This window comes from Antedon mediterranea, chromosome 3 (genome assembly GCF_964355755.1).
Source record: "Antedon mediterranea chromosome 3, ecAntMedi1.1, whole genome shotgun sequence".
Lineage (NCBI taxonomy): Eukaryota > Metazoa > Echinodermata > Crinoidea > Comatulida > Antedonidae > Antedon > Antedon mediterranea.
Window position 1 is genome coordinate 29,940,639 of NC_092672.1, and position 124,755 is coordinate 30,065,393.

General features: G+C 33.6%; 4 protein-coding genes and 1 long non-coding RNA gene across 5 annotated transcripts; 1 reads left to right on the forward strand and 4 right to left on the reverse strand.

The window, feature by feature from the left end:
- The first annotated feature begins 25,971 nt into the window (after positions 1 to 25,971).
- On the forward strand, positions 25,972 to 79,720 carry LOC140045175 (fibrocystin-L-like). Its single transcript, XM_072089974.1, has 55 exons — positions 25,972 to 26,197; positions 26,846 to 26,926; positions 27,813 to 27,954; positions 31,002 to 31,089; positions 37,949 to 38,006; positions 38,949 to 39,054; positions 40,048 to 40,101; positions 40,421 to 40,488; positions 41,172 to 41,285; positions 41,615 to 41,861; positions 42,175 to 42,400; positions 43,342 to 43,593; positions 43,904 to 44,251; positions 44,997 to 45,121; positions 45,987 to 46,159; positions 47,220 to 47,513; positions 48,259 to 48,416; positions 49,139 to 49,261; positions 50,333 to 50,441; positions 50,923 to 51,132; positions 51,845 to 51,910; positions 52,409 to 52,545; positions 53,015 to 53,162; positions 53,567 to 53,747; positions 54,179 to 54,417; positions 55,053 to 55,238; positions 55,638 to 57,311; positions 57,756 to 57,905; positions 58,382 to 58,553; positions 58,903 to 59,056; positions 59,417 to 59,573; positions 60,079 to 60,288; positions 60,775 to 60,942; positions 61,163 to 61,363; positions 61,484 to 63,139; positions 63,723 to 63,968; positions 64,413 to 64,658; positions 64,774 to 65,019; positions 65,618 to 65,788; positions 66,194 to 66,427; positions 66,760 to 67,286; positions 67,510 to 67,687; positions 67,921 to 68,086; positions 69,028 to 69,263; positions 70,320 to 71,171; positions 71,476 to 71,692; positions 71,889 to 72,033; positions 72,434 to 72,811; positions 73,158 to 73,554; positions 73,947 to 74,113; positions 75,276 to 75,390; positions 75,739 to 75,865; positions 76,194 to 76,342; positions 76,889 to 77,158; positions 78,115 to 79,720. Exons 1-55 carry the CDS (start codon positions 26,158 to 26,160, stop codon positions 78,321 to 78,323), a joined length of 13,791 nt encoding a protein of 4,596 aa, XP_071946075.1. The 5' UTR covers positions 25,972 to 26,157; the 3' UTR covers positions 78,324 to 79,720.
- Positions 79,721 to 82,471: 2,751 nt separating this feature from the next.
- LOC140044277 (uncharacterized) lies at positions 82,472 to 89,775 on the reverse strand. The gene is made up of 8 exons (XM_072088755.1): positions 89,659 to 89,775; positions 89,128 to 89,536; positions 88,935 to 88,942; positions 88,630 to 88,713; positions 88,009 to 88,141; positions 87,528 to 87,650; positions 82,916 to 83,046; positions 82,472 to 82,612 (listed from the first exon to the last, which is right to left on the reverse strand). Exons 1-8 carry the CDS (start codon positions 89,773 to 89,775, stop codon positions 82,472 to 82,474), a joined length of 1,146 nt encoding a protein of 381 aa, XP_071944856.1.
- A 1,663-nt stretch (positions 89,776 to 91,438) lies between these two features.
- Positions 91,439 to 93,658, reverse strand: LOC140045581 (uncharacterized). The gene is made up of 3 exons (XR_011844599.1): positions 93,612 to 93,658; positions 91,705 to 91,780; positions 91,439 to 91,466 (listed from the first exon to the last, which is right to left on the reverse strand). It is a non-coding gene; the product is annotated as an uncharacterized lncRNA (long non-coding RNA).
- A 2,293-nt stretch (positions 93,659 to 95,951) lies between these two features.
- LOC140044278 (uncharacterized) lies at positions 95,952 to 100,988 on the reverse strand. Its single transcript, XM_072088756.1, has 10 exons — positions 100,913 to 100,988; positions 100,477 to 100,662; positions 99,386 to 99,448; positions 99,049 to 99,248; positions 98,516 to 98,927; positions 98,328 to 98,401; positions 98,025 to 98,108; positions 97,445 to 97,577; positions 96,478 to 96,600; positions 95,952 to 96,181 (listed from the first exon to the last, which is right to left on the reverse strand). The coding sequence occupies exons 1-10, from the start codon at positions 100,986 to 100,988 to the stop codon at positions 96,036 to 96,038; spliced, it is 1,497 nt and encodes a 498-aa protein (XP_071944857.1). The 3' UTR covers positions 95,952 to 96,035.
- A 4,186-nt stretch (positions 100,989 to 105,174) lies between these two features.
- LOC140043822 (uncharacterized) lies at positions 105,175 to 114,075 on the reverse strand. Its single transcript, XM_072088291.1, has 11 exons — positions 113,885 to 114,075; positions 113,429 to 113,614; positions 110,442 to 110,504; positions 109,535 to 109,734; positions 108,537 to 109,077; positions 108,241 to 108,314; positions 107,498 to 107,581; positions 107,127 to 107,259; positions 106,638 to 106,760; positions 106,274 to 106,404; positions 105,175 to 105,740 (listed from the first exon to the last, which is right to left on the reverse strand). Exons 1-11 carry the CDS (start codon positions 113,967 to 113,969, stop codon positions 105,600 to 105,602), a joined length of 1,761 nt encoding a protein of 586 aa, XP_071944392.1. The 5' UTR covers positions 113,970 to 114,075; the 3' UTR covers positions 105,175 to 105,599.
- Between the last annotated feature and the right edge of the window lie 10,680 nt (positions 114,076 to 124,755).

Consider the following 124,755-nt stretch of genomic DNA (forward strand, 5'->3'; position numbering starts at 1 on the left):
TTCAATGTACTGTAATATAGACTGTTATACTACTTTATTGGAAAGTAATTATTTTTGTGTGAATCTTCTTGGAGTTGTTTGAAAGCGTATGCGCTTACTTCTTTTCTTCAGAAAACATCTAATTTAGGTCTTAAAGTGACTACTATACACCTCACACCACCAACCTCCAACACACTAGTTTCTGCCCACACACACTTCATCTCCTGAACTAACATAGTACAGTATAAGTCAAATTAATTGTTCTAATTTTTTTTTTATTGCTGCCTCAAAGAATATTATATAATAGTAACAATATCAGAAAGGTAGATAGGTATTGTAATAATTTTTAAATTTAAAAATGTTAAAAAAAATATGAATATATGTTTATACATACATTATAAATGAAATATATTAACTACTATTTTAGTAATGCATACACACAAGTACAGAATATCAGAAATCAATGAATCATGTGTCTAAATGTGGCATTATTAGGCTAATTTGCTTTGAGAAAAACATTGATGCCATTGGCCTATACAAAAATCAAGGCAATTAGACAAAATATTTACATAAACAATACTAATATTGGTAGGCATAAAATAATAGTGTATATAAACTTTCCTTAAATAATAACAGTATAGGGCCTTACCAATTTATTTAATACATAATATATGAACTATATTACACATAAAAAGTATAAATGAATTTATAAGGACATGATGATTATCAAAAATAGTCAATATAATTAAATTTTAAACTCATTACCGGCATTATAAATAATATTTTAAAAAGATAAGAATGCAAGTAAATATCAGATTCATAGTCCTCATTATACACAATGATTTCCTACTATCACATATTAAAATATAAAACAATCATGTAGCCTTTAATGACTTTACATGGAGGTCTATTCAAATAAATTTAAATAAAAGGGTCATAATATGTCTTCGTCTCCAGTTCGTGGAAATTGAAGTTAGGATTCCATCATTTCAACAACAAAAAATATTCAAAATATCCTGCCAGTTTGCATTCAAGACCTGCAACCTGCTTAGTTTTTAATACGAGTACTGCTTTCTATACACATAACTTTGATTTCTGCAAAAAAAACAAAACTCTGTAATAATGTACTTTAATTACTGTAATATTAATCTAGGTATAGATTATGTTGACCGGGCCAGTGAGAGTGCGATCGACTGTACTACCATAAGTCCTGTAGGTGTATACAACTTATTTCTTGTCTACAAAGTGTATAGTAGTATGCTAATAGTACTATTATTAGATTAGGTAGTTGGGAGTAGTTTGGAGAGATACATCTATCTATAAAAGAGTACTGTATATATGGAACTATCTGTGTTAGTCGCCTTTGTATTTTTAGATATAATACCAATAGGTACTATGTATTGGGAAACAATTCAACAGTTATGAATAAAAAAAGTCCTATGTACTCTGTATGTTGGAGGAAATAAGCATAAGAGCAAATAAAGCCTTGACCACAGGGTGTAAGTCACTATTTTGAATCAGTAGTATGACTTCTTAAGAAGTAATTTAAAAAATATCATTGTATGATCAAAAAGAAATATTATAATATCTAACTTTCTCCTTTATATAAATATATTATTTTATCCAAGGGGTTGCAAACACAAGTGTTCACATGTCTTGTTAAGTATTGCACCTTTGTCCTGTCTTTATGTTTTCTGTAATGTCACTGCACTAACAGGTGACCGGTAAACGAGCTTCGCTCTTACGGTTATCCATCCATATAAGTTGTTCATCTCTTATGTTCAGAAATTGAAATGGTAAATAAACTGAAACTGAAACTGTGCTTATGTGGTACAGGTTGACGAGCCAGGAATGATGGTAGTGCCAGTATACCGTGTAGTTTAGCCTCAAGGCAATACCATGTAGCTGGAGTAGCTTGGACAAATACAGTAGAGATTTATGAGACTTGGTGTGTGATGATTCAGTATGATAAATTTGTGCTGTGAAAGACAAAATTGTAGAATTAGGAAGAAAATATTGTAAAATATAACAAGGAAATTATACTATAGTATAATTAAGGGGTAACCGTATAATACATAATTAATAGTAATAAAGGCAATGGCAATTACTTATATTATGTATACATTACAATATTACAAATAAATTCATATATTATTTTATTATAAGGAAATCTGTTTTAGAATGAGAAAAAGCCGTCCCAACACAGATTTGAACCCAGCTATCAATAAAGCTATAAAACAAAATAGACCATATTGTAGCCGGACTGGGTAGCGTAGACTTACTTGAGGCCTAGGCATAGTACGATTAGCTAGATTAGAAGGATACAGGTCAACCCGTACCCATGCCATGCCAACACGCTCGTACCCAAATTTTGGTTTACATATATCCAAAATTTTGGCTTACTCGTACCCATCATGGGCTGCCTAGTAGTAGTAGTAGTAGTAGTAGCCTAGCCTAACTAAGGCAGCAGGCCCGGCCCTAGCCTACTACAACTTAAGTCTAGGCCTAGTCTAGTACTAGTAGGCCTCTAGGCCTAGCCTAGGCCGTAGTAGTTAACATCATACATACGCCCTAGAGCCTAGTAGTAGCTACCTACTACTCACTAGCTAGGCCTAGGTAGTAGCAGTAGTAGTTATTGTAGTAGTATTATTGTATTGTAGTATTAGTTGTAGCTGTCCGGTGATCCTTGGTCACTTGTCTAGATCCCCTAGTAGGCCTAGGCTAGGCCTAGTACGTAGTTATTCTTCAACAGTCACACAATTCAGATTCTGCCGGCCGCTGATTGCTAGTGAACAGGGGGAGGGAGAGAAAGAGTTAGAAGAACTGAAATAAGCCGTGACGTATAATAAACATCATACAAAATAATAATATAACTAACGAATCCGTATAATATAATAATGTTGTATGTTATAAAGTAAAGTAAATGCGTTTAATATAATACAATTATATTATAATATAATGTATTTTATTAATAATATAATATTAAATGTTCATAATATAATGCTAAAACCAAATAATATAATACAAAAAGTCAATAATTTGTTACATTTTTCACATAATATATTAGAAATAGATATAATTATAATGCTAAAACCAAGTAATATAATGCAAAACGTATAATTCATTACAATACAATATATAATATAATAGAAAATGATATAATAATATAATATTTTGAATACTTCAGACAGCTGAGGCTTGCCATAGACGGACGCATTTTGTATAATTATTTGTACTCTATGAAATGATGACTTTTTGGCTTTTCCTGTTGTTGTTGCCGCCAAACAATGGGCCAGAATTCATTAATGACTTTGGTTTTTTTCTCCTTCTTTCTTATAGCCCACTTTTATTCATTCTTTCATATCCTAACATAATAATTAGAATTCTCCCTTTATATAAACCATTATTATCTAACATATTTAACATTTGTCCACTTAAATTATTTATGTTATTTTCTGAACAAACAAGACTTATTCAAATTATGTGTCAAATCATGATTTTACCAACAATTCATGACCAAAGAATATGGGTGGTTTATTATACTTTGTGATGTATCATTCCTTAACCAGTAAAACAATTTCGTCAATGGATTTGGCCCACTGTGTGCCGCAGTCATTATTGATCGTTATGTTATTCATTTTTTATCGTTACGGTATCATTATAGATCGTTACGGTATCGTTATCGATGTCACTATCACTATTGATATCAATATTATTATGATCAACATTACTTAAATCTTACGTACATCTTAACTTAATTAAATATTTATAAACAGCTCCATCTGATTTTAACAATGAACGAATTTCTGGTGCTGTGGTAACTATTAAAACGGATGATATGAGTACAGAAACCACGTGTGGTCATACTGTAACAATTGCCGATTCGTTACGCGCTCCATTGATTCAATTTACCTGCAACCCACCAATCAGAGGACGCTACGTGAAACTATGGTTTCCGAATAAAATGGAATTCATTACCATTTGTGAAATTAAGGTCTACACAGATTATTTAAGCCAAGGTAAGTTGTTAGATAAACCTTTTTTTTAAATAGTAGGCCTATTATTTTTACTTTGTTGTTGTTGTTATTTTCTTTGTTTAACTGCCCGATATAACGACACATACACCAGTTGAAAGTCTTCGTCCTGAATTATTTTTTTGGATATACAAAAAGGCAATGTCTATTGATTTTCTGGAAAATCGATATATTGGTGATGTCACAAAAGTAAAAAATGGAACATCCGAATCTTTAATAAGGGATCGAAATATTAAATATCGCGCCCTCTTTTGATCTCCCCTTTTTGTCAAGCGCTTAACTTATCTTTGTATTACTTCTTTTTCAGTTTTAATAATTTAGTTATACTCATGTACGACAAGCCAATGTACAGAGACGAGAGTGGGAAAAGATTTTGCACTCTTACCATAATTTTATAACTTGATATAATATATTTCAATAAACACAGAAAACCGTTAATAATTTGTTCATATGATACCAAAATTAGCCTATTCTAGGTAGGTCATTTGATGTTCTAAATTTTACAGAGCCTCAGTGTGCGACTCCAATCCAAGTCAGTCCATTGAACAAGACTTTCCATTTACAAGACATATCTGGCAATGGAAATTACTTAAGTGGATCGCCTGATATAGCATTTACTACTGGTATTTATGGCGAGCAAGATGGAGCAGTATTGATAAACAAAGATATTGGTTCGCAAATAACATTACTCTATGGACACAAAGGCCCAACTTTTACATTGGCTTTCTATGTTTTCATGAACGACAGTTCGAAAAAGGCCTTCGTTTATTCCAACTCATTTGAAATTATATTTGCGTTTCCTGTTGATCATCTGTTTCATGTGTCAGAGGTAGCGGTTAATTACAACTTTTATGGTGAAGTTATTTGTTGCAATGTCATGCGTTCTGAAGAGTGGACATTCTTTGCTCTTACATTCAACGGATTCGAAAGAAAAATACGACTTTGGCGAAACGGGGAGATTGCTTGTATGACTGATACGGAATTCTCGGAAATCAATTTTGGAAGCATTGTGTTTGGTGGTGACGAGAGTGTAATGAAGATGGCTAAGCTACAGGTTTACCGTGAGAGCCTTGATGAATATGAGATCAAAGAAGCGAGAGACCTGCAAAATGTTATTAGAAGTAAGAATTATTGTCTTTAGTAAATAGACATACACATCAGTTAATGATTATGATTATCAGTTGAAATCATTGTAATCATCACCATATTCACTATCAGTGTCATCATCATCATCATCATCATCATAAATGTATTCATTTTATTTATTGTTTTGTTATCGTTATTATCAACATAATTATATATTCATTGTATTCTTGTTGTTTCTGGTGTTGGAGTCATAACTCCTTTTATGTATATTTTTTATCCTTTCTAAAATTAGTACTATAGTTTATAGTAAGGTATTTTCTAATAACAATGCCGTTTTTACTGTCGCCTTTTTCCTTTGATTCTGATTTAAAGGTAATATATATTTTTATTATTTTGCAGGTGATGAATGCTCGAAACCAAACCTTTTCCACGTCCACGTTTCCACAACTGGAAATGCGCCACCATCGGTTATAAGCCGTTCTTCTACACACTCGGAGGTCTTCTGCGTATTGAGATGTCGCAGAAACATAAATTGTTTTGGAATTATTTATGATCACAAAACAAAAAGCTGTGAAGAATTTAACGGAAATAATTTGTTAAATATTGAGACAGACTTAATTCGCAAGTACTACGTAGCAGTTCGGTAAACTAATTGTAAGTTTAAAATTGTGATTTAGGCCTACTATTACCGAAAATATAGTAAAAGGCTACATGGCTTTCTATCTCCCTAAAATTTATTGTGCAAAAAAGGACATAGTAATTTCATTTTTACTATTTTAAAATATTTCGAACGCGGCAGCATTGATACAAATCAAAATTGACTTGGAAAATAAAACATCACAGATCGCTTTATGTTACTGATACCGATTTTATTTAATATTGGGGATGATTTAACATTTGGGAGAAAATCTGTCTAAAGATTATTAAATTAAATTATTAAAATTATTAAAATATGTTCTTGGTCAGGCAATTATCTTTTGATAGCGTCACCACGTCTACAAATTTGATTGACCTTGGTAACGTAATGTCACGTGTATTATGAATGGTTTATTATTCTACGTGTCATTCAAAGTATATTGCGCCCCCTTTCGCTCTTATAGCTGAATTGTATTATCATCAGAAAAATAACATTTAAAAAAACACAACCTGACATAAAGAAATATGATATATATTAATTGTATTATGCTGGACTCTATAACTAAATAAAGTTTTTACATAATAAAATAAAATGATAATAATAAATAAATAATGAAATCATAATAAAAATTGAATAATAAAACAATTAAAATACATATATAGATATATATATATATATTTATAAACACATCAGGCACAGAAAAAGAAATAACAATAAAAATAAAGGAATCAAAATAAAAGAAACATGAGACAGACAGCAAATATTTCAGGACAGTTTCAAAGAAAGGAAGTTGTTCATGTTAATTCTGACTAAATGAAATGTTCAGTAAATGTAGTCAGTAACATACAACAGTCGTGAGGTAATTTCCCGATTGATTGTAATCAAAACGGTACTGGGTATGGTCTACTAGTTTTCTGCTCCCAACCAGTACATGCATTCATAGAAGCTTTGATGAAGTAAGCCTACCTGGTGGTAACCATAGAACTGTTCCGAGATAACGACTAAACTTCGGCTTTAGTCGATAGAAGATTGAAAAAATTGTTAGAGATTATAGCAGATAAATGTGATATTTAAGGTTGTATATTGTTTGTTATTACATTAAATTAGATATATATTGTACCACAGTAGAGCTTTAACGAAAGTTTAGCAACTTTGTGTAAACATTTTTATTATCATTTACAATTTGTCAAAAATTAACCAGTAAATTGATGTAATAGTTTGCAAATGACAGTTGTAGCCGATAAATAAAATAATTAACTAAATACAAATAACAACAAAATAAATCAATCATTTTTTTTTTCATTTGTTCACTTTTGAAAAAATGTAAAATATCATAACACATTAAGATTAAAGGAAAGGAAATATTCTAAAAGGTTCCAATTCCACGAATTGAAAAAATGACGTTTCGTTTAATATGGCTAATAATAGAGATTTTTAGACAAGAATTTCCCTTCTCATCAATCAAAGGTTTTAATTCTGTTTTCAATTTTTACAAAAACTTTTATCTTGAATGTTTTGAACTTGATCGTTTGTATATTATTCGTTTTATTATAATAGAATTTAAAATATATTTAGTCAATTCTAAAGTTTGCTAGTGTCGATTTCTGCAACTTGTTTTCTGCAGATTGTCGAAGTTTGTCAACGGTTTTATACTTGTAAACTTTTGAAAACCTTTCTTGATAAACTCGGAGTCTCCTCGAGTTTACAGTTGTTAGATTAACATCATTAGGTAAAACAAAAGTTTATTAAGTAGAAAACGTTTACATTTTTTACTATGTTTTAAGAAATTACATTATATTTTCGCCTAGACTGTTCGATTCACAATATCGCGATAAAACGTCCTCTATTGTGTTTCAACTTTGACAAAACTTTATTCTGTTTTGAACTCGTCTGTTGTACAATATAATTTTAAATAAATTTAATGAAAATAGTAAATACGTCATTATTGACAGGCTAGCTAATTAGACTACGACAATCCATCGAGATCAATGGCAATGTTTTAATATACAGAAGTCTTATGCGTTGCTGAGGTCAAATTTCTATAACCCAAGAATAGTTACTCAATTATTTAGTGAAGCATCCATTCATTGACTGCGGCTGTAAGTAACGAAGATTCTAAATTTCATCCGCCAGAGCGCCTCTTAAGTTTACGCATGTGCACTTAATTCCTATAAGTAAACTATCTTAAACGTTGAGGGCACTTTTGGAAAGTGGTTCTTCCAAGGTCACTGTGTTTTTTAAAATTATGCATTTAAATAGTTAATCAATATTCATTACAATCGGTAATCTATAGTTTTGCCTCAAATATGAACAATTTAAATTTTTACATTTATGATCAAGTTTTGTTCACTATAAATTTTAATTATTATATTGTTAACACATCATGCATACAAACGTTTGTATTGTTTGAGTGTTACATTAAAAATTATTTTAATATGTATGCAAGCGTAGTAGGATTACAATGCCAGTTTCTTAACAGAAAGAATGTAACCAACATACATACTTCGGAAATAGATGTTCAAGTAACAAGTCAATCCGTTTTACAAGAGAAAAACTTAATCGAACTCATGATGTATTTGTTTATTTGTTTTTGTTTTCTTTTCACCTTTTTGAATTCTCGTGCGGGTGAGTTGATTTAAATTTTTTTCTTCAAGCAGGTAGTACTAATATAACAATTTTGAAATGCTATGATAGGCCAACTTGATATGCATTCTTACATCTTCAGATTGGTGTTTTGTGTATTTCAGTCAAAAAAAATGTGTTTTTTTGTGCTAAAATGCAATATTAAAGCACAGTAAACATATATTTAAAAATAACTAATTCATAAAAACATTCCAAATTCAATTACAATATTTATGAGGAGAATAGTAAATAATGTATTTAAAATTCATATAGAAAAAAAATATAATGTAATATTTATGAGAATGTTTATTTTCGTGTGTTTAAAAAATGTATGTAAATATTATTATGATATTTGCAGTCTTCTGCTTTAAAATATAATGAATATAGTTCTTTGAAAGAGAATGAAAAAACCGGTCTACATAATTTTAGATTCTTTTCTTTATTAAAATACATTTTTCTTATGTACAATTTTTAATAAACGTATTTGAAAGAAATATAAAACTAATAATAAATTTAAGATTTATAGCTAATAGAAAAGAATTTTGGAACGACGATAAAGGAATGAACATATCGCTACTTTTTAAAGAATCATTATTTGTAACCAATTAAATCAAAATAGTAGATTTCTTAATAATTTATATAAGTGTCTGATTCCTTATACTTATCTCATATATGTACTATAATGCATAGCTCGTTGACAAATTGTAATAAAATAAAATCGTATTTCAGCACTCATATCTTATGGAAAGCCAGCAACATCATTGTCTGTATATCAAAGTTTTCTACCTGTATATTCGACTGACGGGAAGGAAATAGAACCAGACTGTTTCCATTCAGGTGATATACTGTCTAGGCCACCGTAATCTAAAATAAATAATTATGTACAACGATCCATATATAATTATACCATGGAGAAATAAGTTATATTTCTCCATCCATGGTTATATACGAAATTCGCATGGGTTAGGCCTATTTGGTTTGCGCGAGATGAACATTTATACAAATGCCAACAAAGGGATTTGGCGTTTTTTCATCGATTTTGGCATAAAACTTATTCCATTCGTGAAACTGTAATTCAGCTATTCAAGTGTCAAGAATTGCAATTGAGGAGATTTTATTTTCGGGCTATACTGGGCCACGGAAATATGGCGAATATTTACTATTGGCCGCCTTGGCTATACGCTATTTAGGGCTATAACTTTACGTAAACAGATACAAATTCATAACATAAATATTTACATTTTTTAAAGCACAAACACAGGTTGGTGAATGGCTGAAAGTTGATCTTGGAGCCGACTATACGATTACAACAGTGGTCATCATTAATAGAATAAGTAAACTTTTTTATTGCAATTATTAATGTCATTTTCACCTTCCATTCCACGTACAATTATCATTTTTATACGTATTTAACTTATCATTTTACCTAATAATATATAAAAATAATATAATATATTATAAAATAATATATAAATATATAAAACAATATTATTGTTTTATATATTTGCACATTCTACAAAAGTAGTTAAGGCGCTTGTGGAAAACAAAAGAAAAACAAAAATTACCAAATCTAGTCAAAACTCCACATAACTGCTTTCCGTTTACTATAGTACAAAACTCATATTTGTTTGTTAGTTATGTGAGCGTCTCACTAGACAATACAAAGCAGTAGGGTGGGGACGGACGCATTTTGTATAATTATTTGTACTCTATGAAATGATGACTTTTTGGCTTTTTCTGTTGTTGTTGCCGCCAAACTCGTTTGGCTTTATGACATTTGTTTTTTTCTCCTTCTTTCTTATAGCCCACTTTTATTAATTCTTTCATATCCTAACATAATAATTAGAATTCTCCCTTTATATAAACCATTATTATCTAACATATTTAACATTTGTCCACTTAAATTCTTTATGTTATTTTCTGAACAAACAAGACTTATTCAAATTATGTGTCAAATCATGATTTTACCAACAATTCATGACCACGTGATGTTTCATTCCTTAACCAGTAAAACAATTTCATCAATAGATTTGACCCACTGTGTGCCGCAGTCATTATTGATCGTTATGGTATTCATTGTTTATCGTTACGGTATCATTATCAATCGTTACGGTATCGTTATCGATATTGATGTCACTATCAGTATTGATCAATATTATTATGATCATCATTACTTAAATCTTACGTACATCTTAACTAAATATTTATAAACAGCTTCATCTGATTTTAACAATAAACGAATTGCTGGTGCTGTGGTAACGATTAAAACGGATGATAATGAGTACACAAACCACGTGTGGTCATACTGTAACAATTGCCGATTCGTTACGCGCTCCAATTCAATTCAATTCAATTAAAACTTTATTATCCCCATGGGGAAACTCTGTTGGCCTTTTCAAAAGTACAGTACATACAAATATAAAATGGATACAGTACATAAAATATAAAATACGATAACAAAAAAAGCCATACAAAATATACATATAAAATCCTAAAAAGTCGATTTAAAATACTACAAAAAATTTACCTGCAATCCACCAATCAGAGGACGCTACGTGAAACTATGCTTTCCGAATAAAAGGAATTCATTACCATTTGTGAAATTAAGGTCTACACAGATTATTTAAGCAAAGGTAAGTTGTTAGATAAACCTTTTTTTTAAATAGTAGGCCTATTATTTTTACTTTGTTGTTGTTGTTATTTTCTTTGTTTAACTGCCCGATATAACGACACATACACCAGTTGAAAGTTTTCGTCCTGAATTATTTTTTTGGATATACAAAAAGGCAATGTCTATTGATTTTCTGGAAAATCGATATATTGGTGATGTCACAAAAGTAAAAAATGGAATATCCGAATCTTTAATAAGGGATCGAAATATTAAATATCGCGCCCTCTTTTGATCTCCCCTTTTTGTCAAGCGCTTAACTTATCTTTGTATTACTTCTTTTTCAGTTTTAATAATTTAGTTATACTCATGTACGATAAGCCAATGTACAGAGACGAGAGTGGGAAAAGATTTTGCACTCTTACCATCATTTTATAACTTGATATAATATATTTCAATAAACACAGAAAACCGTTAATAATTTGTTCATATGATACCAAAATTAGCCTATTCTACGTAGGTCATTTGATGTTCTAAATTTTACAGAGCCTCAGTGTGCGACTCCAATCCAAGTCAGTCCAAACAAGACTTTCCATTTACAAGACATATCTGGCAATGGAAATTACTTAAGTCGATCGCCTGATATAGCATTTACTACTGGTATTTATGGCGAGCAAGATGGAGCAGTATTGATAAACAAAGATATTGGTTCGCAAATAACATTACTCTATGGACACAAAGGCCCAACTTTACATTGGCTTTCTATGTTTTCATGAACGACAGTTCGAAAAAGGCCTTCGTTTATTCCGACTCATTTGAAATTATATTTGCGTTTCCTGTTGATCATCTGTTTCATGTGTCAGAGGTAGCGGTTAATTACAACTTGTATGGTGAAGTTATTCGTTGCAATGTCATGCGTTCTGAAGAGTGGACATTCTTTGCTCTTACATTCAACGGATTCGAAAGAAAAATACGACTTTGGCGAAACGGGGAGATTGCTTGTATGGCTGATACGGAATTCTCGGAAATCAATTTTGGAAGCATTGTGTTTGGTTGCGACGAGAGTGTAATGAAGATGGCCAAGCTACAGGTTTACCGTGAGAGCCTTGATGAATATGAGATCAAGGAAGCGAGAGACCTGTACAAGGTTATTAGGAGTAAGAATTATTGTCTTTAGTAAATAGACATATACATCAGTTAATGATTATGATTATCAGTTGAAATAATTGTAATCATCATCATATTCACTATCAGTGTCATCATCATCATCATCATCATCATCATAAATGTATTCATTTTATTTATTGTTTTGTTATCGTTATTATCAACAAATACATTCATTGTATTCTTGTTGTTTCTGGTGTTTGAGTCATAACTCCTTTTATGCATATTTTTGTATCCTTCTAAAATTAGTACTATAGTTTATAGTAAGGTATTTTCTAATAACAATGCTGTTTTACTGTCGCCTTTGTCTTTTTATTCGGACTTAGAAGTAATATACATTTTTATTATTTTGCAGGTGATGAATGCTCGAAACCAAACCTTTTCCACGTCCACGTTGCCACAACTGGAAATGCGCCACCATCGGTTATAATCCATTCTTCTACACACTTGGAGGTCTTCTGCGTATTGAGATGTCGCAGAAACATAAATTGTTTTGGAATTATTTATACTCATGAAACACAAAGCTGTGAAGAATTTAACGGAAATAATTTGTCAAATATTGAGACAGATTTAATTAGAAAAAATTTTAAAAAGTACTACGTAGCAGTCCGGCAAAACTGTTGTAATTGAATAATACTGGAAATAAAAAAGTCAATACAATAAAGTAGAAAGTGAAAAACAAAATAATACTAATAAAACAAATAATAAATCAAGGATTTAACATTTTTTAAATGTTGTAAAAAGGAACAAAGACAATGTTTTTATTTTCATCTTTTCTATAACAAGAATATTCATGTTAGAGAGTAAAAAATGTTTACATAATTAGGTAAAAATGTTTACATAATTAGGTAAAAATGTTTACATAATTAGGTAAAAATGTTTACATATTATTATACAGTTAAATTGTTTACATATTATTAGTAGGTAGGCTTAGGTTTGCATTTAGGTAAAAACAAAAAATAACATATTAGTTTATTTATTAAGTAGAAAAGGTTTACATTTCTAACTATGTTTTAAGAAATTACATGATATTTTCGCCTAGACTGTTCGATTCACAATATCGCGATAAAACTTGCTCTATTGTGTTTCAACTTTGACAAACTTTATTCTGTTTTGAATTCTTTTGTAGAATATAATATTAACTAAATGTAATGAAAATATTATCATTATTGATAGGCTATAGATAATTAGACTACCGTATACGACAATCCATGAGATCAATTGTTTTTTTAATGCGTTGCTGAGGTCAAAGTTCAATAATCAAGAATGGTTACTCAATTATTTAGTGAAGCATCCATTCATTGAATTTAGTTACTACTGCTGTAAGTAAGGAAGATTCTAAATCTCATCGCCAGAGCGCCTCTTTAGTTTACGCAGGCGCATTTAATTCCTATAAGTAAACTATCTTAAACGTTGAGGGCACTTTTGGAACGTGGTTCCTCCAAGGTCACTGGTTTTTTTTTTTCAATTATGCATTTAAATAGTTAATTAATATTCATTCATTACTACCGGTAATCTATAGTTTGGCCTAAAATTATAAAAAATTCACATTTTATGATAAAGTTTTGTTCAATACAAATTTAAATTATCTCTTATTGTTAACACAAATCATGCATTCACACGTTTGTATTGTGCTACATTTTTTGAATATGTATGCAAGCGTAGTAGGATTACAATGTCAGTTTATTAACAGAAAGAATGTAACCAACATACATACTTCGGAAGTAGATGTTCAAGTAACAAGTCAATCCGTTTTAACAAGAGAAAAACTCACGATGTATTTGATTATTTGTTTTTGTTTCCTTTTCAACTTTTTGAATTCTAATGCGGGTGAGTTGATTCTAGTTTTTTTCAAATAGGTAGTACTAAAATAACAATTTTGAAATTCTATGATAGGCCAACTTAATATGCATTCGTACATCCCCAAGAAATTGATATTTTCAGTCAACCAAAAACTCGATTCCAATTTGTTTTTGCAAAAAAATATATTAAATACTAATAAATATGTATTAAAAAGTACTAATTTGTATAAAATAAAATAAAAACTATCTCGAATTAATTTATTGTCTCTAGACATAGTACCCTACGAGTATACGTCATAATATAGACTATAAAGTCCCAAATACAATTAGTTAGTTTTTAGAAGAAAAAAAAGATGCCTTTATTTATCAATAAAAAAAAATAAAATAATCATATTTCAGCACTCGTGTCTTTTAAAAAGACAGCAACATCCTCATCTGTATTGAAATCTTCTACATGGAGTGACAGTGATCCTGTGCATGCGACTGACGGGATTGATAAATACACTCCTAATTCGTGTTTCCATTCCGGTGAGCTAAACTGAAAAAAGCAAGGCCATATACATGGCTGCAGTCGCATGTTCAAGTTAGCGTTTACCGACCGACCTACCGACCAACTGACCGGCATAGTGAGCTGTAAAAATTACGTAAAGATACCTACATAGACTCCCCTTTAATACTCGTGACCAAATCAGCCGTCGAAATTGGATTTGTTTGGTTGGTAATTTTCATTTGTATGTTATGATAGTATGTATGCCATGTAGGATGGTTCATTACCATTTTATTCCTCCTTCGTTTTATACGCTAAAATAAACTTGTATGCCATTTTGACATTTTTTTATAGGAAAAACACAGATTGGTGAATGGTTAGAGATTGATCTTGAAGAGAATTATAACATATCAACAGTTGTTATCATTAATAGAATAAGTACGGTAACCTTATTACTTCTCATTTAAATTTGTATTTATCCACTCATTTATAATTATTTTTACAAATCAATTTATTTGTTTATATCTATTTTTTCTTTTGTATGTTTTTCATTTTATTTTTTATTTTTTCTATTGTAAGGTAAAGGTAAAGTCCAAAACTAAGCTAATGCTAACGGCCGTGGTGCCCATCTCTATTTCTTTAGCGTTTGGGCCAGACTTCACTAAGTGTGTATGTTTGTAGGGGGTACGCCACTCTTCCCGCACAAACGAGTTTGTTTTACCTTTCCAATACTTTTTACATAGGCCTACCGGTACCCATTTCTATCATCTAGGTGGGGAGGAACAATGTGGATAAAGAATCTTGCTCAAGGACTCAACACTGCAGTGACCGAGCCGGGACTTGAACCAGCAACCTCTTGATTGGAAGTCCAATGCTCTAATGCTCTTTATTTTGTATTATTTTCTTTTTTTTTATTGTTTATTTTATATCTTTCTGATTTTTATGTTGTACAATTTTTTATTGTTTCGTTGTTATAAATTGTAATTTTATTTTCATTGTATTCTTTTTCTTTCTATTGTATTAGTTTCCTTCATTTTTTATTTATATTGTATCCTTTTTTGCCGAGAATGGTAAAATATAAATGCAATGATACACAATAATCGATTCGTTTTCTTTTAATTTTTTTTTTCAATTTGTTTAATGAAACATTAAATTTTTATTATCTAATTATTTAATTATGTTAGCTCTGTTAACTTTTCTGGCTGTTTTACTTTATCGTTTTGAATAAGCTTTTCGCTTTTTTTTGTACCTATTATTGTTATTGATATTACTTTGATTAATATTCATTATTTAAAAATTATTTATACTGTACACTTGATAATAGCATCAGATGCTATCCAACGTGAACGATTTGTTGGTGCTGAGGTAATGGCAACAGATGAATTGAATGCACAAACAACGTGTGGTCAGCCTATATCGCGTCAAGACGTGTTACGCGCCCCATTGATTGATATCACCTGTAACCCACCAATCAGAGGACGCTATGTGAAACTATGGTTTCCGAATAAAATGGAGTACATAACGATTTGTGAAATTAAAGTATATAGTGATGAATTTAAAATGGGTAAGTTTTATCTTATGTTTGTAGTGGACACACTTGGGGAAAGAGAGCAAGACAAAGAAAGAGAATAAAATGAAGTGATGACACCAAGATGAAGCAAGTGTGCTTGTCTGGGTATCCAAACTAAATAACGTTCTGATGATAAGCGAAGGTGACCATATCCTAAAGTTTTCAACTTATTTGGTCACCTTCCACACTCATCATACTTTTTTAAAATCTAAACGTTTAAGTAAAATGTATATTGATGTGTGTGGAAAAGAATTAATAAACAAACAACAAACAAACAAGTCTGCATCAGAAAATAGTATTATGGATAGCCGGCCATTGATGTTAAAGATGGCACATGATGATGTTGATGATAACAATGATAATAAATAAAGATGTATTGTTCCCTGAAAAACAATTTTTACATTTTTGCTTTTGAATATGCCATTTAATGTCATTTAATAGTTGTAGACTTTGAACAAAATTCTAAAAGATCTAGCTGCAAGCCAATGGATTTTTGGTTGAATTTAACCATTTATTACGTTATTTTATAACTGAAAACATTTTTCCCATTTTTAGTCACGTGCTAACGCAACTCTACAGTTCACCAAGTCGGTCGGTCGGTCAGTAAACACTAACTCACATTTGAGAGCACGCGACTGAAGCCATTGTATATGTTTTTTCTACGGATGTGATTAACTTTATTAAAACTACAAAATAACCTATTCAAAGTCTGATTTAATTAATTTTCATTTTTCATGTTTTTGGGGACTGGGACAATACAAATAAATATAATTATATTACCGTATATAAATATGAAATATTTATTGATGCAAAGAAGATTTAAATGTAATTTTGAGTGAAAGCTCGTGTTTTCAATTTACAGAGCCTCAGTGTGTGACTCCAATCCAAGTCAGTCCGTTGAACAAGACTTACCATTTACAAGATATATCTGGCAACATCAATTACTTAAATGGCTCATCGAATCTGGAATTTACTACTGGTATTTATGGCGAGCAAGATGAAGCAGTATTTATAAACCGGGATATTGGTTCTGAAATAACATTAGTCTATGGACACAAAGGCCCAACTTTTACCATAGCGTTCTATGTTTACATTGTCGATGGTTCCAAAAAAGTCATAATTTATTCCGATACATTTGAAATAGTATTTGCGTTTCAAGGTAATATACTTGTCCGCGCGTCAGAAGTAGCAGTTAATTACAACGTGTATGGCGAGGTTATTCGTTGCCATGCCTTGCGTTCTGAAGAGTGGACATTCTTTGCTCTTACTTTCAACGGATTCGAAAAAAAAATACGGCTTTGGCGAAACGGGGAGATTGCTTGTATGGCTGACACGGAATTCTCGGAAATCAATTTTGGAAGCATTGTGTTTGGTAGTGACGAGAGTGTAATGAAGATGGCCAAGCTACAGGTTTATTATGAGAGCCTTGATGAATATGAGATAAAAGAAGCGAGAGACCTGCACAATGTTATTAGAAGTAAGAATTATTGTCTTGTAAATAGACATATATATCAGGTAATGATTATGATTATCAGTTGAAATCATTGTAATAATCATTATAATCACTAGGCCTATCAGATTGTGATTATGATGATAATTACAATGATTTCAACTGATAATCATATATTATTATTTAGTGTTACTTCACTGAGTGTCATCATCATCATAAACGTATTCATTTTATTTATTGTTTTGTTATCGTTATTATCAACATATATATTCATTGTATTCTTGTTGTTTCTGGTGTTTGAGTCATAACTCCTTTTATGCATATTTTTTTATCCTTTCTAAAATTAGTACTATAGTTTATAGTAAGGTATTTTCTAATAACGCCGTTTTTACTGTCGCCTTTGTCTTTTAATTTATTATGACTTATAAGTAATATACATTTTTATTATTTTGCAGGTGATGAATGCTCGAAACCAAACCTTTTCCACGTCCACGTTTCCACAACTGGAAATGCGCCACCATCGGTTATAAGCCGTTCTTCTACACACTCGGAGGTCTTCTGCGTATTGAGATGTCGCAGAAACATAAATTGTTTTGGAATTATTTATAATCACGAAACACAAAGCTGTGAAGAATTTAACGGAAATAATTTGTCAAATATTGAGACAGATTTAATTCGCAAGTACTACGTAGCAGTTCGGTAAACTGATTGCAAGTTTACAATTGTGATTTAGGCATACTATTACCGAAAATAGAGTAAAGAAGGCTACATGGCTTTCTCCCTCCCTAAAATGTATTATGCGAAAAAGTACACAGTAATTTCATTTACTATTTTAAAATATTTCGAACGCGGCAGCATTGATACAAATCAAATTTGACTTGGAAAATTAAACATCACAGATCGCTTTATATTACCGATACCGATTTGATATTTGGGATGATTTAACATTTGGGAGAAAATTTGTCAAAATTATTAAATTAAATTATTAAAATTATTAAAATATGTTCTTAGTCAGCCAATTATCTTTTGATAACGTCATCACGTCTACAAATTTGATTGACCTTGGTAACGTAATGTCACGTGTATTATTATTATGAATGGTTTATTATTCTACGTGTCATTCAAAGTATATTGAGCCCCCTTTCGCTCTTGTAGCTGAATTGTATTATCATCAGAAAAATAAAATTAAAAAAAAACATAACCTGACTTGGCATAAAGAAATATGATAAAATGAATTGTATTATGCTGGACTCTAACTAAATAAAATTTAAAAAAACTAATAAAAATACAAGAAGACATAATAAAATAAAATGATAATAACAAATAAATAAATGAAATAAAAATAAAAATATATTAATAAAGCAATAAAAATACATAAACACATCAGGCACAGAGAAAGAAATAAAAATAATGAATCAAAATAAATGAAACATGAGACAGAGACAGCAATATTTCATGACAGTTTCAGAGAAAGGAAGTTGTTCATGTTAATTCTGACTAAATGAAATGTTCAGTAAATGTATTCAGTACACACATTTAAAGTCATTAAACAATTAGTGTTAGCAGATAAATGTGATATCAAAGAACTTATAACACAAGAATCTACTGTTCGTCCGAAGCGCGTGACAATTTCGAAAGGCATTGTGGGATAGAATAGAGCTAATGGGTGGCGCCATGGAGAAGCGCGCCCGCATCAAATTAGAAAGTCAAAATCATAAAGGGGATCTGCTAATACCATTAGGGTGGGGGGGGGGGGGGTAGAGTAATTGACTGAGCCCTCTATTGGAGTAGTACGCCCTCAACAAATTAGAAAGTCAAAATCATAGAGGGGATCTGCTATATTATAATACTATAGGGGAGATAGAGTAATTGACTGAGCCCTCTATAGGAATTAATAGTTTTGACTTCCTAGTTTGGAGGGGGCGCTGCTCCATGCTGTGAAATGGCGTCGCCCAGTTTGACCTTTTAACCCTGTACTTCCGATACTGTGTTTTGAATGCAAATTGAAGAACAGGAGATTATAAGTTATAAGTTCTTTGGTGATATTTAATGTTGTATATTGTTTGTTATTGCATTAAATTAGATATATATTGTACAACGGTAGAGCTTTAACGTTAACATTTCTATTCTATCATTCACAATTTATCAAACATTATCTAGTAAATTGATGTAAGAGTTTGCATATGACAGTTGTTGTAGTAGTAGTTGTTGATAGACAATTAAAGTAATTAACTAAATACGAATAACCGAATAACAACAATATAAATCAAGCATTTTTTTTTTCATTTGTTCACTTTTGAAACATTTCCATTTTGTTTTGCTTTGTGTGGTTTTGAGGTGTTCTGGAAACGCGATTTACATACAACATGTTTACTGCGCACCCTTGTGGCCGTTTAATCGTAGAGTTAGAAAACGTTAATACAACAAATGATTTACTCGATATTTTTCTGTAGAGGCCTATCTTCTCATATTTCATTCCGATTACGCGGCCAGTCTACGCGTGGCGGCAACCGAAAATTGCTCTTCGCGTACTCAAACATTATCCGTTTTGTTTTTTCATGTGACTATGATGACGCAGTATACCCACATGCACATTTAGGAATCTGTAATTGGTTGTTCAGAAAATTTAACCAAATATTTTAAACTTCTTTTCGCTAATACAGAGAAAAGCAAAAATTAATTTAGCTTATTAACCTAAGATTTTATCAAAACCGGCGACGGCATAGAGATATCACTATTCGGTTATTAGCGTTTTAGCGAAATATAATGCAACGCCGGATTCACTCTATTTGGCATGCGCAAATATCTGCCGGGCTTATTTTAATCTTACAGCAGACTACTTGCCGCGTCGTAATAGAACGTCAAACTGAACGAATATAAAATTTATTCCTCATTTAATTGTTGGTCTTTTTATTTTGTATCGTAATTAATCCTTTCAAGGTGTTTCTGGAAATTAACAGTTGACGTGTGTACAGAATTATAATAGTTATGCCTTGTTATGGTTTGTTGTCACGTTTCCATAGTAACTTATTTATGTGAACAGCTAATTGAATTCAAAATAGTAACTGCTTTGTTTTCTTTCGCTCGTTTTACGTCCCTTGAGTTGCTATAAGCTAATAACTAATAAGCTTATTGATTAAAATACTTTACATAATTATTAACTGTTTAACGTTTTTATTATCTCAAGGATAAAACTGCTCGTAGTGCTCCTCTGTGATATATAGGCTAACGTCTTTTTTATCCCGAAATAACTCGTTACAAATATTTGTCTGTGTAGGCCTACCTATTGTTGTTTTAAGAACCACTAAACATGTTCCTCCTAGCTCAAAATGCTCTTGTTTTTTTCAGGATAAGACTAAAAAAAGATGTTACAATTAATAGTATATAGGCGTACCGTGCATATTTTATCCCATTTTAATGATTGAAAGTACTGTACATGTATTATAGCCGTGTTTGTAAAAAAAATAATTAACTGATTCGCAACGTTATAGGCCTAAATATTCTACTAGTGGAAATTATAATAAATGTTCAACTACCGCGGCAAAATTCGAGAACCGAAATTATTTTTGACATTATAAGCAAATACAAATTTACTTTATAATAAACTGGTGTACTTTAATATTATAGTGAATAGTTGTTTAGTAGAATAATAGGAAGAACATTTTCATGAATAGGAGAGTCCGAAATCGCTAAAGGTTGAAGAAATAGAAACATAATAATTGCAAAATTATGGTGGGAAAATTGCGAAAGTAGGCTGGAGAAATAGAACAATTGCGAAGTAGGCTGGAGAAATAGAACAATTGCGAAGTAGGCTGGAAAATAGAAACATTTGGAAAGTCTAGGTAGGAAAATAAAGCTGGAGAAATAGGAAAATTGTGAAAGTAGGCTGGAGAAATAGTAGAATTCCTATAGACTGGAAAAATAGGAAAAGATGTTGTAGAAACAGGACAAATTGCGAATAAACTGGAGAAAGAGGACAATTTGCGAAAGGAAAATTGCAAAAGTGGGTCTGAGAAATGGAATACGAAAGTATCATGTTGGAGAAATAGGGAAATGGAAACAGTAGGAATATATTCTTACTTTTTTATGGATAATATTTTCTGAAGTGAATAATAAATGAAACATTAACTTAGCTAATAAGAAAACCCTTTTTTCAATTATAATAGACAAGAAAGACAGTTAACAGAATGCAAAAGTTTGCCAAATGTGACGTCATTGCCGTTCTTATGTAACGATATGCTGTATATCAACCCGGATGCTGATATTGATTAGCGTATTTTTTTACTATTACAATTTGTTCACACTAACAATGTAGGGGGTAGAAAATTAGTATTGTCTGCGCTTACACGCAATCAATCATAACCTGACCAATCAATATAATCCCGTCTGATATGATGGATGATGAATAAGCACCATTGTCAATGTATTAACCATGTTATTCTTCTTATATGTTATTATATTTTCCGTGTGGTACAACATGTTGCCTTTCCAAACAAGACAATTTAACGCGCAGTCTAGGTCAAAAGAGGAGATAATAAACGCGCGGGATAAGCATTTTTTAAGAGATGACTTTCGCCTAAAATAAAAACAAATGGTAGATAATTTACTAATTTATTTACAATTGTTCAAAGAGAATAAATTCACGCTAGCTTTAATGTCAAAGCATTTAATGAAATTCAATCAATTGAAATTTTACACCTGCCGGTTAAAGTGTTTCTTTGATCGTTCCGATACTTCATGATAATTAACTTCATTATACTGGGAAGGATTTCACTCTAATTTAACCTCGATACATATATATTGATAATGCGCAAGACAGTAGAAATTGATTTTTTTACCTTTTTACCGACAGTCGCTTAGGATGTGGAGTTTTTTTAGTAAAATTGTCAAAACCTGCATTTTTATAGTATGCCTGAAATATTTTAACTTGAAAGTTCTTACAAAAAGTAAAGAGATTAGGACTCGAATTTGACTTTAAAATTACTATATTATTATAATTGGAACAAATAGTTTTTGTTTATATTTCCGGTTCCCGTGCTGTCCTGTTTTCCTCACAAGCTTTGCTTTTTTTTTATTTTGCCTCTGTTAGTTCTATCAAATTATTGTATAGTTTATTTTATGAACTATGAAATAAATGTAACTTTTGAATCGAATATTCGTTTTTAATATTTGAATGTAATGTGTTTGTACAGCTAAGTCATAAACGTTAATAAATAAACAATTTCGTTTGCTATTATTATATGATATTGGGTTATCCACTTCATAGCGTGTAATAATAATTATTCTTCTATTGTATCATGTGACCTTCAAGCTATATTTGTACTGCAAAACCAACGATAGACCTACTTCAACTTATACGATATAGTATTGTATTATTATTACTTGATACAGGGATGATGTATACAGTACAGTAAGCCCCAGGCAAAACTTAGTCATGCATGACAAATGGACGCGCTGCGCCGAGCCAAATAGTCTGGACATTAAACTGTATAATGTTTGGACATTTGATAGAGGCCAAATCGGGGAAGAGTTATTTAACCAAATAAATCTACTCATATCAGATCGATCTGAGGCAATTTTTTTTTAAATGATGTGATGTGATCAAAGTATAAACAAACTCTTTTGTTTCACATTGTGTCCACACTGACGTTTTATTCACCGGGTGATCATGTGTCCACACTAATGACCATTATGTTTGCATAAGTAGTCATTATTTCTCCAACAAATTTCTATGGCAATTTTGTGATGTAATAAATAAAAGTACGTATTGAAATCATACATTTTGAACAAACAAGGCCATATACATAGCTGCAGTCGCGTGCGCAAATTTGAGTTAGTGTTTACCGACCGACCGACTGACATAGTGTGCTGTAGAGTCGCGTTTGCATGCGACTAAAAACGACACACGTAAGCTACTGATTAGAGTGTATAAACGTGGATACCAGTGTATCATGTATCAGGAAAGTTGAAAAACGATCGACGATAAATAGACAAATATGCATTTTTCATACATAAAACAAAAGAAATATAAAAACTTTTCATTCTAGAACTATAGAATAACCATCTATGCTTCCTTGATGAAAATATTATTTTTATCAAAGACAGCATAAATGATTATCCTATATAACGAAAGCCTTTCTAATTTCTTTTGTTTTATGTAATAAAAATGCATATATTTATCGTCGATCGTTATCGTCCAAGTGTAAATGGGCTTTAAAGCCTGTTTTCCTGTCGACGTTATTCGACGCTATCGTCGTTGATCGTTAACAGTTCAACGACGATCGTTTGAAAACGATCAAGTTGAAATAATACCGATAGCGAGTACCTTTTTCTGTAAATCGTTAACATTTCAATGTTTACGTAGAAGGTCGCCGATTATTTATCGTCGATCGTTATCGTCCTACCTACTAACGTCGACAGGAAAACAGGCTTTAGGTCTATGATACCTCAATGGTCAATGATACATGTGTAAAACTACGTTAAAGCAGAGACACATTTACATACAGCAGTTGGTTTTCAAGTTCATCAAACTATAAGTTCTCACCACCACCAATAAAATGTTAGTCAATTTATTGATATTTAATTATGTTTACCCTCGCTGATATTATTTCTTCATGTAAGGTATCGAGGCGTTTTCTTCACTAAAAAATCCAATATCCTTTAATATTAATTCTAGACTAGGCATATTATTTGTAATAACTCAATCGACCAATACATATTTATTTTGTTTTGTTTTGTTTTTGGTCGATTTTATCAATCAAGCGTATAACAACAAGATAACAGTTTCTAATTAAATATTATATTGTGTTTTGATTGTATAAATTGTTCATTGTACACTCTTTATCAATTTTCCTGGAGAGTCTAAAGTTGAAAGATATTCAATATACTTAGTATTAACCTAAACTATAGTGTCATGCTAGTATTAGCCTAAAATTGATAAAGAGTTTAGGCTGTATCAAACTAAACGTTGCCGCAAATCATTTGTTTTGTAATTCTATTGTATTTAATTGTAAGTTTGTTAGATCTATTTAATTTATTGGTTTTCTTTTCTTTCATTATATATTTGTATATTATATATATATCAACCATATAAATGTCAACCAACCAAATTTCATTTGTAGGACCTATTTGTAAAAATGACAATAATGACTATCGTATCGTATTAAATATAAATAATTGTTTAAAAAATTTTTTTTTTAAACCAAATATGGTAACCCAAAACAGCATTATACTGGCAATCAAGGCGCCCTCATTATATAAAATAATCTATACAAAAATATAACTTTACAACTATATTATACAAAAATACACAATACGTATACCGTAGTGATTTTTCTTTCGGCGTCCAATACTTTTTTTAGAAGAGACTTCTAATTATTTATTGACAATGCATTTCTCAGTTTGGAGGTAGCATATTCAGAGGTTGGTTCTCTGTGGTGAAATAAAACTGTTACTGAAAGTTTCTGTTTTAGAAAAAGGGACGAACATTTCCCCTCACTGGCACTTGAGTACGTCGATTTGGAATTCTATCTATAATATAACTAGAGATTTGGTCATATCTCTCATTTAGTTTATTATAGGCCTATAAATATGTTAACGATTTCTACAGACATCTTCAATGTTCATTTATTCCATGTATACTCAACGTCACGTGCCCGATTAAAGGGTAATTTCAAAACATTCCAAAAATAAAAGGTAAAACGGTGTCAACTTGGAGAATATTTTGTCAATCGCTCTTCAACATGGCGTTGTATCCGCATCTTCTGTGTCATCATCGACCAAAGACACATTCCCCTGGAATAGAAGGTCAACCTTTCAAGGGTCGGGGTATCAAAAGTCAAGCTGTCAAGGATCAGGATATCAAGGGTCAAGCTATCAAGGGTCAAGATTACCAAAGTTATCTATCTAGTCTCAAGTATTATAACTTACATATTATTTATAGGTCTTCAAGGGGGTTAAACCATCTATCCCATTTTAGGACACAATGCAAGGACGTAAGCGCAACGTAAGTAATTCGACCAATCAAAAACGATGGATTATTCGAACTGTCGCTTGCAATTGGTCAGCTTCCTTGCGTTTCGCTTACGTCCTTGTGTTACATTCCAAGTGAGAACTTCAGTTGATTTCAGACAAATCCATAGTGGAAAATTGAAATATAATTATATATATTATTTGACAATTTGGACATTGGCTAGTATACAATAAGCGTTTTCACGCTTGTATTTGGCATAGAAACGTAAACAACTTGTTCGAATAAGAGAGGACCTTTTTTGCTATGGCATGTTTATTGTGTGGGTGTCAGAAGTTTGACTTTTACCCACTTACGGGAATAATTGCACGTTTCAATAATAAAATCCGGGTCGAAATCCGCCCTAAGCAACAAAACATTAATAAACATAAAATATCTTTTATAAAGAAACAAAAAAAGCAAGGAAATTTATCACCCGGTCATGCACATAAAGTGTTAATCTTCTAAAAGCTATTCACCCGTTAACGATCATGCGCACAATGTCTAAATCGGCAGATCAGCAGTTCCGCTAATAGACTGACTGGGATCGAAGAAGAAAGCAGTCATTCCAATTTGCTCGACGGCATTTGTAGACTCAATCGTTACGCTGTCCGTATAACTGTCTTTTATTTTTATTGTGATTTTTTTTTGAAATTATACTTGGAAAACAAGTGTTATAACTGTCAACGGTGGGGGAGGGTATAACGACTATGTTGCGAGTCGCTATTATTTTCTTAACTGCCTATCTAGGTAAGTAGTTCTTTAACTAAGTTCCATATGCATTTTTATCGATTTTTAACACAGTGAATAAAAGATATGTACTTCACATTGTAATGATAATTATTATTAATATTTATTGCCCAACATGTTTTTATCAACAACAAAAAATAAATCTGCAATTATCTCTTAAGGCTATTCAGATCACCGCACTTACAAATTTTGTTTATAATACTTGTTTTGCATTGTAATACAATGCATCTTCTTCTTAACTGTCCCTCTAAAAAAAATAATGTTCACAATTTTTGCTGTTGAATATGCCATTTTATATTCTCACATAATTGTTATTCACTTTGATAACAAAAAATTGAATAGAAAAAAAAACTTGACAGAAAATGTAATTTAAAGCAAAAAATAGTTTGAGATTTTGGTTGAAACTTGGCCTACCTGTTTATTGTGTCTTTTCTGAAGTGAAAATAGTATTTTTGTTTTGCCTTTTTTTTTCTAAGGAAGTGAGTAACTTTATTAAACTAAAAAATGGCCTATTCAAAGTCTTCATTTTTCATGATTTTGGAGCACAATGCAATTTTAATTTTAGTGATATTAACTAATGAATAATTACATAGGTGTATATTACCCAGAAATGCATTTATTCAGTGTTTTGTTCTCCTAATTACAAAGGGCTTGCTGTACGAGTGTATGATATTACACCAAGACGTGGTAGCTTGGAAGGTGGCACGGAAATAACCATCAACGGGATTGGTAAGTAGGCCTACGGTTTGATTTATAATTTACGAGAATACTGCGATGAATTATTTGTAAAGCTTGGTTCCCACTAGGACGCGTCTCGCCCTTTCGTTTTTCGTCTATAGTGGGAACGGTTACTTAGCCAGGATTTGTTTGAAGGCCCGAGAAAACTCCATGAGTTATGTTACACCCAATTTCACGATCAAACATCGCAGGTTTGATTTCATAATTGTGGGGTCAAACACAATTATTGAAAAGACATTTCTTAAGCGTGGTTCCCACTAGTGACGCAACGTAACGCAACCTCGCAACGTAAGAAAATGCCATTTCAATAATTGTATTTGCCCCCGCCTTCGTGAAATCAAACCTGCGATATTTGCAGCATCATTGCGTCGTCGGTTCCCACTTGTGATTACGAAATACAGCACTTTGCGTCAATACGTCGCTGCGTTGCGTCCTAGTGGGAACCACGCTTTACGTTGCGTAGGTTGCGTTACGTTGCGTCGCTAGTGGGAACCAAGCTTAACCTGGATGCGCGGGGATACACGTACATTAGGCAGCACCTAACTAGAATTCCATAATTTCGTAAGTGCCGTAAGAACAATCTTGCATGTCACAAGTAGGAACCAACAACGTAAAACACGCGGAACCGCAGAAGTATATTCAACACCGTTTTCTGCTTTGTAGGCCTATACGTGGCAACAGTGATGATTCAACTTGTAGGAGGGGGATGCGAAATTGATAGAAGAGTATTTTCTTAGTTGCATCATTACGTCGCGGCGGGATTTTGTTTTCTATTGGAAACCAAGCTTTGGCTTTAATAAAAAATCTTAAATCCGTCCCTACCCACGTGGCATGAGAGGGTATAAATGACTAATTGACTTTCACTTATTTTTGACAGGTTTCAGCGAGGACCCTTTCAATTTCGGGGAAGGAAATGAACACAAAGGCAATTTGGTTTACTTAAATTCGTCAACTAGTATCGTGCAGTGTGACGTCATAGCGTACAAAACTACAACCAAAAAAATTATATGTGAAACCAGGTAACAGGTTTATGTCAGGTTACATTTATGATAACAATTTTTCCTGCCATGCGACTACTAGGCCTACAGCAGTTCTCCCTGAGAAACATTATGATCATGTACATTCTATCTGCCTAGTTTTGAATAATGGATGAACGTTTCTCGGTCAGTAAGTGTAGATGAAATATGTACGTTGAAACGGTAAACTGTGGGTTCTAGACTGTAATAGTAAAAAAAAAGATAAATATGTTGGCACATACGGCGTTTCATATGTATAATACTTTAGCTCACAAACTCTAAAATAAAGAATAAAATGATTGCAAAAACGCTTTGCACAGCTCAGCAACTTAAGTTATTTCAAAAAAATTATCAAAACAAATAAGAAAACTGTTTACAGTATTTATTGCTGATAGATGTATGGTTATTTATTATATTTGTAATCTTTAAAAAATGTATCTATGTAATAATGTCTATCTTATTTATAATGCATGCTTAAAGCACAACATTTTGAAACCGAAACATCACAGTTTTTTGTGCCGTTTTTCCGTTTTCCACCGACAAAAAAAAACAAAAAAACAATAAACAAGAGAACCGTTGCTGTTAGATGTATGGTTACTTGTTTAAGCTTGATTGTCACTTTAAAAATGTATCTATAGGCTTAATATATTTATTTGTACATGCTTATAAATACTAAGCACAACATTTAGAAATCGGAAAATCACAGTCACATGGTTCGTTTTGCGCATAAACGGAAGAAACGCCATTTAAATTCGTTGGTGATTTCTTTTCCATTATTGAACTAACGTGTATTTTCCATGAAACAACATGAAATAAGTTTCTTGGGCTGCATAAAGCTTGGTTCCCACTAGAACGCAACGCAGTGATGTATTGACGCAAAGTGATGTATTGCGTAATCACAAGTGGGAACCGATGACGCAACAGTGCTGCAAAAATCGTTTTGGTTTGATTTCATGCAGGCGGGGGCAAACACAATTATTGGAAGGGCATTTCTTACGTTGCGTATGTTGCGTCGCTAGTGGCAACCAGGCTTAACGATTATTCGTTCGTTCACTCATTTCATTCATTCGTTCATTTATTCGTTCGTTCGTTCATTCGTTCATTCGTTCGTTCGTTCATTCATTCGTTCGTTCGTTAATTCATTTGTTCATTCATTTGTTCGTTCATTTGTTCATTAATTCGTTAATTTACTAACGATGATGAAGTGAAGTGATTGTGAAATTAAATTGCAGACTATTATGGTTTAAATTAAACCATCACAATTGAATGAAAAGAGAAGAATACATGGTAAATCACATGGAAGTGCACAAATTACAACAACTTACTTTTATGTTCACGGGGTAAAGCGGTTTGGATCCCGTGTTAAAACATAGAAAATGCAATTAATTATTAACACCCACCATCAATCAGTATTGAACCTGGTCCTGTTGTGATCACAGGGTGTGTACTGTATAAAGCGTTAAGTATGATAGGTAACGCTTTATGTGTTTATACAGTACACACACTGTGGTCATAACATGTCCTTTTGAATACTATTTACAAACCACCTTCAACTAACGTAAGTAGGTATGCTTGTCCCATTTGAGTGTTTTTTATGTAAAGTTTATGGTAGGTACCGCCAAAACAAAGAAACGAAGTGACCACAAAGTCACACACGTAGGAAATTTAAGAAAGTATTTTAAATATTAGTAATTTCGATAAAAAAATACTTTGATATATGTTCTACCCTTATAAAGGAAGAAACACTGTATTATTATAGAGCTTTCCATTTGCGACGACCGACAGACCGACCGACGCTGCAACTTTAACTTCGATAGGCCTACGTTTCAGAATGTAACCATAGACAAGTGATTCATGAAATACCGTACATTCCCATCTGATTACAACCGGGTGTATCGGATTTATTTTGCGTATGAACGCAGGCCAAGCTCAACTTCAATTTAACTACGCCAGAGAAGAGACCATGTGAACACACCGTAGTGGCAACCAAATAGCTGGTGTTTGTTTGTTTCTTTATTTCCATTCACAACAAAATAAAACCATTAACATACATAAATATTCATTACAAAAATGAAAGAATGGAAAGGGGGAATCTCTGAAGCACAGCTTATAAGTAGAAACCCCCTGTTACAAAACAGTTTATAAATAGTAATATGAAAAAAAGGCACAACGGCATAGGCAAACAGAATGTAACTTTTAAGAAAAAGAAAAAAAAAAGCAAACAAGTTTCTTGTTTTTTTTTTATCTTAAAAAAAAAGATTTCTCAGAGAGTAAGATGTAATTGTAAAAAGAAAAAAAAACCTGTTCTAATCAGAGTATTGCAAAAGTAATTTATTTTTTTATTTTATTTTAAAAGTTATAGGATTCTTAAGTAACTTAAGAGTCTCAGGTATATCGCCAAAGTTCAACCCCTTTACTAACTAAACTTAATGATTTTTGAGTGGTTCTTTTAAATTGTGGGTAGAAATGGTGTTTTTGTCGCGTGTATTTATCGTGGACAGCTGTGCTTTACGTGTGTTAAAATCTTCCCTTGTGAAAATAGCACGTACCGTAAGATCGATTCTAAAGCTTGGTTCTCACTTGCGACGCAAAGTAACGCAATCTACGCAACGTAAGAAAATGCCCTTCCAATCATTGTGTTTGCCCCACCTGCATGAAAACAAATTTGCAATTTTTACAGCACTACAATGGTGCGTCGTCGGTTCCCACTTGCGATTACGCAATGCATCACTTTGCGTCGATACGTCGCTGCGTTACGTTGCGTTCTAGTGGGAACCACGCTTAATAGCCAATTTACACCGACGAGCGGTAACGGTACTTAGCGGAAAACCGCATAGTTAAGTATTCAACGTAGAATCTGTATCCTATCGAGCGGAAACCGCCAGTCCGCTCTCCGCGTTGTATGTAAAAATGGTCTAGATTTTATATTATACCGTTACCGCTCGTCTGTGTAAATTGGCTTTAAGAATTAATTTTGAAAGTGACTTACAAAATAAGAAGAGGATTCACACCTTTTCCATTACTGTTTTTATATTTTCATTTCTTTTAAGGGCTGCCATCCCTGGATATTACACGATATACGTCCTCGTTGATGGAGTCGAAGGACATCAATGTAACTATGGCTCTTGCACATTTCAGGTACGTCTAATCTATTCTGATTGTCGAGAAATATTACTGGTTACTCCAAAACTCTTGATTCAAAGTGAATTGGAAATGATTGTGTAGGCCTATCTATAGAAAATAAAAAAAACTGTTTTGTAATATCCCACAGTTTAGGTTCTAGACAAAAATGGCGACTAATTATTGGTAAAAAGATAATCATGTTTGCACACATGGCGTTTCATAGGCTACGCATTATACTTGAACTGGAACAGACAAACATTACGCACTAAACATTAAAAGGACAATGAAAGACTAAAAGTCTAGGTTCCATAATTAAATCAAATGTATAAAGGCCAATTTCAAACGAGCAGTAGCAGTAGGTGGAAAACTTGTCCTACTTAAAATCGGTATCATCCTGAGCGGGTTTCTGCTCCGCGTTCTGTGTGTAAATGGTCATAAGAATAACGTAGATTCTATATTTATTTTTTTCCGTTTACCTCTTCGGTTACCGCTCGTCTGTGCAAATTGGCCTTAAGAACACGTTTCATCATCACGTGATAGAAACTGTACAAGAGTAAACTCTATAAAGAAGACATTTTCGGGACCCAACTAAATAGCCTACCTCCCCCCCCCCCTCCCCCACCACTGATTTTAAACTTCCGGGAATCGATGGAGCAAGACTGTTTTAAACATAGGCCTAATAATTATTATTTTTTTTTGCAAAAGTGAGAGCTTCTAGAATTTCGTTTCTGACACAAAACAATAGTAGGGGCCTATAATCTATATTATAAGTGAGAGAGTTTGTCTGTCTGTCTGTTTGTTTGTTTGTTCGTTATACAAATTTTTGTTACTGCACATAATCTTACATATGGGGTATCAAAATGACCGCTATTGTACCGGGAATGTTCTAAGCTATATTTCAACATCATCCGCCACCTAGGATCCAAGTTAGGGACCAAAATGTGGTCAAAACCCCCACTTTCGATGTTTGTTCGTTATACAAATTTCTGTTTCTGCACGTAACCATACGTATGGGGTATCAAAATGATGGCAATTGTACCCGGAAGGTTTTAAACTACATTTAAAAAAATTCCCCCGACTCCTGGGGTTTTTGTGGGAGGGGTGGGTGGTGTGGTGGTTTGTGATGTCACATTTTTGCTACGGCTCGGGGTTGTAGGCTATCGAATTGTACAATATATACTACAAAAGTTTTGAATTATCCTCAGCAAGGCGTTTGGGGAAATATAGATATATATATACATATTTTAATCATTAACCAATATGACACCTATTCAATTACACATTTAGCAAAGTACTTTAACCATATCCAGCTATGTATCGGTCTCGTGGATTGTCTCATTACAGACATCCATACCTGTGTGAACATACACATGATGTTTACTGTTACTGTGTTCAACTACATCACCAATCCTCCAAGAAAAAAACGTCAATTGTGGGAGTAGAGAGTGGGGTTGGGAGATAGGGTTTGGGTTCAGGGGATTTTGCTTACACCAGAATTGTGGTTGGAAAATGTTAAAGTATTTAATCATCCATGGGAAGCAGATGGGACTTTGGGGTGGGGATGTAGGCCTATCACCATGACCGAAACTGTATTTGGAATGTTTTAAACTACATTTGAAAACTGCCACTGAGGGATTATGGGTTGGGAGTGATAATAACATAATTTGTACTGGGGTGTAGTATAGTAGGGGGAGGAGGAGCGAAAATACTAGCGTAATGAAGTAGCCTATTGAATTGTACTAGGAAAAGTTACTAAATTTGAACTGTCCGGGGGAGGAGTTAAGGTTTGTTGATGGTGGCTGGGGTGGTGAAAGAAGAAAGAAGGCTGGGGGAACATACACACGTTGTTTACTGTTACCATGCCTCCAAGGAAAAAACGTCAATTGTGGGAGAGTGGGGTTGGGAGATAGGGTTCAGGGGATAGTGGGGATTTAGCTTACACCAGGATTGTAGTAGGAAGCGGATGGGAGTTTGGGGTGGGGATGTATGACTATCACAATGACCGAAACTGTATTTCGAATGTTTTAAACTACATTTGACAACTGCCACTGAGGGATTATGGGTTTTAATTATCAGCCAATGTGACACCTATTCATTTACACAATTTACAACGTACTTCAACCATTATTAGACCCATCATAGCTATGGGGGGCCGCAGTATCTAAGTTAGATATTTTAATTATCAGCCAATATGCCACCTATTCATTTACACAATTTACAACGTACTTCAACCATTATTAGACCCATCATAGCTATGGTATACTCCTCTCAATTTGAAGCTTAGGTTGAATTGAATTTGTCCATCACTGGGAATAATTTGTTTTTAAGAAAGAGTATGGGGTGGTATTGAAAAGAGGGTGGAGGTTGGTGAGTATAGGCATATACTGGCGTCGGGTGTTATGTACTGAGAAGGCTGTAAACTAATTTTGAAACCCGCCCTGGGGCGGGTATAACTGCTAGTAATTAATAATACGTCTTGTGACAATGCAACTATTTTTGTTCACTTTCAAAGAAATTAAAAAATGAGGTTACGAAATATTTTTAGTTGACTACCCGAATGATTCGTGAACCGAAAAAAATAAAAGTATTTTCGGGTTTCTGACGTTTAGCGGTATTTGTAGTTTTTTATTTTCCAGTGTAAGCATACGTTAACCATTCGTGAACTATTAGGCCGATCCACAATACAAAAATATATATATTTTCGAGTTTCTGACGTTTGGTGGTAGATTTTTATTTTCCAGTTGGATATACAGTACATTTACCCTGTTGAATAATCTCATAATATAATACTTAACCGCTGCAATGTTGACAGTTGCTAAGCTACCATGACGTCATTTGACAACTCTTGATTAGTCGTGTTTGTGCAGACGCGGTGGAGCTAAAGCCTGGAAGAATTTCTTTCAAAAACCACACAATTGATTAACAACCTTGACCGAAGCCATTGTCTTGAATTTTGACAGTTAAGTGCATGCATTCAATTGATATTCAATTTATATATATTTATTCATAGAATTGTGTATCTATAATACCATGGCAACGAATTTAATAAATAATAGTACATATAGGCCGGTATATATGATTGCATAAGCAATATTATGGAGTGATTGTGTTTTTTTCTGATTATTAAAACACTTTGGATCATGTGATAATAATCTCTTTGGTCGCCGGTCGATGTCGTCGACTTCTGAAATGTGAAATGACAAGCGACAGTTCGAATAATCCATCGCTTGTGATTGGTCAAATCACTTACGTTGCGTTAAGTCCTCGTGTTGCGTATCTAGTGGGAACCAAGAATTAGCAATAGATTATTCAAACTTTTGCCCCTGTCATTGGTGGTCAACTAGATTGCGTAGCGTCTCTATGTCCTTGTGCTGCGTCCTAGTGGGAACCAGGCTTTAAACGTGCTTATTCTTGGTCTCCACTAAGACGTAACGTTAAGATGCAGCAAAACACGGATATGACTATTGTCATGCATCCAGGTTCTATAAATAAAGAAAGATATCAATCTGTAAGCGCAACTCAATAAAATTGACCAATCACGCGATAGCTCAATATCAGATGATCAACATTTCGTGATTCAAGGTCACGCAATAAGCGCAACACAATTAACTATTTAAAAGCAACAGTCTGGCAGAGATGATGCGTCACCGGTGATTGGTTAAGCTTGGTTCTCACTATCGATGATCGACGCAACGTAACGCAATCTAAGAAAATGCCCTTCCACTCATTTGTTCCCCCCCCCCCCCGGCGCCTGCGTGAAATCAAACCTACGATGTTTGCAGCACTGTTGCCTCGTCGGTTCCCACTTGTGATCGCAATACAGCACTTTGCGTCGATAGGTCGCTGCGTTGCGTTCTAGTGGGAACCACGCTTTAATTGCTTGTATTACTGTACGTTTTTCCGTTACGTTTTAATCCGATCTTTTGTTGTTCAACGACAAAATGTCTGGACGTTGGGAACCACATAGTATAAAGTTCGTCTGCATATCAAACAAAACCAAATTCACTCCTTATAGACCTATAGAAGAATTTGATACATTATTTGCACCTAAGAGTTATCTTCTATTTTTTAATTTCTAAAGCCTTTATTTAACGTATATTATGAAGGTGGTATAATAAAATGACCTTGTTTTGACAACCTCCCTGGAAATTATGAATTAGTAGTTCGACACACTTCCATTCGGTTTGTTTTTGACGAGGTATGAAATCGATAATCTGCCTTATCTTTTGTTTGACTCATCGTTTGGTTGGTCAACTGGAATGAGAATTCCATTAAATATTGTTACAATGATTATTTTAGGAAATTTCCTGTTGTGGATTAACAGTTGTCATAGGAAACAGAAAACAACCACAAAACAAATCATGTGTTGGTTTCAATACCATAGTTACACAAAAATATTTATAATTTATTGCTTTTAAAAATAATATTTTGAATTGTTCTATATGCCATAGTTACAAATACAAGTAAGCATTAATTATTGTGATATATTATAATTTGTTATGGTAACGCAACGACAATTTGGCCTATACTGTATTTAAACAAATTATATAAAATATAATATTGGTAGGCCTAGCATAGAAAAGCATCAGATATGGTTTAAAAATCAATGACAGAAAGGGGAAATTCCGAACGAACGATAATTGCTTATATAAAAATGGAATACAATACCCCAATAGTCACTGATAATGCAATATTATTGGTTGAATTATTGTTGTTATTTTGATGTTACACACCGATAACCCGTCCGTAGACTTGTTTCCCCGTGGGGTCCTTCTAGTGGTGGTGAATGTTCAGTAAACCAGATGACCCCCTGGCCCTACTAGCGACGACGCAACCTATGCGACGTGGGAAAATGAACTTCCAATAATTGTGTTTGCCCCCGCCTGTGTGAAATCAAACCTGAGATTTTTGAAGCACTGTTGCGTTTGTCGGTTCCCACTTATGATTACGCAATACATCACTTTGCGTCAATACACCGCTGCTTTTGCGTTCTAGAGTGGGAACCACGCTTTTCCGAAAGACGGCGCGTTATACTGTACATTCCAACCCGCAAGTTGGCATGGAAGAGAACGGCGATTTGATTCAAATCGCGTACCAAAGGTAATTCCCCACCACAGTGACCACCACACCATTTTAGCCAACTGCGCTATAGGCTACCGCTCGCGGATATTTCTTATCGTACATAATAGTTGGGGACCGTCACAAATAAACATGAATATTCATTACTCATATCCATTGTGACGACGTAAGAATTGATCTTACTACAATTCACTAATGCAAACGATTTTTTTGTCGATGTATGGGGTTCGAATCCCATGAGCAACTTCTTTTTACTTTATGGGGAGAATAAGGTAATCTAAATGGTTAGCTTAAGTTATATATTTATTTATTTATCAATGTACACTCCTTGATCTTTCTTGCTCTAATTAATGATGCCATGCAAGACTCGCCATGTAAAACTTGGAAATATGTAGATGATTTGTGCATAGGTCAGATAGTAAAAAAGGATGTAATTTCCTCAATTCAGAATGATGTTGCTTTACTGAATGTATGGTCTAATGAAAACAAACTAAAACTTAACCTAACTAAATGTAAAATGTATTTTAACTTTCAAAGAAATCAATATGAACATGAACTCCTTTTCATTGGTAATGCTACAATTGAAATCGTTAATGAAACTAAGTTACTAGGTTTATGGATACAAGCTAACCTCAAATGGGACCGTAATGTTAAAGAAATTGTATCCAAAGCCAGCAGACGTCTGCCTATATTATGTAGATTAAGAAAGTTCAATCTTCCGAAATTTGATCTTGTAGATGTATTTAAGAGTTACATAAGACCAAGTGTTGAATATGCTGTCCCAGTATGGCATTCTAGTCTCACTAAGAAACAAAGTGATAGGATAGAATCTGTCCAAAAAAGGGCTTGCAGAATAATATTGTGTAATGACTACATATGTTATGACCAAGCGCTCAATGATCTTTCTTTAGACACTTTATCTGATAGAAGGCGTAATCTATGCTATAAGTTTGCTCTGAATTGTTCAAAAAGTATTCATTTTGGAAAATGGTTTCCAGTGAAGAATGTAAGTAACATGAAACTAAGACGTGTAAAGTATCAACAACCCAAATGCAGAGTTGAAAGATATAGAAAAAGTGCAATACCATACCTTATCTCGCTTCTAAATGAATAATCGGTATATATCACCCAGTACAGCTTTGCGATTCTTATTGATGCTTTTAGGTGTTTTTTTTTTTTTTTCTATTTTAATATTTTAAGCTAAACTTTTTGAATGTTCCTGTATTGTATTTCTTGTGTAAATTGCCTCCTTTTTTATATATTATTATCATTGGTTTTATACTTTTATACAAATTTTAATATTGAACAAATGTAAATATCTTTGTAATTCAGCTAAGGCTGCGATAATGATATTGAAATAAATGAAATGAAATGAATATTTAGGAAGTAGTTCGGCTATCTTTCACAGAGTCCCCAACTAACTTATGTACGAACAAAAATCGCATGCTGCTCTCTGAATACATTTATTTAGCCCACTTCATATGAGATAGACAGATGTCCAATTTTTGAATTTGTTGGTGTGGAGCTCTTGTCTTGGTTTATCTCAAAAGATTTTTAATTTATTAATTAATATTTATTTCAGTATTTAATTTATAAAAGATAAGAGGACGAGATCTATAATTAGTGGGAAATGTATAGAAGACGTACACACAATATAGAATTACTCCTCATTGAGAAAATCTCATTAGGGGACGACATGTATCCGTGAAATGAACAATAATAATATTAATATTGTTTTTTATTCAGGTGGTCCTTTGTAGAGGCTCTACTTATTACTCTCTCTGTTTTTTTTTAGTATCGTGATGACAAAACACCAAAAATATCGAAAGTCTACCCAAGAGCAGGCACTCCAGGTACATACGTCAATCAGTTCGAGTTTAGTGTCATAGGCCATGTTTCCGCAGACAAAAATGAACCGATATTTTATTATCCGATAAACAAAATCATCGTTATGGCTGCGGAAACAAGGCCGCCATAGTAGTCGGATCATAGACAAACGTCTGTCTATGATTGGTCGGATATTAGAGAGCGTCGTCGACGCAAGTGAGTGTACTGATTGCAATTTTGGCGTTTCATAAACGACGTGTCAAGTCAAGCGTGACGACGTTTTGTTTATATTTTTCCGGGATATCTGGCGGCGTGTTTAAAAGAACGAGCACATTATTTAAGTCTATAATTAAAAGATACTAGATAATTGATACCAGATACCATGTAGGTAACGAAATATGTACATGTTGTTTTCAGGTGATACTAGGCCTAGCTAGGAAGGAGGCTCTAACCCTTTAGAGTTAGAGAGCTGCGAGAGCAGCACATCTAGCCTATATATAGGCTAGGCTAGGCCTACTAGCTAGGTAGAGTAGAGAGTACTTTTTTAGTTGTTTAGTACTACTGTACTACTAGTACTAGGCCTAGGCTAACTAGGGCTAGCCTAGATAGTAGTATTAGTATTACTAGCCTAGCCCCAAAACTAGCCCTACTAGGCTATTATATATGGTAGCCGATCACTCTGGTCGCCGTCGTGGGTGTCAGTTTGCTGTGCGATGTTATTTTATGCACTAGTCTATAAAGGCTAAAAAAACAAGCCAAATTGAATAGGCTTAGACTAAGCCTATTCAATTTGGCTTGTTTTTGTGTTTTCCTTCCCATTTGACCTGATTACCACTCATCATATTCTTTTACTAACTTTTGATTCACTGTTGATGTTTAGATTAGGCTATTAGTACTACTAGTATTTTATCATTTGAAGAAGTATATTTAAGTTGCATTCATTAATGATTTATTTATTATAATTACAGATAGTCCGGTGAGGGTTGATGGATTCATTGTATCTGACGTTGTAACTGACGTCCAAACACAATCTGAAGAGTATGAAGAATCAAACACAAATATTGAGCTCAAAAGGTTAGTAAACATTACAGTGAAGCCTTGTTTACACTATCAAAATTTATTGTGATGTGCCCATATATGGACATGATGATGTCATATCATCACCATATTTGGGCAATTCACACTTTAGTTTGATAGTGTGGACAGAGCTTAAATAAAAACAAATTCAAAATTACTTGCTAAAAGCAAATAAATCCTTCTAAGAAATGGTGATTATAGGCGATGGTCATTCAAGATAGATGATATAAAAAAAAATGGTTTTTTTTCTCCTAAAAAATAACTAATAACTAATTTCAAAAACCAATTTTAAACGCTTTAGTCTTTAACGCTGAGTATTTTTTACGTTGAGTATTTAGTTTATGGATAATTTTAAGCGATTAACATTTACTATTTGAAATGAATTTTCTCTTGATATTACATATTTTTATATGATTTACCATTCAAATAAAAAAAGTACTTTTTATAAAATAGAAAATAGATTTTCTGTTGACTGATTGATTGATTGAAATATATATTTATACTGGGTAACCTCTTCAGTCAAAGACTGGTCTCCCAGAGGGCCCAGTTGGTGATCAGTGGCTGTGATGTACTACTACACCGGGGTAACCCCCTACTCGTCTCGAAAGATGTACTAGGTTCTTTAAAGTGCACACGAGCAAGTGGTGTACACTGGACCTACGGTTTATAGTCCTTATCCGAGAAGACTCGTTCTACCACTAGAACCATGGAGTGAGTGAGCCTCGAACCCCTGCCCATGTTATGGCTACGTGATTACGGTTCCACTGTCTTAACCGCTCGGCCACTCACCCACAAAGGATTCCAAATCAAATATGCCAAGTGACCTATTTAAAGCTCTGTCTACACTATCAAACTTTATGTGACAAAAATGTGATGTGCTCATATATGGAAATGTGATGTCATCACTACCATATTTAAGTATTTTACTACCATATTTGGTTACATCACACACAGCTTAAAATGTGAATAATTTATTGGTTTTTTTTCCAGAGTGTTCATGGATGCTAGTATTTGTGACCTTATTAATCAGACATCCGGAACTGTGTAAGCATTATATTTTTTTAAATATATTTAGTGTTTTATTTTTTATAAAGAAAAAAAAAATATATTTCCACGATGCATGTAAAAGTGCAATTCATATCACAATATTTTTATTTCTTTTTATTTATTTAAAACATATTTAGGCAAGATAACATATTTCTGAAAATAAAAAATCAGAACATTTCTATTTAATAACAATGAAATGTGATGTGTCCATATATGGACATGATGATGTCATATCACATCATATTTGGGTATATCACTATCATATTTGGGCAAGTCAAACTAGAGCCTAATATTTAAAAATATAATTTTGTTGCAGATATGGAATTGACAAAGCATCAAATGGCTGGGGCAGCTTCTACTGTAAACCAAACAGTACTGTAGTCGGCAAGTATAAATTTTTTTATCCAATAATTAACATAATAAAAACAAATAAGTTCTTGTTAAAATTATTACTTAAATGTACACAGAATTTCACTTAAAATGGTTAAATATAGAATTTGGTATAATTCTGCTATAAAAAGCAACTTTTTTCAGTAGTTTGGTAGTTTAAACCCAATGTAATACCATATCTGGTGACTCCCTAGAAATTGAAAAAATGAATAAAAACACCAGAAACGTAAAATTCAATTTATATTACCTATATTTAGTTATCTGATAATATTTTTTACCAAACTGTTTATTTTTCATAATTTTAGAGAAATGCCTCCCTATTCACAACCTGCCACAACAAGAATAGGATTTTACTGTGTATGTGAACTGAAAAGAAAATGCTTATTTTCAACACAATATCTAAATAAAATCCAAAAAATTATGAAACATAGTGAGAAATATCGATAATTGTTGGAATGCCATTATTGATAGAAATGTCTTACCTGCACCTGGCCTTTTGATTCAAGATTATTATTTATTTATGTCTATTGATTTTCTTTGTGCTGCCCATAATATTTTGTATTTTTAGTATGTACATACAATGCTCTCAGCTTTTGCTGCGTTTTGTATTATATTTTTATACCAAAATAAATAAATAATTTATTTATTATGTTTTTGTTATATACTGTAACTTGCAGATTCCAAAAAGGTCTCCTTTTTAGTGACTTCAGAATATGGGCATTCTTACACATACACGGACGCCCTCACCGTTAGTTACACCAGAGATATTTATTTGTTCCAATTATACACTGGTAAGTTTACAAACTACAGTAGTATGTTCTTAATGTCATTTTATTTGATTTATGGTAAATGCACCTTTTCCATTGTTGTGTCGTCTCTTTGGAACTAAACTCAAACTTTCACCCACTTTTAATTCATTTAAAATTAATTTAAAAAATTTAAGGATCAAGGATTTTTTTTTTAAATTAACGCAATATAAATGTTGGAACCTGCATTAATTGTCTCCCCCATTGTCTTTGCCAACATAATAAGACATTTTGGTAGAAGCATTGTCATCATCGTCTCATATAAACGTCAATCCTTTTTATTGTCATAAAATGATAATTTTCTCATTTTCCAGATGTTACCAGCGTATCACCGAACACTGGAAGCCTAGCGGGCGGTACAATACTCACGATAGAGGGAAATTACTTTGGGGGAAATATTGAACAAGTTGATGTTAAAGTTGGAGGCGTAGCTTGTGAAGTACTGGAAGTAACAGACACTGTAATCAAATGTAGAACCGGTCCGCAGCCTGCTAACCAGACAACATATCCTGGAAATAGAGGGATGTTTAGAGAAGTCTGGAATAAAACTAGCGTACATGCGTACGTTTTTTTTTCCAATCTTTTTTTATGCTTCAGTGTGGCTCACCTTAACTTTGTGACTTTATTTCAGTAACGTTTCCCAGCTTGAAGCGCAAAAAATTAATATATACTGTATTACACTATTTTTGGTGTTTTTTGCTAATTGTTTAAAGTGTTTCTTATATATTTATAAATTGACACACAGGCATAGAACAAATTCTAAACTTTCTGGTGATATACTGAAAATTAATTCAATTTGAATATGATAACAAAATCTGCCCCATTTTAAAGATATATAGAAGTAAATGATAAACCATATTATCTTATGTTACAGGGATTTCTCAAATGCAAATTTCAGTACTACAACAAGCGACTATTTCAGTGAGATCATTGACGAGTTCAGTTCTCCTGAAGTACCTTCGTTTGGCGAGACGGATTATTATTATACCCGTTACACCGGTTACTTTGTCGCCCCCTACACCGGCGAGTTTAGATTGTTAGTTGACAGTGATGATCAATCCCAGCTGCTTTTCAGCATGTCTGAAAACCCAGACAACTTGGTAAAAATATATACTTTTTAATTTTAAGCTCACATACACTATCAAACTTGTGACAAAAAAATGTGATGTTCCCATACTATATGGAAATGATGATGTCATATCACTGCAATATTTGGGCACATCACAATTTTTTTTTTCAAACTAGTTTGATAGTGGAGACAGCTTTTATACTACTATTAAATATTTCCACCTAATTTTGAAGGCAACCAAAACTTAGACCTTAGGATATTTTGGGGATTCTTTTCTACGAGCATTGACATTAAATAATACACAAATAATGAATATTTACGAGTCCAATGGTACAATTAATTTCATGATGTGAAATATGAAAGGTTATATTTTCATGAGGCAAAGCCAAATGAAAATAAAAAAAAATCTTCTACCGAATGAAATTATTTATTTCATTGCATGAAAATAAAACATTCATTAAAATTGTAGTGCTCCAATTTTTGACTTGGAGTAGACTACAGATGGCGCACATGATAAGTCAGCAACGGCCTTGTGTTTGTTATTAATTCTCCAATAATGATATAATTATAGCGTCCACTATCATAAAATCAAAACTGTGCTTGTTCAGCAATTGTCTGATGTCGGTTGTTCAAACATTGTAATTTTGCCTGTTAAGAGATGTCTTTAATAATAATATTGCAGTTTTTGTATAAACCATGGGCTATTTGTTTCAAAACAGGTATGTAAAAAAAAAGTTCTAATGCGTACTATTGCACGCCATGTGACCCAAAATCGTCCAATCAAATTACAGGAATGTATTTAGGTGTAATATATAAAAACAGGTATGTACTGGCTTCGCTGTTTCTGAAAGACTTGCCACTTTAGGTTCAATTAAAATTAATTAAGAAACTTATTTATTTATAGCAAATTTCAGGATACAATGACGCTACTGTATATACATGTTAGATTATTATTATTTGTTTTTAATTTAGACCAAGATAGCTTATGTTACTGGGTGGTCCTCCAACTACTATAAGTATCCAGAACAAGTTTCAGAATTGCTAAATCTGGTTGGTGGAAACCGTTATTATGTGAAAGCCATTCAGAGGGAAGGAGGTGGAGGAGATCATTTACGTGTCGGCTTGCTTATGTACGATCTTCCATTTAACCATTCGGATCTTGGTGGCGCTTCAGATGAGAAACAAGTTATTGCTATTAGCTCTGTTGTACAGCCAGAAGTACAGGTGAGTACACATTTTACAACAAACAAAATAAAGTTTAGGCAAGGAGTTTTAGTATCAGCAAAAAAAATAATATAATTTTATAAATAATCGGCTTCAGCTTTAGCACATTTCCAACCCATGTAAAGTGCCTTTCAAACCTGCTCCAGCTCTAACACTGGAGCGGCAAATCAAATCACATCTCAAGGTTTCGTCTTCATGACACTCTTAAAGCTGCTCAGCTAGTTTGATAGTCTTGATTTGTACCAAACATATGCTAGGTCACATTAAGCCCGTCCAAAATCGAATGCGTTTTCTTATATTTTTTCATCAGGTAATAAAGTTTGACGTGGGAAATTCCACCGCCATCAATAATTTTGTATTGACACTTGATGGTGTCGACAGTGATGCTCTATCCAGTTCATCATCTGCAGAAGATGTTCGAAATGCCATCTTGAAAATGGCTGCTGTCAAATGTACCCGGACTGAAGGTGGCAATACATATTACGCAGTAGATTATGAAGAAACTCCTGCATACCATACCGGCAACCTTGTACGAGATACAGAGCCGTATTGTGGCCATGTTTCTTTGAGGTCTCCTGGCTACGTGTTCTGTGAGGGAAGGAATGAAGATCCCGATGGTGAAGACCTAGAGCCCTTCCGTGTTGATGCATTTCAATGGGTAAGAGACATTACAAAATACCATAGAGATATTATAAACAACTGGAGGGTTAACACCTATAAAATTCAAACTTAAAAGCTTGCAGCCATTATTAGGAACTTTTGATTGTACATGATGACCAGAGATGACAATAATGTTTGTCTGCATTGCATGTGTTATATAAATATTCTTTATTTCATTGATAAAGCTATGAAAAATGATTGATGTGCAAACAGTCTTTTTCTAGTAGTGGTTTTTGTCGTCGACAAATCTCTTGTGTCCTTATCATGTTGCTAATAACTAACAAATACAGTACAGTATATGTCAATGAAAATACAAATACAGTAGAGGCCTGTTATTCTGTATGCCCATGTTTTAACTTTGACAACAAGGAAACTAAACTTAAAGCTCTGTATACCCATATATGGACACGATGACATCATAGCATCACCATATTTGGGCATATCACTACCATATTTGGGTACATCACATTTTTTTTGTCAAACAAGTTTGATAGTGTAGACAGAGCTTTATGCTTCTTTTATCCATAAACGGTATTGTAGTTTAAACTTTATGTTTTGCAATTATAACCAAAATATATTGTTTATTAATCTTGGAAAACAAACCACAACAAAAGAATGACAAAAGCTTCTGTCACCGAAGGCGTGCCTCTCCAACAGTATAGCCAGAACACACAAATAATAATTAATTAGATAAAAACAATTTACAGTTTAAAATAATTTATTAAAGGATTTTTTTTATTTAGATTTGTTTCGCATATAAGGGTGGAATTTCAAACAAAATACGCTTTAGAGTTAATTGGGATTATGATGGAAGCAGAAGAAGTGACAATAGGGATTATTATATTGATGGCATCAGCAGCAGTACCAGGTAGGAACAGGTCATATTATGTTGGTATTGGTGAATTCTTAATCCACGGTTGTGTTTGCCTCATGAATTATTCATTAGTCAAGAGGTCATACACAATCTTCATAGTAAAGGGAAAAGGCAACTTATATCCACCAACTGTCTTGAACCCAGAGGATTAGGCAATTTGTCTTGCCGCTTTAAGCTCTGTCTACACTATCAAACTTTCTGTGACAATGCAATGTGATGTGCTCATATATGGACATGATGATGTCATATCACTACAACAATTTGGGTACATCAATACCATATTTGGGCACATCACACAAACTTTGATAGTGTAGACAGAGCTTTATAGGGATATAAAACTCTAATTCCATTTTGAAATGTTTTCAAAAAAAGGAACGATACTTTGCTAAAACTTGTCTAAAAAAAATCATGAAAAACAAAGGTAGTCACAAACCTGTTTACCTGAACTAAAAACAAAAATAAGCTGAACTCCATAATTTAAGACTTATTGATTTGCAATAAGTGATACATAATTGTAATCATATCAGCTAGTGAATTCATTTATTTCTTCAGAAGACTGTTCTGTACCATAACAACCAAATCATGAAACTGAATATTAATTTTAATTACCTTTTAAATAGATTTATTTTAAACTGTATGCATACTTTTATATATCTATGTATCTATGTAACTTTTTGTCTGTTTTTTTGTGTATCTATGTAAAGCGCCTTTGAGCATGTTATTTCATGAAAAGGGCGCTATATAAATGTGGTATATTGTTATTATTATTATTATCAACACATTCTCAACCTTTCTTTATTTCCTTTTGGACACACATGGTGTAACTTTATTACCATTCCGTTTTTATTGTTTTTAATAGCTGGCAGCATACATGTTTTCAAGTAGTGGAGTATATCAATAACGATGGGTGGATTGGAAACTCAGCTACAGAGGGAACACATTTTGAAATTGAAAGGATAACATTAAACAAAGAAGATGGTGCAGATGAATTCTACATTGATATGTTTGAAATCGCAAAACAAGAAGTGAGATGTAAGTATCATAAGTTGTTGATATAAAGTTGCGGTACACAAGGTGTATATAGTTCTGAAAAGAACTTTTGATCACCCTCAGGAATGAGAGAGAATTCAGAAAATCCTGGAAACTTGGAATATAAGTGCAATAGAGTATCACGGTGTGACATCACAACGGTAGAGGGCGCTGCATGGTTGCTAGCCAAACAAAAAAATGCGTTCAGCGCTACTATGTTGATAAACAGTAAAGATCTGTATTTCTATCAAATTGTACCAAATGTACCTTAGCTTGATTTTTTTAAACTTAAACTGTAGTTGAAGAAAAAATAGATTATTAGAAACAAATATTTAGTGATCTTTTGAAATTTTAGTTTGTTTTTATTAAAAATTATTAAGTTTTAAAATGACTACTTTAATAAGCCTATTCCAAACCATTGGTGACCTTGGAGTCACTCAGGCAGGCTGAACGCATTTTTGGTTGCGCTAGCACCACCTACCATGACGTCAGCACCGTGATACTCTATAGGGTGGAATTGGTGTGAAAGCTAAAAACAATATCAAGTTCACAGGGATTGAAAACAGCATTGTTTCTCAACAATGGTGAATGGAAACTAGCTATAGAAGAGCATTGTTTCCAAGCGTTAAAGAGTAATTATATTACTAGAGAGTTAACTCCAACTCAACCACCTCAAAACAAGTCGTAACAGAAAGGGATCATTGAATATGGCTGCATATATCATATATGCTAGTTACTACCACTACTTGGGTTCATTCTGTTGACAACATCAAAGAGTCAGACTTCTTCTTAGCAATTTCTATGACTAAAGAAATATATAATAATATAAAAGTAATATTATTAAGATATTCAATTGTTCTGAAAGCTTGGTACTTTATTTCTGGTTTGCTTACTTCATTGAGATCCAGCCACTGATACCCACAGGATTGTCATTTGTGAAGTGCTTATTTTGTTTGTATCTATCATTGACTTCTAGACACTGATATCGGCAGCTATGTCATTTTTTCAGTAATTTTCCTTTATTAACAAAATAATAATTTATTTTGGAATTTGTGTTTTTCAGATGATCGATCAGAAGAACCCGCAAGACCAAATGACATCCTGATCACAGACGTGACAGTGGAGAAATCTCCTAGTGAGTTCAGAGTTCAGTTCTATGCAGCCGACTGTGGAACTGACTATCCTCTGCTAGGGATAAAGGATGCCACAGTAGATCAAGGGTCTACAAGCGGCAACTCTGTGACTTTCAGTGACTCCTCATGGCCTGCCAGTGAAACGATTACTGTTGAAAGAGTTACTGCAGCCTCTTCACCGGTTACTGGAAATATTAAGATTTCTTGGAAAGGAAAAATAACAGGTAAATACGTTTTCATCGACCATAATTATTTGAAGATATTAAGCTGTAAAAATATAATTATATACTATATTTGTAAAAAAATTGTGGCTTGCATCAGCTTTGTGATATAGTTGATAAGCCCTAAAAAAAAAGCTCAGTGACACATTTATGGAGAGGTCCCAACTGGGTGCTATTCTTTTAAAAATACATTCAAACATAATAAAATGGGTAGGCCAGGCATTTTTTATGGGCATGTACATTGTGTATTTTGTTAATAACAAAAGGTGAAAAATGACACAACAATGGCACAATTCTTGCATTTAGTTGGCAGAATTTGCCAGTTAGTATTATAGCTTAAAAAGGTATTCAAATGTATGTACTATTGGGATGTTTGGGTATATCCAAAAAAATTGCACATTTAGCGGATTTTTCAGAAATATATAGGTCTATTTATGCAAGATGTCATTTCTCCCAAAGACACCTTGACATTTAGTGTTTTTTCCTATCAGTAAGAGCCAGGAGGCCTGCTTGACCCGGCTAGGTCCGCTTAACCCGGCCATGCCAGCTCGACCTAGCTATATCCGCTCCACCTGGCTAGGTCTGCTCAACCCGGCCATGCCTGCTCGACCTAGCTATATCCGCTCCACCTGGCTAGGTCCACTCGACCCGGCTAGGCCATATATGTTATGTTATTCTTTATTGAGAAATTAAATCAATCAGTTTCATTGAGAAGCCAAATCTAACAATGTTTTACATTACTTTACAGGCGTTATCAATATGGAAACCACTGCAAGTCAAATGAAAACAATTCTAGAGGATGCACTTGATACTGGAACACTAAATGTAGAAAAGTCTGGAGACTGCCTGGGATATAGCTGGACTGTTGAATGGCTTCAGCTTGGCGGTAATCATCCAGCTATGGAGGTAAAGGTTTTCATAAAACTAGGCTAAAGCCTATTCTCCACTAGGCGAATTTTTTTGCGTGAATCCAACGTTTTGTAGAGAAAAAAATGATGCAACCCTTTCCATTACAAGAGCAAATAGCTGCGATTTTCATGTTCATCGCGTGTCTGCTGATTTTTTCGATTCGCATTAGTGCTCATGAACGCATCATAGCTCATTCCCTGAGCTCTGATTGGTTGCACAATTTGTTTCTTCACAAAAAGTAGAAAAAATTCAAACTACTAATTTCGCTGTTCAAGCAAAAAACTCAAGGAGCTAGTATTTGTCGCAGAAAATGTATGACACACAGAAACTCGAATACGCATGAGCATAGTTTGGATCAACCTAACAGGACTGCAATGTTCCAGTATGTGTGCTAATTTATGTCGACATAGGGCAACAATTTGTGGTTACTCCTACTGTACGTTGTAGACGATGTGATTCACAAATTTGAAATTAAAAATGTGTGCACAAGCATGATCTCAACATATTGTTATTGTTACTTATGATAAATAGTTTCGGCTGGATGGACCCCCTCATTAAAAAAAATTGTTCATTAATATCATGGTTACTCGCTCCTCACATGCAAAGTGATTCAATTTTTTTTTTTTTTTTTTTTTTTTTTTTTTTTTGAGTTTGTTGTTGCATTCAATGCTTTCTGTCAATTTTATTTTGTAATCATATGTATTGCTGTTATTCTATAGTTCACTGAAACTGCGTTAAATGGCAATGAAGTAGAAGCGACAGTCACAACCGAGATTGATGGAGCTGTGACATTGTCACCAATCCCAGGAGACTACTTGAGGACTCCTCATTGGACCCCTCAGGTATGTAGTAATTGAATGTCGAGTCGAATGGCCAAGCAGTTAAGACAGGGGAATTTCAACAGGCTTAAAGATGTATTGTCCTCCAAAAAATTGAAAAATGAAGATTAATAAAATCAGAATTTGAATAGATTATTTTGTAGTTTCAATAAAGTTAATCACTTTTGTAGAAAAAAAAATGGAAAAAATAATGTTTTCACTTATAAAATGACAAAATAAATGGTTAAATTAAAATTTGACTATTTTTTGCTTTAAATTACAGTTTTTTAGGTAAATACATTTTTTTTTGATCCAATTTTTGGTCAAAGTGGATAACTATTATTTTACATTGCATATTCAAAATTGTTTAAGAATTATTTTTTTCATGGGGACAATACATCTTTAAGGAAATCCTTGACCATAGTTCTGGTGGTAGGAGGCGATGTCCAGTGTATACATCTGGAATTGTTTACAAGTTATCTAGTCCAGATGTATACTGTAGCACATAAAATATGTACACTACATATATATATTGGTTAGATGTTTTGCCCTACTCTGACGTAATTTGTACTTCATACTAAGTACATTTGGGAATATTGCCGAAAAAATTTGCAAGTAGTGCCAGGGTGGGCTCGAACCCATGACCTCCAGATCACTAGCCTGGCGTTCAAACCTCTAGACCACCGAGCTTGCGCGGATGGCTAGTGGTTAGATTCGAGCCCAAATTACTTAGAGTAGAGCAAAACATCTGACCAATTAAATTACTCAACTCCCTGACGCAAAGCTACTCCACAGTAGTTTAATACAATTACAACCCTATTAGTTTATTATAATCATGAATATTCATGAGGTACACAACTGGTGCTGTATTGTACTTTCTTGAATATATTTTGTCCAGATTTGAATGTATGTGGCATAGATCAATGAACATGATATACTAGGAGCAGTTTTATATTTAAAGTCTGTCCATATTGATGATGATTTTAATTACAATTTCAGTTTTTATTACAATTACTTTTTTAGGCTGAGGTAACAGTTAATGGTTTTATCTCCAGTTAATTACAATTACAGTTTATATTATAATTACTTTTTTAGGTTGAGGTAACAGTTAATGGTATTATCTCCAGTTGTTCCGAGGATGACTGTGAGTTTGTACACGATGAGGAGTATACTGCTATTATCACAGGCATAGATACTCATTCAGGTAAAGTGGCACATTTAAACACTTCTCTTGGGGCCTGTTTCCTCTGAGTCGTTAGTTGCAAAGTGATCTTTTAAAAATAAAAACAGTTTTGCAGAAAACTGCCTTTTTTGAAATTTTTCACTTGAAATAGGCCCTTAACCCTCAATCACACTAAACTTAATTTGGTCAAATTTAAATTCAAATCCGAACACTGAGGTTTAAATTAACCAAGTCCCATACTTAATTTAACCGACCATTTCCTGCCCAATAAAATTAACCATGCAGCTAAAAGTTCAATCCGAACGTGCAGAGTCAAGTGATGGTCAAATCGTCCAATGACATTGGGTAAAGTCCAGTGCGAACAAGGCTATAGTCTCATTTTTCCGGTCTTTGTTTCTGCTAATTTGTTACTTTTGATTGGCTGTGTAGTTATTGGTATATTTGAATAAATGTTTTTTGAAATTATTTTTATAACATGCCTTTTAAAATGTTTTTTATTTAGGATCCAACTATGACAGTACTTCGATTACGATTTCCGGAAGCGGGTTCGGTACAGATCAAAGTGATGTAGAGGTCACTATAGATGAAGCAGTCTGCGAAATTACATCACTGACGTCATCAGAAATCATGTGTGACGTTGGAAAAAATACTGCTGGCGAATATGAGGTCAAAGTTTATATTGCGCCGGATGGATATGCTTTAAGTGGTGATGGTATGTTCATAATAATAATAATAATGATTTTCTGAAATGGTGGCCCAATGAGCCAAATTGCATGTATATAATTATTAATATCACATTTCATTTATTTCACAATACTCATGATTTACAATAAATTGAGGAGCGCCCCAAAAAAAGCAAAGCTTATGAATAGATGCCTAAAAAAAATGTTTTAATAAAAAAAAAAATAATGATAGTGCAAAATTAGCATAGCAATATTTATTATTAAACATTGAATAAAAAGAGAAACTAGAGACACCATTTTTAATAGAACTTTAACCCAGTCATATTGTGCCATTAACAGAAGTCATATGCAAATCAGTCCAGTAATTAAGTTTACTATACACCAACAAAAAGAAAAAAACCCTCCTTCCTGACCTTTGATTCTAAATCCCTGGAAAACATGTTTCATAAAAATACATATATACGAAGGACAAAACTGTATAATAATATAATAACTAAATAATGAAACTATTTTTATAGTCACTTGCACTGATGAAGGGCTAGTGTTGCCTGAAAGCTCTGCTAACTGTTCTGCCTGTTTTACTTTATCGTTTTGATTTAGCTTTTTGCTTTTTTTTTTGTATCTCCATTGAGATCCAGCCACTGATACCCACAGAATTGTCATTTTTTTTCAGTAATTTTCCTTTGGATTTATATTTATAATCTTATATACATTATTTTTGTATTTATATTTTTCTTGCAGTTGATGTTTCATTTAATTACACAGTTGGTTTCATTTCAATTAATCCTTCAAGTGGAAGCCCTGCCGGTTAGTATGTTTGTAAAATTGTCTTTAAAACTTTAGACACTTGAGAAAACTCTGAAAGAAGACAATTTGACCAACTTTAAGCTGTTCATATTGTTGACAAATTAGTTGGCAGAGTTTTATGCTTCTGCAGAATTATGGCCTCCGGTAACTGGTGTAGACAGGCGAATCAAAGTTTGAAAAATTTGTCAATGTTTTGTAAGTGTACCAGTTGAAAATCTCAGCCTTAAGCTCTGTCTACACTATCAAACGTTATGTGATAACAAAAATGTGATGTTCCCATATATATATCATAACTACTATATTTGGGCATATCACTACCATATTTGGGCAAATCACACTAGTGTGAGAGTGCAGACAGAGCTTTATTGGAGGTTTTCATCTCTGGTGGCTGTGCGTTAATGAAACAAAATAGTTTGCAGAAGTTAAGCTGTGCATTTTCTTGACAAAGAGGTTTTTGAGTTCAGCGAATCAAATTTATTTATTATTTTTTTTATACAGGAGGAACAAAGGTTACAATTACTGGGTATGGGTTCAGTGATATTCCAGATGAAAACACAGTTTATATTGGTGATAATGAATGTATTGTGTCTCAAAGTACATACGATGAAATCAATTGTACAATCGGCCATCAGGAGGTATGTATGATTCTTCCTCTTTTAAATGTAAAGCTCTGTCCATGCTATCAAATTAGTTTGACAAACAAAGTGTGACATATAATTGTAATTTCACTCTTCCCTGATACAGGTAAAATATATTATTGATGACATCATCATGTCCATATATGGGTACATCACATTTTTTTGTAAACTAAAGTTTGATAGTGTGGACAGAGCTTTAATAAGAGAATAACCTGTGACACATGTGTAGACCACACAGGCAAACAACTTTTATCTGTTCAAAAAGATTGGTTTCCACTTGGATGCAACGCAAATGAGTTGACCAATCAGAAGCGACAGTTCCGATGATCAATTGCGTTGTAATTTGTCAATTACTTATGGTGGGGTTGAGTTGCTTCCAATAGGAGGCAAGCTTCAGTTGTCACCAAATAAAGCGATTTCATCTACTATCGGTATAAATTATTTATATAATATCAATTTTTTATAGCAATCGCGTCGTAGACGACGTTCATCAAACGAATTAGATATAAATATTGGTACTCGTGGTCAGGAAGTAGATGAAGAGAATGAATTTACAGAGGAAACAATTTCAGCCACAATAGCATCACTAGCCCCAACAACAAGCTCAGTAACAGGTAAGCTAAATCAAAGCACAGTAGAACCCTTATTAAATGAACACGGTTTTTGGCCATGGGGAGGTGCACTTGCTAAGGTTTAAAAAATCAGAACACAGGAATCTGTTACTCAGTATTGTGTACAGGCTGAAATCAAGATTAATTGTTTGATGTGGTGTTTTTAAACTTGGCAGTGGCCTCAACATGCATCTGCAGCCTAAAACCTTGATTTTGTACCGTCAAATTGCCATCATGAGAAAGTTACATCTTTGCTGCAGATCCTAACAATACACATATACCTAAATCCACTGACGGGAATGTATATCATGAACCAAATAATTGTACATAAATAATAGGAAAGTGCAAAGTTCAAAGACACTACAAGTACTCCAATGAAGTTTTCTTTCCATTTTGTTTTAACACAGGTGGCGGCGTTCTTACAATCAATGGTAATGACTTTGGAACTGATAGTGTTGAGGTAAAGATAAACGGAAATGCATGCGTTGTTACATCTCAAACCAACACCGTCATTCAGTGTACTATTCCAGCTAATGATCCTGGAGAGTATACAGTAACAGTGACTTTACCAGCAGGTGATATAGACAGGTAAATAAATTACAATATAGCACAACTATCTATTTACCCATCCTCAAAATAATAATACAGCTGGACTTCCTGTAAAGTGTACATCCTTGGGTCTGGAAAAATTCCTGTTAATAGTAGGTATATATTTATATTCCTTTATGTACTTAAATTTAGAGGTGTCAAGACAATGTAATAATCACCAATCACTCATAAAACCAGTATTAAGTATGTATTGTTAAGCGTGTAAACATTTTTAATAAAGTTTATAGGCCTAACATTGAATGTATATTTGATTTGTGTTTTAGAGGACTTGCGTGTTATCCTAAAATATCTGTAATTTTATTTTGATATGATCAGTTCTGAATAAAGTCAGGCATTATATCAAAATGTTGTACAGTATCATAGATTATCCTCTATTACAGCATTCTTATTTTTCTTTATTTAAATTTCAGTGATTTGACTTTAACCTATGACCTTGAAGTGACCGGTGTGTTTCCTGACCACGGCTCTCTCCAAGGTGGCACCAAAGTATTCATTACAGGATCGGGATTTGGTACAAATGGTACGATTCTAAGCGTTGAGTTTGGCGAGACGGAATGTGAAATTACTGACGTTCAAGATGATCTGATTGAGTGCACAAGTGGTCCGTCTGGTACAACCCATCAAATAAGTAATAATGGAAAACACAAAGGTATGTAGGAGAGTCACAGTAGAACGCCTTATTATAATACTTATATATGGCTTAATGCAAAAGTAATCTAAGCGTTCCACATCTTTACCCCGGAAATTTTTGAATCAAACTCAATCATACTCCAATAATGTTGTTGCTAGTATTCGCCACAGTTGTGTCTTGACCAGGTACCCATTTATACACCTGGGTGGAGAGAGGCAAACGTACATTTAAAAGTATCTTACGTAAGTACTGTATACAAGCAAAGCAACGAGTGTTAGATTCAAACTCACAATCAGAAGTCCAACGTCCAACACACGCCCCATTGATGGGAAACCTTTGACAACCAACAAAGTGTTAAAAAGTCATTGTATTCCCCCTTGTTCATTTAATAAAAAAGTGCTTCCTTAGTGATGTAGCTGCATCAAAAAAAGTTCATTATTTATCTTTTCACGAAAAAAACCATGATTTGCGTAAAGTGTATGCCTAATACTATAGGGCTTAGAGCTTAGTTAAAATTTATTTTTCCATGTCAACCTTGCAACTAGAATTTGGTGTTGAAAATAAAGTGGATGGGAACTTATTCAACCTTGTGATAAATCAAACGTTGTTGGCCTTTGTATTTGATATAACTTTACATTGTCTTTTCTCTCAAGATTATGGCGTTGGTTATGCTTGGACCCAACCATCATTGTCTATAACTGCTGGTGATGTGGTTGAATGGACATGGTCTACACCAAGCCTACTTGAAGGTGTAGGTTACACTGTACAGCAAACAGCTGACGAAGCTTCAGAAACCTACGATGGGCAAGGCTTTTATGCAGGAGCTAGCTCAAAGAAAGGTAAATGTTTTAATGTATCCCAAAATCCATTGTGCAAGTCAGTTGTTTGGATTAACCTATATGTATGTTATTTTTTTTTTAAATAAATTTTTAATTTTTACTAAAAGTTGCTGCAAAGCAAATTCTTTGAGAAACACGCTAAGAATGGTTTAGTGAGAGCAAAGCAAGGTTTTTTTTTATGGCAGACGGTAATTTACCAAATCGTAAAAATTGTAACATCTATCTGATATTCCTGTCTCCCTTTTCTACCGTCAAAAAATGAAAGCAGTTGAATGGAATATCTTATGCGTTCAAAGATGGAATGTTCTATCTAACCCGTCTCAGTCACTCATGAAATATTGTAAAAAAAAATATTTATTTTTATACCAATATCCTATTTTAAATTCCTTATTTCATCAGGTTCCTTCTCGTTTACATTTTCAACTAATGGGACATTCTACTACACAAGTGGTGTCGTGAATAGTAATGAGGATGAAGAAGATCAATTCTCCCTGCATGGTGTCATCAGGGTCGAACATCCACAATCAAAAGCACAGAACATAAAGGTGTCATTAAATGACATAGAAGCACTTTACGACACGTCTGCAAATCCTTCTGCTCCGACCGATAGCAGCAACTGTCCCGGAGATGATGACCTAATCACTCCTTGCAGTGATACTGAACCTGATTGCGAATCTTCTGATAAATTTTGTTTCAAGTATAGAATATGCAGCACGGCATCAATCTCAGATATTGGACCAATATCTGGTTCGACTGATACAACTATCACCATAAGTGGCTTTGGGTTTAGCCCAAGGAATTGCGATAATGACGTCCATGTGGGATCACATGTTTGCGATGTCACCTCCAGCACCAAATCCTCAATCGAATGCACTATAGAGACAGAAGACACACTACAAGTTGGATATCTTCACGAAGTATCTGTAAATGTCAAAAACCAAGGATTGGCTTTGAATGAAATAAAGATACCAAGAAACCAAAGCTTTTTACTTACACCAAGCATATCTGCCATCAGCCCTACTTCAGGCTCTTTAGCTGGTGGCACAGAACTAACTATAACTGGTGATGGGTTCTCTGCCGATAATGCTGATGAAATAAGGGTTACTATTGGACAGGGCAGAACATGCGTCATTCAGACATTCACCTACACAGAAATCATCTGTACTACTCCAGCACAATGGCAAGACGAAGCTTCTTTTCCAATCGTGGTTACGATAAATTTTCAGGATTCAAACGAAGACTTTATGTTTACGTATCGTAGTAGTAAAACACCAAATGTTGTCGGACTATCACCATCAAGCATTAGTGGTTCTTCTAGTACTGTCACCTTCACCGGTAGTGGGTTTGGAACAGATGTCGGGGACATTTCTGTCACAATTGGTGACATCAATTGCGATGTTGATACTGTGTCTGATACTCAAATCACATGTAATATAGGTTATGTTCCTTTTGGAACTAAACCAGTGAGTGTCAAACTCGATGGCAGTGGTCTGGCTAACTTTACAGATGGCACCATCTGGGCAGACAAAGTCATTGACAGTGTAAGTCCTGCTCAGGGTAGTAGATATGGAGGAACTGTGATCACCATAACTGGAAGTGGTTTTTATGAAGATTCTACTTCAGTTAGGTTTGACAATAAAAATTGCGTGGTTCAATCCGTAAACGTATCAACTATTGTCTGCATCACGGAAAACCATTCAGCTGGTACGATAGACTTCACTGTGACATCAAATGATGTACAATTTCCGGTTCAAGTAGACGGGTATACCTACGACAATGACTATACGCCAAAGATTACAGCTGTAGCACCTTCTTCAGGAGCATCTGGAGACACTATCACGATCACCGGAACACTCTTTGGTACCAATGCAGCAAATGTTGTTGTCAAGATTGGTAATGAGGAATGTGATGTTAATTCGGTTACAGCAACTGAGATCCAGTGTGATGTGCCATCTCAACCAGCTGGTGTTTATGATGTTGACCTCACTGTCTACAATCTTGGCAGTGCTGTGACATCAACTCCACATACCTTCGCATATAACCTTACTATTACTGATATTTCACCAGACGATGGTAAGTTTTTAGCTTCCGTAAAATGTTGAAAAGAAGCCCATGGGCTTATTTTAAAAGTTTTACGGTATACGTAACTTATTTATATACTGAATCTATTTTTTTATAAACAATAAAATAAGAAAAATCATTCTATTTTGCAAAATTCAACCCATCTCTTACACAACTTTGTAAGTTTTATGTAGCGGAATGTTATACTGATCCATAATCACAACAAATTCTATTCAGCTGCTATTGGGTTCCTGAACATTCTTTGCCCTGTTTTTATTTATGTATTTGTGTTTCAGATAGAGCATAGTTTCTATATCTAAGTCTCTCTCTTGAAACGTTTCTATATATTTTTTATTATATACATTTATACAATAATGAATGGAAATTATGTTTCAAATGATTTATATTTCTTTGGAGGAAAACAAACTAAAATGTTCTTAATTATTTTCTTTGTAGGTAGTTTTGCTGGAAAGAAAAACCTAACAATCACAGGCTCTGGGTTTAATGGTGACAGTTCGATGGTTACAGTTTGTGGAAATCCTTGCGAAGTTCTGTCTGGGACATTTACCTCTCTTGTCTGTTTGCTGCCAGCAAATGAAAATATTGGTAAGTTAAAGTCATAATCTATTTGAAAATAGCATAGAATTTTATAATTTTAGTTTAATTGTTACGAGAAGTAGTTTTGTATCCATCTCCAACATGTCAAGCCTTTCCTAAGGCTCTGTCACTATATCACTACCATATTTGGGAATATCACTACCATATTTGGGCTTTAGTTTGTCAACCTGTGTTTTTCTGCAACCATGTATTAAATGTGACAGCCATCGGGCCTTGTACGTTTGGTTGACAAAAATGTGTATAACATACAAACATAAAAACAGCCTAGAGTAAGTAGAGATTTCAGACACCATTTTGGCTGCCATCCAAGATGACGTATAACGCTCAAACCTTCCCAATTCCAGTCATTTTGATACCATTTGTGTACGGATATGTCCTGTAGCATAAATTTGTGTAATAGACAATCTTTCTATGATTGTTATATTATTTTTGATGCATTTTATATTCTGTTTTGTATACGGCAGCTTCTGAACTTGCTTGTGATGTTGTGGTTAGTGTCAGTGATGACACCACGGAGACACAGTCAAATGGTTTCACATATAAACAATCGTTGACTGCGACAATAACCAGTGTTAGTCCAGCCAGAGGTGGAACTGCAGGTGGAACTGAAATCACTATTTCTGGAACAGGTTTTAAGTAAGTCCTTTATTATAACTTAAACAGTAATCAGGTAAAACTCAACTACTACTTCATTTATATGTACAAATTCACTGGTGTTGTACAAGAAATCAAATCAAATGTTCTGAAAAAAAAAGGTTTATATTCCTAATTGTATCATTGTTCCTTATTTCATTGAATACACTTTTGTCATATCACACAAATACAACGTATAAACTCCGAAGTGGTACTGTTTGTTCGTATTCTTATTTTAGTCTTACAAATTTCTTTCAGTGATAAATTCTAGTTCCCTGAGTTTTTACCTCATTGGAATTAGTTTGCTACTGTTGCAAAAACTAATATGGTCATTTCCTGTTTTGTGTCATAGGTCATCTGGTAATGTGGTAACAATTGCTGGTTCTGCATGTGTTATTTCTTCTGAAACTACAACAAGTATTGTTTGCACAACCGAGGGACACGATGGTTCCATAAAAACACATGTTCGTGTAGTGACAGATAATGAAGAGAATATCGCAACACAGGTATTTTTTTCTCATAGAGATATATATATAACTCTGTAGAGGGCGATCTAGGTGTCATGAGGCGATATCCTGAGCTTGACCATCCTAAATGTTATTAAAGTATTTATGAAGACCTACTCATGACCCACAGTTGTTTAATACTGTACATTTTTTTATGAAATTGAGCGCATCAATCAACACGAATAAATAATAAAAGCTCTGTCTGTCACTATCAAACTTTATGTGATAAAAGATGTGATGTGTCCATATATGTATTTTTTAACATATCACTACCATATTTGGGCACATCACACTTTTATTAGGCTTGATAGTGTAGACAGAGCTTTAGACTGATGGTACACTTTTTATAATCAATATTAGGATAACGCTGAGTACTACTACGTGGACGTCTGGTCCTCAAGATGGACCTGGGGAGGTCATGATCCACCAATTGCTGGAGATTTTGTTATTGTTCCAGCTGGTCAAACTCTCTTACTGGACGTGACAACACCTGTACTTGCAATGCTTTTGATTCAAGGTATGACATAGATATATCCAGAAAAGTCAGTCAGTCAGTTGTATTATTATTTTAGAAACTGAAAGGGGAAATTAACTTGGATTAAAGGTGTGAATATTTATTTTAAAGTTAGTACTGAATATAGTGTCAAGTTTGTAAGATGATATCGGTACTTACATTTCCAGAGAACTTGACGTTTCGCCTACTAACAGCAAGGCATAATCATAAGTGAATACGTTCTGGTGATGTAGCGGTGACGTTACGATGACACGGTTGAAAAGAGCCATTGTGAAGTTTACCGCTTGGAGTTATCGTAAATGTGCGTAATGCGCATTTCAACCGTGTCACCGTAACGTCACCGCTACGTCACCAGAACGTATTCACTTATGATTATGCCTTGCTGTTAGTAGGCAAAACGTCAAGTTCTCTGGAAATATAAGTACCGATATCATCTTACAAACTTGACACTATATTGAATCATATAGAAGTAACTTTTTATCACATTACATTTATTATGTTTGTTCAGGTGGCAGTTTCATTTTTGATGAAGCCGATATTGAGCTACATGCCGAGAACATTCTTATAATGGATGGAGGACTGCTCCAGGTCGGTACCGAACAAGAACCATTCCAGCACAAAGCTACCATTATGATGCATGGCCACCAGAGGTCACTAGAAATCCCTCTGTATGGTGCCAAGACTCTTGCCGTAAGAAACGGAACCTTGGATCTTCACGGTAAGAAACAAATTTTAGAAAGAACCTAATTACATATGTGACAAGTGACTGATCTAGCATAGAGCATAAGACACACTCTCTTTATCTGTAAGCCATTTAAATAAATAATACAAATTATTTTGCTCTGGTACTTTCTCATCCGTAACTCCATCGTTTCTAAAACATACAGTACAGTTTTGTTTTCTTAAAATTGGGTCTGAACTGTTGAATTATCTTCATACTGATATATCTACAACTTTTCAGTTAAGACAAATTGTGGGATACAGTATCATATGTGTATCACATGTGTTGCTGTATAATAGGTCATAACCCTAAATCTTGTTCATCATAATACATTGTACATGTGCTGCACATGTGATCCTGTATACATAATTTGCCTATAAATACTTTCTTTCATCAAGATTGTATTGTTTCTTACCATGTGCAAAATTGATTGACATATTAATGATAAAATCTAATGATAAAAAATAATTGTTTTTACCTCAGGAATTCCAATACCTGTCACTTGGACCTACCTTGCAGAAACTGCTGAAGTCGGAGCAACAACACTTGATTTGGAGAAACCTGTCTCTTGGAATGTTGGCGACCAGATTGTTATTGCATCAACCGGAGAAAGACATAGCCAGAGAGAAAACGAAATGGTTGAAATAACAGGTATTTTTCAAAAAGATTTTAACCCTATTATGGGTCACCCCTATTAAAGGAACACCTCGTGGGATCCTGAAGGAGTACTCTTAATAGGGGCTCTTCTGTAAATACTTTAAAAATTGTTCAAAGGTGTTGTTTTGGTGACAAACCATATAATTTTGGAACTGGCACATAATAAATTTACATATTTGTAATTAATATCTGATTTTATCCTTATTAAATATAGCTATATCAAATGACGGTACACAACTGACTATAGATCCTGCTCTGAAGTACGAACACATCTCTATAGAGCAAACAATAGATGGTGTTTTACTGTCAACGAAAGCAGAGGTTGGTGTACTAACGCGCAATGTTGTTGTACGGGGTTCAGTCCAGAGTGAATGGACTGAAACTATTGAGGCGTGCGATGCCAAATTTGATACCAGTAAGTATTAATAAATATTACATTTTTTGTAAAATAATCATGAAATGTTGGTGAAGCATAGCATGTTTAAGAATTTTAGTTTGTTGGTTTTTAATGACATTATCTATCTGTTGTTTATAGATCAATTTGCAACTCAAACATGCTACCAGGGTCGATTTGGTGAGGAGATAGGTAGTGACCAATTTGGTTCTCAGATTATGCTCTTTGGAAAGCATAAGAACCAACAACTTGTAACAGGCCGTATTGAGTACGTAGAGGTAACACACGCAGGTCAAGCATTCCGTCTTGGACGTTATCCAATCCACTTTCATTTAAATGGTGATGTCAGTGGATCTTATGTTCGTGGATGTGGAATCCATCATACCTTTAACCGTGCAGTCACAATTCACGCCGTTGACAACCTGTTAGTAGAGCATAATGTTGCGTTCGATATTATGGGACACGCTTACTTTATGGAAGATGGTATTGAGATGGGAAACATTATCCAATACAATCTTGGAGTTTTTGTCAAAAGTAGCTCTAGCCTGCTCAACGTTGATATCACTCCTGCAGCATTTTGGTTGACAAATCCTAACAATACTATACGACACAACGCAGCTGCTGGTGGTTCACATTTTGGGTTTTGGTACCAACTGTTTGAACATCCTGCTGGCCCATCATACACCCCAGATATATGTCCACGTAAAATGGTTATGGGCGAATTCACTAACAACACTGCTCATTCCCAAGGCTGGTATGGACTCTGGATTTTCCCAGTTTACACACCAATGGTTGGTGGACAGTGTGACTCAACTACTCCAGCACCGGCTAAGTTTTATGACTTTACTGCTTGGAATGTTGAACGAGGGGCAGAGGTCATCGATGTTGGTGGTGTTCAATTTCATAATTTTCTGATCGCAGATGCCGACCAAGCCGGCATTGAGTATCAGAAGGTTGTAAGCGGTACTCCATTTGACGAGGATGGCGCACTTATCAAAGACTCGGTAGTGATAGGTTATAGCCAACTGACAGAAGGTAGAAAGAATACGTCTTGCACCAAAGCTGGTGTGCACGCTCCAAAGAGTAAAGGTTTGACAATTGATGGAGTTAAGTTTATTAACTTCGACCAGAAATGCTGTGCAGCATTCCGTTCATGTGCGCATTGTAAACCAGATCAAGGGGGATTTGAAGCCCGTATTAAAAATCTAGAATTTTCCAATTCACCAAATAAAGTATTCTTCATGTGGGAACACGAATTCTGGTATGAGGATCTAGATGGAACATTGACTGGATCCGCAAACAGCATAGTGACCCCGCATAGTGGCAACTTGCCGTCAGATCATTGTACAGAAGACGATGCGTACAGCGTTGGAAAGCCAGGTGCTTCTTGCGATGACACCATTAAGCTACACAGGATGTCGTTTAATGAAGTTGCACCATCGTCTCTCCAGTACAAAGATGCTGTTTTCACTAACGCATACGGAACCAGCAGTGTTCCTTACCACTTGAAACGAATTACTCACCCCGAAGGATGGATGGTTACCCTCATTGATGGAGAAACTTATAACATGTTTTTCGAGTTTTCTGACCATGTTACTAATATCACGTACAATGCACGATTTGATGGTTTTAATGATGGTGAATTCGTCATATTGAATCACAATCTAACACAAAGCCCAGACCACTTTGAAACTGCTGGTGTTAGCAGGAACAACTCTAAGCAAATGATTACATACAGCAACAATGCGTTTGGGGATTGGCATTTTGACAATGAAAACAATGACCTATATTATTTAGGTAAGTGGTATAACCTCCTTTTGGACACCCCTAAAGCTTGGTTTCCACTAGAGATGCAAAGCAATGACGAGTGAGTTGACCAATGACAAGCAACAGTTTGAATATCCATATCCATCCATTGAGCTTGCGTGTAGTGTGAACCAAGCATAATTAAGTGGACACTTCTCTGTGAAACCATAAAGTGGAAATAAATGTTTTAACAGAGCTAACCCTAGCATACAGGTGTCCTTATTAAGGAGATCCAAAAAAATGGGGTATCCCTACTAAAGAGGAACTTGGCTGGTTCCTCTAAGGTGTCATGCTTTTTATCTATATACTCCAAATTCCAACAATACAAAATATTAAATAATATTTTTAAATAGGTTCTGTACAAAAAAAAACATTTAATTTTACAGTGTAAAACTTTCAAATGTATGTTTAGTATTGGCATTGTTTGCGTACTATACTGTGTTACCAGACTTTTATATCTATTGCCTGCTGTAAACCTATAAGGTTGGAAACGAGGAGGTTGGTGTCAATAATTTGTAATTTACTTTTATTTGTAACAAATTAATGTTATCCAATATATAATATGTTTTAACAGTTTCTGGTAAAGACATTAATGAAGTGGAAGGAGCCAACCTGAATGTACAACTTCGGGTGTACCGCTGTTACTATGACAACTGCATTGAACCTGTTCCTACACCTCCACCAGAATTTGATTTAGACGATTCAGTGTTGTGGTCGGATGTATCAACTTGGGAAGATGCTGAAGAAGGCTGGGGATGGAATGTTGATGGTGGTAGTGCTGCCTTGCCTGCTGATGGTGAAGATGTAATGATCCCTGAAGGTTCTGTCATAAATCACTTTGTGTTTATAGAATCCCTCACTGCAACACTTGAATTAATTTAACTGTGGTCTTTATGCTATATTATACAAATAATGAATAATTTATGAGTGCAACGGTACAAATAATCTCATTAGTTGATAATAAAACAAATTTTCATCTTTCACCGAATGAAATTATTTGTTTGCACGAAGATATAACATTACATTTAATGAGAAAGAAAGCAAGAACATCCATTGTCCATTCGGCAGACTATAAGTCTTTTATCAGAGTCTAGTAAGTAATATAAATTAAAATTTGTTTATTGATTATAAGGATATATGTTTTTTTATCCTAGAAATCTAGAGAAATTGCATTTTAATGGGAGAGCAGGAATTGGGAGAGAGTTGAGACATCTGCAGCACTTTCTTGGAAGGCATATTAAATATTGATGACTTTTCATTTCAGATAAATATGTTTTTGTAGACACAGAAACGCCAGTTATGAATAAATTATACATCTATGGAGCGCTAGAACTTCAAGCAGGTCAATCACATAGAATTGAAGCAAAATATATTTTTGTCACCGGTGCACTTATCATTGGAAGAGAAACGACGCCATTTGAGGATAGCGTTGAAATCATCTTGCATGGCAACCATTTTACTCAAGACCTTCCTCTTCCAAGTGGGCCAAATATGGGATCAAAAGTCTTAGGTTTGTTTCTACTGTTTCGTATAGAGTGCTAAGATGTGACTCTCGGCAGCTTAAGAGATCTAATTTAGATATGTGGTATGATAAGGTGTAGTAAAGTGCTACATTTTGTTTCTAGGTGTTTTTGGACGTTTGGATTTGCACGGTCAAGCACCAAATGTACCCTGGACAAAACTAGCATCAACAGCAGATGTTGGTAGTGACACTATTACTCTGGTTCATGATGTCGATTGGGCTGTTGAGCAAGAGATAGTTATAACAGCTACTTCATACGAGGCATGGGAAACTGAGACGTTTAAAATAACTGAGGTCATCGATGCAAAAACATTAAGACTTAACGACACAGTGAGATTCAAACATATAGGTTGGTTTTACTTTTTAGTTCTCTCTCTCTCCTTTTATTAGATTATCGTATCAGTTCAGTAGTGCAAAGGGAGCTCATAGTATAAACTTATTTCCAGGCTATCCTGTGGTCTAGTGTTTAAGGCAGAGGCATCACAAAACTTAATCATAAAATTGGCACAGTACATTCAAGAGTTAACCTGCGGTTGACTGCAATAAAGGTCTTAAGCCAGGCCTTAATCCCAAGAATGGTCGTACAATTAAAATATGAAATCTGAGCCTAATCAGCAGCGTGGTCATAGTCTAAGCCTCCTCTAGACCGCATTCTGGTCCCCTGGGAGATGGAATTTGTTGCATGTGTCGTTTACACTTGTGAGGAGTGGAGTCTCGTAGACTGCAAAGCACAGATAATATTTCCCACATTTAAAATAGCCAAATAAGGGCTGCATGTCATATACAGTAGGGTTTCAACATCTTTTTCTGATAGCTTCGCATTCTATTTAAAGCTGAAAGTGCTTTCCACTGAGCTTACCACATCAAATATATAACATAATTGACTTTAATTTGTAGTTATTTATTTATAACGTAAAAATACAATTTGTACTTTATGTTGAATGTAGCTGAAACAACCACTATCGAAGATGGACTAACGTACACAGAAGCTGCTGAGGTTGGTCTCCTGTCGAGAAACATCAAGATTATTGGGGCTGACTATAATGATTTATATGAAGAATCCTTTGGAGCTAGAGTACTTATTGGCAAATTTCAACAGGATGGTAATGAATACAAAGGTAAGGAGTTGTCCATATATTCCATAATTAGTTTTATTTTATCATGAATTTAAATTCTGTTTAATGTAATTAATACAAGGTATTATGTTGCACAGTTATGTTGAATATGAAAAGAAGTGACAGAATGTTTAGGAAACTGCTTTTTAATTGCGCAGTGCATAGCCTAATCTAAGGTAGAATTAACTTCCCTTTTTAAAAGGTGAAAAAAAAAGATAAATTGACCTCAGAAAAGGTTTTATTTGTTCCTCCCTTCTACCCAACACCCTCCACCTACATCATGAATTCCGACCCAAAAATTTACTTAACCGAAAAATACTTCCCATTTCAACAAAGATATTTTGTTCTGTTTGTGTATAATGTACAGTTTACATTACACGTATTCCTTATCTTTGTTTTCTTTCCTAGGCTATGCCCGAATCTCGAATGTAGAGTTCTACCATACAGGGCAAGAAGGTTGGCCAGACAACTACGATCCGCGGTACTCTGTTGCTTTTCTTGATACTGGAGAGGTTACTGTAGCGAACCCTTCGTATGTACGTGAATGCGCCTTCCATCATGGATTCAGTCCTGCTATTGGTGTGTTTGGTGCTTTTGGTGTCCATATTGAAGACAACGTCATTCACCACACAGTTGGAGCAGGTGAGGTTATATGCCCAGAAAAAACATTTACTCAGTCTCTGTAAAATTATCTTGATCTCTCACCATGTATGATTTGTAGTATAAATATATATCCTATTTTTTGTGGTCATGAAACACTTGCATCGATATTGTATGTAAACCTTCATCATCACGATCGCTGAACATCTTGTACATAGCACACTCAACACGATTTTCCCAATAAGAGCAATTATTGGCCAAAGTGTGCATAGACTTTTTCTCATCGTATCATTCTCTATAGTTTTTATCAATGTGCTATGTATGCAAATGAGGCAGTAACAACAAATATTAACTAAACCTGAATTTTTTCTTAGGTATTTCTGCTTGGGGTTCAAGGCATGTCATTGCAGGAAATCTAGTATCTTTAACGGTGTTCCCCGGTACGTATCAAGAACGCTTCTTGAAAGAAGACAAAACATGGCCAGCTGGTATCGAAATACAAAACGCCTTTAGCACAGTCATCGCTAACAACACTGTTGCGGGATCAGAAAGACTCCTGTACCGAGTGGGTGGAGAAGACTGTTTTGAAGATGCGTTATGGGTAAACAACGAGGGCCACTCTGCATTAGCAGGAGTTATGATATTACCAACTGATTCTCAACATCGCTGCTCAAGAATTAACGGCTTCTTCCTCTGGAAGAATTACTACTATGGGATTTATTTAGAGACTACTTCTTCTCTTGTGGTGTCGGATGTAACTCTGGCTGATAACAAGATAGGAATATTACCATACATTTATAGACCACCTGCACTCAGTCATGAACCTTCATCAAAGACTTTTACAATGGAGAGCTCTACTATTATTGGCACAAGCCCGTCATTCAGCTGTTCAGAGTTGCAGGTAAAACAAACTATTTTGCGCAGTATGCCTTGTTAAATGTTTGAGGCTGAATCCAGGGAAGAATTTTAATAGGATTAAAGTCGATATAATGGTTAATAGCTCATACAGCCCACTGAAACTTATGAAAGTGTGGTTAAAACTAGTTTGAACTTGTTTATTTGTAATTTTGTGTTTATGGTAGCATTATGTTTTAACTTAACAGCATTTATGATTTAATTTTCAGAATGCACCGGAGAATGAAGACCAGTGTAATCCTGTACACTCGCCTCCAAATCCCCCTGGTGGGGGCAAGATTGGATTTATGATGACAAATTTTATGTCAGGGTCAAACAATGCTCCAATTAAAGCGTTCCATGGTATAAAAAACTACCCTGCCATTGCTGGTCTAACCCAACTACAAGGTATGTTGTATTATCAGTGGTTGTGGGAGAGTGTTATGCTTTCCATGGTGTCAACAATGTTTAGTACAAATGGCTCCGGCAACCTTTGTCAGCAGTGGTTATTCAGACTTTTATAGTATGGTTAATTTATTAGTACTTTTACATGTTCAAATCACTTGGTAAATATCATATATAAAACACAGTAAACTAAACTTTAAGGTTAATTGATTTGTTTTTCTTTTATTTCAACCTAGATGTTAAATTTGCATATTTCCAAGAAGGCTGCTCCAGTTCTCGTGATTATGCCATGGTACCTAACCCTGGCAACCAAGATGGTATTCATCCAACAACGGTGGAGGAAACAAGTTTTGCTAATGTTGATGAAACTAATAAACTCTTCATCTTTAACCCTAGTGTTGGGTGAGTTGGTATTTGATAACTTGGTAGGCCATTCTCAAGTAACTGTTCTAATTTTCGGTAGAACAACCTAGCGCTCAAAAGACCAAAGAAAGTTATTAGAAATGTCATAAGATCAAGTTAGTTCAAGGGTCATGGAATAAATTTTAACGATATGGTCAATGTATGAGTACAACTGAAGTACAAGCCTATTATATGTATCCTTGCCATTTGATTGGTTGAGTACGCTGTCTATTAGTGGTGTACACATTCAAAGCACCATATTTTTTATGAGCCTTTAAGTTTGTTTCAAGATGGAAGCAGAGAAGTAATTGTTGAATAGACCAATCTAATTTTTCAGGTCATGACAACATAATAATAATAATAAAAATAATATATACGAATTTGTAAAGCGCCATTTCCAGCAACAATTAGGGATCAAAGGTGCTGTGGACTTAGATGTTACATGTTTTCAACAACATTCTTCTCCCCTAAGGGTCACATCGTGTCATCGGCAGCCAACTACGGCGCCATCACGACAGTGTGTATGTATGAACTAGTACACCGGGGTAACCCCCTACTCATCTCGAAAGATGTACTAGGTTCTTTGAAGTGCACACGAGCCAGATGTACACTGGACCTACGGTTTATAGTTCTTATCCGAGAAGACTTGTTCTACCACCGCGAGTGAGCCTCGAACCCTTGCCGATGTTATGGCTATGGGTTACGGTTCCACTGTCTTAATCGCTCGGCCACACTCACTCACATTCTAGTCTCCATTATTTTGTGTAATGACCCATGAAATAGAGTTTACCATCGGAGTACAAAAATAATTTTAATGTGTTTATTATAACAACTTAAACGGTTATTAATTTGAAATGAGGAAAATACCTGGATTATAAATACGTACTAAAAATATTCAGGTATAAAACCATGCATAAACAAATTTATATTTCCATTTACAGTAAAGCAAACCCAGCTGATTGTGTTGATATGTCATGTGATGCGATGCGGAAAATAATGATTACAGACAAAGATGGATCATTTGTTGGTAATGGACCGGGAACAATCATAGCTAATTCTGGTTACGAATGGGATGGCGATCCAAGGTATGGTCTTGGAGATTACAGAATTCCAAAGATGGCGCTAACAAACACGGATGGTTCGAGAATTTCGGCCAGAGAAAAGTTTCCAAAGAAAGGTAACATAGATAAAATTGTATAAAAATTCTATCTAATATTTATTATATTTTTTTTGTACTGTATTTTAATTTTGGGAAACCGTAGAGGTCCTTCTCCATGGTGTATATTTCTTTTTGAACTGTGATTGTGTTGAAGTTGACCCTACTGTAGTTATTAATAATATAGTTTGTTAAATACTGTACCCTCTTGCATAAAAAGGGCGTTTTCGATTTGCGACTACCTAAATCAGGGTCAATCAATGTGTCGGTCGGACAAAGAAATAATTTTAATTTTTTTTTGTTTATTAAAATATTTCCACTGGATAACAATATCAACGTTGTCCCACAAAGGGGAGACATTGTTGTTTTTCAAAAGGTCCAGCATAAAACATTACAGCATACATATAATACATAGTTTCTTAAAAATAGTTTTAAAAAAATGTTAACTGTGTCGATTCAATGCGTAATTATTTTTAATAATTAAACAGTCTAAAATAATACTAAAATGTGAGAACCATATATTAAAAATACTATATAACGATTAGAAATCAAAGTTAGCAAAAATGTTCAATAAAATAGAAAACACCACATAAAAATATACATTGAACAGACTTAAAATTAAATAAAAGTATTTCCCTAGAAATTAAATTTTAAATTTCAAAATGTATGTTATTATTTAATAATCCGATATCGAGGTTGTCAGAGAGGAAACATGTCCTTCGTAAGCATGCAAACAATGGATAAACATGACTTACTTTAGTTAAATCGTGGTTATCGCAAATCAAAAGCTCCTCAATTATTAAAATGTAATATTTTAATATTTTGAATGTAAATATTACATTGTACCATAGTAAATGTTGAGCTTTTTTCCTTTGTCAATATTTATTTTTTTTATTTTTTTTTTTTTTATTTATTTTTCAAGTGTATGATAATCTGGACATGGATAGTCATTTGTTAACAACCTTTTAACAAATTTTTGTCATTCATTTTCCTGGGGCGTAAACATTTACATTTTGTAAAGTAAAATGTTTTTGTATGTGTGTATGGGATTAACTTTGGTTGGCGCTTGCTTTGTAGGTATTGTAGGAGTAGGAACGGACAAGTGTGAATGGAATGCAGATTGGAATGCGTATAAATGCCACCAGTTGGATCATGCTATGATGATCATAGAGAGCATGGACCCAGATACTGAGGTACGTCGTCTGTCACCAATCGCCATGTGTTCAGAAGACACTGTAGATCTCATCAATGGACCACAGGATCACGGATGGTGCCACGGCTACACATGTCAGGAACGTATCAGTACGTTCATGTCCATCGTGGCAACAGGGAAGACTTACGAGATGTATATGAGCAGTACGAACCCTCAACATCTTCGCTTGCATCTTCTGAACTCTAATGATGATCAAAAGGTTGTTGTCGGTATCTGGTATGCCAATCCTCAACGTTTAGATGTATATCATCAAGGCCGCTATGTGATGCCAAACAATGGTGGAACTGACAGGTCTGGTTCCTTTATTTGGGTGGATAAGGATCCAAACCTTCCCGATGACCAATTTCAGCCCAAGCCAACATCAAATATTTACGGGGGAAACTATTTTGACCGTGAGCGCCAAACCCTCTGGGTTCTAGTACGTGGTGGAGATTCTGTTGACATTATCACGACTCCTGTAGTCATGGTTGCTATTGGAGTTCCGGCAGTCTCTGTTGATGATTTCTTTGAGGAGAATCTTGTACAGAATCTGGCAAATCTTCTGGGAATTTCTAGTGACAGGATACGGGTTGTGGATGTCATCAGAGAGGGAAGTACTCGTCGTAGAAGGCGTTCAGATGAGGTAACGGTAGAAATTGAAATCGGTGACCAACCTGCGACTAACATAGACGTAGGCAATTCTACTTCCAACAGCAATCTTACAGACACATCATATGGTAAGTTAAACACCTGAGGGCACACCTCGGGAGCCAACACAATGTCTTCTTTAATAAGGGTGTCTCCCAAAACCATATAAGGTGGACACTTTCCTGTTGAATGAGAAATCAAATGAATCAAAAGTCAATGTGTTTTCACACAAGGCCAACCCCTATACAGGGGACACCCTATTAAGAGGACACTTTGTTAGATCCCAGAAGCTCTTCTACTCTAGTACTTGTTTTATATTCAGCTCCTTTAAATTAAAACATGTTTACATGACTTTATTTATTTAAAACATCTATTCATTTTTTTCTAAAACAGGAAACTATACAGCGGGCAATTCGTCTCTTGGTTATGATGACCTGCTTGATATCCAGTCACAAATTGCTGATGCTGCCCAAACTGGAGAGCTATCTGAAAGTCTTGATGTGGAAGTTCAATCATTAGCTATGTCTGATCCTGTGGAACCAGCTACCGATCCCACAGGAGGTGAAAGAGCAACTAATGAAACGGGTGGACCAGACAGCGGTGACATGCCGTGAGTAGTCCTTGCTAGTTACATAGTCTTCAACTCTGTCTACACTATCAAACTAGTGTGATGTGTCCAAATATGGTAGTAATGATGTCATCATGCTCATATATAAGCACATTCTTTTGTCACATTGCTAGTGTAGACAGAGTTTACATTTACGATGTAATAGTCTACAGTAAAGTATCTGGTTTTTTATACACAGTTATGGTGAAGTTGATAGTGAGGAAGAGGAACCAGTTGTAGAAGTTGTTTACCAGTTTCCTAGCTACTTAATGGTTTCACAACAACCGTCTGACGCCAGTAGAGCATGGCCATTTGTCGTTGAAGTATCTGTTCTTGATGCACAGGTAAAGAAAGATAGAAAATCTTAATCTAATGTGGTTATAAATAGGTTGAGGTCACAAAAGGTCAGTGGTCACAAAAGGTCATGGTTAAAGAGAAACTCTAAATGTCGTAAAATAAATTAAAAGGAGAAAGTCTTACAGTTTTTAACTGTTTCATCCTATTTTAATATTTATCCAGTATGTCTATGAGTAGGTTAAGGTCACAAAATGTCAATGGTTGAGATCACAAACTTTAAAAATGGTTATTTCACGACAGTCATTATGCTTTACCGATACTGAAAAATAAGTAGGGTTATTATTAATGTTGCAAATGGTTATATTTTATAATACACAATAGAAATTGTGTACCTAGAGCTATACCTTTTAAATTAAAGTTCAACAAACTTATATTTTCTTTTAATAGGGTGAGCTTGTACTGAATCTTGGACATTCATCAAATCCTTGGAAGATGGAAGTAAGTCTGAGATCGGGAACTGGACCAGAAGGATCTATGCTTACTGGCAACACAACCATTGGCATTGTCAATGGCGTTGCCAGCTTTACAGAAGCAATGCTAGACACAACAGGATCAGGATACATCTTGGACTTTGCCATCGTCTATCCAAACACTTCGACTCTAGCACCTGTTAGTAGCCAGTCATTCTCGGTTGCAGAACGAGAATTTGAAGTCGTCGTTGGTTCCCAACCTAATGTCAGTGTAACAGTTGGAGAGAGGTTTACTGTAGGATTTAGCCTGGCTGATGTTTTAAGTGGATTGCAGCTTGCAGATCTTGATTCTTATGTAAGTACTGTTATGCACACCGTACTCAATCAAATCAAAAGTAGGCTTTAGGCCTAGCCTGGGCCTGCCTATTTAGCATCTGCAGCCTACTATTAGAGGTTTCATGTACCCTCTCAATGCTATCGTGTAGCTCATGTTGCAGGTGGTACCAAACCGGGAAAGCTTTAAACACTCAAAATGTTTAAGTCCCCAAGCCATTGAAAAACATATTTTAACCTTGATACAAGATAGTTTATCGAAGTAATTTTATATTTGTTAATTTTGAGCTTTTAATTATTGGAACTTTAATGAAATTGTGAAGTAATTCGAAGTATAACATTAATTTGTGTGTTAATTTTGCTTTTAGGGCTACAATTGGACCGCAAGTATTGAGTTGTATGAACCTGATAATTACTTTGGGTCTCTGACAGGCAACAAAACTACTGTAATCGATTTAGCACTTGCAAATGGCATGTTTACAGACCTCTCCATTGACGGAACTGGCTTTCAGTACATTATGGAGATCACACTGACAACCACAACTTCCAGCTCCTACATGTTAACAAAGCAACTGACTGCGTTTGATGTTGTCCCTGCCTCGATAGTTGTCCACACGGGAGAACCAATGGAAGTTACTTTAAGTTTCTTAGCGAATTACGCCTCATATGCATCCGGCAAGGAAGAAAATGTGAAAATCAACTTTCTTAACAAATTTTCAAATATGTACACAAATGTCACATTTACCGTTGAGAGTATATATGAAGGTTAGATTATATCAATTTCTATAATTTCTAATAATTCGCAATATTTTTTAATAATCATAAAACCAAAGACAATTAGTAAAATTAAAGTAATTTTTTACAATAGACCTTTTAAAACACACCTGACTGTATTTTTTCCAATTTGATTGGTTAATTAAGCATTACATGTCATTCGGAATTTAGCCCTACCTAACAACAGAAAAGTGATATTTAATGGTAATAATTAACGTGCTCCGGACTAATGCATGTTCAACTTTTTGTTAAAAAAAGAAGTACAATGTCTTTAATTTTTAATGTAGTGATCATGTTGCATTTCCCATCCCATGTTTTTTCTCAACCTTGAAAAACCCTTTTTAGGTCATATTCATTTACATAATTATATTTAATTCTTATAGGTTCAATTAGAATTGACTTCACCATGGTTGGGGATGTGGATAACACTGTGGCTACTATGTACAATGATCTACAAGCTGGACGTATTACCTTGTTCATTGATGGCACCATTATTGAAGCTGACAAGTACTACATGAAAGTGAATGGAGAGTCGTATGGCCCATCCGATGTAAGTAGCCTACCCCCTTTTCATTCCTATTTTGGATTAAATTTCAATATTTTTTCTGGTGCGATTGTAGTTTTTTTTTCAATAATTGAAAAAAGAAAAGTACATCACTTGCGGACACTACAACATCTAATTGTATTAATGTAATTTTATTTGTATTTAAACATTATACAAATAAAGTCAGGCTTTTAAAAAAGGGAAATTTTCTGCCTATGCAACAAATACAAAACAGTCAGTATTTGTTTTTATAACAAACTTACTCCGCTTTTATCTTTAATTAATGTTGAAAATCAGATGGGAAGCTAGATCATTTAAAAAATCAATGCTCAGATTTTGGTAGAAGACTAGCCTTATATGTCCACAATGATACAGAACCATTCTAATACAGTCATCTCTCCCAATACCTGACACCTATGGGCTAGCCGAATATGTCTGGTTTTCTTGATAGTCTGGTATTTGGAATGAGTTTTTAATGGTAAAAACACATTTTTGGACCTTTTGAGCCTCAAGAAAAGTCTTGTTTTGGGAGAGTTTACTGTATAACCATTAAAATAGAATATTAGAATCAAAATTATTATTATTTCCACAAATTAGCGAAGAAAAATCATCATAAGCTAGGCTTATTCTCCTCCAAACCCAAACTCAAAAAAGTTTTAAATTTATTCAAATATTTTAAATGTTTTTGTTGTTTGTCTATGTGTACATATGGTGTCCGAAATGATCGAGAATGGACTGTACTGTTGTTCCAAAATTGAAACAAAAAATGTTCTTTTTTATATTTTACATGGTTGTCCATCGGAACTGACCATTTTAATTTTTAGTTACCCTACATACATTTTTGGTTGCCCCTGGACTGAGGGCAACTGATTATATCGAGACGGGACTGTTGTGTTCCACAATTGATGCAAAACATTGTTGTAATATTTTTTTATATTTTATGTGGTTGTCCATTGGGACTAGCAATTAACATTTTAGATTTAGTCCTACATACATTTTTGGATTCCCTGATGTTGAGGGCAACTATTTTTGCAAGCCCATCTAGTGTTTTCAATTAGTTGTATGTACCAATCTCATGATGCAAACTTTTAAATGTATTGTAAGCCAATACGAGGACTGCCTTTAATAACTCTTATATAAATCTACTTGAAAAACTTTTTTTTATAAGGATGAAGAGGATTCTGGGATACCTGTGTGGGCTATAGTTCTACTGGTATTAATTTTACTGATTTTGCTCATCGTCATGGTTTTCACCATTCACAAATTCTTCAGCAACAAACAAAGTAAGTTCAATTTAAGTTTAACTGATAAAAATATGATATCTTCATACATCTATACCGAAAACGCATAAAACACTTGCCTGTATTAGGGAAGAGTGAGTTACAAATAGATGCCTGTATTCACCAAAATATACCACCGTTAACTTAGAAAAAACACCCCCCAAATGAAAAATGGGATAGTTACAAAATATATCAAATACGTATATAGTGTTAGTACTCGTATTTTATGAGCAAGATATATACTTCTTATATACAGTAAATCAAAATATACATCTTTGAATTGATGGGACAGTCCAAGTCTAAGATGGTTTTTTTTTAAACAAATTGATTAAAAATTTGTGTTTATTTCAGACAACAAACTGGCAGCAGTTGAAACGATGCATTTGACAGAGAAGGAAGAAGCACCAAGAATATCTAGTCGTGCTGATTTACATGGTAGAAACACACCAGTGTTCACTATAGAAACTCCAGAAGGAGAGTAAGTTAATTTTTCATTATGTATGGAGACCCATAAATGCCAAAAGAGAATACCCAACTGGATTTCCACTTGTTTAAATGGATTATAGAATGTTGCACATCCATGGCACCTTTATGTTCTCATATATTTTCAATGTAATTATACACCTTTTTTTTAAACACACTATAATAATTGGCCTTTATAAATTAAATAACTTAATAATAATTTACTTGCCTGTAGATAATACAGGTAGATTGTAGACAATATAAGGTTTAATTTTAAAATGTTTTACTTATTAATATGATTAACATATTATTATAATCGCTGCTTCATTTTTGTCACATTTCAGCTTTGATGAAACCAAACCGTTGAAGGATGACACATCTCGTCCATCGTCCAGTCGAAGTAAGTCACCTGGCTTCAACCATCCAAGCAGGACACCAGAGATTGTCTCCACAGCCTTGCCACCTGGATTTGCACAGGGTTCGGAAGAACATTGTAAGTAAAAAGAAAGTGTATCCAAGATAAGATAAGATAAGATAAGATAACTTTTATTGATCCTCAAAAAGGAAATTCATTGCTCGTCATAAAACAAAGAAAACACTATAAAAACAAAAATAGCATAAAACCATTCATATAAAAACATCTAAAAAATTACAATATAAAATTATCTTCTTGACTTCCTGTTGTACTGGATGATACCAAGCCCTTTTCAAGTAGAGATCAGCAGAGAAACTATAGGCCTAACTAGCCTCTCATGAGGAAAATGAACCCTCTGTACAAATCCCAGCTATAGGCTAAAATGAATCTTAGCCCAGGATGTTGTGTTATTTTTAACAGATATAACCGAAACAGAAGTATAGGAACCACTTCAAAAAAACCTTGTAAACTTACGATAAATAGAATACAATAATAGAAATTTTTTTTAAAGTGCTATTATTTATTATGATAATTATTATAATAAAGCTGACCTGAAATATCGTTACTTTTGAAGTATTGACTGCAAGATGACATTAAAAAAAAAAATTCTTGTTTTGCCAACAGTGAAAGAAGACCGCGCTACCATGTTCATTATGCAGCTAATGCCAAACAGAAGTTTCTCAAAGTTGGGTGAAATGGACGTAAATCTCGTTGGACCGCTCAGTAACATGCGTGCTGAGCTTAAACCGAAACTTGCCAGCCTCCAGTTAGACCAGCCGTTCGTGTTACTCACAGAAACTTTGAAAGACATCGACGGAGCAAGTGAAAAGAGACAGATCGTACACGAGGTGTATGCCTCCGATAGCATCCTCCTTCGTTTCCTAGATGATAAAGGTAATACACTTGCACCCCCGAATACAAAGCCAGATTTTGTATATTTTAAACGGGATGGTGATGATAAACTTGTGAAAAAAGCTGTTTCCTTTAATAGTCCACCTCCAAAATGAAAAACTAAAAAATATTAGTAAGAATTATAATTCTCAAATTTTAATAAACTGGAGTTTGGATATACCATATTACTTTATGAAACACATTTTTCTATATTTCTTTTTTCATTTTTTTTTATTGATTACATATTTAAATGTATGTAGTTAAAGACGTTTTTTTTTCTCAATACATGAGAACAATTAAACATTGAATGTGCCATTTTGTAATTTTAATAGTTAGTTATTCGCTTTTGCTGAAAAAAAATAGGATTTCATTGCTTTCACAAAAAAGAACAAAATTTTACAAAAATCATGTTGTGGCCAGGTTTCCACAGCAAAAAATATAAATTAAATTAAAAAATAACCTATAAAGTTCATGTGGAAACGGGGTTTAACCGATTAAGCTCGAGAAAATTAACCGATAATTATCTCTTTCAAATCAGATAAAGGAGATAATTTTTAACCTTTGACCTAAAGAATAACTTATTGCGTTGTGATTGGGCACTTGGTTGTTCGGTAATAACTGATCGTGCACACTTTATTTTGTATTGATTATCTGATTGGTTAAAAAATTAACTGATAGTAACTGTTGTTATGGCTGCGGAAACATGGCATATTACTAATCTACAATATTGCTTATTGTTTCCATCATAGTCAATTATTGACTATTTTTTCATCTGTGTGTTTTCAAATGGAAAGCTCGCTATTGCATGTTATATCTAACAACTTTTTCACACACATATCTAGATCTGCTATCAATTCGCTAAAAAATTGTACAAGTTTTGATGTAATTAAATATAATATATAACAATAACAATTGTATTTGTATATACTAACGCTTTCCATGTCTTTTTTTATTGGCAGATATTGATAAGCTTTGCGTTTGTGGTCTGGTCGGTCAGTTCGAATGTTCGCTTTGTCATGCACAAGTCTATTGCAGTCCTCAATGCCAGTCGGGTGATTGGGCGAAACATATTCAAACGTGCAACAGTGGGAAACACCAATCACCAGATTCCAGTTTGCTTTATAATGAGAAAGAACAAAAGGATTCCCCTCCGATTAGTTATCCATAAGTTGAAAAAGGTGGTGGTAGATTGATCACAATATAAGGTGACCTTTTAAAGTAATTCTTATTTCTATTCTAACTAAATTTTTAGATAATATTTACGAATATGCATATAAGGCGATTTTTCACCCAAAAAAAACTCCAAAACTAATTTTCAATTTATCTTAAACTACCATACTAGTGAATCATTTATCAACTAGTTTTTATTCCAAATTCTTTTCATTTTATGGAAAATATTCCACAAACATACATGGAAGCTATACTGTAGTAGACTGGTTGCAATGTGATTTGATTATACTCATTTTTAATGATTTTGATATAGTGGTGTATTTTACTGAAATATTGTAAATTAAGTATTTTATGTGACATGTGATAGCGGATTACATTGTTTTGTTTTATATTATATTGTAAAAAAAAGCAGAGAAGAAATTTAATATGTATTTTAGGTTTGTTTTTTGTGACAAAGTCCTCCAATAGAAAGTAACTCGCCAAATATAAACGGAGTCTCATTTGAGGTTTAGTGAGAGTGGAATAAAAACAGTTGTGAATTTCCAATCAGAATTAAACTTTATAGTCATTGAGATAAACAAATTTCAGGTTAATAAAAAAAAACTAACTTAAACGAAAAAAATTTGATATAATGAAGAAAATTGAATATATTTTTTAAATGATTTATAAAGTAAAAAAATTTTAGAACATAGATATAAAATATAATATTTGTAAAAATAATGTAATCTATATCACTTTGAAGATTTTATTATGCTTTTTTTTTGACATTGTCATTGAAGAATTTTATTTTTCGTGTTTTTGGTGTATATTGGTATAAATTAATATAAAATGTATATTAGTATAATATTATATTGTAGTAGGATAGTGTGTTCTGTAAATTTATATACCTTTTCTTTAGTCTTTCGTCTTATAGGCGCAAACATTTCTTTGCTAGTTTTTTGTTTGTTTTGGAAATCATTCTAGTAGAAATAATTATTACGGGTATAGTATAATAATTTAGTTCAAGAAGTATGTGTAAATCCGCATAAAACATATCCAAATGTAATTTTTACACGCACAACCATGTAATAATAAACTTCTTTACTCGATATCAAAGCCATTAATGGTTAAAATTATACTCAAAATTACAGTATACCTAAGGTAATGGAATGAGAGATGTACATTTATATTAACGTTGTGCTTCGTCTTGTCGATAATCCAATCACTGTGCTTCTCTGGTATATTATTCTACCATCATTAGTTTAGTGATATAAAGGAGAGATACTTTTTTTTTTCAGACGAATAGTATTATTGTGGAATTCTCATCTTTAAATAAATAGTATCTTGTTGCTCTTTTAAGCAGCCAGTCCACTTGCCTCAAATCGAACAAGTCACCAATCCATATCAATACCAACACAGGGAGTTTATTTTGAGAATGTTCTCAACACAGTATTATCATGCGCTATAAAACTTCCCATAATTCAACGGGTCCTGACTACTGTAGTATGTTAGTTTTACCATGGTTTTACTTACAATTGTATTTACACGGACTAATAGGCCTAGTTAAACCAGTTCTATGCACGCTTCTTAAGCTGAATTACATCCATTAATTCCTCGTGTGATCGTTCTTCCTTCCTTCGGCGCGCCTACATAACATACAGAGTTGAACCTTTTTCTATTCTTCTAGACAAACAAACAAATGATACAGTTTAAGTTCTTAATACTCAATTCTGCTATTACCTCCTTGTCGTTAACTCCGATATCTCCAATTACCTCTAATATACCTCCGATGTGTTTTAGAAGTACATTCGTTTTAGAATTTAACATAAGCTAAGCCCAGTGAGTTCCGTCCAATCAGTGATTTCTACGTGCAATCGGAGATTTCCGTCCAATCAGTGATTTCTCCACGTGCAATCGGCGATTTCCGTCCAATCAAGTGATTTCCGTCCAATCAGTGATTTCCGTCCATTACGTTTATTAAGATAAATTTGGTGTTTTGTATTTACATGATTATATATTCTTTCTTTAAAACAATTATACTACAGGGTTTCTGTATCGTATATATATTATTGATGAACATTGTGTAATACTAGTTTGGTACTTTTGTGTGTAAAAATGGTATAAACCTAACAAGATTGATCTAGTTGTTTGTTTTGAAGGAATTTTAGCAATATTATCATAGGGAACAATGATACGGTATTTTGTTTTTAAATTCAATTTTTATGAGAAATATTGCGTGTCATATATTATCTGCGAAAATCATATAATGTGGATGGTCTGCGCTCAAAAGTTTGAAAATGGAAACAATTTCGACCCTTTTATATTTACTTAGGGTAAGGGTTACTTGGGTTGTCCTGAATTCATCAAATGTTTTTCGTGTTTTTTCTCTGATGTTTTTATTTGACTGTCTTTATGTATGATGGATTCGAAATAAAACCAAACAAATATATATGATCATATATAGCAATATTATCGCATAATAAATGAATTTTAAAAACTTGAATATTTTGGGCATTTTTCGAAAAAATCCCTGAACTATTATTTTAGGATTTTTTTCTAAAAATGACAAAATTTCGACCTTTTAATTTTTCGACAAAACTGGTTAACATGGCTCTATAAGATAATACAACGCAATATATGCGCATATATAGCCATATTATCGCATAATAATTGAATTTTAAAATATCGATATTTTGGAAATTTTTCGAGATTTTTTTCCAAAGATGGCAACATTTCGACCCTTCTATTTTTCGACAAAACTGGTTAATATGGTTATAGACAAAATATGCGCATATATAGGCATATTATCTCATATTAATTGAATTGAAAAAATCGATATTTTGGGTGTTGTTCGAAAAAAAACCTGTGCTTTAGTACAGGGATTTTTTCACCAAAAAAGGCAAAATTTCTACTATTTTATTTTTCGACAAAACAGGTTAATATGGCTCTACTATAATAGTACAGTGATTTTTTCAAAAAATAGAAAAATGTCTACCTTTTTATTTTTTCGACAAGCTGGTTAATATGACTCTAGAAGATGATATAAATGGATGCGCATATATAGGCATATTATCGCATAATAATTTAATTTAAAATATCGATATTTTGGGCATTTTTCGAAAAAAAATCACTATTTATTATAGGGATTTTTTTCCAAAATAAAAAAATGTCTACCTTTTTTTTTTTTTTTTTTTTTTTTTTTGAGAAAAAAAATCCTGTAGGCGCGCCTATAGGGACTTTTTTTTTTTAATTGAAAAATGTCTACCTTTTTATTTTTTTTTTACAAAACTGGTTAATATGGCTCTATAAAATTATATAAAGCAATAATATGCGCATATATAGCCATATTATCTCATAATAATTGAATTTTAAAAACTTGATATTTTTACCCTGTGTACAGGATATCATAATTGACATGCACATAATCGTATAATGGGTTTTGCTCGTGTTACCTCAACATATTTTAAATTGTCTATATGTTGTGATTTTTCGAACAATTTTCAACAAATATTTATATTTTGACATAACTGGTTAGGATATCATAATTCGAAAAACAATCCCTGTACTATAGCAGAGACATTTTTGAAAAATAGGCAACTTTTGATCCTTTTACATTTTTAGTTACTGTGCATGTTACCTCAACATATTTTAAATTGTCTATATTTTTCCAATTTTCATGAAAAAATCCTTGTAGAAATTGTCCAAAAATAACCATATTTTGACGTAAAGGTAGGATGTCATAATTGACATTCACATAATCGTATAATGTTTTCTGCGCATGTTACCTCAACATATTTTGCCTAGGCCTATATTTTGCGAACTACGTATAGTACAGAGAAAATTGCTAAAAAATAGCCAAATTTTGACCCTTTAGTATTTTGTCATAACTGGGTAGGATATCATAATTGACATGTGCTGTGTTCTTCGCATGTTACCTAAACGTATTTTAAAATGTCAATACTTTGGCATTTTTCGAGAAAAAAAAATTACGCAAGAATGAAACTTTTGAGACGGTGCTTTAGGAAAATGTTAAAATGTAATACACATGATACTACACAGAAGGCACAAGGCGAAGAAAATAATGAATAATGAAAAAAGTATATTTGAATGGCAGATGGCAAGATTTCATGCCGTAAAAGTTTTTAAACGCATAAACATATTTCTAATTTAAGCATCTATTCCTTCTGTTGACAAGAGTGGCCGAGTTTCTTCATCTTCAAATCGACATGATTTCTGTGTCTTGACTAACGCTGGCAGAGATTTCTCTTCAGGAATATATAGTTGTTTCCAGGACACAAATGTCATAATCTCCAAAGACAAAATAATGTATTGTTAATTTCTAAAATAAGGTAAACTTATGGATATGGTTCCACTACTAAATACATAAATCAGTAGAGTATTCTTCTTTTTGTAAAATTAAGATTCCATACTCCTCATGAAAATTAAACAATTCCTCAAAACCATCATTTTCAATCAATTTACAAGTCTACTTTTATATCCCAATAGGAATAATATAATGAATGAAAAAAACCTTTCCAAAGGTGAATGTAAATTTAGAATCAACATGTGGAAAAGTTTAATACAAATGATAGTATGTTATACTATACTCACCAAGCATAACACAAGAATTGCAAGTAGAACAGACACCAAAATATATGGTTTATTTAAGGCACCGCCTGACCACAGAGGTCCAATCATGGTTGCTGTGTTACCAACAGCTCTGCGAATACCTTGACCAAATCCTGCAACAATTTATAAAACTTTCTATAGATTATCTACTTTTTGAAAAATGTTACAAGCGATAAAAATATTAATTAAGGATATTCCATATCCTACAATGGCAATATATCTGCCTAGGAGATATAGTGTAGGCCACTATGTAATTTCGTGTCATTTTTTTGTTAAAAGCAAAATTCCAGCTGATTTAGTGTCTTTAGGATGTAAAGTAATAAAAAAAATATGTTGCCATTTTTTTAAAAAAGCTTAAAGGTGTCAAATCCAAGATGGCCACCAATACGTAAAATATCCAATAAATGTACCATATTGGACAAAGTAACACCCATTATGAATAATATTTTAAGTTAAAATTAATGCTATATGGGTTCTCTGCTATATAAAAATTATTATAAACCTATATTCATTAGTATTTTGACATTTTCAATTTCAAAATGGCCGCCATTTTTAAAAAATGGATTAAATTTCTTATTAAAACATGTGCAAGTTATGACGTTGATTGAAATCACAAAATGATAGGCCTATGACAACAACACGGTTATTAACACAAAATGGTGGCCATTTTGAATTTCAAAATGGCCACCATTTTTTAAAAAGGGGTTAAATTTCTTATTAAAACGTGTGTAAGTTAAATTAAATTAGATTGAAATGACACAAAATGATATGCCTACAACAACATGGTGATTAACTAACTCTGCCAAATGAAATATTTCTAATCAGTGCACTGTCTTGAATGCATATATTATGCATGCAATATAGTAAGTTGACCTTCCTTCGTTCTCTACTATTGTATCCATCAAACTTCAACAGACTGATCTGTGATCCCAACAAGCTTTTTCAGAAACAAATTGGCAAAAGTACTGCAATCAATACCTCATTTGACCCCCAAATGCTCATACGTTCTTATATACAGTACTGTACCAGCTGACTATGTGATACGACAAAGAATCTCTATTGGAGTCCTCTTTTACTTTGATAAGTTTGTCACCTGTATTCACCGTCATATATATTTTTTGCCAATATTCATCCTTTTCTTAGGATCCCATAATACAGTTTGCCTTCTACAAAACTTTTACCAATGCCTCAAACATTTTCTGTCCAATGTCATCAGGCCATGACAAACACCTCTGTGAGATTTGCAGCATTCTTCATTAATCAAGATATCATCTCTCTTTAAATGTTGGCTTTCAAACTCATCAACTAGATTTGCCAGCTCTGATGAAATTATTAATTTGTGTTATTCCAATGATACCATGCTCAATGACCTTGATCAATTGATGTAAATCCAGCAATTCCCTTTGTCACACATACATGTCGTCTCATAAATTCCAATATCAGTAATCTGTTGAAAGTGATACAGTGGAAGTAACCGGCCATAGTTCAGGTGGTCATGAGCAAAGAAATATTTTATAAAAGCATGTGTACTTTCCATGTGTGCAGATATCGTTGTCTTGTGTCTCTGACATATATAGGAATAGTTTAACCACATCTCTCTGTATTCAAGTTAATATCTTTATGATCAGCGTTTTTCAAACAAAATGATACGTCACTTAGAATCATTTTCTCTGTCTGAATTATTTAGAGAAAAGTGTCAGAAGTTGTAGAGAGAAAGCAGAGTTTTTAAGATATTTGTGTCACTGTTGTATAGGTAATACAATACAACAAAAGCACTGGCCGCAACACTATTTTCACAATGCTACATGTTTAAAAGCCATATAATTCACCAGGTCGAAATAATTGCTTCTTGATGTCATCTCTGTCCACCTACACTCATCTCGGGCAAGAGTCATCACCAGGCATTATCTTGTATTTCCCTAGTACATGAGTTTTTATACCACAACCATGTGCACTCATCAAACCAGTGTATAATGGTGGTCAACTTTAAGGTACATCTAATGAAATCGGTTGAGATTGTAGAAGATGAGAAGTGGAAGTTAATGCTGCCCATGAAGCTTGTGAATGAGCTGTATCTTTCTTCAAGCTTCTGCCAAAAGTTGACAGGTTGAAAACTTACCAACCATACTGGTGACCATGGCCTTGAAGTTTCAGACATAGAATTACATGGCAATAACGCATTTATTATTGAACACCATATTTATACAGGATTTCACAATCTATATTATAAGTTAGAGAGTTTGTACGTTTGTTTGTTTGTTCGTTATACAAATTTTTGTTACTGCACATAACCTTACATATTGGGTATCAAAATGACCAGAATTGTACCGGGAAAGTTCTAATTTGAACATCATCCGCCATCTAGGATCTAAGTTAAGCTTGGTTCCCACTAGGACGCAATGCAAGGACGTAGACGCAACGCAAACCAGTTGACCAATGACAAGCGACCGTCAAATAAATCCATCGCTTGTGATTGGTCAAATCTCTTACGTTGCGTTACGTCGTTTTGTTGCGTCTCTAGTGGGAACCAAGCATTAGGGGCCAAAATGTGGTCAAAATGGCCCACTTTTCCTCACTTTCGATTTAATTTTGCTTAGGCTAGGGGTAGTAAGCTATCAAATTGACCAGAACTGTGTGGTAGGAAATTGTTATAAAGTATTTTAATTAGCCCTGGAAAGGGGGTGGGGATGTATGCCTGTCACCAAGACCGAAACTGTACTGGGAATGTTTTAAACTACATCTGAAAACAGGTACTGAGGGATTATGAGTTAGTAGTGATGGCTAACATAATTTGTACTGGAAACGTCTTAAACACAATCACCCAGTATCTGGGATGTTTTGGGAGGGAGGAAGAGGGGCGGAAATACTGGCGTAATGAAGTATAACGTAATTGGAATTGTACTAGGAAAAGTTACTACATTTGAACTGTCCATGGGAGGAGTTTGTTTTTGTGGCTGGGATGGTGATAGGAGAAAGAAGGCTGGGGGCCGCAGTATCTAAATTATATATATCAGCCAATATGACACCTATTCATTTACACAGTTTACAACGTACTTAAAACATAGGCCTATCATAGCTATGTATACCCCTAACCCTAAAGTTGAATTGACATTTGTCCTGGGAAGAATTTGTTTTTAAAAAAGAGTGTGGGATGTTATTGAAGAGGGGTGGAGGTTGGCGGGTATAGGGACACTGGGGTCTGAGAAGGCTTTAAACTCATTTAGAAAGCCGCCCTGTGGCGGGTATAATTGCCAGTAAGGTATAAATACACTTGTTTTATATTGTGGTCCTGTCTGAGATACAAACATTGAAATACAAGTTTCACTTTTATGAAAAGAAATGAGATCTATAATTTAGATTTAGAATTAATTGTTGCTGAATATTTGATATCAATGTAAGTTGTTCCATACTTTTACAACTCCGACTTTGAACGATTAGGTAATTCAAGGGTCATAGTAGGGGTATTATATATCTATTATATAGAGAACATTGACAACTTTAGACAGCCTTATATTTAGACAATCCTATGAGAAATGACTATTTTAGAACATTGTGTTGAAACAACAAAAAGTATTTAAATTTATTTTTTAGTGGCGGCCATTTTGAAATCCAAGATGGCCGACAGATTTTCGCTATACATAGTTAAGATTGTATAATGTGTAATACTATCAAAACGGACTTGTTCCACATTCATAATTTGTGTTATTGGTGATATTCTGGTTTTAAATAGGGTTATTTGAGTATTGGCGGCCATCTTGAATTTGGTCCTTTAAATTTCTTTAGAAAAAATGACAACATATTTTTTTTCATTCCTTATATTATCAAGATATGAAATAAAGTCAAAGTTTGCTTTTAACAAAAAATATACACGACATTCATATAAACGACATACCAGCCTACATTAATATTGATAATGGTGTTATCAGCCTACAGTTACAAATGCTGCCTTGGTTGAGGAACATAGTTTAGAGTAATTAAGTAAAAAAAATTGCTTTCCATCTTTGGTAAAACTGACTATTTATGAGGAAAATTAGTGTGCTAGAAGAAAATGTTAAAATGCAATACACATATGAACATAAAATAAGCAATTTTTAGTCGCGTGGACGCCACTCTATAGTTCACTATGTCGGTCGGTCTGTCGGTCTGTCTGTCTGTCGGTCCGGTATCACTATGCGTTTTATCGCTTTCTGACCTTATTTTGATAACAGTTTAATCTAGCTAAGTCAATTTTTCACAGTATATTCCTTATTGCCATGAGTGCGCAGATTTTTGCGTGCGCACTGCGCGTTAAATGTTATTGCGCACTCTTTTTGCCCGATTTCTGTTTTCTTGACTTACTTTTCAACTCGAAATTACGTTATACGAGCACGTCAAAAGTGACTACGCACGTGTAAATTAAAAAAATATTAATGTTTTTAAGCATTTCAACATTTTTAAACATGTTCAGTAATTTCGGTCAGTTGGTAGGTCGGTCGGTCGGTCGGTAAACACTAATGAGCACGCGACTGCAGCCATCTATATGGCCTTGTTTAATCAAATAGTCCCTACAATTGTTGCTGCAGGGAGTACTATTACTACTAATTAATTTAAATACCTTGTATTTTAAGAGGCGTCTTTTTGGAAAATGATGCTATGGATGCCACAGCAATAAATGGAAATCCCAAAGTTTGTATAAAGAGACATGAGATGAACCAAGCAACATTGCCATCAAAATCACCTGAAAATAAATAGAAAAAAAAAGTGTGATGTGCTCATCATTGTGTTTTTTTGTAACATAAAGTTTGATAGTATAGACATATTATTGGTAGTAACTTTAATAATCTATCTGCAATTCTATCTTGAACCTTATAAAGGTTTTGTTTTTGAGAGGACTCTATTATACTACAACAAATATATTTGTATACGTTTTGGCCTATATTGAAAACTCTTCAAATTAAATATATTGTTTATATAATTTAATCACCATTTTATACATTATGATTTATTACATTTAAGGACATCTCATAATGTATAATGTATTAATTCTATAACGAAATAAATAATGTTTATTTGAATTGAACAACTGTGGCATTTACCTGGTATTGCCCTTGGTAAAAAATATAGCAAGATAACTAATGGTAGAATTTCTGTAAGTAACCCAATAATTGATAAAGTTCTATCTTGACAATGTTTGCTCATCCATCGAACAAAGAAATATCCAATAATCAACTGCAGAATATTAATAATATGCAAGTTACATTTAACGACACACATAAGAAATTACACAACAAATAAAAAGAAAAAATGTAAATCCTACCAGGAACATAAATAATCTATTTAGAAAAAAATACTTTCAGTAAGCTGTCAATTATCCAGTAAAACAGTCTTTTGACCAGTTCTTTGATCAAGGAAACCAGAGTATTGAATTTAGTAAACCATTCTTAATTCTAGTAAACTGGTTGTTAAACTGGTTGTTAATCTAGTTAACCGCGGTCTTTATTGGACCAGTTTTTATTGTTGTAAACCAGTTTTTATTCTAGTAAACCAGTCTTTAATCTAGTAACCCAGTCAATAATAATAATAATAATAATAATAATAATAATAATAATAATAATAATAATAATAGTAAACCAGTCATTCTAGTATGCCAGTTTGTATTCCAGAACCAGTGTTTAAACTAGTCTAGTATTCATGTCTTTAATCTAGTAATTCTCTACCTCAAATCCAGCTCCACAGTACAGCAGACTATTTGGTATTTCTCCAAATGAAAGAAATCTTTCTGCAAGTGGCGTGATTGAAGCCTATAAGAAACAATATTTGACATGGTTTTAGCACATTATCTTGGTTTAAAATCAGATCGAGTAAGCTTACACTTAGCGAAGAGTTTATACAGTAGCTCAGGATTTAGTAAGGAGTGGGCTTACAACTACCAGGTGTGGGCTTACAACCACCAGGTGTGGCCTTATATGACAGGATGGCCTTACCGAGTCACAGCAGCCTACATTAAATGTTTCACACTTACCTCAAGAGCTGTTTGGTTGAACAAAAAAACAAACTGAGCAAATAAAATTACTACGATTTCTTCCCTTACCAATTCTAAGCAAAGAAAACAATTGATAGATAAAAATGACCACCAGCAAATAAAAAAAAAAGGAACAAACTGGGAAGTAAATTTCATGAAAGGTTATGAGATGCAAGAATTACAAATAATTTACCATTTATCTTTTGAAAAAATGTCATATCCTTGTATCTCATTTTAAGTATAAGTGAGAATTCCATGTCTTCTTCATTTTTATTCTTTACTTCTTCCTCATTATTTACAGTAACTGTTCCGTAATCTGAACTTTGAACCTCTACGTTTTTATAAACACCATTTGAATTTGAAAACAATTTATTTTCATCAATATCACATCTTGTAGAACGAACTGGTTGCCTTCTCATTTTACCCGATTCTTCAATTCTCTCATACAAATCAGTATTAAGTCTTTTATTAGCCACGCCATTGGTTGATGATTGACCTTTGACCTGTTCATCAACATTTGATTCATCACTGACCAATGGAAGATCGAAGTAAATAAAAATCATTAGTATCTGCAGTAGGATCCACATGATCATCATAAACAACTAAAAAGAAATGAAAAAAAAATTGCTTCAAAATTGTCAATAGTTTCAGGATTTTCTTCTAGCCTCTAATTGTTGGTAATAACATCCACATGTAAATCAGACATAAAATCAATAATCCTTACCCCTGGTGATGTAAAATCATTGACCTCAAATGGGCCAATCTTGAAATCAATCTTAGATAAAAATAAGTTAAATCCAGGACCAAAGACAATTCCAAACTCACGCGAAGCCATGGCCATTGATATCACTGCTGTACGTTTATTGGCGGGTGTGGTTCGTGAAATCTGCGAAAAGATAGTTGCTGTTACGCCTGCACCCACACCTAAAAAGTAAAATAAAGAAACACAATGTAAGTACTGGAATTAAAAGTTCTACATATACAAAAATGAAAAATTATCCGATTTTCAAAAATTGTCAATGAATGTAGAAAATAACAGCTAAAACAAAATTACCTGCTAAGAATCTAGCCGCTAACAAAAAATACTGACTTCTACCAACAAAGTATAAGAAGTTACCTGAAAAAATGTCAAACAAATTATTTTTAAATTATTAAGATTTAAAAATAATATGAACATTGAATTTTATTGAATTATTTAAAAAATGAAGATTTTTTTATTACTAAAAATTGTATTGGAATCTGGTCCATACTTTTAGAAGCAGAATTAAAATTTACAATCTGCAGATTTACATCCATACAGACAAAATAATTGAATTTATTAATTTGACCCAGTTAAGGAATCAAGATCAACAAGTTCTATCTTTTACAAATAATGTAGGGTCGATCACTTATATTTATTTAAGAGAGTTCTTTCACAATACATGTGAGAAAAATAGGTGACATTATTTATTGCAATGTTTGAAGTTTCATCAGCACTAGACATGTTAAACTGGACTCAAGGGTACTGGATTAAAAATAAATTGTCTAACAGTCTGTGACGTTTGATTGTGTTTACAGGTAGAAATGTTTGTTTACTCAGTCTGGAGTCAAAATTAGTGTAGTCTAGACTACGCTCATTCAGACAACTAACTTTGCAGTTTGTCCAAGTTTGTCACCTAGTCAACTTACACAGTCATCCCAGTCTACACAATTAACCAACCCCACTTTGGAATTGAGGAAAGTACCTTATGGAAATGATGTGAAACTTGTTTGTAAAAAAAGGTGCTTGCTTGCTGCAGTTTGCCGAAGTGTGTCAGCTGGACAACATTGTCAAATTTTAGAACATTTTTCTTGCCAAACTAGGAGTTTTCTCATTTTTGCAAACAAATGTTTGCTAACTATAACTTATAGTGTAGACTACACTTAAATTTAGACTATATTTTGCAGTTTGTCACCTGGTCTATTTACACAGTCAAACTTTAGAAAGCTTTTCTCGCCAAACTATGATTTTGCTCACGATTTAAAAGGAAACTTTGGTCTCTGGTTGTCGGTGACTACACAGATAAGTCAAGTTTGGTCTTAATGTGTACTAAAAATGTAATTTCGTATGAAATTACATTTTACACACAATATAAAATGGAGTGAAAATTGTAAGCTTAAATAGTCATGCCTGTTTTTTTACAGACATCTTTGCTCAAAAAGTACCTGTAGGCCTAACTCTTTGTATATTTAATAGTTTTTTTACTATACCGCCCACTATTTCCGGTAACACAAATTTTCAAATTTAAGAATAGATAAAAAAGTTATAAAAAAGAATATTATAATAAAATGTTACAAATAAAGAAAAAAAATGCGCAGAAAACTTACCAACAATTTCAAACATATTTGCAAAAAGAATAAGTGATTTTGTCTTTGATGTTCTGTCCTGCACTATTCCAAATATCGGAGCTGCAACAAGTCCAGCGAAACTGAATGCAGATATAACCATTCCAAGAAAATATTGCGGAGCTCCCAGATCCAAAAGGAATAGGTTCAGTGTTGGAATGATGACAGCTGTAGAAGGAAAAAAAGTCTACAGAGAGAGGTACTGTAAAATATTTGGTATATGGCCTTATATCGATGTTTGATTTATCACCCAATTCATACATAAATAATTCAAAACTTTAACTTATACCGTAGCTTCCCACATTCCTCCTCACTTTAAAAAAGCAAAAATAAGCCTAGCTAGAAGCTAATAGTAGAGTATTATTGTGTCATATGGCACCACTGGGCCCTCGTTTACTGTACCTACCGTATTCAATACCACCAAATAAAAAGATCAACCAACTGGCCACAGTTGTCAGTTTCTTTTTTGTATCCAGCTCCATCTTCAAAATTTTAAATTATGTGTTATTTTAAATATACGTAACAATTTAAAAATAAATTTTGCTTGCCTCTGAAAAGTTGGTGCACCTAGGAAAACAATGGTTAATCTATTGTTTTGTAATAACCAGGGCTACATTGACAAGTGACAACTATGCAAATAGTCAGGAGGTATCTGTGATTACAGATAATGTGCGACTTCAGTGGAGCTACAGTACATGTTACATGTTGGTTGTTTTCTTATAGCCTAAAGCTCTGTCTACACTATCAAACTAACAAAGTGTGATATGCGCAAATATGGTAGTGATATGCCATATATTTATTGATAATTATGTAATCATAATCTGGAAGTGACTGTTATAGTTTATTTGTGTCTTATATAGCAACGAAAGTGAAAGATTGCGATTGCAAATCCTTTTTTTCTATCATCTAAGAGACAAATATGTAACAATATCATGTATATTTGCATGTAATACTACTAGTCAGGTTAAAAGAGTGTGCAATTTGTGGTGAAAGTTGGCAACTTGTCTAAATATCTTAAGTGGGGGGGGGGGGGGGTGGGCTTTATGTGCATGAAACCGACTTAATTTGTTTTTACTAGTAGTAAGGATGTGCTTTCTGAACACATGATTCCATAATTATATTTCTGAACAAATGAAAGGCCAAAATTTAACCAAAATTGTTTAATTGGAAAAAGACATTGCTGCAAGTTATTCTATAGACTTGACAAAATGAATGACTACAGACAAATGAAGGATGACACTGCCTGGAATTTTGTTTCAATGAAACATAAAAATAAATTTGGATTTGGAAAACTAGGGCTCATAATGCTTAAAGCATCTATGCGTGTTACAAACGCTAATGTAGAAAACACCAGCTAATGTAGAACGGTCACCAGCTTATGTAGTAACGAAAATTGCCTCTCAGCTTATGTAGTTACTATCGCAAGCTAATGTAGAAAATGGTATATTTGTTTAAACGAGTCTAAATCATGTGCAATGCATCGATCTTTACTTAGTTATCAGTCTTTCTAATTATTTAGAGATAAAGAGGTAGTGGTCCCTTAAAAAAAGTGGTCACTTACGAGAGGTGTGGTCGTTGAGAGGCGTGGTCGCTTACTAGGGGTGTTCGATTATGAGAAGCGGGCCTTTATGAGAGGGGGCGATCCCTTACGAGAGGTGGTCGATTAGAAGCAGTTCCTTAAACAGAGATGGTTGCTTCCGATGTGTGGTCGTTTTAGAAAGTTGGTTGCTTAGAAGATGTGGAAAAAGAGTGATAGTCATTTTTTAATTTCTATAATCAGCCGTTTTTTAAACAGTACGAGTCAAGGTCAAGGGTCAATAGTACAGAAAAATATATATTTACGTGTTTAATGCAATATTTTAGAATGTTTATAAGGATAATATAATATAATATAAAGCATATAAATGGACAATGACAAATTAAACAGAAAATAAAAATATCTCCAACGATACCAAACAGTACAGTATTTGGTAAAATTGCATGTTGACCTTTTTGACCTTTATTGGTCACGTGATTTGTTTAATTGCGCAATTTCTATGTAACTATGCGTTTATTGATATGGGTGTAATGGAATGAAATGATCAGTATCACATTATTATATAGTATTTTATTTGTATTTATACGTATTGTATGAATTCGTATACGTTTACCGTCTGAGATAAGACACGCGCGCCTGTCTGCACAGCTCCAGATACGCAGATAGAAGGTAAAAATCAGCACTGGTATAAGACAAATTGATCAATTTAATGCAATAATACAGTCAATCTAAAGATAATTGAAGTATTCCTAAAGCAGTAAAATCTACAAACTTACATAAATTGTGCTGACTTTCTCTGATACGTTTTCTTTGACGATTTCGTATCCGCAACTGCTTAACACTCCCTTTGTAAACTTTGTCACAAAAAAAAACTCTTCCACGGTCCATGCACTTAATTTCTATAGATGCACAGTATAATTGTTCTATTGAATTTCCTTTTGAAACCTAATTGTTAGATATTTATCCAGGGTATAAATAACAAAGTACAACAACTAACTACAAATAACGGGAGGAAGACATGATTCGACGTTTTATCTTTATTTGATGATTTGACCATCATCAGGAAATGAACTAAATTTGAAAAGCAGACAATAACTACACGCATAAATATGTAAATGAGGTATGAATAATAATTGTAGCCATACAGGGTATTTCCATGGCTAAGACCTCACCAATTATAATTCCATTTTAATCAATTCTTATATAAAACAGGATAGAAGTTGTTGTGTATTCCGACGTAGGCGAATGCGAATCTAAAAACTCAGATTTGTGAATTAAAAAATACCGTATTTACCCTGCTAGGCCTCAGCTAAGAGGTACAGCGTGGCGGTGAATTGTTCACTCAAATTGTTTACTGGTATTTTCTTAAACACACCTACAATCCTAATACACGCAATACAAAGTATTTCACATCAATTACAGTAGTAATATTCTATTAAGTATCTCACTCAAATTGTATACCGTTAATTGTTCTGGTATTTTTGAAAACACATCTCAATCTGAATACACAATACATGGCGTTATACAATTTATAACTCCATGCACAATACAAGGATTTTGCATCAATTAGCGCAGCGATGCGTATTGTATTGTATTCATATTAGAAAGTATTATTATTGCAACTGTCGAAGACTAGAGGTTTATTTGCCACTTTCTTTTCCATTTTCTAAAACACATTTTATTTAATGAATGCCCTAATACTGTAAAACTATTCAATTTTTGATTCATATAAGTTTAACGTCGGTCAGCTAATAAACCGGGCGCCCAGAAGATTTATTCATGTGAAAAGCCACAAAAGGTCTGATGGTCTGATTATGTAGATATTATGGCCAAGATTCAATAATCAATATTGCTGCCGGGTCCTATCCTGTAAATTTTCCCTTGGGACACCAAATAAGAGGGGTAAAAAAATGGATGTATTCATGTGAAAAGCCACACGGATAAAAGTTGTTGGACATTGTTCCCATATGTGTATACAATGCTAAAACAGCAATGACAGCAATTTTTTTCCTGTAAGTTGCCCGAGACAGTAGCCCCAAGTGACCACTAAAAAATGATGTTATTCATGTCAAGAGCCACACGGCTAATTCCTTTCCATTGTAACTGTTACACATTGGGGTGCACAAAAATATCATTGACAGCAACTTCATCCTGTAAGTTGCCCCAAACAGTAGCCCCAGACAGTAGCCCCAGACAGTAGCCCAGAAATTTCCGTTGGGCCATACAAAATTTAATCACACGAATAGCCACACGGTCAATTCCTTTTTTATTGGTACTGTTACGTCTTGGGATAGACGAAAATACTCATGACAGCAACTTTATTCTGTAAGTTGCCCCATACAGTAGCCCAGAAATGCTCGTTGGGTCCGGGCCTACAAGATTTAATCACACGAAGAGCCACATGGCCAATTCCTTTTTTATCGGAACTGTTACGTTTTGGGATTGACGAAAAATACTCATGACAGCAACTTTATCCTGTAGGTTGCCCCAGAGAGTAGCCCCAGACAGTTGGGTCCGGGCCTTCAAGATTTAATCACACGAAGAGCCACACGGCCAATTTCGTTTTTATTGGAACTTTTATGACTTGAAATATACGAATGTATTCACGACAGGAACTTTATTCTGAACTAAAAAGTGGAGGGAAACACTAAATAAAGAAGTATGGAAAAAGACTGTTGGAATGGCAGATGACAAGATTTCATGCCGTAAAGCTGTTTGAATCAGGAGAAGATTGGCAATATGACGCATAAACATAATATTCCTGGTTTATGCGTCTGTTCCTTCTGTTGACAAGAGTGGCCGAGTTTCTTCATCTTCAAATCGACATGATTTCGGTTTGTTGACGACTAACGATTGCAGAGATTTCTCTTCAGGAATATATAGTTGTTTCCAGGATACAAATGTCATAATCTTCAAGAAGATAAAAGAATGTATTGTTAATTTCTAAAATAAGGTAAAATGATATGGCTCCACTACCAAATACTTAAAACAGTAGAAAATTCTCCTTGAAACGTTGTGTACATTTAAGATACCATACTCCTCTTGAAAATCAAAAAATTCCTCAAAACCATCATTTTCAATCAATTTACAAGTCTACATTTATATCCCAATAGGAATAATATGATGAATGAAAAAATCTTTCCAAACGTGAATGTAAATTTAGAATCAACCTGTGGAAGATTAATACAAATTATAGTATGTTATACTATACTCACCAAGCATAACACAAGAATTGCAAGTAGAACAGACACCAAAATATATGGTTTATTTAAGGCACCGCCTGACCACAGAGGTCCAATGATGGTTGCTGTGTTACCAACAGCTCTGCGAATACCTTGACCAAAGCCTGCAATAATAAATAAAATCTTCGATAGATTACCTATAGGCTACTTTAAAAAAAATGCAAGTCACAAGTTAATTTTTTCAAGAAATGTAAGTTTACAGATAAGGACATCGGCCTATATGATAAAATAATAGATGTTGCGATGTGTGGATGTGAACCACTGGGGACAGTGAAAGAATAAGCAAGAATGAAACTTTTGAGACGGTGCTGGAGGAAAATGTGAAAATGCAATACACATGAACATGAATTGTCACTACAATTGTTGCTACACTACTATTACTACTAATTAATTTAAATACCTTGTATTTTAAGAGGCGTCTTTTTGGAAAATGATGCTATGGATGCCACAGCAATAAATGGAAATCCCAAAATTTGTATAAAGAGACATGAGATGAACCAAGCAACATTGCCATCAAAATCACCTGAAAATAAATAGACATCGTCGTGTTTTTTGTCAAATAAAATTTGATAGTATAGACAGAGCTTTATATTAGTAGTAACTTTATCTGCAATTCTATCTTGAACCTTATAAAGGTTTTGTTTTTGAGAGGACGACTCTATACTTCAAAAAATATATTTGTAAACGTTTTGGCCTATATTGGAAACTCTTCGAATTGAATAAAAAAAAAGGGGGTGGGGATGGAGAATAAAAATAGTATCTGATAGTAAATTATTATTATTATTAGATGGCTTCTCAAAATACAAAATATTATTTTCTTAAATTATACTTCTTGAGTTTTTTGCCTCTTTCAGTTTTTATATAATTTAATCCTTATCTTGGTGAAAAGGGAGGATACTACATTTTCCTCCCCTGAGTTTATAGCCTCTCTACTCGAACACAAATAAGAACACAAATAAGATAGTTTACCAAGAAAATTTTAATCATGTATTTTACCGCCATTTTTCATTTCTACATTTTAATTAACATCGTATCTAAAATTTTAAAAGGTAAAATGTATGGTTAATACTGGATTCTGGCATCTTATTATGTAAATATACCGGTATTTTAAGTACTCTAAACACTTACTTTTAATTGTCACAAATGTACTTACATGTATATGTATATAATATATTCATCAATGAGAATTTAAATAAACGTGAGAAGAACTCACACAAGACAACAACAAAATGTAATCCCCATTTGATACATTATGATTTATTGTATTTTTTTTTCAAAAAGAAAATCTCAGACTTTATAATGTATTCATTTTATAATGAAAGAAATAAATGTTAATTTGAATTGAACAACTAAACAGTGGCACTTACCTGGTATTGCCCTTGGTAAAAAATATAGCAAGATAATTAATGGTAGAATTTCTGTAAGTAACCCAATAATTGATAAAGTTCTATCTTGACAACGTTTGCTCATCCATCGAACAAAGAAATATCCAATAATCAACTGCAGAATATTAATAATATGCAAGTTATATTTAACGACAAACATCAGAAATTACACAACAAAGAAAAAAAATTTAATCCTACCAAGAACAGAAAATAGTCTAATCAGGAAAAAACATTTCCATGTTATGAATGGTGATTGCAGTAGTAAGTCTGTCAATTACTCAGTAAACAGTATTTAATTCAGTAAACCAGTTTTTTAATCAAGGAAACCACAGTGTATTGAATTCAGTAAACCATTCTTAATTCTAGTAAACCGGTTTTTAATCTAGTAAACCGGTCTTTATTAAACCAGTTTTATTCTAGTGAACCAGTCTTTAATCTAGTAACCCAGTCAATAATAATAGTAAACCAGTCATTTTAGTATGCCAGTTTGTAATCCAGTGAACCAGTTATTAATCCAGTAAGCCAGTCTAGTATTACTGTCTTTAATCTAGTAATTCTCTACCTCAAATCCAGCTCCACAGTACAGAAGACTATTTGGTATTTCTCCAAATGAAAGAAATGTTTCTGCAAGTGGAGTGAGTGAAGCCTATAAGAAACAATATTTGACATAATTTTAGCACATTATCTTGGTTTAAGATTAGATCGAGTAAGCTTACACTTAGCGATGAGTTTATACAGTAGCTTAGAATTGAGTAAGGAGTGGGCTTCTTACAACAACCAGGTGTGGGGTTATATCAGGTGTGGCTTACACGACAGGATGGCCTTACCGAGTCACAGCAGCCTACATTAAATGTTTCACACTTACCTCAAGAGCTGTTTGGTTGAACAAAAAAACAAACTGAGCAAATAAAATTACTACGATTTCTTCCCTTATCAATTCTAAGCAAAGAAAACAATTGTTAGATAAAAATGAACACCAGCAAATAAAAAACAGCAACAAACTGGAAAGTAAATTGAAAGGTTATGAGATGCAAGAATTATAAAATAATTTACCATTTATCTTTTGAAAAAATGTCATATCCTTGTATCTTATTTTAAGTATAAGTGAGAATTCCATGTCTTCTTCATTTTTATTCTTTACTTCCTCCTCATTATTCACAGTAACTGTTCCGTAATCTGAACTTTGAACCTCTACGTTTTTATAAACACCATTTGAATTTGAAATCGATTTATTTTCATCAATATCACATCTTGTAGAACGAACTGGTTGCCTTCTCATTTCATCAGATTCTTCAATTCTCTCATACAAATCATTATTTGTAAGTGTTTCATTAGTCACGCCATTGGTTGATGATTGACCTTTAACCTGTTCATCAAAATTTGACTCATCACTGACCAATGGAAGATCGAAGTAAATAAAAATCATTAGTATCTGCAGTAGGATCCACATGATCATCATAAACAACTAAAAAGAAATGAAAAAAAATGGGTTCCAAATTGTCCAAAATTTCAGGATTTTCCTCTAGCCTATAATTGTTGGTAGTAACATGCTCAGGTAAATCAGATATCAAATCAATAATCCTTACCCCTGGTGATGTAAAATCATTGACCTCAAATGGGCCAATCTTGAAATCAATCTTAGATAAAAATAAGTTAAATCCCGGACCGAAAACAATTCCAAATTGACGCGAAGCCATGGCCATTGATATCACTGCTGTACGTTTATTGGCGGGTGTGGTGCGTGAAATCTGCGAAAAGATAGTTGCTGTCACGCCTGCACCCACACCTAAAAAGGATCGATAAACACAGAAACACAATGTAAGGACTGGAATTGAAAGTTCTACAATTACAAAAATGATAATTATCCAATTTTCAAAATTTGACATTAAATGTCCAAAAAAATCAATAAAAACAATACTTTACCTGCTAACAATCTAGCAGCTAACAGAATATACTGACTTCTACCAACAAAGTATAAGAAGTTACCTTAAAAAATATAAAGAAAACAAATTAATATTAAGATTTTAAAATATACGAAAATTGATTTTTATTAAATTACTAAAAATTAATTGGAATCTGTTCCATATTTCCAGAGGAAGCAAACGAAAATTTACAATCCTGTAGATTTCCATCATCCATGCAGACAAAATAATTGAATTTATTATTTTGACCCAGTTAAGGAATCAAGATCAACAAGTCCTATCTTTTACAAATAATGTAGCGTCACTTATATTTATTTAAACGAAATCATTTCACAATACATGTCAGAAAAATAGGTGAACATTATTTATTGCAAATGTTAAATTCATCAGTACTAGATATGTTAAACTGATACAAGTAGCAATGTTTGTTTAGTCAGTCTGGGGTCAAAATTAGTGTTAGAGAGAAAGACTACGCTGACATTCAGACAACTAATTTTGCAGTTTATCCAAGTCCACACAATTAACCATCCCTTATGGAAATGATGTGTAAAAAAAAGAAGTTTCCTCATTTTTGCAAACTAAAGTTTGCTAACTATAACTGTAGTGTAGACTACGCTTAAATTCAGATTATTTTTTTAGGTTTGTCACCTGGTCTATTTACAGTCAAACTTTAGAAAGTTTTTCTTGCCAAACTATGATTTTGCTCACGATTTAAAAAATGAAACTGTTAGGCCCTATCTGATTGTCGTAGACTACACAGATAAGTCAAGTTTGGTCTTAAAGTGTACTAAAAATGTAATTGCATATGAAATTACATTTTCTTTTACACACAACATAAAAGGGAGTGAAAAATTGTAAGGTTCAACAGTCATGCCTGTTTTTTTTTCAGCTAGAAACTACAAATGCAGACATCTTTGCTCAAAAAGTACCCGTAGGTCTAACTATTTGTATATTTAAAAGTTGTTACTATACTGCCCACTATTTCCGGTAATACAAATTTTTAAATGTAATAGATAAAATAGTTATAAAAAAGAATATTATTTTATAATAAAATGTTACAAATAAGAAAAAAAAAATGCGCAGAAAACTTACCACCAATTTCAAACATATTTGCAAAAAGAATAAGTGATTTTGTCTTTGATGTTCTGTCCTGCCATATTCCGAATATTGGAGCTGCAAAAAGTCCAGAGAAACTGAATGCAGATATAACCATTCCAAGGAAATATTGCGGAGCTCCCAGATCCAAAAGGAATAGGTTCAGTGTTGGAATGATGACAGCTGTAGAAAAAAAAATCTACAGGGAAAGGTACTGTAAAATATTTGACTTTCTTTTTATAGGTATTGCCTTTTACCGATGTTTGATTTATCACCCAATGCATACATAAATTATTAAAAGCTTTACCTTATAACGTAGGTTTCTCCAAAATCCCCCTCACTTTATAAAAGCAAAAATAAGCCTAGCTAGAACCTAATAGTAGAGTATTATTATGTCATATGGCACCACTGGGCCCTCGTTTACTGTACCTACCGTATTCAATACCACCAAATAAAAAGATCAACCAACTAGCCACAGTTGTCAGTTTCTTTTTTGTATCCAACTCCATTTTGGAGTGTTATTTTAAATATACGCAACAATTTAAAAATCCCTTTGCTTGCCTTTGAAAAGTTGGTGCACCTAGGAAAACAATGGTTAATCTATTGTTTTGTAATAATCAGGGCTACATTGACAAGTGACAACTATGCAAATAGTCAGGAGGTATCTGTGATTACAGGTAAGATAATGTGCGACTTCAGCGGCGCTTCAGTACATGTTAAATATAACAGTGTAGTCCAATTGGTTGTTTTCTTATAGCCTAAAGCTCTGTCTACACTATCAAACTAGTTTGACAACAAAAGTGTGATGTGCGCAAATATGGTAGTGATATGCCCAAATATGATAGTGATATGACATCATTACATATGGGCACATCATGTCACATAAAGTGTGATAGTGTAGACAGAGCTTAATTGTTATTAGTATCTATATATAAATTTACGTAAGGGCAAAATTCGATAAATCTCGGTTTATTTCTAGAAGTTTTACTCGATGGTATATAAAGTTGGTTCGTACTTTCGGTACTGATTTTAACCATCTGATGTAATCCTGTTTACTAATTAAATGTATTTAGGTAATTAGTTATTGACGATTAAAACGAATTTAGGTTCAACGATTTGCCCCAAATAGGGGTGTTTTCCAATCGTGGTATACACTGTCTCATGAATGTCCATGGAAAAATACCCGCACACAACAATAGGTTGATGCTTCGCATTTTCCTATCTCCTCCTACGATAATTATTTTTAATAGCTGAAAACCGGTTGAACAGCTCGAGTACAGCATCATAATGTTGAAGTGGAGTGAAGTGGTTACTGTTAGATATATAAACAAAATATACAAAGAACATTTATTACTGTGACTGTGGGTAGATTACTGACAGTTGCTTCTCATCAACGTTTGTATTAATTAATAATTATAAAAAATTTAAACGTCGTAGTGGTGTATCGTTATACTTTACTATTTCAATCGACTATAACAGGGACAGTTTTAAAAAAGTATTATAAATCGTAAATGTTTTACTGTGTTTAGTGGTATATTATTGATAGGCCTATAAAACATTTTAAACAATATTTCGTTACTGAGTGGATAGAGAATATATTTAAAAGTTGTTCTTTCCATCCTCTTTCCCATCCCTCAACTCTAATTTTATGTACAAAACACAAATTGGGTTTGTTTAAATGAGTTCAAATAAAAAAATTGAACTCATTTTTAAGACAAGGTCTAATTCCCAGGGTGCTAATTTTACATAAATCATCGTGTCTATTTATTCGTTTCTGTAAACGACAATGTACTATTAGTACAGGGAAATTTTCGAAAAATAGCCGATTTTCGACCCTTTTATTTTTTGACATAAATGGTTACTATTGCAAAATAAACATGCGCAGAGACGAATAATGGGTTCTGCGCATGTTAATTGTGCTATAGTAACCAGTTTTATCGCAAAATAAAAAGGTCGAAAATTGGCCATTTGTTGAAAAAATCCCTTTAATCCCAGGGAAATTTTCGAAAAATGGCCGATTTTCGACCCTTTTATTTTTTGACATAAATGGTTACTATTGCATAATAAACATGCGCAGAACCCGTTATTCGTCTCTGTTTATTATGCTATAGTAACCATTTATGTCAAAAACTGGTTACTATAGCAATAACGAATAATGGGTTCTGCGCATGTCAATTGTGCTATAGTAACCAGTTGTATCGAAAAATAAAAAGGTCGAAAATTTGCCATTTTTACAGGAAAATTTTCGAAAAATGGCCGATTTTCGACCCTTTTATTTTTTGACATAAATGGTTACTATTACATGACGTCACGTGACGGTAAAAATGTACTAATTATTAAGTGGTTTTTTACACTTTTATTTTTTGACATAAATGGTTACAATTGCATAATAAACATTCGCATATTCGAATAATGGGTTCTGCGCATGTCAATTGTGCTATCATAACCATATTTGACATAAATATAGCACAATTGACATGCGCAGAACCCATTATTCGACTCTGCGCATGTCAATTGTGCTATAGTAACAAGTTTCGACATAAATGGTTACTATAGCATAATAAACATGCGCAGAGTCGACTAATGGGTTCTGCGCATGTCAATTGTGCTATAGTAACCAGTTTTATTGAAAAATAAAAAGGCCGAAAATTTGGCATTTTTTGGAAAAAATCCCTGTAGGCCTACTTACTATAGTACAGGAAAATTTTCGAAAAATGTCCGATTTTCGACCCTTTTATTTTTTGACATAAATGGTTACTATTGCAAAATAAACATGCGCAGAGACGAATAATGGGTTCTGCGCATGTTAATTGTGCTATAGTAACCAGTTTTATCGCAAAATAAAAAGGTCGAAAATTGGCCATTTGTTGAAAAAATCCCTTTAATCCCAGGGAAATTTTCGAAAAATGGCCGATTTTCGACCCTTTTATTTTTTGACATAAATGGTTACTATTGCATAATAAACATGCGCAGAACCCGTTATTCGTCTCTGTTTATTATGCTATAGTAACCATTTATGTCAAAAACTGGTTACTATAGCAATAACGAATAATGGGTTCTGCGCATGTCAATTGTGCTATAGTAACCAGTTGTATCGAAAAATAAAAAGGTCGAAAATTTGCCATTTTTAAAAAAAATCCTTGTACAGGAAAATTTTCGAAAAATGGCCGATTTTCGACCCTTTTATTTTTTGACATAAATGGTTACTATTACATGACGTCACGTGACGGTAAAAATGTACTAATTATTAAGTGGTTTTTTACACTTTTATTTTTTGACATAAATGGTTACAATTGCATAATAAACATTCGCATATTCGAATAATGGGTTCTGCGCATGTCAATTGTGCTATCATAACCATATTTGACATAAATATAGCACAATTGACATGCGCAGAACCCATTATTCGACTCTGCGCATGTCAATTGTGCTATAGTAACAAGTTTCGACATAAATGGTTACTATAGCATAATAAACATGCGCAGAGTCGACTAATGGGTTCTGCGCATGTCAATTGTGCTATAGTAACCAGTTTTATTGAAAAATAAAAAGGCCGAAAATTTGGCATTTTTTGGAAAAAATCCCTGTAGGCCTACTTACTATAGTACAGGAAAATTTTCGAAAAATGTCCGATTTTCGACCCTTTTATTTTTTGACATAAATGGTTACTATTACATGACGTCACGTGACGGTAAAAATGTACTAATTATTAAGTGGCGCGCGGCCGCCAGATAATGAAGTGGCGGCCGCCAGATAATTGAGTGGCGGCCGCAAGATAATTAAGTGGCGGCTGCCAGATAACAGCTTTTAAAATATAGTTAACTTGTGGCCCGAACGGGCTTCCGTACTTCTAGATAGACCTACGCATAGAACATGTTATCTTTGTGAGCGGACATATTAGACAATTTTTTATTATAGAGGGCGCTAAACTAAAAGAGAGCCGTAACAACCTTTTCCAATGTTTAGGCAACCTGCCGTCGTAGCATGTGCATAATCATGATTGCATTGCCTGCTTTTTATTGCATGCAACATCGCCTCTGATCCAATGCACGTACATGTCACGTGATGCCAGATAATTAAGTAGCGGCCGCAAGATAATTAAGTGGCGGCCGCAAGATAATTAAGCGACGGCCACCAGATAACAGCTTTTAAAATATAGTTAACTTGTGGCCCGAACGGGCTTCCGTAAAATATGCATGTTATGGCGGTATATAATACATCAATGCATTATTCAACCCTTGTACGCCAATTATATCAATGTTATCAATATGTAATGTAATTAGTCAGATGTTTTGCCCTACTCTGATGTAATTTGTACTTCATACTAAGTACACTTGAGAATACTTGCGAAAACAATCGCATGTAATGTTTAAGAAAACAATACAAATACTGTAGAAAGTTTAAATTATCATTTTTATTTCATTTGTAAAAAAAACATCTATATTATAAAATTGTATAAAATAAATCTATGTGTAGCAATAACATACACTTAATCTTTAATATAGAATGAAAATTATTCAAAATAAAAACAAATGAAGAATTAATTAAGAGAATGATTAATCTCTTTTTTTCTCATATATTTAAATTTAAAAAATGTATGTATATAATAATAATATAATATATAAATGTATTATAATAGTGTAACATTTTTAACACATTTGTTTATATATTCAAGGTGTTAAATAAAAGCACACATATATATTATAAATTTCTTCAATCAATCTTTTTAACAGTTTGAGCATATATTACACATTTAATTTAAACTGAAATTTGTACAAATATTTTGTCTGTCCAATAAAAATGAAAAAAATTTATGATGAGCCTATAAAATTACTGTAATAAAATCTTTAGTGAGTACTTAATTTTATTGTGATATTTTTAAGTTTCTGTACATGTAATTATTTTCTTAACTACAGAAGAAATCTGAAACCTAATTTCCTTTTTATAAATAGTCAAGAAAGATTATTTAGAGGGTGAAAAGGGTTATGTTCAGTTATATTAAAAAGGACACTTCTTCATGCTCCACAATCATACTATAATGCTTGATTTTATGCCGTAAAGGCTTTCACACTACATAAATGGTGAATATACATATTCTGTATTAGTCCTGACTGATTTACTTAAGCATCTATTCCTTCACCGGATAAAAGCGGCCGAGTTTCTTCATCTTCAAACTGACATGATTTCTGTGTCTTGACCAACGATGGTAGAGTTGACTCTTCGGGCATTTTAAGTTGTTTCCACGATAAAAATGTCATGCCCTAAAGAAAGACAATGTAATATAATTGAATTAATTAATTTTGGTTCCATTCGAATCTGACATACTGAACCAATAGAGACATCCTTGGGAAAGCCAGTGGCCAACTGTCAGTGAGTGTTCATTGATAAAAAATGTTAATATTCAATTCTTCAATTTGCATTCAAAACACAGTATCGGAAGTACAGGGTCGAAAGGTCAAACTGGGCGACGGCATTTCACAGCATAGAGTAGTGCCCTCTCCAAACTAGGAAGTCAAAACTATTAATTCCTATAGAGGGCTCAGTCAATTATTATATCCCCCTATAGTATAGCAGATCCCCTCTAAAGATTTTGCCTTTCTACTCCATGGCTCACAATGGCACCACCCATTAGCTCTATTCTATCCTACAATGCCTTTCGAAATTGTTACACGCTTCGGACGAACAGGAGATTCTTGTGTTCTTTGATATTACCTAAAATCAAACATCAAAACTCCTACAGTAGTTGACTCAAGGTCAATTAAATAACCAACATTTTTGGGTTTATAGTACTTACCAAGCATAACACAAGAATTACAAGTAAAACGGACAACAAAATGTACGGTTTGTTTACAGCGCCACCTGACCATAAAGGTCCCATGATGGTTGCTATGTTACCAACAGCTCTACGAATACCTTGACCAAAGCCTACAATAATTTAAGAAGAATAAAAACTTTGTCAATATTCACAAGACACAATATTACTATAGGAACTGTGTAAACAGGTAGTGGGCAAATGGCAAAATCAGCACTGTGGTCGTATTAAAAAGTTGTCAAAACAATAAACACTTTCCGATAACTTAACCACATTAAACTCCCCTGACTTTCTTTTATTTGTAAATAATTTGACTGTAATATTAAATACCATGAAGTAACAATACCTTGTATTTTTAAAGGAGTCTTTTTGGAAAATGATGCTACGGATGCTACAGCAATAAATGGAAGTCCAAAGACTTGGATAAAGAGGCATATGCTCATCCAAACCACATTGCCATCAAAATCACCTGAAACAGACAATAGAAATGATGAATTATTAATTATTATTATTAATTAATAGTTCAATTAAAAGGTGACAATAGACAATGCCAAAGGGCATCAAGAATAGTGGTTTTAAATACATTTAAATGGTAAGGTACTCGAATAAAAAAGCCGAGTCTTTTCAATACAAGTATGAATACTGAATAGATTTGGACCAAAAACCTTCAGGTTAAAAGCTTGGGTATCCATCTACTGTCATTAGCTTCCAAAAAATTGAAATAAAAATGCAAGTATAGATAGCCCATAGATTTGAATCAAAAACCTTCTGGATAAAAGTTTGGCCAACCATTTAATGTGCCATTCATTAACTTCCAAAAATTGAAATAACTTACCTGGTATTGCCCTCGGTAAAAAATATAGCAAGATAACAAGGGGAACGATTTCATTGAGTAAGCCAATAACCGACAAAGTTCTATCTTGACAACGTCGACTCAAGTATCGAACAAGAAAGAATCCAGCAATCACCTGTAGAATATTAATATGCAAAGTAGACAATTTATGCAAATCACAATAAGTAATAATAGAGATGCAGATCCTAACTAGAAACAGAAATCACAATGTTTTATACATGATTGACCAATTAGTATAATAATACTATTTAATTTTGCTGATTTGTGAGCAATCTTCTCATTTGTATACAATGTTCTTATTGTATTATTACAGAAACCAGTATTTATTCTAGTAATATATATAAGCACTGTACCTCAATACCAGCTCCACAGTATAAGAGGCTGTTGGCTATTTCTCCAAATGACAAATATTTCTGTGTAAGTGGTGTAAGGGCAGCCTATAAGAAACAATTATGACATTTATATTACTTTGCTTTAAAATCGTACCAAATAGGGACTCAGAATGGCCTCATATCACAAGATTAGAGTGCCCTTATAATTTAGAGTAGGTTTAATGTATGGTAGTGTGGTTATACCTCAGTAAACTAAACTCTTAAAGATGTATTGTCCTGGCCCCCTGAACAATCATTTTTTAAAGATTTTTTGGTTGAATATGCCATTTTATTGTCACATAATAGTTATTGACTTCGACCAAAAATTGGATCGAAAAAAAATTATTTGCCTAAAAAAAATGTTATTTAAAGCAAAAATGGTCAAATTGGCTTCAAGCAAATGGATTTTTGGTTAATTTAACCATTTATAATGTTATTTTATAAGTGAAAACATTATGTTTTTCCATTTCTTTTTCTACGGAATTGATTCACTTTATTAAAACTACAAAATAACCTATTCAAAATCTGATTTAATTAATCTTCATTTTTCATGTTTTTGGGGGACAATACATCTTTTAAGCTTTGTCTACACTATCAAACCATATATGGACATGATGATGTCATATCACTACCATATTTAAGCATAGCACTACCATTATAGGCACATCAAACTTTTTTGACACATACAGTTTGATAGTGTAGACAAGGCTTAGTATTGCACTTACCTCTAGAGCTGTTTGATTGAACAGAAACACAAACTGAGCAAACAAAATTACTACGATATCTTCCCGTATCAATTCTAAGAAAAAAAACAAAGCAATAACATTGTTGTTAGATAAAACCAACAATTAAAATAAATTAAATCCTTAACATAAATTAACTATTTTATGTGAAAGTGAATTTCACAAATTAGCTTCATAGCCAGGATTAGATGGTTCTTTTTTTTTCCTCAAAAGGGGCATCGTCAACTGAGATGAAGCCTATTTACAATCACTTTTGAAAGAAATAAAAAATAAATTACCATTTAACTTTTGAAAAAATGTCATATCCTTGTATCTCATTTTAAGTATAATTGAGAATTCCATGTCTTCTTTTTCATTCTTTATTTCTTCCTCATTATTCTCAGTAACTGTTCCGTAATCTGAACTTTGAACACCTCCATTTCTTAAAACACCATTTGAATCTGAAATCGATTTAATTTCATCAATATCGGATCTTTTTTCATCGTCAGAACGTGGAGACATCGAGCTTGTAGAACCAACTGGTGATACGACCAGTCGCCTTCTCTTTGCAGCGGATAATTGCGCTTTTATTGCGTCCGATTCTTCATAGCTGCCGCTAACAGTGATTGACATGTGCTCGATGGCAGAGTCTAATTTAGTGGGTGTTTGAGTTCTCTCATACAAATCATTATTTGTAAGTGTTCCATTGGCTACGTCATTGGTTGATGATTGACCTTTGACCGGTTCATCAAAATTTGACTCATCACTGACCAAAGGAAGATCAAAGTAAATAAAAATCATTAATATCTGCAGTAGAATCCACATGATCATCATAAACAACTGAAAAGAAATGGTAATAAATTTACTTTTGATGTTTGATAAAAATAAAATTTTTAATCAGGGCATTTTGTTTTTGGAATAAAACTGCACAGGAATTATAGATTATTCATTTAATCTTAGTTTATAGAAACATTTGGACACATTCTAATTTCATAGACAAACTTCGTGCTACGGTCAATCTTTTAAGAACATTTTACAGTAATGTTTTTTCATTCAAGAGGTAACATTTTTAAAATTAATATGGTGTCCTGAAATCCTCTGAAAACGCTATGTTATTTCTGTTAGTCACGATTGTTTTTCATCTCTCTGCAAGATGGCTTCCATAGAACGAAAATCGTCTAATAAAAGATCAAGGCAATAGAGAGAGCATACCAGGTCCCAATTAAACACCATTCGGTATTGTGCTCGATAGCCTCTAAATGTTGATGGTATTGGTAAAGATATAAATAATCCTTACTCCTGGCGATGTAAAATCATTGACTTCAAATGGACCAATCTTGAAATCAAGCTTAGATAAAAATATGTTAAATCCAGGACCGAAAAGAAGACCAAACTGACGAGAAGCCATGGCCATTGATATCACTGCTGTACGTTTATTGACGGGTGTAGTGCGAGAAATTTGCGCAAAGATAGTAGACATTACTCCTCCACCAACACCTAAAAAAAGGATACAAAATTAACCATCATTGTAATAGACTTGGCTTAGGCATTTGGATAATTAACAGGCATGCTTGTGGTAGCTTGCGTTAGAGAAGACAACATTCGATGATTTGAAAATTACCGTTAAAAATGTTCAATTTTAAAAGCAAATAATATTCAGATTCAGTGTGTGTGTGGTACTAAGTGGTACATTGTGTGGCAGTTTTGGCGTTCCATAGATATTGTATGTGGCCGATGTGATCATACTCCAGTACATCTTGCCTATTAGCTCATTAATGCTAAATTTCTCTAGCAGGGTGAAATCTTCTGCACCGTGGGTAGGAGACTTTTCTAAAAACAGTAGTTGTTCTTAGGGGTAATTGGGATGGAGTAGGTTGTAATTGCCCCAAGGAGGAGTGTAATTTTCTTTTGTCCAATGGGTAGGTTTTCTTAGGATTGCAAAGAGACATAAACAAACAAACAGTAGTAGTAGTACTACTACTGTATGGAATAATTGACAGGGTTAAAGGGTTAATTGTTGTTGAAGGGCTATTTGCCCATGATGAGAGGACTTGTCCAGGAGTGCTATAACTACAATTCTGTATATGAGTGGCTCTCAATGTTTTTTTAAAAAGAAACACATTTTCCTTGTTTCATTTCTGAAGGTACTTTAAAGCAAAGGAGTGTATGTATTAAACAATTGACAATGAAAATGCATACTTTACCTGCTAATAATCTACCAGCTAACAGAAAATACTCATTTCTACCAACAAAGTATAGGAAGTTACCTAAAAAAAATAACATTATTATTATGGTTTATTTAAGTTTTAATATATAAACAAAAACACAGGCTGTCTTTTTTTACAATTATTTTCTCACGCACCTTTTCTAAAGCTCTGTCTACACTATCAAACTAGTTTGACAAAAATGGTATGGTATACCCAAATATGGTAGTGATATATCATCATGTCCATATATGAGCACATCACATGTGTCAAAGTTTTATAGTGTAGACAAAGCTTAATACCTCAGCTACAACCTAAACTTTTTCTGTTACATCTCTGTATTTCTAGATAATATCTCGGCATCAAATTAATATTGAATCTCTGGCAGGTTTAAGTAATTAAATATCATTACATTTCCTATCCAAGATATAGCAATATTAAAGCCCCATTCCCTACGTTTTTTAGATCTATTTTAAGATCACAAACTATATTTAATGTAAAAATAATACTATATGGTCCTATTGCGATAACTTTTTTCGTCTTTAAACGGTTAAAAAAGTGAAAAATAAATCGATTCTAATAATTATAGAGGCCCGCTATAAATCCCAAAATGCATTGCGCGCGGATTGATATTTTTGTTTTTCACCTGTAATTCGCCCACTTTTCAATCGATCGTGAAGCCAAAACAAATGGAAGACTCCTAACTTTTCAGCGAAAATACCGGGTTTTCCCCAATTTGTATCAACGGAGTCTGACAAAAATAGAAAGACAATTAATGCAGCAACTATACAACGTCAGGCTAGGTATATAGCTAGCGTACGATGTTCGTACGTTATCGATGTTTACCAGCTAGGCCTACAAAACTAAGCCTAGCTAGGCTAGGCCTAAGACCGTCCACGAGAGGTCGATCGCCGCGAGCTACTTAGGTAGTGCATTGTTTCTCACTTTTTATCATAATTTACCATAAAACGTACATTTAAGACAAGGAATGACATGGTTTAATGTTTTTAAAGTGATATATACTGTATGTATTATTTTCCAAAAAACGTCCAAAATTGCAGGGAAGGGGTCTTTAAGTGTACCATCACTTTTGAATCAAAGTTTTATAGTGTTTTAAGCTTAATACCTAAGCTACCACCTAAACTTTTTCAGTTACATCTCTGTATTTCTAAATAATATCTCGGCATCAAATTAATATTGAATCTCTGGCAGGTTTAAGTCATTAAATATCATTACATTTCCTATCCAAGATTTAGCAATATTACAAAGGTTGTTCTGCTTCAGTGGGCATCAGAAAGAGAATAGGTTATTAATTAGGTTAATCAATTAAAGTAATTGAAATAATGTCGGATATTTTTAATAGTTAAGAGTTTAATACACTGAACGTATCATTTTTATCTTATCAAGAAAGGCATACCAGGCCTAGTATCTAACCATCTATACATCTACAGTAATGTGTTTATTCAAGCTGGGGGTCAAAAGTCATCCTTAGTGGATGGATACTAAATAATCATGATTCCACTAGACTTTGGAATACAGTACCATAGAAATAAAAATATAGGCAGGTAGCTATAGTTTTTAATATAAACCTTTGAAACCCAACAAAATTTCATTTTAAAGGAATGTCCCTGACTCTATATTGCCCCCACAGGCAGATGTGAAAAGTGAAGGGTGGTGTTAAAAAGAAAGTTGACTATGGTTGCAACCTAGTCAATAGAAAGTTGACTATGGTTGCAACCATCTCCATATATCAGGACATACAATGTGATACACAACTAATACATTTAAATTAAGCACTTTATGTTTAAGCTGAAGACAATATTCAGATTGTACTGTAGACATCATATGACTGCATCATTTCCTAAAACAGCCATACCAATCTGACCTTCAGCAATATATAATACAACAACAATTGTCTGTGGCCTTTATTTCAAAACTTTTCTATTCATTAATCAATATATCATCACAAACAACATTTAGAAACCTGACATGTGTAGCCAATAAAATAAAACCATCACGCTCGTATTATAAACTAAATTTTCTCCTTTTTTATGATGAAATTGTTTTTACGAAATATATCAAAATGGCACAGCTAAACTTGAATCAATAGAACAAAGGCATTTTATAGCACTTATAACAATGTTTAGAAGACTGATCATTTTGTGAAGGTATTTAAAAACGATTTAATAACGTTTGTTAAAATTGCATTTTCATTGCAGATTAATTTAAAAATAAAAACGCTATGGTAAGGAAAAACCAGTAACGAACATAATTATTGTAACTATATTTGCACCAATTCTCATTGTAATTCTATTTAATATGAAATGTATAAAAAATTATGATGATGTCAACATATTTAAAAGTGTCCGTTAACTGAAAAACCGTCATACCACGATCTACAACATTTATAATTTATACTGAGATCACTTATGTATTTTAAAAATAGCAAAGGAGAGGTAAGTTAAATAACTTTTAATGTTTGTTGTCTTAATGCATTAACAAGAATATGTAGTTAAATACCATAGGCCTAAACTGAAACTGAAACTAAATGACCTCTTGAGTGTGGAACACAAACAATGGTGTAGTGGCCATTACTGCCCTAATTACGTTAGATACTGTATATAGTATTTCACTATTAAATCATGGTTTGGTAGGCTCTTCATTTTATTTGTATCGCAGATCTGTGCATTGGCCGGGTACAAGAACAAAATTCTAGTTTTAGAAGGGTTGCTTGTTTAAGTTGTTGTCCAGAGAGTCTGGTAGTGGTAAGCCCTACACCACTTGAGGACTATAATAAATAGGTCACAAAAAGAATAGATATTTTTTATGTTGTAATATTATTCCAGTCAGCATTTTGATATTTGATCTGTAAACTATATAGTTACAGTACTGGTATATTATATGTTTATTTTGCCAACCTTTTATATCACAACACAAAATGTAAGATATACATTAGTGAAAAGATGAAAACTGTGAAGTACACATACCAACAATTTCAAACATATTTGCAAAAAGAATAATTGACTTGGTCTTTGATGTTCTGTCCTGCCATATCCCGAATATTGGAGCTGCAAACAGTCCAGAGAAACTGAAGGCAGACAAAACGATTCCAAGGAAATATTGCGGAGCTCCCAGATCCTCAAGGAATAGGTTCAGTGTTGGAATGATGACCGCTGGAAACAAGAAAAAAAAAGTGAAGGAGTGATTTTTTGGGACGGTCAGCCACATGCCATGCTATAAAAGTATAAGTTTTCTCCAAAATCATTGTTTTATTTCAGGTCATAAGTAACTCTAGGGCTCAAAGATTACCCAGTTTGTACAAACCAAGAACACATATGCCTGGCTAGGGCTAGGCCTAGAGCTAAGCCTACACAACACTGTATGTAATCCCACCCACACACAACCGGACCAAAGTCACTCCCTAGCCTAGGCCTAGTACCTACCGTATTCAATACCACCAAATAAACAAAACAACCAAGTAGCTACAGTTGTCAGTTTCTTTTGTGTATCCAACTCAAAGCTCAACATTTTAATATATGTGCTATTTTAAATCTTGCAACAGAATAAAATAATGAAAATACAATTTATAAACCATTATTTTTGCCAGCAAAAATCCATGGAAAATCGATCCATGTGTCAGCTCGGTTTGTTTTGATGGAGGTACATAAAATATACCAAATTGGTAGGTAGGGCAAGATTGTTTTTCACCATATAACGTCTGTAAAAGAAGAAAATTCGTATGTTTATCGTTAACTTAGGGGGCTCATATCATTATGGAATCCTGATTGGACGGTAGAGTTTTTAATTGATGAATAAATTACAATAAAATATGGAGTTTTCACTATTCAGTCTGCTAAAATATAAGTCGGCAAGTTCTGACTGTGAACTGATATTTTAATTTAGGACCTAGATTTTCATTAAGACCAGCTGCTTCTAGTCCGGGTCATAACAATGAACGGTATTATATACATCACGTAAGGAAAAAATGTAGTAAAATCTGGAGACGTAAAACTTCTAGAATCTTTAGTGACTAGTATAGAAAGAATTGGCACAATCAAATATATTTCAGTAATTTTAAATTCATACAAAATACAAAATAACCAAAAAATAAGCGTATATAATTATGTTTATTCAAATTATAAGCAACCATTACTGGATGGTCAGTACGTCATCTTTTCAGTATTGTACTATACATATAATAAAGAACAATTACATTGAATTATTGAAGAGACATTTTTTTTCGATCCAACAAATGTCAGAAATAGGCCTATGTGTGTAAAATCATCAAAATGAATGTTATTTTATAAAAATTTAAGTAATATTGTGTACACAATGTTTTGTCCTCTTCATCAATTCAATTATACAAACAATAGAAACCGTTAAATTGAATTCACTTTTATTTATTTTAAATCAAATCATGAAATTCAAATATTTATTATAAAAATGCATTCTTTAAATTTCAAATCCATAAATCCGGTTTCCCTGTCGACGTTATTCGACGCCATCGTTAACAATAATCGGCAATCTTCTACGTACACATTGAAATTAACGATTTACAGGAAAAGGTACTCGCTGTCGTTATTATTAACTTGATCATTTCCAAACAATCGTCGTTGAACAACGCCGATAGCGTCGACAGGAAAACAGGCTTAAGAAGTAACCATTTAAAATATAGACGGCAGGTAAATGTGTTTCGCCCTCTTTTCAGTAATGCAATTATGACCAAATAAAGAACAATACATGCAGTAGTAATATTTAAAGTAAATGGAATAATATTTTGTATCGAGATATGAAACTTATATGAAATGAAACGAAGTGCACAGTAAAATATTAGTTAGAAGCAAAAAGTACAATGCAGTTATACATTAAGAATAAACAGGCATGCAATGGCAGCGTGGTCTCTCACCTTCTAACCTATTACCCACCCACCCGACTTACACCAAACTTATATACCTGGCCTACTTACATACCACCTTACACCAAACTTTGGGATACTTATATACCTTACACCAAACTTATATACACCTGGCCTACTTACATACCTTACACCACCAAACTTTGGGATACTTATATACCTGGCCTACTTACATACCTTACACCATCAAACTTTGGGATACTTATATACCTTACACCAAACTTATATACACCTGGCCTACTTACATACCTTACACCACCAAACTTTGGGATACTTATATACCTTACACCAAACTATAAGTGGGTACTTATTTATCTTACACCAAACTTACATACCACTACGTACTAAGGGATGACCTAGTTAAGAGGGGATGCGAGGAATAGGGAAAGGTACATAGTTGCCATCACATGCCAGTCGACACAAATATAGAAGTAGAATAGATTGAAATGATGTTTTTAGATTAGTTATAATTTATTATTACAGGTAGTTAGTATTATATAAACGAATAATAATGGTAACTTTATTTATTTTAAATTGAAATCAGATAATTAGTATTGTCAATATTTTATCATAGTTGCATAACTGAATTTAATTCGTCCAGTCCTTTCGTCGTCGTAATCGTCTTGCTCGTAGTTCCCACTTGGACACAATACAATGACGTAAGCCCACCGGAAGCAATTTGACCAATCATGACGCAATGGATTATTCGAACTGTTGCTTGTGATTGGTGAACTCACTTGCGTAACACCTATGTCGTTGCGTTGCGTCCGATTGGGAACCAAGTTTTAGAGTCCCTTCCTTCTACTGGAATACTGGTAGCAGCTGGTGAGATGTTCCGTAACTCTTGCATGATGGTAGCAGCTGCCTAGTTCCACGTCGTCTGGTCCTGGTGGTTGTCTGGTTCCTGAACACTGCCGTAGTAGTAACCATACACACTCCTGCATGTCCTGGTGGCTGTCTGGTCCTGGTGGCTGTCTGATTCCTGTCCGCCGCGCGCCGTAGTTGTAGCCATACACTCCTGCATGTTGTCTGGTCCTGCTGGCTGTCGGATTCCTGACCACCGCCGTAGTAGTAGCCATACACTCCTGCATGTTGTCTGGTCCTGCTGGCTGTCTGATTCCTGGCCACCGCCGAAGTAGTAGCCATACACGCACATGTTGTCTGGTCCTGGTGGCGGTCTGATTCCACGTCGTTATAGTGATAGCCATCAATCTATATGTTGTCTTGTAGAGTGTCCGGTGACATCTTTGCTGTTTTCTCTTGTGTTCTAGATATCTGCTCGAACGTACGTACTTGTTTTGTTGTCTGGTTCGGACGTTATAGGTTCGGACGTTATAGGTTGGTGCCAGGTGGTGCACTTTGTGTTACTGGTGTACGTCCACAAACTTATGGAATTGATGGTATTGAACCTGAAACAAAATTTGATTACAATAAAAATGATATTTTATTGGATGGACTAGTAATCTTTTTTTTTTTGTTGCTTTGGACTATTGGAATGAGTGAGGGGAGGATTATAAAAGCAACATACGACCTCCTAGATATCCCGCTTCAAGACGCAACATTAGAGCCTAAAATATCAAGTCCTCATTGCGAATTATACTCTATAATTCACCTACTTAATTTGATTGGATTTATTTGTGTTGTCATTGGGGGCAGTATCCGTTTGTCTTCTCTCTCTGTACCATTTCGTTATCTACCGCAACGTTTAGCAAAGTTTCGCAAATTTCAATCTGGAAAAATAAAATTCAATAAAATGTTTGGTGTTGGTCCTACCATAACGAATGTAATAAAATGCATAATAGGGATGAGATAGATTGCTCTATACAGACATTTATCTGGTAACAAAATTTAACAAATATTGCTTTTTTCCCTGTAAAGGTTCGCTGTTGTCTACCAATGACCGGTCTAAATTATAAAGTCCCGCAATACGAAACCTGAACTATAAGCTAGGCTATATCACCTAGTTAGTTTATCCAAGGCAATCTAATAGAAATTCTGAGCTCCGGAGATCAAATGGTTTATGACCAGTTCCCTCAACATAATGTGTAGTACAGTTCTGTTGGTATTTGTCACAGTCAGACAGATCAAAGGACTGTTACTAGTTCCTGTGTTGGTAAGGCAAACTCAGTGTCCTGTTGCTAGACTGCCTTGGTTCATCATGGTTCGTAATTGGAGGCATTATCATGTCCTCTATGCAGTCAACACGGAGCAACATTGAACAAAATCGGCAGCACAAATTTGAATCTGTAAAATAAAATTTTTTTTTTTTTCATAATGCAACAAACATTTTATTCGGTAACAATGTATTTGAGTTAGTGTATCTAATTGTCGTTTTTACCTATATACAGAAAGCCGGTGTCCTCTTATAATTTACAAATGGTAATTCCGCAGGAATGATGCTATCAGGTAGTGATGTCGATGTGATGATGTTCAAGAGTTTGCAGATACGGTAGATCTTGATCTCGGAGAAGATACAAATAAAAAATGGTTACCAGTATGACAACAAATGATTTAAGGGCAGATATGGAATTTCGTACGATTTACTGGATATGGGATATAAGAGGGTGGTTGCAATCCAGTCGAGTGACAGGTGGGGAAACGCCAAAGCTCTTCTCGACCATATGTCTGGCTGCGCTCGTGTACACTTTAAATAACGCTGCATTAAGAGTATAGATGGTGTACTGGGCCATCTAAGCTCTCGCTGTGGAAAGAGAAAATCTTGAAGATCATTAGGGCAGATGAAACTAGTAGCACGTGACGTTCACACTTTGCCCAATCAGCACATGTTATTCATCTAACTTTACATTTACATCCGTGGTATCATAATTGTAATAGAGGCATACTTACCTTGTATGTGATGTTACATCGGTATCTCACCGTGTGCCTTACAATCTAAATTTGCTTTGCTAAAATCGGATCACCACTTTGTCGAAACCACATCAGGTGATCTCTCAGTACAAGAATATGGCCATACTCAATCTATGAGAAAAATAATACAATTCAATAAATGCACAAGGTTCAGTGAGGATATGATCAATATATTATACCTAAAACTAGCCAACTAACTTGTAGATAGACAATGCAAATATTGCTAGTTCTTTTAGTTCTTTAATGTGGTAGCAGCCAATTGGTACTTCACGCGGTATAGAGATTAAACTTAGATTAATACAATTATTTCTAATAATAATAATAACTATTCATTGTTATTCTTACTTTTGTTTGGTTTATATATATATATATATATATATATATATATATATATTTTTTTTTTTTTTTTTTTTTTTTTATTTTATCAACGTTACTGTTCTTGGAATCAGAGCATTATTTCTTTTCTGTTATCCACCTTTTTTCATAATTTTCTAGTATTTTTTTTGTTCTATAATTCTCAACATCTAAAATTGTGAACACTTAACTAATAAATGTACTGTACTGTACTGCTGGTGTGAAACTTTACTAATCTATTAATATAGTTTCTGTAGGCATTTTACAGTAACCGTATCGGCGTGTATTAGACGTTCTACTTTTGTTCCTAGTTTTTTTATTTACAACATACGATACTGGTGTGAACACGTTGATACAATAGTCACAAATCTATTTAAAAATTATTTCTAGACTTTTATGATTTAGTATTCTCTTACAGTTAGCAGTTAAATATCGCGTGCATTCGTCTGAAGACGGGCTTTCATATACAATATCGATTCGTCATGCGCAGCTCACGAGCAAAGTTGACATGTGAACATGAATTGAAAAACAATCATATTTAATTGCCGACTTCCGTCTCCCTCCGAGTTTAATTCAATTATGCAAAATGTGAAAAAAATGAACGCGCGTTTGCTGTCTTCCGAACCTGAAAACAAAACAGAAAATTTAGTTTCTGATGAGTGTTATGGTAGGCCTACCGGTGTTTATGAAATGTTAAATTAAAATACGTTATTGGAAATAAACCTCAGAGGGTACGGAAGCCATCCAACTAAATACTACTTTCGTGTCAAAACACGCGCCGTTTTTTTGTGCGCCATATATTCACGCGGATACTTATATTTACAGTATCGTTTACTTATATTTACAGTATCATATCCGTAACACCCTAAGTACATTCTTTACCGGTATTTGTAAAATAATGATTTATCTTTGAATTAAACAAGGTACAGGGGTTTAGCCATGCATTACCACAGACATAAATTAGAACAATTTTACCGTTTGTACGTAAGGTATGTACGTACGATTACATTGCATTTAAATTCATGTATTTGCAGTACCCTAATATTTATACTTATTATTTAAACAACAACTATGTTTTTCTAGAGAGGTGACAATCCATTTCAAAGGAACAAACACAAGATGATCTGCACAAATTAAGTGGAGTGAGGGCAACAGGTCGTGAACAAATCAAGACATTAATTGACTGGATTTAATCCCACTGTACAAACCACCAAGCTACAAATTCACTACTCCATAAGGATAACCGGTACTGCGGAAAATAAAAACAGAAAATTTTAATTCATTACTAAAATAAGAGCCAGAGGAGCAAGTTCATACACGGAGTTTTCAGTTAGGCTCTGTCTACACTATTTATGTGACAAAAGTTGTGATTTGCCCACATGGACACAATGACATCACTACCATATTTGTACATCACACTGAAATTGTAGACAGAGCTTTAGGACCTACTCTAAAATCGTACTGCACAGTTCGTATTCATTGCGAGTAGGCATACAATTAAACATGCGTTAAAACTGGAGACAATTATATAATAATCCTATTAGGCCTAATAATTAATAAAAAGAGGAGAGACAACTGTATTTTAGTATAATAGATAGGACTAACGTTAGAATACAATTACCAGTACCGTACCGTAATACTGTACTGCAAAGAACATATGTTTTATAAATTATTACCCCCTCCCTTCGCATATGGAAGGTTATATTTTTGTTTAAGATATCTGTGCGTGTGCTAAAAGATGGATTTTTACCAAATTTAAACCACATAGATGTGTTGACGGACGACTCCATTAAATATGGAAGCAATCCGGACTAGGATCCCAATTCTGGACCACTCTTATTATTTACTAGCTTTAGGCCATACGTCAAAACTACAAGACGGATAGTTTTAGATTCTTAGTATTTGCCACCTTATGAAGTATTTTCCAATGATATTAATTTTGTATGTATTTTATAAATTCAAAAGCAAATCACTGGAAAAATAACAATACTATGGTATCAATGTCTGGATCTAAATAATATAGAAATACAAATAAAATATGCGAAAAGCTAAATGAAAATGTTAAAAAAATAAATTGCAGAGTAGAGAATTCCTTGGTGCAGAGAGTGTAAAAGTTATTTAGAATATAAGCAGCCTGAGAATAAATTGGAATAAAACATAGTATAATAGAGGATGCACAGGCTTGGTGGAGAGTTTTTGATAGAAAACCAAAAACAGTTGGCATAGGCCTAGAGACGATCAATTTTGGGGTCAAATTTAGAAGAATATCAAACATGGAATAAATTTACCGATTTGGAAGTATGTTTCTAATGTTAAAAGGAACGAGTTCTCCATCAACATAAGGACATTGTTCATCAGTAAGTCTAAAATGTTTTAGGATTTCTTACACAAAAAAGTAATTTCTATTGGTTTTCTTTGTCTTTGCAAATTTTGTCGCTCCATTCGACATCTATTAAAACTATGAAATTTGCATCAAAGTGACTAGCTGAGTTAGCATTTTGGGCAGCAGGTTGATCAAGCATCAATTATTTAATTGCTGATTGTTATGTTTCCAATCATTCTAATAGGGAGTGTTTTTTTGGTTTCTCCGATGTACTGTTTACCATAAATATTACTGTATACGAGATAAACAACTTTAACTATAAACATGTGGCCAATTTGTTAACTTTTTTTTTTTAGTAGAGTCGACTAATGAACACGTTTTGCAAGATTTACCAAACGAGTTACAGGCCAAATGAATGTTGGATGTCATTAAAGTCAGTAAATCTAGGAAGTTCAACAATGGGTAGTCCTTGAGATGTCCAGTGGATGGTAGAATGGGCATGTGTTTTTCTGTTATAGCATCTAATGGAGCCAACCTAAAGTGATATATTGTGACCAATGGCAATCAATTTGGCTGACGTGGTTTGTCAGAACAAGAAGATTTTATAAAACCTTCTTTGAGTTTAAAAGCGATGAATAATATATGCTTTCTTTTTATCAGTTTGGATGTATTCTCGCCCGTAATTTTCTTAGAGTTGTCCGGTTAGTTCTTCTGTGCGACTCTAAAAATCTAAATTTGAAGAACAACGTCTGATACTAAATGTGGGGATGGCAGTTATGTTTATCCGTGGGTTTACGGAATATGTCAGTTTCAAGTATACCATTTTCCATGATCACTTTAATGTACAAATTTAAAATATGATTTAGTCAGAACTGTGTTATGTAAATTTTAAATTTAGTTAATTTTGCGGATAAAGTCCGTATAGTCCTGAATATATGAGAGGAGATCACATATGGTTTAAGTAATAATCCAAATTATTAGGTTTTGTAGCAGTGCCGATGCCCGAAATTGATGGGTCAACCAGAATTGCCTGCTTTGTGGATTTACATATAATAATCTATGAACATTAAAACCTGCCTAGAACTGGATCACCGGTGACTGGATTGTGTCAAATGAGGTCAAATCTTTAGATCGATATTGTTTTTCACCATTTTTATTCGCAATTTCCGGAGTCGGATCGGTTTACGATAAGGAAAACGTTTAGTTGTCTTAGGGACTCCTCTTCATAAAATTTGATGTCCATGGCGGCAACAGCAGAACCCTTATTTAGCTCTATTTTTAGAGATTGTCGCATTGATCTGGACAAGGAACGAATTGTACGTTCTCAATAGCCTGAATTATGTTTTTGTGCATCTATAATAGCCTGAATAAATGCATTTAAATATTATTTGTTTGCACGATAACGTTTACAATTTTCAAGTTATCGGAGGAAAAAAAATGTTGGTGACCCGAGTTATCTGTCTTTAATATGGGCGAAAATATAAAATAGGAGGCCCCTCTACAAGTCTCTTGGTAACATTTGGTAAGAGAGATCCAGTTCTGCAAAAAAACAAGATGTGATTATAAAGGAAAAGGGTTGTTTCATTACTCTAAAACCAGACGGTCGTCAATTTTAGTAGACGTAATAATGAAGAATGCCAAGTTTCCAAAATGGTACGTTTACAGAAATGCACAGTTCAATTCTGAAAAAAATAAAAAATAAAATAATGTTTTCAACAAAGTCAATAGTTTTATTTTATTTTTTTAATTTATTATTTTCTATTTCTATACGGCCGAATTGGGAAGACTTATCTTAATATGGAAAATATTTTGCCATTTTACGCGCATAATTACAATAACACTTTTTTTACATAAAAGCAAATGATAAATAAATATCTGAAAGACAAAAAAGAAAGGGTTAATCTTCTAACTCTGAAAAGATAAAAATACATTCATTACCCTGAAAAAGAAAGTATTTTGTTAGAGCATATAATTATTTTTGGGTGGAGTTCATTTTTCGGGTGGTTATTGATGAAACTGCACAAATGTCTCCGAATAGACGATGTCTCTTTCGAGACAACGTCTCTTCAGAGACATACTGACCACTACATCCTATCAGAATGAGAAGATCTAGATACTAGAAGGAAAACGACAACAAAACTGCCCACATACAAATGTCTCCGAAGAGACGATGTCTCTTTGAAATATCATCTCTTCAGAGCCATTATAATGATCACGAAATCTAATCAGAATTGATTATAATATGAGACAAACAGCAACAACTTCACACATACAATCTGTTTCCAAAGAGACGATGTCTCTTCCGAGACATTGTCTCTTCAGAACATAGTATCAACGAACTGTTCTCGGTCTCTTTGAAACCGAAAACAGTAAGCAGATACTGTACACTACATCTGACCAACATAACTGCATTCTAAGGTATTTCGTGGTAGTGACGTGACGTTGATGATGTGTCTGGTTGTGGCAATCACCCGAGTACTGAATGATATCAATGCCACGGGTTTTTTTTACATGGTACGTCTGTATAAAGTGACAGACAGATAAACCAGTTAGTTGATACTTTCCACTACATCAGATCAACATAACTGTACTCTTATGCAACCTACTCTAACCGCGTCCTAAATCCTGACTACGCGATCCTACGACTTACTTTGTTTTTGCCTCTTGAGTCTTGACGTGTTAGTATATTTACCTACCTTGGACTGATCATATCCATTTGGACTGGCCGATACGCTCAAACAAATTCTACGCATCAACGCTAATCGCGCCACCACAATTAACGAAAACTCGTAGAAAAATGTTCATGCGCACCAACCATAATAAAACCAGTGCGCATCAGGATACTTAAGTTGCACACTGGCGGTTGTATCATGCATACCTAAGTGTTAAAACAATACTAAAAATAACGATCTAAACTAACTTACAATTGTATTTATACAATAATTACGCCATATTATATTTGTATAATGACGACGTTATGATGACGTAAGGCCAACTTAAGTACTATTCACGTGATATGATGATGTTCTAAACGAACTTACAGTTGTGTTTTTATACAATAATTACGCCATATTATATTTGTATAATGACGACGTTGTGATGACGTAAGGCCAACTTAAGTACTATTCACGTGATATGATGATGTTCGTAAAGATATACTGTATTCTTGTGACGTGATGATGTTCTTACTACTAGTACTACTGTTCACACGGTGGTACGATGATCTGTAAAAAATTAGTTAGTATGGAGAAAAAACACATAATATATACAGTACGTTCGAAAAATTACAATCGTATTGTACAGCTCCAATAGTATCTTAACTACATCTTACATGTTCTTATTTACAGACTTAATTAATGACCAAAAATGTGGTCGCAAACGGAGCTGTACTGATTACGTAATAATCATCACGTGATATTAACTCATCCTCGTTCCAGAAGATTGCAATATAATTAAATACCTAAAATAGCATAGAAATTGTATAAACACAATAAAAACTATTAATGCATGACACAACCTAATATAATTGGGATAATTATATAAACTGAAAGAAAATGGCGTTGACATATTTAAGGCTGCCCCTGTTATTAGTATGTTAATAATTTGAACCAAAAAATAAATATATAATTCTATATCATTTTTTTGGTTCCATGTTAGCTCTTACTATGTTTGATGACAACGGTACATCCAAAATCTTGATATCAAAAATATATATCCAAGGCAAAAATCTTGCTATCAAAAATAATATATCCAAGGCAAAAATCTTGATATCAAAAATAATATTATATCCAAGGCAAAAATCTTGATGTAGAAAAATCCAAAACAAAAATGTTGATAAAAAAATATCCTAGTCA

What these genes read in the sequence shown, in the direction of transcription:
- LOC140045175 (XM_072089974.1), top strand. Translation starts at nt 26,158, where the DNA reads ATGTTGCGAGTCGCTATTATTTTCTTAACTGCCTATCTAG. An exon ending in GTACAATCGGCCATCAGGAG is followed by an intron (nt 52,546 to 53,014) that starts GTATGTATGATT and finishes AATTTTTTATAG; the next exon opens with CAATCGCGTCGTAGACGACG. An exon ending in CGAAATGGTTGAAATAACAG is followed by an intron (nt 60,943 to 61,162) that starts GTATTTTTCAAA and finishes TATTAAATATAG; the next exon opens with CTATATCAAATGACGGTACA.
- LOC140044277 (XM_072088755.1), bottom strand. Translation starts at nt 89,775, where the DNA reads ATGGCCATGGCTTCGCGTGAGTTTGGAATTGTCTTTGGTCCTGGATTT. An exon ending in ATGATTTTACATCACCAGGG is followed by an intron (nt 89,537 to 89,658) that starts GTAAGGATTATT and finishes ATTTCTTTTTAG; the next exon opens with TTGTTTATGATGATCATGTG. An exon ending in ACTGTGGAGCTGGATTTGAG is followed by an intron (nt 88,142 to 88,629) that starts GTAGAGAATTAC and finishes AATATTCTGCAG; the next exon opens with TTGATTATTGGATATTTCTT.
- LOC140044278 (XM_072088756.1), bottom strand. Translation starts at nt 100,988, where the DNA reads ATGGAGTTGGATACAAAAAAGAAACTGACAACTGTGGCTAGTTGGTTG. An exon ending in ATGATTTTACATCACCAGGG is followed by an intron (nt 98,928 to 99,048) that starts GTAAGGATTATT and finishes ATTTCTTTTTAG; the next exon opens with TTGTTTATGATGATCATGTG. An exon ending in GACGCCTCTTAAAATACAAG is followed by an intron (nt 96,182 to 96,477) that starts GTATTTAAATTA and finishes TTATTATTGCAG; the next exon opens with GCTTTGGTCAAGGTATTCGC.
- LOC140043822 (XM_072088291.1), bottom strand. Translation starts at nt 113,969, where the DNA reads ATGTTGAGCTTTGAGTTGGATACACAAAAGAAACTGACAACTGTAGCT. An exon ending in ATTTGGTGGTATTGAATACG is followed by an intron (nt 113,615 to 113,884) that starts GTAGGTACTAGG and finishes TCTTGTTTCCAG; the next exon opens with CGGTCATCATTCCAACACTG. An exon ending in ACTGTGGAGCTGGTATTGAG is followed by an intron (nt 107,260 to 107,497) that starts GTACAGTGCTTA and finishes AATATTCTACAG; the next exon opens with GTGATTGCTGGATTCTTTCT.